The sequence below is a fragment of the Sorex fumeus genome, unplaced genomic scaffold (genome assembly GCF_029834395.1).
Source record: "Sorex fumeus unplaced genomic scaffold, SorFum_2.1 ptg000122l, whole genome shotgun sequence".
In the NCBI taxonomy this organism is placed as follows: domain Eukaryota; kingdom Metazoa; phylum Chordata; class Mammalia; order Eulipotyphla; family Soricidae; genus Sorex; species Sorex fumeus.
Window position 1 is genome coordinate 64542 of NW_026606179.1, and position 144179 is coordinate 208720.

At 43.7% G+C, this 144179-nt stretch overlaps 1 protein-coding gene and 1 pseudogene across 1 annotated transcript; both read right to left on the minus strand.

Annotated features, from left to right (window-relative positions):
• Positions 1 to 1767: 1767 nt before the first annotated feature.
• Positions 1768 to 94252, minus strand: RYBP (RING1 and YY1 binding protein). The gene is made up of 5 exons (XM_056136338.1): positions 94176 to 94252; positions 93305 to 93430; positions 6392 to 6568; positions 6198 to 6296; positions 1768 to 5780 (listed from the first exon to the last, which is right to left on the minus strand). Exons 1-5 carry the CDS (start codon positions 94205 to 94207, stop codon positions 5528 to 5530), a joined length of 687 nt encoding a protein of 228 aa, XP_055992313.1. The 5' UTR covers positions 94208 to 94252; the 3' UTR covers positions 1768 to 5527.
• A 4810-nt stretch (positions 94253 to 99062) lies between these two features.
• Positions 99063 to 99193, minus strand: LOC130044586 (uncharacterized; annotated as a pseudogene).
• Positions 99194 to 144179: the final 44986 nt, after the last annotated feature.

Below are 144179 nucleotides of genomic sequence, written 5' to 3' on the forward strand. Positions count from 1 at the left end.
AGTGCCCCAACATGGATCAAAGGATGGAGAACAGTCTTGGTTTCCCAATGGCTTTGGTGGCTTTTTTCTAGAGCAAATTATGGCACGTGGTTTTCATTCGCAGAAAGTCCTGCTGCCTGTTGAGTGGTGCAGAAATCGAAATCCAGATTCAGCTTTTTTTTTGTTTTTTTCTGTTTGCTGAGGGCAGATCCACTGTGCTAAGGAAGGTGAAAAGCACTTATAGGAGTGGTGTCAGTTTGTCTCTGCCCTCTAAGCCCAATCACTTGATAGCTGTTTGATTTTAAGCACAGGACTGGATGCTCAAAGCAGGACCACTGGAACACCCTGTCACAGGAAACTGCAGAGCAAGTCCCTAGCCCAGTCTTGTGCTTCAAATTGGCTAGAAGACAGGTGGGCTCAGGCAGAATGGGACACCTGGACATAGCTCCTTGCACTCCAGGGCCCGCCCAGACCCATCTTTCCAATTTTCCAGACATGCCCCATACTTTTTTCTAAGAGAAAAAAAAAAAGCCTTTCTGCAAGTATTCAGTTGTGTACTTCTTCCAGGCTTACCACATTCCAGGATGTTGGGAACATGAATGTTCTTGCTGACGCACACCATCTTGAGACCCTAGCTTCTGATGGTTAGAAGACCTTCATCAGGAGTTTTTAATCCTAAATCCGAGACTGGTCTTGAACCTTTCGGAGTAGCTCTTCAGAGCTGGGGGGCCACTGCTTCGACCAAGCAAGATGGCTGGCCACCGTAAGACATGACATACTGACCTACAAAGCCCAGCCAGGGAGTTTTCTGACTCCACACCTCCCTACCCAGCAAATGCTTTTTAACTATTATAATGCTAAATTAAAAGTCTGGGTAGAAAAAGTAACCAACTCTTTTTCCCTAGGGCTAAAATACCCTTACACCAGGGCTCAATAGGGAATGAGAACATGCAGGGGGAATGCTGGGGTTTCCTTGAGAATGACAAGCCTGCATGCATGGGTAAGAAACCATTCTTCCTACAAGCCACCCTCGCATTTTCATTGTAGGGCCAGCCTCTTGTGGGAGACCTTCGTTTGGTGTGGCAGGCAACTTCCATCATTCCTGTGGTGGGGCCGCTCTCCAAAAGGACCCCTCAAGGTACCAAGGAAAGCTCAGGGGCACTAGAGCAGGCAGAGTACCACAGCATCCTGGGAGATGTCCGAGACTCTATCTGACCTCAGCTCTGCAACTCTATACCAGGTCAGTTCTACCTCATGTGCATGCAGACCCAGGACAAGACCAGGGATGGCAGGTCAAGACAAGGTTTTCTGAGTGTGCTGGCTTCAGCCACGATCTCCTCAGCACGAGTGCAGTAAGCGAGCTTTACCTGTGTAGCTTTCACACCGGACACACCTCCTTTGCTTCTGTCTGCATCACAATTTACCCACTGCAACTAGCCGGACTGTTTCTAATGGAATTAACCAGTGGGTCATGCTACTTCTTTCTCTTTGCAGCATTGCGGGCTGTTGAGGTGTGAACTCAGGCACAACCTGGTCCCCCCGCCCCCAATCTTACCACTTCCCCACTGCACACCATCTTCTGCTACAGCTTTGTCATCAGTACAGAGACCTGCAACTCAACTTTAGTTTCCGACAACTCAAGTTCTAAAAAATACTAAATCTCCCATTCACAGAAAAATTCACTTCAACTTCCTAATGGAAATGAACAAATTAAAAGTCTGGGTACAAAAAGTAACCAACTCTTTTCCCTAGGGCTAAAATCTACACACACACATAAAGATTTCAATGTAAATTTTACTATTTTATTTGTGAAAAAACTACAAGCAAAATTCATAAATAGACATTTCTATTTAAAGCAGGAAAATGATAAAGTGGCTTCTAATCACATAGTCGTGCACATGCCAGTAACAGGAATATATTAACATCTTTTATTTGCTAGACAAAGAGCAGTGTCCAATATAAATTTCCCCAAAACATTTAAGACCTGTGAATTTCTGACCAGTTCACAAAACCACCAACTGACACTTTAGCATGAAGAAAAAAACAAACCTAACAGACTGTCAGCTCTAAGGACGTTACAGAGCAGAAACTTCCAAAAGCGTTATACAAGCTGTCTTTTTTGGGCAAATGAAAAATATAGCTCGTATAATACATTAACAAAAATTCACAAGATTATGTTTTGACATACTTAACAAGCATTCTCTATTTGTCTCCAACAAACAAAGCTAAGGAAATAATGTAACCATCTTTACACAGTAAATTAAGGTTACAAGTCATACACAAGAACAGAACTGCTTGCGCATTAAAAACTGTTCAGCTCCATTGTCATACTCTAAATGTTGGCTCTTAAACCATTTTCGGTTACATACAAGCAAAGGTTATTATATATTCAGCAATTAATAAATTTTCAATAATTTAAGATACGGTAGCTTAAAAAAGTAGACTGAGAATGGTCTTGATAAGGCAGGTGATACATCTTAGTGGAACTAAACTCACAGAAGCTTCTGCCAATGTTTCTAAATATCCAGGTTGAAACTGAAAGGTTCTGATTAAAACATTTTGTGGGTGTCACAGGATGTCTTTACGTTTTTTAATCCCCAACTGCATGACTCAAATAGAGCAAGTCAGGTAAACTGTGTGTGTGCACACACAAAGTGTGAGCGACCATGTGGTACTAAAACAAATGGAAAACTGCAAGCGTTAACACTGTGCTTTTGTTTTGATTTCACAACCTGCTATCTGTGCCACTGAATACCAAGTATTTCTGGTCCTCTTTTAATATATATCTTTATAATCTCCACTAGTGTCTTTAACACGCGTTGCCTACTAATTGCAGGGCAAACTGCATATCCAGAAGTTGAAGAAATTCCATTTCCAGAATACATGCCTGAGGGATGTCATCTATTTCAGAAATTAAAAGTCTAAAGTTCCTACCACCTCACTACCTCATCCGAATACACTGGCAGCCTCAGGTCTGGCCCGGTAACATCTGACTGCCAAGAGAAGTCCCATGTTAGCTGCAGTTTCTACCAAAATGGCAAGTTCATCCCACCTATTCTAAGGCAATCCTCCCTTCCTTCACCCCTCCCTATTCTCTGATTCGTTAAATTTTTATGGAGGCAAAACTGAAAAACCAAGACATTGGCAATGGATTAATTAGCAGCCTGAGTAGCTGGTTAATCAGCTTTTTCCACTAATCTGGGGGTCCAATCACTTTACATGAAACTAATTTTGAAAAAGTACACAGTGTTTCTGAACAAAGTGCATACTAACACTTACTGGTTCAAAAAGCAGTGCAACCCACATTGAGTTTGGTGGCGTTTAAAATTTTTTAAAAAGTTAATTAAAAAACTTAGCAATTCCTTACATCTCTGGAAAATAAATATGGCTGACTAATTTACCCTCCCTGAGTCCCTTAATAAAAGGAATATTAAAACTTTAGAATGTCTTTGCAATATCCCACTAATATTAAAATGTGGATTTAAAATTCATAGTCAAATCACTATGTATTATATATCCCGATGCTTACGGAAAGCATCAAATTTCCTTTGGTTCATTAATAAATACTTTAAAAATGTATTTAAAAAGACAAGCATAGCTTGCATCCCAGATACAAGCATTATTTTAAAAAGAGGGGAACATTGTCCATGCATTTGAGAATAGGACCACAAATGGCACTGCTTTATAATCTATACCTTTGAGAACAGAATTTAAATTATGGTTCATTAGTGATTACAGGGTAGTTTTAATGTAAATGTGAAAGGAACCTTTCCTGTTGGCTACTCAAATCAAGCTGTTAATTTTAAATTTTTACTCGTTGCCTCCACAGACAGAAGTTACTTCTTAAGCGAACCATGTTTTTCACACCAAATGTGATGCACTGCAATACAGATCGGCTGCCCTCCTGCAAGGCCCTACAGTATGATCAAGTAAAGGAAGGTGAAGTCACATTCCCGTGCTGGAAAGGACTCTATGAGCTCTGTGAATCTGAGGTTAAGAGTCCCCAAATCCAAAGAAGAGACCCCAAATCCAAAGGGAAATGAAACAAAAAAAAATTTTAAATGAGGAGGGATGAGATTATATTAGCGGTCTTTGTTTTTGCAAAATGGGGGTGGGGGCAAGGGGGAAGAAGAGCCCAGATGGAATGAAACTTTGGAAGAGACTTTTTTTTCAAACTATTTAGGAAGAAAAAGATCACTCCCTCGAAGGCTGGAGGGAAGCACGGGTTTTCCCAAGGACACTGCGCTCAAGCCACTCTCCACTGTGTTCCTCCTCACAGCAGGGACCCGAGAATGTCTCCAAACACTCCAAAGCTCCACGGCAGGGTTGGATGTGTGGTTGATAACCTTTGTTCAGTAAAACAAGTAGATTTTAAACAAACGAGTATTTTTTTTAAAAAAAGAAAATTAGTTCTCACGAGGAAATCAGTAGGGAAAGGATTTGGGAAACAGTAAGACAAGAGGCAAACAAATTTCAATTACGAAAACCACCACTGCAATGTCACGTGCAAATGGAAACAGGGATTTGCTTCTTGAAAGGACCCAAGTACAGTTTAGACAGTTTAATCCTAAAACTAAGAGGCAATTTATAGATTTACCTCAGACATGAGTAAAGGTCTGGAAAATGGATGGAATTTGAGTTACAGAATACCATATTTTCATGAGTGCTTATGTAAGAAAAAGCAATGTTAACATGTAACCGTAATTTACACTGAATACTTGGCATTCTGGAGCTAGTTTAGTTACTCTGAATAAAGCTGTCCCAACTAGACATTTGTGATTTGTCAGTTATTCCATTGCAAATGCAGGCTATCTGGAGCAGTCTTTAAATTTGAGATCACATTGTTTAAAAAATATATATATTTTTTATATCGTCCAGTACTCTTTAAACAGATGAGAATCAAGTTCCCGCGTGGGTTGGAACACACTTCATGTAAGACTGATTTTAATTTAGTTTCAGCACTTTCACAGAAGGGACTGTTCCAGATGTGTAACTGGTCAATGTTGTATTCACTTCACAGTGTATCAAGCACCAGCGTTGCCATGGATTGGTTTCAATAACCCTTTATATATAATTTTATATTTATATATAGTTATATCAAAACTGATAGTACATAGTATAACTGGAAGAAAGAACTAAACTTAAAGGATATGCTGAAAAGATGGAGTTTGTGAACACAATAAATAAAAGTCCCTCCCCCTCCCCACCCGCCCCCCCAACAAAACAAAAACCAGTTGTAATGTACATGGAAAATTGTGCACAGCAGATTTTTTTTCTTATAAAAAGTAGATTCAGGAGCACATCCAATTATAAATGATTGTTAGGAAAATCATATAAAACAATGGAATACATAAAAGTGTCAAGAGTAATCGTCAGGGTGTGAAATTCCTTGGTGGCCAGACGCCCATGGCAAGCAGAAATTTTCCTGGCAGCATCACTAAGAGGTCGATGTCCACAGAAGATTCTCCAGGGGTGGAAGCAGCATGGGCAGGTGGAGGATTTGAATTTCATACCCTGATTCATAGTTTTCACAATTCCATGTGCAATTTCAGAAAGATTCATCGTTGACGGCGGACATATCGCCCTTGGGCGTGGAGGACCGAGAGGAGCCCTTGTCTGTGCTCTCGGAGCCCGAGCTGCTCTGGTTCTGCTGTTCTGACCCTGCACTGGAGGTCACTGTGGAGGAGGAGGTTGATGAGGAGCGAGTCTTTTCCTTAAAGTCTGTGATAATGACGGTGACGTTGCCCACAGTTACTGCTAACTGCTGTGCAGTGCTTCTGTCCACGTTTTTCAGCCGGGGCCTGAAAGCAACACCACAGGGAAACAGCCCATTAAATCAGCTATGGACTAGAGCATCTTCTGGCAGAAAGTCAGTAACACACACACAGACTTCAAGACACGGCGGCAATGAATCTAAGCTGCCACCACACACACTAAAGCTTGCTAACAATTCAGCTCAGCGGTAATAGTTTCCAGCACAGGGAGCAAAGCTTTGGAGCACTGCAGGATTATCATCAGTGTATCTTTCCCTCCTGTTTTGGTCACAGGGATCTAACCAGAATTTATAGACTTTTTTAAAGTGCAGCTAGAGCAAAAATTAACAACTCACAATCCACACCTACATTCTTCATTCTACCTCTAAACCTACTATGAACTCCCTCAGTTCCTGATTGCGACCAGGTAAGTCAGGGCTGTAACTTTACTCAGAGCTCAAATACCTTGAGGTGTGATTCGTTTCACTGGCCTTTGTCGTTGCATTTGCAGACTGTATACTGTTCGCTTCACTGGGAGGATCTTTCAGAATATCAGACTTTGGTCTAGAAGGGGGGAAGCGATACAAAAAGAGGCATTTAAAAGAAGGGCTGATTCAGTCTCAAAGTAATTCTGTACTACATCAGACAGAAAAACTTACTTTGTTTTCTTGTTGGTATTTTTCTTGGTTACACTAGGACTAATTTCTTTATCTTTCTCAGGTTTCTCTTTGTCTTGCTTTTCCACTCTCTCCTTCTTTTCCTTTTTTGGGGGTGGTGGAGTGGCATACTGCTGTGCCACTTGCTGTGCCACCAGTTGAGAATTGATCCGAGGTTTCCTAAACAATCAAGAAAAGATGCATCATTACTTGCCTCATAGAGACTTTCTATCTTCAACTTCCTAATTTCTTAGGTAATTTATTACCGATTAACTGGCAACTCTAAATGAAATCAGATGGGTGCTTTTTTTCTCACTTATTACCTTAGTATGGATATATTATAAAAACATTTTTCTTTCCAATTCCCTTGAAATACAGACACCTAAATTACACACACACACAAAATCACAAACACCGCCCCCCCCCCCCACACACACACACACTCATGCAGTACCTTTTCAGTCAATCAACACACAAGACTATTCCTAGGAGTGCTGGGAACAACATTTTGAGTTGTCCAGAATCTACTGACAGCTTTCAAATATTCCTGCTGCAGAGGGTTAATCTTATTTTATTAAATGGACACTGGTAATCCCTTGAAAAGAGAATGAAATTCAAGTGTGACATTCACTCGTCAATCTAATTATTCCGAGCTGGTGTGCCCCCTGCAGCTCTGTGATTGGCACGGACAACACACAGAGAGCAATAAAAAGGCAACTGTGGTTCAGAGTAGCTCCCAAGAGGGTAAAGACTGAAAGTCATTATAAAAAACCTTAGACAAGCGATATAGTCATTGTGCCATTAACCATTATGTCTGAGCCAATCTCCAACTGACACTGGATCCTCACGCTACTGTTCACACATTCTAAGTGGTGCCAAACACTACTCACAATGCACGGCCATTCAGATCCAGAGAGACGTGAGAAGGAAAGCTCGTGCACTCTAGACATGAAAAACTGAAAAATTATTCCAACAGTCTTCCCATTTAGACTGCATCTACAATATAATAAACTCCAAGTAGAAGGCAGATACAAATACCCAAGTGAGCTGAATCACTGTGGAATCTTACTCCCCTCACATTTCCCCAGGACGGATTTGAGAGAAATCCAGAGAAAATTAACTGGACAGTCTCTTTTGGCTGATCAACCAGAATCAGTGAAGGAGCACTGGAGAATGTCTAAAACCACACCTAAGAAAGTCACGTAAAGATCTCCTTCTTAAATATGTCTATCCTCTCAAGAAAAGAGTTGTCAGATTGGGTCACTAGAGTACCAGCTCTTGGGAGCAGGTGTGATGGGGCTGCAAGGCAGGGGACACCAACATCCTACTTTATCATAGGGAGCCTCCCCCCCCCCCCCCCCCAAACAAGGAAACATGCAAAGGCATGCTGACTCTCTCACTCTCTCCGCTCCGGCTGGCCTCTCCCCAGGGACTCAGGCTCTGCTCACTTAGGATCACATCCCATGAAACACAACTGCCTCAGAGTCCACCTCAGTGTGAGCTAGCTGGCCTTACTCATCAGTGGGTGAGGGATCCAAACTTCTGCTTCTCAGGAAGCAGCCCTAGAAAGTGAGCAATGCGGGGCCAGAGCAACTGCCTTACGAGGCCAACCCAGGTTCGATCCCCAGCACCCCACATGGTCCCCCAAGCACAGCAGGAGTAATTCCTGAGGGCAGAGTCAGGAGTAATCCCTGAGAGCCGCTGGGTGTGACCCCAAAGGCAAAAAAAAGGGGAGGGGAGCCATGGTCCCCAAACAACAGCTCTTTGCACAGGTTTTAACCAAGGCTGTCACCCTTCAAAGGTGACACAGACCACGCTAAAGCTCACGAAAACCAACTCCTGAAATCAGCACTGCAAAAGCAGATTAGCTGTCCAAGGGGATTCCCAGGCTACTGAAATCAGAGTTAACATAAATCACCATACACTGACCCATACTACCAAAAAGAACTAAAAAACCCAGAGTCAAAACATGAACGAAAGAAAGTATGAAAAATTACACCTTGAGGAAGAACTGCGATTTCTATTGTGGGGCAATCTGACCCAAGAATGCTGCAAACCAGAGGCTGCTGGCTGCCCATCCAAGCTGAGTTCACTTTGGATATCACACAAAGGTTGTTCATCACACTAAACTTTGATGCCAATCAACCTACCATCTTAATCATCTTTGCCACCATGGCATTCAGCACAGGGCAAAGTAAATGCCGTGACAATTCAATAAAAGGATTTAGTGGAGGGATAAAGAATAAACACTGCAGCAGAGAAATACAGAACAGGGTAAGAGAAGAGCGATTCCCAGGATACGGAAATCAGAGTGAACATAAATCTTTGGCGAGCATAAGATATCACTGTCACTTTTAGGACAGTAGAACTAGATGGAATCAGAGTTTTGAGTCAGAGGGATGTCCTTAAGGCGACGTGTTTCCATTTTACAGATTACAGAGACCAAGCTCACAGGTCAGTGAACTAGGATTCTCCCATCTCACACAGATTGGTGTGCTCAGATTCTGCCTCCCCCAGGCACCCCCCACACACACACACCAGCTCAAGGGCAGTGGCCTGTCCATTCCCAGTCCTTGATATTCCTTATGAAGACGATAAATGACACCCCACTTTTGAAAAGCTATGTGCACATAAGTTTACAATTCGATCTGAGTATAGGGAAAGAGGAATGCCCCAAGTCCAGGCGAACCCAGGCTACAGTATAGCAGAAAACATTTAAGAGAGAGCACAGCGGGTAGGGCGTTCGCCTTACAAGCGGCCAACATGGCCGACCCGAGTTCGATTCCTCCGCCCCTCTCGGAGAGCCCAGCAAGCTACCGAGAGTATTCGATATGCCAGACACAGTAACAACAAAGTCTCCAATGGAGACGTTACTGGGCCCGCTCGAGCAAATCGACGATCAACGGGAGGGCCTTTACCTTTTACCTTATTTAAGAGAAACCTCTTTTGGGTTGAACAATAGTCCAGTAAGCAAGGCACTAGCCTTGCACAGAATTAATTCAGGCTTGACCCTCCCGCCACCTCTATACCAAATACGTTCCCCCAAGTCGTGTCAGGAACAATCCCTGAATGTAGAGTCAAGACTAACTCCTAAGCACTGCTGAGTGGCCCCAATCACCAACCCCCTCCAAAGAGAATCCTTTGCCCACCATCCTCACTCTGACAAGAACAGAATGCTTTCCAATACCTTTGTGATGTTCCCGACAAGAAGGAAATATTTATCAAGGTGTTTAACACTGATGATCAATAAAAAGTTACCCAGATTTTACTTAATGAAATTGCCTCAGTGTCACACAATAATTTATAGTTCATTTATTGGGCAGAACTATCATGTTGTAGAGTCTATTAGGGGGTGTGGTGGGGTTTTGGGGGTGGGGGATCAGTCTTACCATACCCAGTGGTGCTTTCTCCTAGCTTTATGCTCTGAGCATCACACCTGGGCTGGCCATAAGCAAGGCAAATGCCTTTTTTTTTCTCTTCCATATACCTAGTTTTTATTGATGTTTCTTAGCTCATGCATTTCCTTTCATTTCTCAAGTCAAGGTCAATGATACTTTATCTTATCCGGTTAGAAATTTTACCTTAGAGTCATTCCACTGTTCAACCCATTCTGTCTTTCTGGAATCTCAGAACTCACTGGAGTATGGTCAAAAGTCCCTTTCCTCAACATAAGGACAAGCATCGGTGTGTGTAATTCTCCCTTAGTGAAGGTTTGATCTAATGAACCGATCTAAGAAAACTATCTTCTGCTTAGAGAAAGAAATCAGTCTATTTCAACCCTCCTTGGCTCCAAGAAGGCAAATGCCTTAACCCCTATAGTATCTCTGTCCTGAAAGTCATCCTCAGTTAATACTGAGTTAAGAGTCTCAGTTTTCCACAATAACCTAAATTTGCTAAGCAACAAACCTCCAAAGAGTTAACAGTTTTCACAGTATAGTGGAAAACATCAAAGTGTATGACTTACAGGGTGTCAAATCTCAAATTTAAGTCAATCAAGGAAAAACTATTTGACCACAGATGCTTTACAGATACTATATAAAGGGAACATGGATTCCTTCTTAAGGCACTGCAGCTGTGGCGTCTTACAGACAGTAGGCTTTTAGAGCTAGCTTAGTGGTCGGATGCCTGACTTCGATTCCAGGCACTGCCACACAAGTGCCATGCAATCCTAGAGACATGGCAATCTGGGATTTCCCCAAGGCCACAACAAAGCATATGGCCCCTGACAAGCAAACCAACTGAGCAACCTCTCCTCTGAAAATAAAAAGAGAAGGGAAAAGCAATTTTTTTAACTTAAAAAAAAAAAGTCTCATGATCCCCAAGCATCCCGCATGTGTGCCCTAAAATTACTTTATAATTTTTTGTTGTTGTTTTAATCCTTCACAAATAAAAATGTGGCATAAATCACTACCAGGCTTCTCCCCAAGCCTGTGTTCTATCTCTCTCCCTTCCTCCCCTCACATCTAAATTTCTTCCAATAAAATCTATTTTGCGTCACTAAAAATAAACACAGAAAATTTCAGTATCAGACATTATCAAAATGTTAAACACTTGCATTTGAACAGCTGATATTTCAGAAAAGTCCATTCTACAAGTGAAGCATAAATACCCTTAGCGATGTCTGTATGTTTTAAAAAGAGAAAATTCCATCTTCCAGAATATATGAAAGAATGAATACAGATCAAAACATATGATATCTTTCTGGACTGTTTTGATGTGCACTCGTGCCACTTTTAGAGAACACATAAAGAGACAATTCCCCTTACACCTTTTTCCTTCCCAGGCAAGTGTTCTTACCACTCATTTTTGTTGTACTTCTCAGCTACCACAAATAACAAGACAAAGCCATCTTTTTATGGAATTCAACGAACAAAATAATATCTAACAAACTTTTCCTTGGGCTAGCCCAGAACCACCATTTGTTTCCCCCATTGACGGAAATCCACCTGTTTTTACTTTGTTTGGGGCTACATCTGGCTGTGCTTGAGGAATCAGACTGGCTGCATACGTGCAAAGAAAATGCCTTGCCAACTCTCTCTGGCCCAAGTTTAACCTTCTTTAATTCATTCAGCCTATACCCAACAATGATACAATTTCATTTTTTTCATCCAATCAGTTTACATATATTGTGAGCTCTCTCTAGATATTGTCACATCCCCTCCCCCACCCAAATCCCTTCCTTGCCTTGGCAATCTAAGAATTTCACAAGGGGCTGGAGCAATAGCACAGTGGGTAGGGTGTTTGCCTTGCACGCGGCCCAGCGGACCCGGGTTCTATCCCCAGCATCCCATATCTGAGCACCGCCAGGAGTAATTCCTGAGTGCAGAACCAGGACTAACCCCTGTGCACCACTGGGTGTGACCCAAAAAGCAAAAAAAAAAATAAAATAAAGCCTTCTCCACAGGACTATTTTCCTGTCCTTACACCTGTACACCGAGTACTGGGCCAGAGAGAATGGATTTTATTCTATTAAACAATAGATGAAAGTTTTATTAGTGATGGAACACAGTGAGGTACTCATCACACAAACATTCATAACACCTGCCAACTAAAGTATTTTGAAAAAGGAAGCAGGAGTAACAGGGGCCAGAGAGACAGAGTGGCCAGGGTGCCTGCCTTGCACACAGCAGACTCTGGTCTCTGAAGCCCACGAGGACTGATCCCTAGTACAGTCAGTGGGACCCAAAAACAAAGTGTAAAAATACTTTAGAGACTCCCCCAAATTTCTTTGTTGCAAAAATGCCTTGTTAAATCCATGCTACAGGGCCAGGATGTGGCTCAGGGGTAAAGTGCTTTGCAGAATACATCTAGATTCCAAGTTCATGCATCCCAACAACCATGTTCAGGAAACACTACTGATCCTTGGCAGTGATGACTAAAACAGAAGCCCTCAAGAAATACTTATTTTCTGTTTATTCCACCTGCTACATATGATTCTAGCACCAACATCAATGGCCTTCAACAACAGACAACCATTTTAAAATTCTGAAATGTAGGGAACAGTTTTTAAAGAGGCTAACTTTTAAGGCTCTTCCCCTTATACCGGACTTTAAATTAAAAAATATTCCCAGTTAAAAAAAATGAGAGTGGGCGTGAAGAGATAAGGCTGAGGAGGTCCCCCTGCATGTGGCTAACTCCATTAGATATGCCCTTTTTCTGGGGGTGGGGAGGGAGAGACTGAGAGAGGGGGAAGGGGGGAAGAGAGAGCGAGAGAGCGAGCGAGAGCGTGTGGGCCCTGCACACGTGAAGCAGTGCTGAGCCTGAGCAGAACGCAATACTCAGAGCTGTTGGTCTGGTATTCTTTCAGTTACACAATGTTTGGCTGAGAGACTTTTTAAAAATAACTTTTCTTTCTTAAAACCGAGTGCCCGAGAACAGATGACTGGTTAAAGAAACTTTGGTACCTCTACACAATGCAATACTATGCAGCTGTTAGGAAAGATGAAGTCACGAAATTTACATACAAGTGGTTCTACATGGAAAGTGTCATGCTAAGTGAAATGAGCCAGAAAGAAAGGGACAAAGAAAGACTGCACTCATCTGGGGAATATAAAGTAACAGAAGGGGAGACGAACACCCAAGAATAGTTAAGTACCAGGAGGTCTGCTCCATGGCTTGGAAGCCGGCATGCCGCACATGCTGGGGGAAAAGGCAGCTCAGATAGAGAAGGAACAAGTAAAGGATGTTTGGAGGACTCGCTTGGGATGCAAGATGCATGTTGAAGGTAGATTATAGAACAAACACAATGGACACTCAATACCTCTAAAGCAAACCACAACACCCTAAAGGAAAGAGTGAGCAAAAGGGAATGCCCTGCCACAGAGGCGGGGTGGGGGGTGGGAGGGCTACTGGGATCATTGGTGAAGAATGGGCACCGGTAGAGGGATGGGTACTCGATCATTGTATAACTGAAATCCAAGCACGGAAGTTTGTAAGTTTACAACTATACCTCATGGTGTTTCACTAATATGATAATCTAGGTTAGAAGTACATTCCCAAAGCCTTAAAGGGATAAACAAATATTCATCTGTTCAGATATAGGGAGACAAAGTTACATAATAGTTTCAATCTACTTCCAGGATGCAGGAGACTCAAGATGTCCCTGCAATAGATGGTTCATGCTGATGACATGGAGTGTTCTCTAAATTTGCTGGTTAATATTTGAAGGCCTTTCCCAGTGCTGTTCTTGCAGCAATTTCATGACAGGCTATGATTAGGGCAACAAAACCACTCTATAACCTTATACAACCATCTTTTGACGTCTTTTGTTGTTGAGGACAACCGTCTTTTGGGAGTCTACTATCATTTCACTTTGCTAAGGTCATTTGTTGCACAGCATTTTTAATGTCCTTTTGCTCCACTAATGATCTTTTCTTGCTTTTTTACTTAGGGTTCGGGTCACACCCAATGGTGCTGGCTCAGGAATCAGTCTGATAGAGCTGGTAAGAATTGACCCTGGATCCACCAATGTAAGGCCAGCCACCGTACCAGAGCTCTATACTACTTCTCTGGTCCTGACTCCGACTACTAAAGATTAAAAGTCCATTCCTCCTCCCCACTCATCTTTCTTCTGCTGCTGTTAAACTCAATTAAGGGGGCTGGAGGGATAGCACAACGGGTAGGGTGTTTGCCTTATATGCGGCCAACCCGGGTTAAATTCCCAACATCCCATACAGTCCCCTGAGCACCTCCAGGAGTAATTTCTGAGTGCAGAGCCAGGAGTAACCCTTGTGCATCGCCGGGTGTGACTCAAAAAACTAACTAACTAAATAAATAAATAACTCAATTAAGTTACTTTATTGTTTTCAGGGATAGAACATGGTCTCCCACATCCAAGGTGTCTGCTTTGCAGCAGAACTATGTAACTGGGCTTAATGTTAATTTCCTAAAATGGAAAAAAAATACCTATTTTAATAGAGATATAGTCAACAAATGAGGCAGTGTGTCACTGTACATATATTAACACAAAACATGCAGATCTTTTAGAAAGAATTTCCCTCACACGTAATTTTAGTTATAAATGTCTCACATGTCAATGTCCTAAAGTTTAATTCTGCTATGTAGCAGCAACAAGAACACTAAGTAGCCTCATCAATCCCGCTTGGGGATGTCACTAGATTCCCACTATAAGAGGTGAAAACTTGTACCAGCAAAAGTTGGATCAGGAGTAACCTTCTCCAAACAGTGACATAAATGATCCCAACAGGAGTATCCTTAATGAACAGCAAAATCTAAAATGTTCCACTCCAGACTCAAAATTGGCATGTTGGGGCCAGTGAAAGAACATGGGCACACCTGGAATTCCCCAGTCTCTTAGGGCCCTCACAGCACCACATACCCAAAACCTCCCACTGACCTGAAGGGAACTGCCAAGCAGGGACTTCCCCGGGACTCCTGAACACCAAGTGCTGGGCAAACAATTGAGATAAAAAAAATTTTTCAAATATTTTTTTATTTCCTAAAAACTCAGGAATATATATTCAATAGTACAAGGAGATTTAAAGGATTTAAGTTCTTGAAAGTAAAATAAACTTTTATAAGCCATCTTGACAATAGCAATGGAAAAACATCTTGGTATGTGATCCTCCAGTGTGTTGCAGAAACTCCTGAGGGCCATCGGGTCCTTTTTAGAGAGTCCACAAGGTCAAGATCAATTCTACTCATAATGATTTTTCGCAGTCATTTTAAAGACACTATTAGACAACATGACGTGTGCTATTATTGCCCTGGCAGCTAATGAAAGGCATGCTTGTATGTTCTTATTCTTGTGTTTTAAATTAATTTTCGGTAAAAAAAATATCTGCAGATGCAACCAATATGAATAAAAGCTCGAGGGTCTCTGCATTCCTTTTTCTTTTTTTAAGGTGATGGATGGTGGCTTGGGCCATGCTCAGAGGTGAGCAGGAGCTATGGGTGGTTCTGTCCTCAGGGGTCACTATATGCAGTGCTGGTGATAGAACAGTGACTGGTCACTGGCAACAAGTGCCTTACCCGTACTCCTCCCTCGCTGGCCCCATCTCTGTAATAACCTTAAGGAGCATAAGGGGGTCAAGGATCAGGGATACAATGTGTGCATGTATCCGGGTGTGACCAAAGGACCAGAAAACCTCCATTGCACTGGGTGTGTCCCTGGACGTTTCCAGCACTACGACCTGAGATGCAATGCATCACCAGACCTGAGCACTGGATCATACCATAAAGTTATATAGTTTCTATCGTAGCTCCTGCCCACTGAGCACCCCAACCCTCACAAAACAAACAGTGGCAAGGGGAGAGGAAAAGGTAAGAGGTTCTCTGACAGAAAGTAAGAACTGTGCCATATTTATTGTGCAAGCAAGTATTCTGTACCATATAAGCAAAGAAACCGACCTTTCAATAGAAACTTCTGAAACAACTCAAACTTTAAAAAAGAAACATGAAAAGCCACATCACTTCCAAATGCAGGTTAAGAAAGTGTTTTAGAAATAAAAAAATAAACTAACTAGACATGTGCCAAGGAGGTCACTCAAAAAACTGTGTAGGCCTGGCATACACAGGGCATGGGGGGCTTGAACCCTGGTACCACATGGCCACTCAAGCATCACTAGGGGTAGCCCTACTGGCATCCAGCATCCTGACCCCTCCTCAGCAAAAAAACAGCATTTGAACAACTTTCAAGAAGTTGGCCTAAAGTTTTCCAGCACCCCCGAGCCAAGTATGTGAGATTCCCAGTCATTAAGAAACAACAAAGGGAAGGGAAGGAAGGAATAAAAGTATTTCAAACAGACTATAAATCTGGCCCTCTTCCTCTTCCTTGTGGTGCCTTACTGTGGCCATTTAAATGTTCTGAGTAACTGTCTCATAATAAATATGTCCTCTAGGTCTTCCAAAAATTCTCCCAAGTAGCATCAACAAAGGTACAACTAGCTGACATATCACAGAAGAACAATGTCCCTAATCTTTTCCAAAATAGGCCATTTTTGCTCAGTTCAATTTCTTTTTGGCATCTCCATTTCATATTTTAATATAAAATTTTATCCTACAGTTCAAGATTCTGGAATTAAAAGAGGAACTTTCTACTAGCTGAAGACTAGTTTGGTCCATGTTTTAGGGTCACTGCTCCTTCACTAGAGGCAGAGTCTCAAATGTTGATATTGCAACCACAGGTTTAGACCTCACCTGCTTATCTAGAAGATAACTAGAAGATAATCCAATCTGGCCTCTGGATCAGCAGCCCCCTGCTTCTCAAATCCCATCAGGAGGAACGGGGAAAATATTCAGTGTAGCATCTCCTCTGTTTTGCCCTTGGTACAGTCTTCATTCTCTTAGTCATTGAACAAGTCTTTTTAAGGACCAATGCATACAAAAGCAGAGTGCTGTGCTAAAAGGATCTGACATCACGTGGTATGAAAGACCCAGGCGTCCAATAAAGGTCTGGAACAGTGTGCTTTCTACTCCCTGGTCACACTGCTGGAAAATAGATCTAGGTCTTTAATAGCAAAGACGCCCTACTATAATTTTTTGAATGTTTCAAGTGTTTGGGCTACATTCAGGGTTTACTCCTGGCAAGTGCTCAGGATCATTCTTGGTGGTGCCCAGGAGACCATATGTAGTGCCAGAGATCAAATATGGGTAATTACAAAGTCTCTATAAATTTCAGTTTCCTCATTGGTCAAACATAATTGACTAAGTAATCTCTAAGGCTCTTCTTGAGGCCTGTAATTCATTCTTTAATGAAGAAAACGATACAAAGTATTGTATAAGATACAAGCAAGTTTGCAGTTTACCATGCCAGTAACTCATTTAGCTTAAAAGGAAAACAAAACAAACAAAACAAAAAACCCAGAAATAAACATTAAGGACAAAAACCACAAATATACTGTTAATTCAGGGGCTTTGTCATAACCCACCCACCCAACACATAATATTACCATACACATCAGGTCACTGATTATAAGAGGAATCAGATACTAGAAATCTGTAAACACATTTTCAGATGCAAATAAACTTGATGATAAATGAATCCAAATCTTGTTCTCTCCAAGAAATACTAAAGCAATCTAGCCTGCTGTGTTAATTACTTCATACATGTCAAAGACCTTGTTTTAAACACATTTAACCATTCTGAAGCTATAGTCATGTCACAAAACTGCATTGCAAAGCACACTAAATATAAATACTTTTGGCTGTAGTTTGCCTACAGCTTTATGCCTGTGTATCTCAGTGGTTCAACCAAAATAAAAAACGAAAGTTGGAGGAAAAGACCAAACAGATACTTAAAGGGAACATTTTATTACTGTCTGTACTTCAGATTAACCATGAGCTATATTTCTAATAAAGAATACATTTTTAGGATATCTTTATTACCTCAAATGATTTTTAAAAAATGAGATGTGAATAAATGATTAAACTACTCTGAAATGACTAGGAGCGAACAGCCAGGGACAGCAGCGTGAGTTTGAGAATTTTTCAGTCCAGTAAGCACAGCTGGGAAGTTGGGCCACACTTGGCTTTACAGTTTGGAGAGTAAGGTGGGGATGAAACATACACATGACCATACATAGGGCTGGGGGTGGAGCTTGGTTCAGCTGAGCACAAAGCAAGTGGTAAGCGTGCACTAGCCCTTCTCCAAGTACTATTTTCTTTTACTGAGGTAGTGAGGGATGTTAAAAACATGGGAATTTCAATTTAAATATAATATCTGAAATAAAATGTTAGCTGTATTTGCTTCACATGAATTACAGTCTCAAAATAAACAGAAAATAATTTGAATTGTCCAATTAAGAATAGAAACTGGAGTCAGGACACAATGCAGCAGTTAGGAGTGATTTGATCATCGCAAGGAGAGATTCCAGTCATCCTCAGCACCTCAGGGACCACGCACCACTGCATCCTCTAGCTCCTGTATTGAACGAGGGCCAGTTAGTTGGTCAAGAATCATGAGGGGTGGTGGTGGTGGTGGGGGGGTGTCCCAGGGCCTTCTGAGCACTGAGTACCACCAAAAAAAAAAAAATTGAAACTTCAAAAAGCAAGAGTATTTCGAAAAACACTGTCAGTGGTATTCTTAATCTTAACAGGTCCAAGCATGTACCTTATTTTAGTGCCTAAGAAATTAATCTTTCAAGAATCAAAATCCAATTTAGCTAAAGAAAACTTTGAATCATTTTAACAATGCCTTTTGTGCACTGAAGACTGCATTTTAAATCAGAAGAGCAAAGGAAGTGTTGTTTTAGGACCTTCTCCCCCGCCCCCCCCTCCAAAAAATAAACTATCAAAAGTTAATTCTGTGCAGGCTCCATTCATGAGTACTTTTCTTGCCTAAGCACAATTCTCAAAAGGGCCTTCCCAGGAAATAAGTGAGGTGCCTATTTATATAGACTACCAGTCTCAAAACAACTTGACGAGAAATGCTCTCCTCTATATACTCTCTTCTTCCTCATACTCCACATGCCATAAGGACTCACAACACTAACTACCCCTTCAGAAAAGGCTCGACTCCAAGCCGTCTCCACTGGAACATCTTCATTATTCTTCACCCAGTCTAGTTAAGGAGTCAGACACCTGTTCCACAATGTCCCATTGGGTGTGTTGTGGTCTTTCCTCTTTTTTTCTTTGGGGCGGGAGGGGAAGGGGGGAAGGAGTAGTAGTGGTGAACCTCACACCTAGTGTTGCTCAGGGCCTACTCCTGGCTGGGAGCAGGGGACCACATGGGATGTTGGGGACTGAATCGGGTTTGGCCCGTGCAAGTCAAGCAGCCTGCCAACTGTGCTATGCTCTAGGGTTCCTTCCCTCTAATTATCTTACACGACACCACGAAACCGAAGGTTCAAACTTTTTGTGGCTTCAGCTAAAAACCTACGCCCTACCCCCATGGGCTTACAGAAGTAAATCTTATCTCCCTAATCTCAACATTCCAAAGGAGTCCTCCATTCCTCATCTCCTTCCACCCAATGAGATCCAAGCCAAAGTTCAAGCTGTACAGGACCTCCTCTTTCTCAGAAGAGACCTTTTACCATACCCATGTATTTGTAGATCAGATCTCTAAGCTTCTGGAAATCCTTCCCCTACTTTATTTGCAAAAGTCACACCTGCTTTAAGACCCAGTTCAAATGCCAGTTTTCCCAATTGGTTTTTCAAGTTTCTCCACACAAGGAACAGTTTGTGACAAGATTTTCACCAAACTACCCAGGCATACTGCTACCACCCATTCCAGATTAGGGTGTCACTAGTGTGAGAGCAGAGATCCTCTGTGCAATGTGAGCAGGCAGCAAGCGCTGCATCAGCATGCAACACATCCTCCTACAAAGATGTACTTCGGGGGCACTGGAACTGAGGTCCTCTGTATAGCCTTCTATGTTAAACAGAACAACTCCCTGTGACTCCTGATCTGGGTATGAAACTCAGGGACTCAAGCACACAGTACAGGATAATACTCTTGCCTTGCATGCATCTGCCCCCACCTCCAACAGTGCCATAAGTAATACCTGAACTCAGATCCAGCAGTAGCTGGAAAGCAAAGAAGAGTGTCACACCCACCTGCCCTTCCATTGCAAAAAAGAAAAGAAACTCAGGGTCTCACACAAGGCTGTGCTGCGCATAAGTTCTACCACTTTGGAGGTATCTGTCTCTCTGGTCCCTGTGTAATTCAATTTTTAAATTTTGGAGTATCTAGATTGCCATCGTGGAATATGAAGATATGAATATCAATACCTAGCCCATGTGGTAGCTTTATGCCTTAGGCTGCATTTCAGGTACTGGATGCCCACCCCCAACCCCCCAGCACCACTGAGGACACTTTCAAAGCAGGACTTTAAACCCACTAACCTGCTCTGCCCACCAAATGAGCTTTGAGAAGGAAAACTACATGAAGTCTGCGAAAGAATGGGATCAAAGAGAACCCACAGTAAACAATCAATGAAGATCATGGCAAAATAGGAAGCCAAACATACCAATCAAGGTCGTGTCCTTCCAGAGACTAAGTTCCTTTCCTCCAATCTACTGGATTAAACACACATGCCCCCGAATCAATCCTATTCCTTTACTCCAACCACAAATATTGCAATGGCTGAAAGTCTGCTTAACCTAAGACAAACCCCGTTATAAGAGCAGGCACTGTGGTATCAAACAGGATTCTCATATTCCTGGTGAGCCCTTCCAGTTACAATGACTTACCTAATCCTTGGTTTGTAAAAAGGGGAACTAGATACCCTAACTGGATGATGCAATAGCACTTGCAAGTATTTGCATCATCACTTTGGTTTAAAAACTTTCCAAGTAAGTTGGTATTCCACCCCCAATTCCTCCTTAAGATAAGGATCTCATCCATTCCAGGGTGACTTTGAAATGTGTTCCCTCTCCACCCGCCCCCCCCCCCTTGGGTCACACCTGGCCATGCTCAGGGGTTACTCCTGGCTCATGCACTCAGTAATTACTCCTGACAGCGCTCGGGGGACCACATGGGATGCTGGGAATCAAACCCGGGTTGGCCGTGTGCAGGGCAAACAAATGCCCTACCCGCTGTGCTATCACTCCAGCCCCAATGTGTTCCCTCTTAAACTTAGTTTCTTCAGCGATTAGCTGAAAATTTAATTCCATAAAAATTACAGATGCTTTGTAAAAAATATTTTACTTTTAACAAATGGTATTTTGATCTCCTCCGCCCCTCCTCTTCTTTTCCCTTTGTTGCTGTTGCTGCAATGACGAGATTACACACATGCCTGGCTATGGAGTTCACATGTTTTAGATGTGGTGCTAACCAGTGAGTGGAACACAAGGCTGTGGTGCTTACAGAGTTTACACTCCTGAAACTGGAGAGACACTAAAACACATGTCTTGCATGTGGCTACTTGGGTTTAACTCCTGAACGCAGAGTCAGGAGTAAGCTCTGAGCATTGTTGGTGTGGTCCAAATGCCAAAATAAATAAATAAATGCAATTTATACTCTTTTAGTTGAGGTGTTTCACACGCATGCTTGCCAGGGTTGGTCCACAAAATTAGTCTTGTGCTGGGGATGCTAGTGCTGTCTGCTGGAGGTGCTCACACATTTGGCTCAAGGATCATGCTCCTTGCCTTGACACTTACAAATCATTTTAAATTAACTTTTATTTATTTTAAGGATTTGGATCACACATGGAGATGCACAGGATAACAATACTTTTTCTGCACTCAGGAATCACTCCTAGTGGTGCTAGGGGAACCATGTGGGATGTCATGGACTGAACCCTGGTTGGCTGCTGTGTCCAAGGCAAGTGTCTTACACTGTACTACACTGTACTACAACTCAGGCCTTGTATACACATCATTTTAGGGGTTGCACACCTTCTGTGGCAGACCTGCCAATCTCAGAGAGCACAGCTTACAGAATCATGCGTGGTGCACTGGGACAGTGGGGAAAGAACTCATGACTCAGGGTTGCAAGGCAGATACTCAGCTTTGCTGTGTGACATCCTCTAGTCCTCCTGGGGTAGGGATGAAGACACCTCCCAAGGGGCGCTCAAGATAGCATGGGAGGGATGTGGGTGCGCGTTGGGGAACACCTTCCAGCACTTCGGCCCTTTCAGTGTTGCAGATTACGGAGACTCACCCAGAGTGCTCAGGGGCTCCAGGGCTGCACGATGATGCTACAGAGACTTTGTGATACTGGGTATAGAGCCTGGTTCAGCTGCATATAGGCTTGAATCTCAACCCCCAAGGCCCTTTTAAGTCACTGTTAAGAGTTGCAAAAGAAGTACAGAATTCCCACATACCTTCAATTACCATCTCTTAGAGTGAACATCATACATAAGACTAATTAATTAGCAAATCAGAATGAACACCAGTAAGTAATGTCAACAGAGCGCGCGTGCTGTCTCAGCATCCTATGTGGGCTCCATCACATACAGTTCTAATTTTTAGTCCGCTCCCAGCTATGACACCTTCTCACGTTGTCTCTCATGGCTTAAATATTTTTAAAGAGTACCAGGGGAAAAGGTAGTAAATAAAGAGCACTGGTCAGTTATTTTGGGACATTATTCTTCTATTTGAGTCTGGTCCTTTCCTACAATGTAAACAAGGGACAAGGTTATCCTTTTGCTTTGCCCTCTAATGACCTTCTTGTTTCCTCTTTTCCTTCTTCATTTATCAGCGGGATTTCTATGTACAACATCATTGTCTCTTCTCTCCCATGTATTTCATACTCACCTAATTAGCTGTGTCTGTATGAATTCAAAGCTGTTTACTCACAAAGTTAAAATCCAAAATTAACGCCATTTTGTTGTTCAAAAGTTGGCTGTTCCAACTTTGGCTCAAGGAAGCTTTTCCATTTGGATGTTATTTCTCTGAGCCCTTCAAAAGTCTACATGTTAGGATCAAATGTTCTTTGGACTCTTTTATTCTCTAAACATTGTATTTAAAGAAAACTATTAGACAGACCAAGTGCACAAGTTTGAAGATTTAAGTGATAAATACAAATCTTTACAAATCCTACCAAATTATATTCTAGATAGCATATGGCCATTAACATAAGTCATCTAAGGGGCTCCAGGTATCACAGTGAATAATTTTTTTTTCTTTTTCTGTTTCTGGGCAACACCAGGCAGTGCTTCAAGGTTCATTTCTGGCTTTGTGCTCAGCGATCACTCATAGCAGTGCTCAGAAACCAAACCAGAGCCAGCCACATGTAGGGCAATTGCTTTAATCCCTATACTACCTATCTGGCCCATAATGAGTATATTTTCTCAGAATATAAAACTACTGTGGTCTCATCAAACATTTTGTGCCAAGAACTAAAAATGTCTAGAGGAATGGATAAAGATTCCCATTATACCAAGTGTTCTCTAAAACAAGTATTTTCCCTCCCGACTTCCCAGGAAAGAAAAGGGAAGATACTTCAGACTCTGAAAGAAATCGGAGACACTGGACCCAGGAATAAGAATCTAAGAACCAAGGCTGACAGCATGCTCCAAAAAGGAGAAAATAGGCTATGATAAAAGGTAAGACATGCCTCCAGGCATCAGACCTCCCCCACAGCTCTGAAAAGGGTTAAAAGCTGGTGGCATCTCCAAAATGATATTTCAGCTTACAGAAGTTTGATTACCATAAAAAGCAAATGAAGAGAAAGTGGTGTTGAGCTTTGCTGACTCGACAATTTTTTGCCTAGAATTTAAAGAGGTACCATTTATGTCGTTAAACGAACATCATATTTTAAGAGTTCAACTTAAGGGCTCAAAGGATTTGCCCATCCCCCAAAGCACTGCTGGGTGTGGTCCAAAAGCAAAAGTCCAAAAGTATCCAGTGTAGCCACCACCTCCATCAGGGGTTCCTCTGTACCCTTCCCAGTGATACCCCCACTCCCAGCTCCAGTGCGTTGCTTGCTCATTTTCTATCAGGATGGATTCAACCTGTCTTTCCTTGAGTTTCACATCAATGGGATTACATGGCCTATGTTCTCTTTGAGTATGGCTGCCTTCTCTGAGCATATTTCTGAGATTCATTCATGCTGGTGTGCAGTTTGTTTGCCAAATCCCCTTTTGATGGACATCTGGTATACTTCCAACTATCATGAATAAGTCGCTATAAAAATTCACAAATAATTGTGTTTTAATTGGGGGAGGGGGAAAGATGCACATCTGGCAGAGCTGGGGGTTATGTCTGGCTCAATGCTTAGAAGGTAAGATGCTCTAAGCAGTGCGTGGTGGACCCTGTGGGGTCAGCAATCATGTCTGGGCTAGTGGCATCTCCCAAAATGATATCCCACTTACTCCCACCCACAGAGCATAAACTATAAACCACTGAGTCACCTCTCTGACCCCCAGGTTTAAAGTCTTCAAACCTTAAAAAAAAAAAAAATAACCAAATGACTGATGAATAGAAGTATAGTATGATGTTTAAAGGTTTAAAAATTCAGCTCATTAGAGACTGCACAGGTAACCAAGATGGGAAAAGACGTTGTAGGGACATCAGCACTTTGGATGATGAACTAGAACAGATCTGAGATCAAACATGGTGCAGAACTGGAAAGATAACAGAGCAAGTAAGACACCTGCCTCACACACAGTCAACTGGGTTTGATCCTGGGCACCCTACATGGTTCCTTGAGCAAGCTCCACCAGGAGTGATCCCTGAGCAAGCACTGCTGTGTGCAGCCCCAAAATCAAACCAGAAGGTGTCACAGGATAACAATATTTATGAAGTTACTAGGGTATATTTCTTATCTGAATACAACTCATTTAATAAAAAGAGCCACAAACGTAAAGTGAAATTTTGGCTCTGGTTCTATAGATTTGCAGAACAATTTATAATAACCAGAATTCAATTTCAGCCTACTTCTACTTTTCCAGTTTACTTTAAAAAAAATTTTGGTATCACAATATGTGGTGCTGGGGATAGAACCTGGTTTGACTGCATGTAAGGTATGCTCATGGTACCATCTCTACTGGATGTTCTGTTTGGGGGCGGGGGCACACCAGGCATTACTCCTGGCAAGCAAGGGAGGACCAAATATAACGCCAGGAATCAAATCTGGGCAGGCTGCATGCAAGGCAAGAAATCTGCCTCATGTATGATCACTCTGGACAACTGCTTTTAAAAAAAAAAATCTTATTATCTGGTTTTAAATCCATTATTCCAGTTTGGTGAATCCCTTAGATAGTTAATCCAAATCATCCAAATTACTGGATACTCCTATAACATCTTTTCCTATCTTGTAACCTATCTAGTGTTTTGATCTCTTATCTAGTGCACTGATTTTACAAACCTTTACATATTCTAGATATGCTTTTATTATTCTGAATCAGATGGTTAATTTTTTTGTTTTTCATACATACTTATTTGTAAAGAAAATTCGAAGTTTAAAAATCAGCTTTTCCAAAAATAGTAATCACCTCACCTCATTTTAAATACATGCCTAAGAGAGTTAATAATCCCAACAAGAAAACTTAAAAAAAAAAAAGCTTTATAAGACTAGTTACTAAAGATTATGTGCAATTCACAAATTTCCAGATCAAATTTGCTCAATGTGAAATGGCAGTTTCTTTAAAAGATTTTCTGCTGTTTAAAGAAAATATCCCACATTCCTCAGATTATTAAACATTAGGTGAATAATTTAACCATTTTCTGGTTACATTAACAATGAGATTCTCAAAAGAAAAAAAAAATGCAAAGCTACTTTGGTCAATGCAGCACATCCTGATTTTTCATGGTACACACCAATGACACTGTCGATTACTGCTTTCAGTGTAAGAAGCATCCACGGACTGTAGCGATAGCACAGCGGGTAGGGCGTTTGCCTTGCATGCAGCCAACCCAAGTTTTAGCATCTCTTCTAAGTTCCTTTTAAACTGTTTAAAATTTTATTAAGATACTTTGGTTTACAAAGTTGTTCGTAATGGAGTTGTTCCAGGTCCACAATGATCCAGAACCATAAATATATTTTTAAATAAAGATTTGCTCTATAAACTGCATTAAATGGATCATAAAAATTGTTAGGTAAAATTACCTTCCACAGTTACCTGTTCTTCTGTTTGGGGACCACACCCAGTAGTGCTTAGGGACAACTTCCTGCACTGAAGTTGGGGGTTGGGGGAGTTGCCCACCAGTAGTGCTTGGGATCCATACAGTGTAGGGGACCAAACCTGCACCTCCCATACGTAAAGCGTGTACTCAGCCCTTTAAGCTATCTCTCTGGCTCTTCCTATTTTTATTAAATCATAGCTATGTTATCTCAATATAAATGCATATTCCAGCCTTAAATCTAATCCAAAAACACGAAGAATACACAAACTCCCTGCCTGCTGCTCCACCATAACCATTAAAATCTTTTTTAAATTTTTATTAGTGAAACACTGTGAGGTACAGTTGTAAACTTACAAATTTTTGTGCTTGGGTTTCAGTTATACAGTGATGGAGTACCCATCCCTGCACCAGTGCCCATTCTCTACCACCACTGATCCCAGTATCACCCCCACCCCCCATCCTGCCTCCGTGGCAGGGCACTCCCTTTTGTTCTTTCCTTTTATAACCATTAAAATCTGAAGGTGAGGATGCTTGCCTCCCGCTATCACTGGACCTATTCCAAGACAGAGCCACTCCCTCCCTGGTGGGTCCAAGCAGCCTTCACACCCTACCTGTGTCATATTAAGAGGTCACACCACAGTACCTAAAGCACTGACAGAACTGCTCAAATTACATGCTGCTCACAGTTGTTCTTCTTGTCATTCTGAGAGGACAGGTGAAGAAAATAGAGCAACTTCCTCCCTAACTCCTCAGCCTCTTCCAGGGGAGTTAACTACAAAGAATCACCCTCTGGTCCAAGTGAGAACTCTAGAAAGCCAATGGGGAAAACAAATCCACAACTTCAATGACAGAAAACAGTGTCAATGAAAACAAACAACACCCAGTGAATCCTCAACACTATGTGAATCCTCTTTAGTGACACTTTGGTGAGGATGTTCAAGTTCAAAGAACCGACAGCACAGGTAGTTAGCAAAGCACAATAAAGTATGAGAGTAGGAATGGGGAAAAAAACCCTACAGTCAGAAATGAAGAACATGGTAGATGAGACATATAAAGTCAACAGAAGTTCTGAACAGCACAGTAATAGAAGTGGAGAGTTCCAAGTTGAGGAGGAAACTGCTATGAAACTGCAGAAGGTGGAAAATAGTCTGAAAGAAAATGAAAAGCAAGCCAGAGAACTATCGAATAAGTTCAAGAAGAACTATAATAAGAGCCGGAGTCCCTGAAGAACAGGAGGGCAAATGTGATGAAAAAACAACAGTTAAAGAAATCATAATAAGAATTTCTCAGAGTTGAGGATTACGGGCACCAAGACCCAAGAAGCCCAAAGGGTTCCGGTGAAAGTAGATCCAATGAGAAAAAGTCCAAAACACTTTATACTCAAAATGAAAACAGAGACAACACTGAAAACAGCAAGATCAAAAAAGAAAGAAACCTACAAATCCCATAAAATGTACAACAGACCTATCATGAGATGTGGTAAGCCAGAAGAATGTGGAAGATACAGCACAAAAACTCAACAAAATGAACATCTCATCAAGAATACTCTTATCCAGCTAGATTATCATTCAGACCTGAAAGATCTACACAGAGCTTCAAGGACAGGCAACAGCTTGGGGAATTCAGAGCCCTGAAACCAGTTTTGCAAGAAGCTTTAAAAGAGCTCCTTTAAAGGACAGGAGAAACTTCCCCTCTGCTGACACTGAGTATGGCATCACTAATGGTGCATTAAGTTGTCCTCTAATAGATAAAAAAGTATAGCAATTAATCATCACAAAATGACTCATTGATTATATTCTGATCATTCTACTTGCCATTCTTTTCATTTTTTTTGGACTAAGTAGTATAAAACAAACTTATTCTACATATGTATGTCTGCCAAGAAAAAAAATCATCAAGTCACCTCTACTTACAAAGTATGAAGTATCACATGGGAAATTCTGTCAATTGAAGGCCAAAACTATTTGTTAAAACAACAGTTAAGTGTATTTTTAAGAGAGAAGAGAACAAAAGGGAATGCCCTGCCACAGAGGTGGGGTGGGTTGGGGGGAATGGGGGGTGGGAGGGATACTGGGATCCGTGGTGGTGGGAAATAGGCACTGGTGGTGGAGGGATGGGTATTTGATCACTGTATAATCACCCAAGCACAAAAACTTGTAAACTTGTACGTCTATAACTGTACCTCATGATGTCTCACTAATAAAAATTAAAAAAAGAAGTATATATTTGACTGGTAGAGGATCAGTAGAAACACATCAAGGTTAGCCATTAAAATCTTAATTTGTTAGGGGCTGGAGCAATAGCACAGCGGGTAGGGCATTTGCCTTGCACGCGGCCGACCCGGGTTCAATTCCCAGCATCCCATAGCTGAGCACCACCAGGGTAATTCCTGAGCTCAGAGCCAGGAGTGACCCCATGCATTGCTGGGTGTGACCCAAAAAGCAAAAATAAATAAATAAATTTAAAAATCTTAATTTGTTGGATGGGTGTTGCCCATCCAACAAAGCACTCAACTCCTGAAAGAATTAGCAAATTTGACTTCTAATTTTTACAAAAGTGCAAAATTCAAAATATTATCAATTCAATTTTTTGTTGTAAAAGAGAATTCCCTTCAATAAACCCACTCAACCGAGGCATGAAGACCCCATGCTGGCAAGTTTTAGAAAAATCTAACACTCTCAGAATTTACAACTACAACATATTTATTAAAGAGAGGAGGTGATGACAAACAAGCAGTTCCGTTGTGAGGGAGGATGGAGGTGTGGTACAGTATTTAGCTTTCTCCCACTCTAATTTTTTGAGTTATGACCAGTTACATGCCAAGATTCACAAGCTTCATTGACTTGGAGGGTCAAAGGAGGTGACAGCCAACTCTTACAAGCGGACAACTACTTCCTTCTCTTAATCAACAGAATCTTGCTACGCCATGTTACAGCCGCGCTGCTAAAGAGAGCTCTGCTTTACGAACAGTTTACCGAACTCCTGCTCCTTACCAAGGAGGATAGATGGGGCACATATCTTTATATACTGACGTCAACAAATGCAAAATACATATTAGACAATGCAAGAAAATAGAGGGACCATAATGAGGAAGAGAATAAACACCAAAAACACGTATAAAGTGTATCAGAGTTTGCTGCAAAAGGAAATGAAAATGGATGAAAATCAACAGCTGGATGAAAATCAGTTTTTAAAAAGAGATTATAAGGCCAAGGAGATTGCTCAAAAGGCTAGTGCACATGATTTGCATGAGGGAGGCCCAGGTTCGATAATGGGCACCTCATGGTCCACCCAGCACCAAGCAAGGTAAAGCAGGCAACCTTTGAGCACTGCCTACTTACAGACATAACCCTCTCAACAACTATCCCCCCCACGCCCTCACCCAGCTTATGGACTATAAGGAAAAAACAGGATTTTCAAACTTCCAAGATTTTCAGTCATGTTTTAGAGTAATATAGCTTGCAGTGTTTTGGCAAGGTGTAAACAGAGGCTTCTTTTTCTTTCTTTCTTTTTAATGGGGGGAGTGGAAGGGTGGGAGGGGGGCTCCACACTTGGCTCTGCTCTCAGGGATCATGCCAGGTGGTAGTTGGGAGACCACATGGGGTACTGAGGATTACACCTGCTGTCTGCTGTATGCAAAGGAAGCAACCTTCCTAAGCCCTTAAATAGGCGATTCTTAAAAACACAAATTTAATAAGCACAGCACAGCATTCCCTTAATAGTAAATTTCTCTAAGTTTTTAATTTGTTAACAAAACCTTCTTTTGGGCGGCTGGAACCATAGAACAGCAGGTACACGGCCGATCAGGGTTCGATTCCCAGCATCCCATATGGTCCCCTGAGCACCGCCAGGAGTAATTCCTGAGTGCAGAGACAGGAGTAAGCCCTGTGCATCGCCGGGTGTGACCCAAAAAGAAAAACAAACAAAACCCTTCTTTTGCTTAGCTTATTTTTACAGCTTGTCATAGAGGCTCCGCAACTATTTCGGCTCACTTTTCATAAGGGAAAAATAAGGAAAAAAAGAGAAAAAAACTAAAAACAACCTCTGTATCCTCCTATTCAACCCCAGAAATCTATCTTCTTTGAGTGAATTAACAGAAAGTGCACCACAAAGCTACAACAGCCACCTCTGGGATCATTTCAGCCCTTCCCGACATCCCTCTCTCACCCCAGGATTGGTTTCCCACATAGTCAGAAACACTGGTCTAAGTAATGATTATAAAAAATCCAGTTTCCAGTCACTGTATTTTTATTCTGTGCTAATGTATGAGGGTTGGCTGTTTTTATTTTTTGAGAGACAAGGTGACATTATGAATGAACATAGAAATTAAATCCAGATTCTTTTACTCTCTTCTGATTTGGGACCACACTAAGCAGTGTTCAGGGCTTGCTTCCTGAGTGCAGAGCCAGAAGCAAGCCCTGAACACTGCTTAGTGTGGTCCCAAATCAAAAGAGAGTAAAAGAATCTGGGTTTAATTTCTATGTTCATTCATAATAATCAGGTAAAAGGTCAAGATTACTGAAGCATTTCCCCAGATTTTAACAAAATGATGAAAAGCATTAACAAAAATTTCAAGTTGACTGTACTTCAAGTTCAAGCGAAACTTCAATGTCTACTTTAAGTTTTAACTGATGCTGTTTTCCTTCTCTTATTACAAATAACAAAGAAAAAAAAGGCCATACTTCCATTTTCTAATACCAACCGAGATTATCAACATCTTAATATATCACTTTTTCAGGAAAAGCTAAAACATGATAAACTGATCTATGAGTACAAGCAAAACAGGGAATGATTTGATGTTTGCTGTTTGGAAAGCAAACTACTGAAATAGTGCTTACAATTAAAACATTCCTTAAAATATTCTAGTCTGGGCTCGAGAGATAGTACAGTGGGAAAGACGCTTGCCTTGCAGACTGTGGACCAAAGTTTGATCTCAAGCTCTTCATATGCCCCCTTCCAAGCCCACCAAGAGCAATCCTTGAGTGCAGAGTCAGAAGCAGGCCCTGTGATTGCTGAGTTTGCCTCCAAATACCTCTATGTTTACATGTATACATAAACACTTATCTGTACATGTAAGCATGTATAGTTTCTAGTCTAAAGTCCGAATAGACTGCATCTTCCGCCTACCAATTAAACCAGAAGAGCTAACTTTTATTAATACTTAAGGTTTCAGGGAGCTATTAAAGATACCCAATGTAACAACCGTCTTTTAAAAATGTCTACGAAATAAAAATCTTGAAAATCATTCAGGAAAAGTACAAATGCTCTGCATTTGATTCTCCTCTTTAGGACTCAAGAGGAAAAAGGAAGCAAAACCATGGATTAGTGGATAGAATTATGGAATATTCTACAAGTAACAGAAAACTACCAGACTTGTGCTCCTGGAACATATTTAACTACGGGTGCTAAGAAATATGAATACTTCTGAAACAAATAAATTTTTCAGCAGTTTTTAGTGTGGGCAGGGCCGTTCTTTAAAGCTTCTTTGAGTATGAGAATTACTAATCTATATAAACAAGTCAAACACAAATAACTGTCAGCATGCAATTTCAGGAAATTTGTAGATCCCATTGTTATGACTGGTCAAGCAAATATCATAAACACAAATACAGACTGGGATGACTGGAGAAGATTCATCTGGGACTGGCAGAATCTTAGGATGCTACTGTTCAAGCTTCTGGCTTAGGGATCCTATGAGGTTTGCTGGGGTTGCAATTCCTGAAGATCTCAGTGGAGCTGGAGAGCTGCTTTTGCAGGTAACTTATATGCTGCTAAAACTGGCTCTCAGCAAAGTTGGCCAGTCAAGGCCAGGAGTCGGTTTGTCACATCAACTTAAGGCTTAGTTAAGTGTCCTCAAGACATGACATCTAGAAGAGGGAGAGAGCTCCACAGAGATCCTTTTATGTTCTGATCTCAATACCCGTAAGTCAGTTTATATTGGCCAGGTTACCTCATTACACACTCAAGAGTTAAATAAGGCTCCTGAGTTTTGTTTGGTCCTGAAGGACTTGTGGATAAGACTGGCACCGTCTATTTAAGTGATGGTGGTGGTCATGGCGGCTGTGGCAGAGGATGTTCAGGATGTGCATGCTTTCAGAATTTTTATGTGCATGATTTTCATTTTATTTTTTAATTCCTTACTCTCCCTGCAATTCCTACCACTGGTAGGCACAGACATGATTGTTTCTATTGGTTGTAAAGGTGGTATTTTGTATTGGTTACTTTGAGGTACATGACTGAAAGAAGGGATGTATGTATATCTTATTTGTTTTGTTTGGAGGAGAGGAGTGGGCACACCCAGCAGTGCTCAGGGGTCACTCCAGATGAAGCAGGAACCAGGAATGGAAGGCAGGTGAGTCACGTGCAAGGCAAGCACCTTATCCACTGTACTATTTTACAGTCCCATTGAGTGTGCCCTTTGTGTGAAAATAGGAGCTTTTTTATTTGGATGTTGTATTTATGTGTGTTTTGGTGTCTTGATATGTCTTTGAAAAACACATGCACTTAAGGACTGTGCTTGGGAGGTGTATTTGGGGAATTGCTGGAAGGGCATCTGAGGGGAATATTCTGGTGTGTCTGAGATAAAATCAGAACAGGGCAACACTGGAGTGTGATGTCATCTGAATGAAGGCCCTAGGTACCTTAAGTTGTAGGCTAGCCTACAGTATAAGCAGTATATGGATTCTTACTGTTTCTGTTCTTTAAAGGATTTCCCCACAGATTTACCTATTAAAGCTCAATAAAGCAGCCCCCCCCCCCAAAAAAAAACCTTTCAAATAAGTTACTTTTTCAAATTTGAGCAAGGCCTGCATTCTAAATTATCACTAACTCAACAGCAGGGTACTAAGAACAAAGGCATACAATACTGGCAAACTGGAAGAAAATGCAAATTCCTTTCAGCCAGTTTATTGAGGGCAAGGGGTTGTGATGTTCCTAGAAAGCAAAAATTACCGACACACAAATAAGGGATATGAGTAACAAAATTGCATGCAGGGAATATAACAAGAAATAGAATTCAAAGCATTCAAGCCGTTTGAACCTGCTCTCTGGAGCTCAATTTAATCCCAATTAACCAGTATTAGGGAAAGTGAGGAAGGAGAGGAGAAACCAAGTTCTTCCCAAAATTATCCACTTGTGGTGCTGGAGAAATAGCACAAGGGGTAGGGCATGCCTTGCATGCAGCCAGCTGGGGTTCGATCCCTGGCACCTCTATATGGTCCTCCAAGCACCACCAGGAGTGATCCTTGAGTGTATACCAGGAGTAACCGCTGAGCATCACTGGGTGTGGCTCAAAAATGTAGAAGAAAAAAAATACTCCATTCGCTTAAGTTCTCATATTTGAATTCAAAATGTCAGTGATGACTTTTCTAAAAGAAAAGCCAATCATTGTTTAATTCGGCTTTAGACAGTGTTTTGTCTGTCTCTAGAACTATGGGCCAATTAATCTTCTCTGTAGAATTCTTTTCCTAACAAGTTTCTGCTCAATGACCTCTCTCAAGTGAAAACACGACTGAAATCACTTGAATCAGTTTGACAGGCAATCGATGACCCTGAACCCCACCTCTCCCCAATAGGAAAAATCATGTGTTCAAACTACACTGGCACTAAGAGACGGCACTTGCCCTTCATTTAGCTACAATTTCCTACTTGGTGACTAAACGCAGCCAGGGAAGAACTCACTGTCCCACCTCTGGCGTCCAGTGGCAGATAAAGATCCAGTGTGAACCAAGTCAGCCTGCGCCGAGATATTAGTGGCTAATTTTTCATATATATTTAGTATAAGGTTGTGAATACCGAAGTCAACACAGAGCTATCTGAAAATCAGGAAATGTTTTGGGGACACTGGTGAAGTGAAGTCAAAACTGGTTATAGGGGGGTATGGTGCCATCAGCAGGTCAATCTGTACCTGTGAGGCAAGTGCATCAGCAGCCTCATAGCGCGTTCAGACTTCCAGATACCCCCAAATTGCTCCTGTGCCTTTGGCCAGACCCCAAAAACTTGGGGCAAAATTTACCAAGATAGTAAACGGCCAAAAGTTACGTATATGGGAAACACACCCACAAACCACCTCCGGCTCAGCTATATAATTGGAGGCAAGGCCTCTCTGGTTCCTAATCGAACTGCTTAATGGCCATGATCCCAGAGACTCAGAAAACGAATCTCAAAACCCAGCAGCTTTTGGCAGAAATGTGTCTGGTCCCTGCAGTAGGTTACCGGTGCTGGGCCAACCCAGGTGGGAATAGGTTTTGTGCCTTGGCCTGTTCCCCCAGGCGGCCCAGTGGCCGCCATCCTTCAGAGGCCACTGGACAGTCAGGTTTGGGCCCCCAGTGACGAGACACGCAGGGCCTCACGGGATGGGGGTGGACCGGTCTTGGTCTCCGCGTCCCATCGAGACCCCAAGTCATCACCCACAAACGGCCTCTCTGGCTCCTGATCAAGCTGCTCAACGGCCATGATCCCAGAGACTCAGGAGCAAATCTCGAATCCCAGTGGCTTTTGGCAGAAATCCCTCCAGATTTAAATGTTAAATTTTCGAAATTTCACAATCACATGGCCCTACTGCAGCCAGCCATGTGACATCATATGTTATTCATAACCAGCAACAGAACACAAATTGTCTACTGTTGCCTTTTCAGCAGATCTGAGTGTTGGGGTAAAATCTCAAATAATAATGGTGGGTCTGGTGTCGAAATATTGAATATGATCAAAGTAGAGAGAGAATAATGTGGAAATCATTTGCCCCAGAGGTAGGGGGAGGGTGTGGGATGGGGGTATACTGGGGTTTTTGGTGGGAGAATGGGCACTGCTGAAGGTATGGGTGTTTCACTGTATGACCGAGACTTAGACCGGAAAGCTTTGTAACTGCTCTCACGGTGATTCAATAAATAAAATTATAAAAAATGGGAAAAAAAACTAAGGTGGAGTTCATGCCCAATTCAATCACCTAATCAGTGGCTGAATAAATAGCAGTACTGCTACATAAAATTTTTTTTTAATTTTAAAAAACTGGTGATAGGACTGAGGCTGTAACATAGAATGCCTAAAATTCAATTACAAATGACTTTTAACTCAGTACCTTTAATAAATTTGCTACTACATATTTCACATTAATGGAATGGAAGAGAGGAACAAAGAGTGCTAAATCAATAACATATGCAAAAGAGCTTATCTGGGACTTAAATTCAACAATTCATTATTCTCCCTCCATTGTGTCCCTTGAAGAACTATAGTTTTCAAATTTTTCCCTTTAAATCACACATTAAATAAAATTACACATACAAATTAAAAAAAGAACAAAATTCATCTTAATTCTAAAAAAGAAATTTTGGAGAAAAGGACAACAACATAGCTGCAATAGTTTGGGGAACTTCAAGTTTGGCTGGAAGTTTCCCAAGCCTCTGAATTTAGCTTGAAAACCAATGCACAAGCCTCCGGTGAGAGGCAAATGTAAGTAAAGTAAGTAAAGTAAAGGCCCTTCCGTTGATCGTCGATTTGCTCGAGCGGGCCCAGTAACGTCTCCATTGGAGACTTTGTTGTTACTGTGTCTGGCATATCGAATACTCTCGGTAGCTTGCCGGGCTCTCCGAGAGGGGAGAGGCAAATGTACAGAATATTTTTAACCTCCCTTAAATACCAATTATTTTTGCAGATTTTTAAGAGAAGCTAAACTAAATCAGAAGGAATTTTCCAATGAGGGCCTAGATACTAGAAACCAGATACAGAAATAAATGATAAGTCATGAAAACAATTAAGTCAATTAAACTGGATCATCCACCCACAATGAATAATGTGAATAGCAGAACCGGCAATTAGCCAAAGCCATTTTCCTCCACAAACCTGAAGTGTCCACCTCAACACAGGTACAAGTACCAAACCACCTCCACCTCTCTCTGGAGTTCTATATGACATTCTATGTAAGGTGATCTTCCTATGAAAAGACTGTTACCAGAGAGGTGCACTTAACCACTAAACGCAGGAAGAAAGGGGAGAAGGATGGAGAACCCATTCATCATTTTTCCTCTTGGTTTATGTATTAGAATGTGGCCTCTTTTAAGCTGTGGGAGACATGTATGAGTGGTAAGCAACCTTACATTCTGTTGCTTCCTGCCACATAGAAAATACTCAGAATAACTTCTATTTTACAGATGACAAAAATAAAAGGCTGAAGGAGTTTTGTTGATTAGTCTTAGAACTCCTAAGTACAGTGAGTCTAATTTCATCAGAATTTTATAAAATTCTCACAAATACTCTGAAAATATTCATGAACATGTGAACACAATCCGAAGTACTACAAATGTCTAAATATTATAAATTTTCCCTAAGACTAACAAGCTATTAATAAGCAATAAAACGCTGGTCTGCCAGTCAATTATAAACTTACAAGGGTACGGATTATCTGTGTCTCTTTTTTACTGATTGAAGTGCCAATGATTAAACCCAGAGCCTCACACATACAAAGTATGTAGTTAATACATATTCCCACGTGTATTCCTATGGCTAATACACATTCCTGGTCCCATCCTCCTTCCTTCTAAAACTTTAACCAAGAAAAAAAAATCACAGTTAATTCATTAATGCAAACAAATTCTACCACCTATTGATAGTAACTGGAAAAAAAAAATGGCTTTTGGAAGGAGCCATTTCTCCACAAAGTTCTCATACTGACTCTTTATTGTACATCCACAATAAAAAGGCATGACAAATATTCAGCACAATTCTCTTCCTTTCAAACCCCCACAGTCCAGGAAAGCTCACTGCCTTTTCTGTTCTCAGACCTAGTTTTCCCCGTTTCTTTTACTCTACCTTTAGTCCTAGTGCCAAATTCTCTTAAAACAGTGCTTTGATATTCCTCTAAGACCTTCTATCTTTCTGTCTACCACTGTAGCACTGTCCTCTCAGACCCTGATTTGTTCAAGTGGGCCCAGTAACGTCTCCATTGTGAGACTTGCTACTCTTTTTGGCATATCAAATATGCCACAGGGAGCTTGCCAGGCACTGCCGTGCGGGCAGGATACTCTCAGTAGCTTGTTGGGCTCTCTGAGAGGTACTAGGGAATCAAACCAAGGTCAGAGGCGTGCAAGGCAAACGCCCTACCCACTGTGCTCTAGCCCATCTTTCTACCCACTAAAATAAAACCCAAGTCTACCACATATCATAGAGTTAGTACCTGCCCCTCCCCCCCCATCTGACCACTTCAACCAATGAACCAGCATTCCCACACTTGAGAACCCTCTCCTGTTTCTCCCTTGATTGCTCCTGCCTGCAACGCCGCCTCCAGTCTCTGGAGTTCCTATTAGCTCTACTGTTTGATTCTGTAGACAGAAGTAATGGAATTTGTCCAAATACCTCGAGCTTTTGTTCTCTCTTTCATTCAAATGAAAGTTAGGTAATAAAATGATATTAAAAACAGGCCAATCCCTACTCTGAAAAAGGCTGGCCCAAAGGAGTATTAAAGTAAGTGTGTTGCTGGAATCTAATTCAGGCATCTGGCAAACAAAGCTCATCCCACTGAGTTAGCTCTCCAGCCCCCCTCCCCCAAATTATATTAAGAAGTGGTTCTAAGTTAAGGGAGGTAACCCTGAATAGGAGAGGAGAGGGAACCTGGGGACTATCCCAGGAAGGATCTTAGGGGAGGGGAAATATGAAAAATAGCCCTGCGAAGGAAAGAAAATCTATGGTAGTAGCTTCTCAACCCTTATCACACCTGCAGACAGGTAACTGAAAACCACCGGTATACAGTAATACTAGAAGACTAAGGTAGCTGGTTTGCAAGAGGAAGGAGCTATTAAAATAGACTGGCAATATTACTTAGGAATCACGTATAAAGTATTATGAATCCCTTACACTGTCAATTCTATACAGTTGAAAACTTAAAACCCCCATGGTTAAATGTTACACAACAAAAGTGCTGAGATATTTAAAATATGCATGAGAAATATTAAAATATTAAAAGCATGTGCTGAATACTAAGCAAAACAGACAAATTTGCTAAAGAAATTTGATGTCTGGGGTCTGAACAGAGTACAGGCAATAGGGCACCTGCCTTACACATGGCCAATCTGGGTTAGATCCCGAATCACATATGGTGCTAGGAGCCTGGGGAGGTGGGGGGAATTTTTATGTCTGATGGACAAAACCACCAGATTTAGATCATCACTGATCCTACAATCTGACTCCACATTGCAATGAACAGGGAAATCTTTAAAGTATTGTCTTCGGGGTGACGAGATCTAAGTACTTTACAGAAGATAAGGTTGCATGCGGTTAACCCATTCGATCCCCCCAACACCACATATAGTTCTCCGAAGCCCCAACACGAGTGATCCCTGAACACGAGCCAGAAGTAAGCCCTAAGCAGTATGAGGTGTGACCAATCCTTCCCTCCCCACCCCCAAACAGACAAATACGGTAGGTGTCTTCAATGATCTAGTCACAGAAAATGCTTTCTGCAGGTGTTTTTTTAAACGTCGAAAAGCTACAGCTTTACCAACAAGAGGCTGCGGTGCATGCAGAGTCCCAAGGTTCAAACCCTGGTACTACGTCCCTCCCCAGCCACTAGCACAGGAGCGTAGCCCCTGCGTCCCAGGCTAAGCTAAAAGTTCTGGAATAGTGAGGGAGGGAAGGAAGAAAATCTACTAAGGAGACTGAATTCAACCAAAGGATCTTCCCACCCCAGGCAAAATATTTTATACGGGAAAGAAATTATCAAGCTTAGGTGGAAACCTGTAACTGTCCCCCCCATGCCCTCAGTGCCCTTGCCTAAAGCATTCCTCCTAGATTTAACCCAAAAGCTGGGATCCCTAAACACACCGAAGGAGCTATATCCTAAAGTTCACACTCATTATTTTCAAAACTTCCCAAACTATCAAGTTGCTAAGGGAAAGCCATTACAGGATTGCTTGTTTGCCAGATAAAAAGCTTAGATAAAGTGAAAGAGAATGAATGTTAGAAGTGTACTTGAAAAATTAAAGAGGAGTGTATTCAGCATTACTCTAAGTTAGAGGCATGTAGTAGTTATAAAAACTCAAGTGTGAGGAACACCGCAGCGGAGTCAACCCAGGTGTGTTCAGTCTCCAGGACCAGATCTCTCAAGCCTTCTTGGGATAAGGGTGGGCCAAGTCCCGACCCTGTTGGAAGAGCCAGCCCTCCACCCACACACACAACCACTAACACATAAAAAGTCCGGCTGAGGTGCCATGCTGCTGAATCATCCCAATTTCAGAGCTTCTGGAGTGCTCGGCCACACACATGCAACATCTCCAAGTTTCACAGTACCGACAGTCCAGAAGGAACATGGAAACTAGCTGGGACAGATGCACAGAAACCCATGAAACTAAATGAGTGAAAATAACAGTACAGAAGGCTCAACTAGCACCTAACCGCTCCGTAAATCCTCAATGACTTTATAATACCAATTAGTTAACATGTTGTTTAACAAGCTACATAGAGTAAATTATTTTGTGTCTGCTACTGGGGCAAACTGGGGTGGGGGGGTAGAAGAGGAGGGGAGAATGGGGAGAGAAGGAATGGAGGAGGGCAGGTCACTGGTAGGTGGACTGGCATTGGAATACCTGAAACTATATTGTCAACAACTTTTTAAATCAGTGTTTAAAGTTTCAAACATTTAAAAAAACATAAATCTTGGGGTGTGAACAACATTCAATCCCTGGCACCCCATATGGTCCTGGGACCAAGCCTGTCAGTGATCCCTGAACAGCCAGAAGCCCTGAACACCGCTGGGTATACCTACCTACCACTCCCCTTTCCCCCCTCCAAAAAAAAAAAAAAAATACCCTCAAATACAAAACAAATATAGGGCCAATCTTAAACTGCTAGAACTGCTTGAATTTAAATAGAGACACATTGATAATTTGTTTTCTTTTGTGATGCAGGGGTGGGGAGATCTGGAGAATGAATATCCAGTGGTACTCAGAGCTTATGTCTGGCTCTATTCTCAGAGATCACTCCTGATCACTCCTGGTAACGCTTGGGGTAACCATATATGGTGCCAAGATAGAACACAGGTCAGCTACATGCAGCACAAGCACCCTAACATCTGTATTATCTGTCTGGCTCCAGTTTGTGGTTTCTTATGTATAAAATTGCTAGTCAATTTTTGTAACAAGAGGATTCTCTGTCCCATCACTGTATACAAAAGTAGTATTAATGGTAGTGTTAATAAGAATTCAAAATTAAAAATTGTCCGTTCAGGGGTCAAAAAAGACGGTACATAACACCCAAAAGGAGAAAGTGTAAACGGGAATGTGCCTGCCACAGAGCTGGGTTGGGGAGGGGGGACATGGGGTACGGGTGGTGTGAGGGATACTGGGAACATTGGTGGTGAGAATGGGCACTGGTGGAGGGATGGGAAGACTTGATCATTGTATGACTGAAACGTAAGTATGAACATTTTTAAGTCTGTAACTGTACTTCACGGTGATTCATTACAAAATAAATGAAACAAAAAAGTAAATAAAATAAAATAAAATATAAAGATGGTACAGTGGGTAAGGTGCTTGCCTTGCATGCAGCTGACCTGGGTTCAATCTCCAGAATCCCATATGGTCTCCAGTGCCCACCAGCAGTGACTCCTGAGTGCAGAGACAGGAGTAACCCCTGAGCACCACCAGATGTGGCCCAAAAATCAAAACCCAAACAATAAGGTTGTTCATCCCTATTCCTACAGTAGCAGGGTAATAATGCTAAGAATAAATGTTTCACCACAGGAAATTTCACATCTCTGGAGCTGTGGGGGGTGGTCAGACACCACTCAATTTATTTTAAAAAGATGCAATGTAAGTCCATTTTCTCTGTATTAAAAGTAGGTCAGAGAATACAGGAGATAAGGCACATGCGTTCAACGTGTAAGAATGTGTTCAACCCTGGATCAAATCCCCAGCACCACATAGAGTCCTGGAGCACCTCCAGGGATCACATCTGATAACAAAGTCAGGAATAGCCCCTGAGTACCACTAGATGTGGTCCAACTCCCACAAAATTAAATAAAATTTTAGAGTCCATTTTCATGACAATTACAAGAGACATAATAACATTTTTTTTCTCTTCAACTATTTTCCATTCTAAGATGTACCTAGTTCAGCTGTAAATCACAATATCCTGACACTAATATCTGGAGTTAGTTTCCATTTGGAGTTTCACATTATGCCTAAAGTGCCCATCCCACTTAATGTCCAGAATTTGACCAGAGTACAAAGAGTCAATGTAAGAAAGGCATCACTGGGCATTATAATGTCTTTATTTCCCGTTGAAGGTCGAACACTTGGCTTTGTGCCTGAACTATGTAACACAGAGAACTGTGGAACTCAAGGTATCGTAAAGAGAGGTTTGAATGAACGAAGGGAAAACAATGTCTGCTTGGCAAGTGTCTCTGCTTTAGAACTTCTAATCTTCAATGTAAAATATTTGATTATCTGACTATTTCTTTGAACCCAGGAACAAGAACATTCTATTGAACCTTTTGATGACATATTTAAAACACATTTCATTTGCATTTTATTTCCTTCCTGAAACAGTCAAACCTTTTTTTTAATGAGACTTTAAAATGTCATCCAATAGAAATCATCCTTTTCACAGTGGCTGCATTCTTGGAAATGTTTTTAAGATCCATCACTACCATCAAGGCAACACTAAACCTTTGTATTTAAAATATCATGTTAGGACTGGCAGATCTTTTTAAATATTTTGAAATATGTTTCTCTTTGTGAGGTACTTATTCTGGGGCCAGAGAGTACTGTGGGTTGGTTAGGCACCTGGTCAACCAGGTTCAATCCCTGGGACCCCATTTGGTCTCCAAGACCCGCTAAAGAATGATCCTAAGCCCCAAACCCAACGGTTATTTCTATAGGGACCAAGGAGGCGGCTCAAAGGGCTAGAGCACATGCTTTGTATGCAGGAGCCCTTGATTTGATCCCTAGAAGCACAGTCCCGAGTATTACCAGGAGCAGAAAACCATGTTACTATTTGAAACGGCATTTTCATACTCCTTAAACCATCCTCAGCACCTTTAATATTTTATCCAGTCAAAGTAAAACACAGATCTAAAGTACTTCTTTTGTTTTTTGTTCTGGGACCACACCAGGTGGTGCTCGGAACTAAGTCTTGCCACTAAGGATCACTCCTGGCAGGCTAAGGGGATTCTATGGGATGCCAGGGAGTGGAACCTGGGTCAGCTGCATGAAAGGTAGGCACCTTTCTCAATGTCCTCTCTCCTGACTTTAAATCACTATTTCTTATTAAAAATCTTCTGGGCTTGTTAATCCTGAAAGCATGGTGCCAAACAAATGAAAGTTAGTCCAATTCCCCTCTCACGGTTCACGATCTAAACCAAAGGTCCTCAAACTTATTTTGGCCCAGTGTCTCCTTTCCAGAAACAAGATTATTCAACATCCCTCTGAAAAACTACCTTGTCCAAGTGAACAAATACAACATTAAATCAGGAACGCAATTCCCCGGCTCACTGGGGGTGGGGAGGTGGAGTGGGATGGCAGCAGTGCAAGCAGCTATCAGGCCTCTCCACCCACCCACCCACCCACTCGAGAAACAACGATCTGAAACTGCAAACACAATAGAAAATTCTTCAGGACACACAATGCAGTGAAATGCAATACCTGATGCAAGTTAAGTAGCAGATTAGTATACTGTCCTGTCAGAGAACATAAGAGGCAAAGAAAGGGGCTTCAGAACTCCAAACAATAAACAATAAAAAATATATGTCCAGCCAAATACTTCAATAATGAAAGTTTTTACTTATTCTTTGGGTTGTTTGCATGGTTAAGTTACTCAAGAGGAATGTTCACTACTGGGCAGAGTTCTTAGTTTTGCTTCCAGAGTATGAAATTGTTCCTTTCTTCCTACCACAATTCAGAATGTTTAGTGCTGAGAATGGAGTTAAGAATAGAGTGCTTTTTTGCACTTATATATGCAGGAGTATATATATCCTGTATCTATCACTATATATAGCACTTATATGATTTTCTATTTTAGACTTATTTTTTGCACTTATAACACTTAGGTTTGATTCCAACACTACAAAGAAAAAAATCTGTTGCACAAGTTTTACATTACCACCATTCCTGTATCAGATCTTTTTTTTTTAATAATAAAGGTACCATACTTAACCTCCACTTTTATCCTTCAGTGCAACTCCGTAACTCACATTATTCTGACTATACATATATTGTGGAAAAGTTATGTCTATTGTTATCTTTAAAATGGGAGTAATACTAGGCTGTCTTCTGCTATAAAGATAAAAGCCAATTTATAAAATGCCTATTACAAGGTCTAAAATGGTCACTCAATGAATGGTTATTATCTCACCTCCTGCTGTAGATCAAAGTACAGTTACCTAAAACTACTTAACTACAAACCTACTTGTCTCTAGCACTGTTCTTTATCATAAGAAATGTCAAAGCTCTTCTTTCTACTGTCACTGAACCACTCCCTTCCTCAAAACTGACAGGAACCCCCCCCATACACTATCAGCAAGACTTGATTTCCCCCCCCCCACCTTTTCTTCTTGAAGTCAAAATTTTGTTTACAGATTGGGGGGGGGGGGGGGGGGATAAATTGTTCACAAGTTCAAGAGAAAGAACACAGGCTTCCCCAGAGTGGACAGAGTCTAAAGTACATACCTCAAAAAAGGCATGTGGGTCACTTTTCCCGAATGGGGGGAATATGCCTTAAAAATAAAATGACACATCTCAGGCAGATGTGGGTCAAAGATACTCCTGAGGGCTGGAGCAATAGCACAGCGTGTAGGGCATTTGCCTTGCACGCAACCAACCCGGGTTCGATTCCCAGCATTCCATATGGTTCTCTGAGCACAGAGCCAGGAGTAACCCTTCTGCACCGCCAGGTGTGACCCCCAAAAAGAAAAAAAAAAAGATACTCCTGACCTGCTTAACTTCACAAGAAGTGCATTGGCACTTTTAGACTTTCAAGAGGTACCTTCGTCTAGACCATTAGTTTTCAAAGTTGACTGCACACTGAAATCATTTGAACAGACTTAAAAATACTAAAGCCTGGGCCCCTCTCTCACAGATTATTCTGACAGGATTTTTATTATTGTGATCTGGCCTCCAACCATGTTTTTAAGAACATTAGAAGACTGACAATTCGGAATTTTGAAAGTTATCTGAATGATTCAGGTAAGAAGGAAAGTTTAAGAGCCTCTACTCTGGATTAAAGATAGTATTTTCATTCATTATAACCAATGAAAAGTTTCTCATTTTCATTGACTCCACGAATACTTACTGAACATCCTCTAATATGCACGGTCTTGTTTATTAATTTTGTATTGGCAAAAGCAGTGATAGTTAGAAACATCAGCGATTCAAACTTTCTCTCAATAGGAAAACACACTGAGAGGCCGCAGAGTGTAATGACCAAAGACATCCCAGAGGATGATAATGTGGGCCATCTCATTTTGGTCTTCTGGGTACCGAGCTCTCTTTGAAATTGTTTTTTAAAATTCCCTGCTAGCTTGTTCTCAGCCACTAATTACATCCTTGTATCTGATATATTATAGTCTTACATCACTCAGAACATGTTTTAAAATGTCTGTATGCTCCTGTCAGGAGTTCAGTTGAAGTACAGTGTTACTGAAAGTCAAGGCTGTATTTCTATCACCACTAATAAGTAAGATGTCACTTATAACCAAGGTGTCCTGCTAAGTGGTGCCCAGACAGTCTGCTGCTATTTCTACTACAAAATCTTACTAGAAAGGCCTACCCTTTACACAGGACAGAGTAAATGACTCATTCACTCTCCAACCACACATATTAGTGGTTGACAGCCCCTGCGCTCTCTGAAAATAAATAGGGATAAGATTTGCAAGTGTACTTTGTACAGCATTGTTTTTAAATACTAAAGATGGTTATAAAGCTAGGTATTATAGCAAAAAAGAAGAAATACCAACTTTGTCCTGGGACATGAGTAACGAAGAAATTACTAAGAAGTCTTGAGTGAGCAAGGTAGCATCCATAAGAGGAGAAATTATAACATATCCTCCAATAATTTTCTATTCAGTAATTTCTCTACATGTTGATAAAAAAAATTAAACAACTTTGAGATCCTATGTTCATTCATCCTTTCACTTTAAGTCCGTTTCCAAGAACCTACAGACGGCACTAAGTGCGCCCACTTTCTCTTTACACATACATACACACAAAACCACACAAGTGGGGAAAGACAAACAAGGACTTCCAAGTAAACAGAATAGTCAAAGCACATTACCATCAGCGATTAAATAACTTTAAGTGTTCAATACCTGTATTATTGGAAAACTAAAACGATATGCTAAGTGGTAATGTCTCAAATACAAAAACCATCTTTGCTGCCAACTTTATTTTGCATTAGTAAATTTAAACAAGAATTGATTATATGATCAGGTATTATAGGACCATAGCCCTTAAATGAACCACTGAACACAATGATTTCAGCAGTTATTTTGTAACTAGTATGATTCTAAATAGAAGGTCTTAGAGCTGTTGAGTTTAATTCCCTGAAAACTGGGTAAGAAATGTTTCTTGGGTTTTGGAACTCTAGCTTTGCAATTATTTCAAACAAAATATAGAATGTGAGGGGCTGGAGCGATAGCACAGCGAGTAGGGTGTTTGCCTTACACAGTGTTGACCTGGGTTCGATTCCCAGCATCCCATATGATCCCCTAGACACCGCCAGGAGTAATTCCTGAGTGCAAAGCCAGGAGTAACCCCTGAGCATTGCTGGGTGTGACCCAAAAAGCTAAAGAGAAAAAAAAAAAAGATAAAAATAGAATGTGACCATATAGTCACTGATGGAACATATACATAGCAGCTCATTTTCTTTAACATAATTATATATAAACTCAAACTGAGGCTTGTATCATCTGAAACTAGTAAGGACTTTTCATTGCTGTGATACTTTTTCTCAGAGGTGAAAGGAGGTGAGGAGAAGTATTAATATGTTTCCACAGCCAATAAAAAATCCACGTATAACCCCACTGCTGTGTCCAATTACATATTTATTTAAATCAACACTTTAAGTACACCACATTCTATACCTGTTTCAGGGCTGGAAAGCACTACTTAGATCCATTTAGTATGAACTTTCAGTTGACAGAATAGAAAACAAAAGTCAGGCAGCTTGCCCAGACCTTCCCCAGGTGCTTAAACAGACTGTACCAGATGAAGCTTTTCCAGGCACCTTCCATTTTGGTTCACAACTCATCCTATTTTGAACCAACAATACCCCACTTTAAAAAAGAAAGATAAGACTATAAAAAGCAGTAATTAACACCAGCAAAGGCAGAAATGAAAAGGCATTACTTTACAATATTTCCCAAGTTCAGCATTTATATTCACTTTAACACACATACAAAAAAATCTGATGTCAATTTTTGGAGAGGCTGGGTGGCAGGGGTGTGGGATATTCGGCCACACGAAGCAATGCCTTACCCACTGTACTATTTCTCTGGGTCCAGATGTAAACTGCTTAAAATTTTAAAGTTTGCTTTTTTGGGTCACACCTGGCAGTACCAAGGCACTGTTCTCAGCTATGCTTCTAGGACCACTGGACAGACGAACACACACACACACACACACACACACACACTCACACACGGGCAGACCACTGGATGGATACACGGACGGGGGGACATACACACACACACAGGTAGACCAGTGGTTCAAAAACCTAAACATATTTTAATTCCAGATTTCCTAGAGCATTTGGCTGCATTTGTGGCTGTAGGGCATCTCCAAACTCTACAATACTTACATCCCAGTCGAAGAATCCAGATTGGATGGATGGGAATGTTACTTAGAAGCCAACTTATCTTGACTAAGGAAAACAGTAACCCAGAAGGCTTAACTAGCAAAAACAACAGCTAGTAAATCCTCAGACAAGGAATTATTGTCTCCATGGAGAAATACAATAATTTTCACAAGTTTTCTTTCACTGAAGTTATTTTTTTGATCACTCCATTAGCCATTTAGTGGCAACAAACAATATGAAATAAATTGTGGGCCTGCTGTGGGGGCAGGCTTGGGGAGTGACTGGGGAAATGGAGACAATGGAGAGGTAACAACAGTGTTGGTGGGACTGGTGTTGGAATATTCAATGCCTGTAATAAATCATCATGAACAGCTTTGTAAACCAGTGTTTATTAAAGTGTGTGGGGGGGAGGGGAGGAAAGAGAGAACAAACATATTTGGTATGAAAGGAGAGAATGAGCAATCAATTCTAGCCCAGATAACAAATTCAAAGTCAGGATGGAGAGACAGTTCAGGAGTAAGGCATTTGCCTTGCATGCAGCCAACCCAGGTTCAGTCTCTGGCTCCCAGGAGTGATTGGTTGCACTGCAGACGCAGGAGTAACCCCTAAGCATGGGGGGGATGGGGGCACGTGGCCACAAGGGGGGTGGGGGGTGCGGTGGCACGGATTCTAAGTCACAAACATGAAAAACTATGAATTTAATTTGCGGGCTGGTGAGATGCTATAGTGGTAAGGCATGTGCTAAGGTAGCTGCATGTGGCCAACCTCAATTTGATCCCTGGTACTAAGTAAATAATTCAATTTTCATATAAGTATCCACCGCAATATCTGTCTCTAAATATGTTTATCTCTCTAAAATTATTTCTAATTTACCTCAAGTAACAATTTCTACTTTATACATTTGAAACTAAGACAAAAATAGGATTCCCTCATCACAGAAACTATTTCCAAGATCTGTAGGAACTTAAAAGTGAAACCTGGGGCTGGAGCAACACCACAGCCGGTAGGGTGTTTGCCTTGCACGCGGCGGACCCAAGTTCAGTTCCCAGCATCCCATATGGTCCCTCGAGCACCGCAAGGATTAATTTCTGAGTGCATGAGCCAGGAGTAACTCCTGTGCATTGCCGGGTGTGACCCAAAAAGTTAAAAAAAAAAAAGTGAGACCTAATATAAATAATGTATATAAGAAAATCGAACTTTTTCTATACTGCACCAAATGGGAGCTCATTGTTATTAAAATTACTTCATTATGCATACTCATGCTTAAATAGAGTAAATCTCTGTTCTTCAATCTGTGGTTCATATGGAAATTTTCTGGAAGTAAATACTCCCCAATCATGTAACTGATACAAGATTCTGGAACTACACTGTTCCATGGTGAGCTGGATTCCTCACTGGTTTTCAATTATGTCTTAGCCATCAGCCTGACTGCAAAATATTTCTCCTGGGTCTGCAGGTGCTAAGAACTCAAACACCTAGGGCCTAAGAGATAGTACAGTCGGTAAGCTGTTTGCCTTACATGCAGCTGACCCTGGCTGAATCCCCATCAACCCTTAGAATCCCCTGAGGAATGATTCCTGAATACATGGCTAGGAGTAAGCCCTGAGCAACGCTGGTGTGGAACAACAATAAAACACACCCCCCACCACCACCCAAAAAAAGAGAGAGAGAATCTAACTCTAGGGTACAGCACTCTAGAGATCAGGGCAAATTTCTGGTAAAATTGGAATTCCTAGACCAGGGATAAGGTTTAGCAGTAGAGTACTTGCATGTATGAGATTCCCAGTACCACTTCCTGCCACACCCTCATTCATTTACCTCATGAGAGCCTGGTAGTGCCTGGCACCAACAAACCAGATACCCCTCCCCCATTACAATGAATGTCTGCAAAAGGAGGAGGTCCAAGTCTGCAAGATATTCCTCCACATAATTGTGTACAAAGCAAAAGAAAGGAGAAACTCCAAAATGTCAGTTAATTCTCTGATGGGAATGACCCTGTACAGAACCTACTAACCCCACCAATTCTCTACGTGCCACCTTCTCAAAGAATTATCTCATTTAAAAAATTGTTTTCATTGAGGAGCAGGGAAAGACAGTAAGCAGGTAAGGTGCTTGCTTTACACATGGCCCACCCGAATTCAATCCCCAGTATCCCGAATGATTCCCAAGCACTGTCAGGGGTAATCCCAGGGCACAGAGCCAAGAATAAAACCGAGCATCGCTGGATGTGGCACAGAAACAAAACTCTCACTGAGGTAATAACTAAATTACTGTTGCTTTTCTCTTATTTATCACCAGTTTCAATAAGTCGTTGTACTTCTTAGCAAGGAAAGTGTTTTATTTTTCAAAAGTATGCATTCCTTACTCTTAAAGTCTATCCAAAAAGCTATTTCAGGCCCCAATGATTCCTAATATTCATAATCAGTCGCTTGTAAGACACAATGGGCAAAATCAGGGGTACTCTGCATTGCAGGCTATAAGGTAGCAGGTGCAAACCTGCATTAAACAAATGGACCAATACTCAAATATTCTAACTTGTCCCCATCCTGAATTTCACAGACAAGTTTACTGGTCAATAAGCACTATCATTGTGCCGCCTTTCCAAATGAAAATGAGTGTGGATACTCAACCCAAATGTGATCATTAGATGTATACTTGCATTCTGTTCAATATATCAGAGAAGTAGTTCAGTGGTAGAGTATTTACATCTCATTGTTGAGCCCAGGACTACCAAAAAAATTAAAATAAGATCAATTTGCTAAAGACTTATCTTGTACTTTGGTAATTTATTACCAGTGAGCTGATGGAAAACTAAGACAAAATTGAAATAGAAGTATGAAACAAACAAACAAAATCTAACATCTTTCAAGTCAGAATAATGTTACATGTCTAATGACCTTTAACTATCAATTTAACATACACACTGGGCAACTTAATTAAGATTAATTATTCAAGAAAACTTCTTGAGCAAACCTAGAGTGAAGGTGTTCACTGCTTTTTACAGTCAAGCAGCATGATGAAAACCAATCTTTTCACATAAGATTTATAATACATCCATAAGGCTAAGGGGGAGAAATATAGATCGCGTAAGCTATTTTTCATTGTTTGGTAAGAAAAGCCAAAAAATAATCGAGAGTTAACTCAGTATTGTAGAAATATCATGGTTGTAAAATTACCTTCTAAAGAAACTGTCTCCACAAAGAGGGGGAAGTGGTTAAATTGGACTAGATCAAAGCTCAGCAAAGTAAGATCTTAATTAAGAGATAGATGGAAATTTACAGAGCAGTGAACCTGAGAACAGCTCAGGGGCAGCACACCTGCCCTAATATCATCCTAAATGTGCTGAGTGTGATCCCAGTGGCAGTGTCACTCAGGTTTGGGATCACTAGTACCAAAACTAAGTGTGCACAATTATCACTGCAATAAAAGAAAGGGAAGGGGAATATATGTATATTAAAGGGCAGGGGGGGGAATTCGAGGCTTAGGACTGGGGGTCTTCCTGGCACTTCATGGTCCTCTGAGCACAGACAAGAGAGACTCCAGGGCAGGAGTGAGGGAGGGAGATTTATAGGACCAGGGAAATGAGATGATTTAAAAGGGCTGGTAGCTGAGGATATAGTGCCAATATGGTGCCATCCGCAAGTCAACCTGTACCTGCGCAGGTGAGTGCATCAATAGCCTGTGGTGCCTTCAGGCTTCCTGAAATCCCCAAAATGGCAGCTGTGCCTTTGGCCAAACCCCAACAACTTGGGATCAAGATTACCAAGAAATTAAACGGCCAAAAGTTAGGAATGTGAGGGACACACCCATAAATCACCTCAGGCTCAGCTATGTAAGTTCATTCACTGGCCTTATTTTAGAGACTCATAAATCTCGAAACAGATCAAAAGTCACAATAAATCTCGGACCCGCGCACGGCCAAACAGACCGGGGTAAACTGTAGTGGGTGGGTCAGGCTGGAGCCCTCCCAAGCAGAGCCCTGGCAGCTGCTTACTTCCACAATCCAAAATCACTGCCATACCCCCAGCCTGACTTGCCATCTCAGGACGGACTTCACCATGATATAATCTGCTGAAAACTCGGGTATGCGGGTTTTGTGACCAGGCAGTCTCGGAGGTGGGATGAGCTACCTCCCACACTTCCAATACTCCTGGAAGCACTGGCAGTCAGCCCCACGAACCAACTGCAGCACCGCCATGTAAATTCTACTCAAAAGAGCAAAAGCCACAGTTAATCTCGGACCCACACAAGGCTGAACAGAGTGGGGTAAATCAGAGGGGGGCAGGTCAGCCTGGTGCCCGCCCAAGCAGAACCCCGGCAGCAGCTTGCTCCCACAATCCAAAATTGCCGCCACACCTCCAGCCTGATCCACAGTCTCGAGATGGAAAAATTCAGGCATGCGGGTTTTGTGCCTGAAATCTCCAAGCTTGCTCAGGGTCAGGATGGGCTACATACCCCCTACCTCCCTATACTTCCAGAAGCCTCAGCAGTCACGTCCACCCGCCAAAATGGCAACCCTATTAAAAAGGTACTCCAGCCTTACTGTCCCAATAATATGGAATGCCCTGAACAAACACCATGACCTCTTAGCACCTGTATTGCAAACCCTAATACTACAAAAGGAAAAGGAGAGAGAGCAAGAAGGAAAGTGCCTTCCATAGAGGGAGGCTGGGGGTGTGGGGGGGTGTTGGTAAGGAAATGGGACATTGGTGGTGGAAAACGTACATTGGTGGAGGGATGGGTGCTGGATCACTGTATGACTGAAACCCAATTATGAAAAGATTTGTAAGGGTCTATCTCATGGATATTCAATTTTAAAAGATTTTTAATTATATGGAATCCATGCCCAATTCAATCAGCTTAATCAATGGCGGAATAGCAGTACTCCTACATTAAAAAAAAGGGGGGGGGGGCCTGGAAGCACATGCTTTGTATGCAAGAGGTCCCGTTTCCCATCCCTGACACTGTGTGACCCTGAGTACCAAGAAATGATACCTGAGCACTTTTGGATGTGGCCAAAAAACTGATTAATGATATAAATCATAAAGATAAAAAGGGGCCAGGGTTATATCACAGTAGCAGAACACCGGAGTTAGACATGAGGTTCTGGGTTTGATCCCCGCAACAACAAAAACAACAAATGGTGTGTGTGTATGTGTGTGTGTGTGTGGGGGGGGGGGGGGGAAGAGATACAAGTATATCTGATAAAGGATGTATACCTTTATATAGAGAAATATAGAGAAGACTCTAAATGATACACACACAATTTATTTTTCTTTTGGGATTACTTGGGGGATCATGAATACAGTGTCAGTGATGGGACTGAAGTCCACTGCATCCAAGACAAGTGCCTTAAACCTCAACCCAATTTTTAAAATAGTAAACTATCTGGATAGACTTCTGATGAAAGGAGATACCAAAATAGCTACTAAGAAAAGATGTTTATCAGTTGTTTGAGAACTACAATACATACTAAGAAACCTATAATCAAAGACAACTTCAACTGTTGATGGTAAAGGTAAAGGCCCTCCCGTTGATCATCGATTTGCTCAAGCAGGCCCAGTAACGTGTCCATTGGAGACTTTGTTGTTACTGTGTCTGGCATATCAGATACTCTCGGTAGCTTGCCGGGCTCTCCGAGAGGGGCGGAGGAATCGAACTCGGGTCGGCCATGTTGGCTGCGTGCAAGGCAGACGCCCTACCCGCTGTGCTATCGCTCCAACTGCTGATGAGGACATTGAAAAACTAGAAATCTCATTATGTTGTTGGTACTATAAAGCACTACAATCACTTTGGAAAGTAATTTTACACCTTTCTTTGTTTGGCTGGTTTTGGACTACACTGGAGGTGTAAGCTCTGAGCAGGTGTGAACCAAAACCAAAAAAATCCCTAAGGGCTAGATAGATAGTACAGCATGTAGGGAGACTGATGTGCATGCAGCCAACCAAGGTTCGATTCCCAGAACCCCATGCATTCCTGAGCCCCACCAACAGTGATCCCTGAGCACAGAGCCATGAGTAAGCCTTGAACACTGCAGGTGTCACCTACATACAAAAATCCTAAGGAAAAAAATATTCAGGCAATCTGTACACAGATGCTTACAGCAAAATCAAAATAAGCCAAATCTCCCAACAGGAGAATGTTGTCCGTGGGGACTAGCTCAGTGGCTCTCAATACCTGCCATGCGAATATGTGTGGTCGCTGAGTTCAAACCCCCGGTATCACTTTGTGTGCCAAGGGTAATCCTGTGATCCCTGGCAGCACTAGAGCAAGTGCACAAGTACAACAAAAAGGGATGCAACTCTCAACAAGCATCCCAACGAAAGTAAGGACGCCACCAGCAAAGAAATGTGATCCTGTGGCACTGGGTGTGAGCACCCTACAGCCCCATGTGAGAACTACAAGTGAAACACTGTGTCTCAACTAAGAGTGCAGCCCGCAGCAAGCATGTGCACAGCACTGAAGAACCAACCTTAGCTTCACTGGTCAATGTCTAACCCCACACAGCAAACCTCACAAGTAACTATTTGAGCCCCAGGCAATCACTGCAACAGAGGAAGAGGTAAGGAAAATGTTTTTTAAAAACCCACAGGTGAAGGTAAGCTTTGGTACAACTATATCATGGCATACTACTTAGCAGTTAAAAGGATAATTATACACAACCTGTATATAAAGTCGGGGCTAAGAATTAAAGGAGGCATAAGAATTAAAAAGCAAACTAGAGGCCGGAGCAACAGTACAGCAGATAGGACATTTGCCCTGCACACAATCAACCAGGGTTCAATCCCCAGCATCCCATATGGTCCTCCGAGCACCACCAGGAGTGATTCCGGAACGCAGAGCCTGAGAATCACCAGGTGTGATGCATATACCACCCCCCCACCAAAAATAAGTGCAAAATTGTACCATTTCTGACCCCAACCAATATCATGTGTCTCAAATTTAAATCTAATGAACCAAGTATTTATATTATGTAGGAAAACACAAATTTTGCCTTTGGTTAAACCTTGAAAAACTATTTGATAATCCTTAATATTGAAAAGGCTCATATCCTGTGATCCAGCAAGTCCACTGAAAAGCAGCTAAAGAAACTACCTGTCCAGGAGTAGTGTATAAAGACACTTATAACCATGTCATTTGTAATTTTTTTTAATAAAAGGAGAAACCACCTAAGGATACACAAGCTATATTTTACCCAACAAAATGTAAGACAAGTTAAAATGTGCTATTATATTAAACAGCATGGTTGTCTCAAACATGCCAAGTGAAAAATCAAAGATACAAAATGATGTGTACAATACACAATATAGACTTACTGGACAAAGAAAAAGGTTTACGTTACGATGAAGTCAAGGAAATAGTAAAAGTAGGAAAATATGCATAGAACTGACATAAACGTACTTTAGTAACAGCCATGGGAAAGAAGTGTAAGAGAAGAGGCCCTTATCATTTAACCTCACTGCTAGATATTTATTGCATGAATATTTTAAATTTTAAGAGTTAAGCAAATGTGCTTTTCTATTAGTATGAAGAATTGTATTTTTCTAATTGTAAAAACAGGTGGCATATTAAGTCAAAGGGGAAAAGTAGATACAAATTCACAGAAAGAATCCACAGAACACTGAGTCTTTGGATATAACTTATCAAAAGGTTAACAAGGAAAATCATGAACAATTTCATACTTAAGACAGCTTTGATGAAATTACAGTGTATAAATAAACTGATTTACACTTCAACAATTAAAACAGCAAAACCAGGGCTCAGTATGTCTGGCACTCAATGTTAAATAAAGTGTATGCTAGAATGCATGGGTCCAAACACTAACACAATCTGAAAAACAAAAAAAGCCCATCAAAAAATTTTTTAAAAGTTTAAAAACTCACATAACAAATGTCCCAAACCAAGGTGCCTCCTCTGGTGAAACCTACCAACAATTTAAGAAGAGGGGCTGGATAGATTACACAGGGGTTATGGCACTTGTCATTGCATGCAGTCAGCCCAGTTAAAAATCTCAGCACCACATAAGCCGGGTCTCTGAGCACCACCAGGGGTATTCACTAAGCACTGCAGGTAGTGGCCCGAAAACCAAAGACAGAATTTTACACAATCTTACTTGCGGGGTTGCAGGAAGAGCCCACTCAACTCACTGTTAAAGAGCCAGCATTAACTAAGAATGCCAAAACCAGACACACAAAACACAAGTAAACTACAGACCAATCTCAAGACTACAGACCCAAAACTTGCAATAAATTACCAGATAAATTTCAATAAATTGAACCCAGCAAAACATTAAGAAAATACATGATGGGATTTATACCATAAATGCAAATTGTTTCGTCATTTGAAAAAAAGTCATAATAATTCAACATGTAAACAAGTTTAGAAAAAACTGAAGACATTGGGAAAGGGATTGGGGTTTAAGGATGGAAACATCTGAAATATGGTGGTGGGAAGGTGATGTTGGTGGGGTTGGTGTTTGAACAGCAAATGTAATGAAATATTGTGAACTACCTTATAAAGTAAAAAAAAAATTTTAGAAAGAATAAAGGAAAAACTGAACACCTCAACAGATGCAGTAAAAGCTATAAGTCAACATCCACCCATAGTAATTTTTATTATGAATACAAAACTAATGTGTTTAAAAACCAAACTGTTTCCAGTTAACATTCTACTGTAAAGAATAAAATGTCTATGCAGTAAATCCCAAAGGCTATATAAAATATCACTTAAGTAATACAAATCCATTTTATTTCTGCATACTAGCAATGAACAATCAAAGATATAGTTTCAATGTAATCTCATCACCTCCTTGCTCTGCCCTAGGCAGTGAATTTCATAGGGGAGCTTAGTGAGATCGTACAAGGATGAAGGCCACCAGCATTGCTGGGATTGCCAAAATAAGTCATCTCCAGCACTTCAGAACCCAAGCAGCACCACAGAGCATCCAGAGCACCATTTAGGAAGTCCCTTCTCGCCCCCAGAAATGGCAAGACGGGCTCAGAAAAAGAGCATTAGATAGTACAACTTGCCGTGCACAAAGCCAAACTAGGTTCAAATCCCAGCATGTCCCCCAAGCACACCAGGAGCACCTCTGGAGGGGAGAGCCAGGATCAAGTCCTGAGCATCACCAACTGTGGTCCAAAAACCAACCACATAGAAAAATTTAAATAATAAAATGCTGGCAAGAGGACTCGAAAATTTATATAGAAAAACTAATAAACTAGTATACTCGAAACTACTTTGAAAAAGCAGCAGCAAACTTTAGTACTAATGCTACATCATTCATAGGGAGTCTTTACAGACTTAAAGACTGTGCGGTACTGACAAAAAGGCACAATGAATCAGTGCAGGAAGCATCCAAAAATCTACACACACAAACAAGGATATTTTGACTTTGAATAAAAATACCAATATAACTTGATACAGAAAAATGTCAACAATTAACATCTAAAAAATATGGATTTTGCATATAAAACTTAAGAACTTCAAAACACAAGAATGAATACAAATCACATACTTAAGCGCAAAATCTCAAATATACTACTAAACTTCTTAATGACCTTTAAGCAAGTTTCCTTGGATAATACTGAGTGACATAAAAAATTTCTTCAAAATTTTTCTTTCTTAAGAAACACTCTCGGGGGCCGGAGCGATAGGACAGCAGGGAGGGTGTTTGCCTTGTACATGGCTGACCCAGGTTCAACCCCCAGGATCCCATACGGTCTCCCAAGCACTACCAAGAGTAATTCCATAGTACAGAGCCAGGAGTAACCCCTGAGCATCGCAGGAAATGATGGATGGATGGATGGATGGATGGATGGATGGATGGAAGGAAGGAAGGAGAAAGAAAGAACTCTTCTCTCTGAAGGATATTATTAAGAAAATTTAAAACAGATTAGGATTGGGGCTGGAGCAATAGCACAGAGGGTAGGGCACTTGCCTTGCAGGCAACCAACCCGGGTTCGATTCCCAGCATCCCATATGGTCCCCTAAGCACCGCCAGGAGTAATTCCTGAGTGCATGAACCAGGAGTAACTCCTGTGCATCGCCGGGTGTGACCCAAAAAGGGGAAAAAAAAAAAGATTAGGATAAAATATTTTCAAAGTACATATGTGTGATGGCTGTTACAAAGAAAACATTGTAGGGGGCAAATTTATCTGTCATTCAAAAACATGTCTTAGCAAAAAAAAAAAAAAAGAGAGAGAGAATTCAAGGAAGGAACCCTAAAATCTAGAAGGAGACTGCCTTTTAAAAAAGCACTTCCCCCCCTTTAAGTTCATTTACTTGTACAAAGGAGGAGCTCTCTGTAAAAGTAGTTCCCTCTCTCAGTATACCTGAAGACCTAATGCCTTCAATGGAAAGGGCAGAAAAAACTTCAATCCTGTTTTACAGCACCTTCTTTGGACATCTGTGGAAACCTCACTAACAGCAGAGTCCTTTGCATGAGCTAGGCTATTGAAAAATGGAAGCGAAGAGTTACTCAGTTGTGCCCCCCAACCCAACACACAAAACGTTTCCCAAATACAGAGAAAGTATGCAAACATGGCAAATTCCCAAATGGGGATTCAGCGATCTAGCTCAGCAGTAGAGTCCTAGGTTAGATGCTTGGAGTTGCATGCTTGGAGTCCTAGGTTCAATTCCCCAGCACTGGATAAAGAAAATGCCAGGTTTTTTTTTTTAACTTTCCCTAAAATTTTGTTTTTCGGGTCACAACCTGTGGTTGGTGCGTGGGTGCTATTCGTAGGCGCAATGCACAAGGGAGCATAAGGTGTCAAATCTGAATCCAGGTTTCCTGGCAAAGAATGCACATCAATCCTTTGAGTTATGACCCTGGCTCTCTCTTGAAATATTTTAGCTCAGTTTTCCATTTTAAAAAGTTCCTCTGAACGGGTACTACTAAATGGCCTTCTGAGAGCCATTTACAACCAGCTTTATTGAACCTCACTATGCACAGTAAGGTGATGTCCCATTATTATGACACAATCTGTTTCTAATGCATGTGCATATACTACCAATCAAGTAAAGCTTCAAAAGAAATAAAGATATGTAAAGCTTCCCACCTTTGCCAATGTAAGCCAAATGCTCCAAAATTATACACAAAGAAAAGTATCAAAAATAATGAATAATCAATATAAAATGATTCTAAAAAAAAAAGAAAGAAAACTGGGCTAGGCGTGTCATACAAATGGGAATGTTAAAAAAACTGTTGCAGTCAGATATGCTTTCCATTGGGAGAAAATAGATGGGCAGAAGACCAAATATGTCAAGAGAAACCATGTTTCTATTCTGAAATTTCTCATATAAAATAAAAAGTCTGCCTGGTCAAGCAAACCGAATCAGACTTCCAAGACAATGCACAAACATTGGAAATCTAAGACAGTTAATTTTTACAGGCTACAAAAAGGATATCTCATGTTTGTAATAAGGAAAATTAAGGGCAAACAAAAATTTCTCACTTTATTATCAGATACATGTATGCTTGACATAGTTCTGACTCATTAGAAAAAGAATCCCTGAAACAACAGGTAGCACAGTAGCAGCTGTCATACTGCAGAGTTCAGATAAAAACTCAAAATGCCTATCAACTGAAGAATGGAAGACAAATATGATCAACTGATAGTATGAATTATCTGGCTATAACAGGAATGAAATACTACTACATGTCATAGCACACACATTTCCAAGTGAGCCTTGGAAAACACCGTGGAAGTCAAGAAGCCAGTGATGAAAACAATGCATCTTACAACTTCATTTCTAAGAAATAATCTGAAGGCTGGAGAGATAATTTAAAGCTCTTTGTGCTTAAGGCCAAGTATTGATGTATAATGGTTTCTCAGCACCACTAGTAGTTTTCCTGAGAACCATGGCAGGAGTAACCCATTCTTGCTGGGTATACGCGGCCCTCCTGTCCCGAAAAAGGGAAGAAAACAAACCTGAAAACACCATGTAATTGCACTTAAAATAGAAGCACATACATGAAATGTATATCTTAACAAATTTGTTACCAGAATAAAAAACTATGGAGGAAGGGAATCACTGGCAGAACTGCCCTTTATAAAATTTTAAGTAAAGTCCATCAGAAGGAAAATATTACCAGATGGAAACCTAGATGTATATATATGATCTACAAAAAGAAATGAAGACAGAAAGTGGTAAGAGGGAAAATATAAAGAGCTTCTTTTGTTGTATTTCTAAATCCCTTTAAAAAGTAATTGACTCAAACGTTATATTATTGAGAGATAACATATGTATGTATTCAATATGAAGACAAACAGCAAAAATGCTAGATGAAGGAAAGGGGCAATGTGTTACTATGTGTAGATGAAGAAAATGGGCGATATACTCTTATAAGGTATAAATTATGCAGTTTTTATACTTAAAAAGAATCATAACACGAATTTTTTCAAGTAGCCGAAGAAAATAATATCTCCTACCATCTTGAAGCCCATGTTGGTCCAAATATAAAACTACAAATACATTACAAGATAAGGAAGAAACAGACCAAAGTTCTTTATGTATAAATAACAAATTAATCCTTCACTAAACAATCCAGCAAGGATTACTGCAATGATAATGCTTAATGGCTATGTGGGTTTTTCACAGGAATGTAAGGCTGGCTTTAATTTTTTTTAAAAATCATGGGGCACGTGGGCTGGAGCGATGGCACAGCGGTAGGGCATTTGCCTTACAAGCGGCCAACATGGCCAACCCGAGTTCAATTCCTCTGCCCCTCTCGGAGAGCCCGGCAAGCTACCGAGAGTATTTCGCCCGCACAGCAGAGCCTGGCAAGCTCCCCGTGACGTATTCGATATGCCAAACACAGTAACAACTAGTCTCATGATGGAGACGTTACTGGGCCCGCTCACGCAAATCGATGAATCGAGGACCGTGACTGTGATCAATGGAGCCAGAGAGAGAATATAGTGGGTAAGTAGGGCAGCCTTGCACGCAGCTGACTGGGGTTCAATCTCAGTACTTCATACATATATGGGTCCCCCGAAGCCGGCCAGAAGGGATCCCTGAGCACAGAGCCAGAAGTCCTGAGCATTGCTGGGTGTAGACCAACCCTCTCCCTCCGCCCCGCCCCCTCAATCAACTAACATAATAATAGACATGAAAAACATGTAATTGTTTTAATAAATCAAGTGGGGCAGACATTTTGAGCTAAAACAAACAAAAAATCCCTATGGGGGCTGGAGCAATAGCACTGCGGGTAGGGCGTTTGCCTTGCACCCAGCCAACCCGGGTTTGATTCCCAGCATCCCTTGTGGTCCCCTGAGCACCGCAGGGGGTAATTCCTGAGTGCAGAGCCAGGAGTAACCCTTGTGCATCGCCAGGTGTGACCACAAAAAAAAAAAAATCCCTATAGCCTAACACCAAATTTAATGTTTGTCAAAGACTGAATACTTACAAAACAGAGTGAGGGGCTAGAGAGAGCTCAAAGGGCTGGAGTGCGTGCTCTGCAGGCTGGAACGCCCAGGTTCAACCCCCAGCACTGCATGATGGGAAGCCAGAGCCCACTGGGTACAGCCCAAAACACACAAAACAATAGATAAGATGCCTATGGAAATGCAGAATATAAAAAAGTTACAAGAACTTTGGCAATCAATAAATTCCAGGATATATAAAGCTCTAATAATTGAGAAAAGTGTTTACATAAGCAAAACAGATTAATGGAAGAGTTCATAAATGAAGCAACAAATACACAATCTACTTATTTTCATCAACAATGCCACAGCAATTCAATGAGGAAAGAATAACCTTGTCATTAAGTAGTGCTGTAACAACTGTCATAAAAAAAACACTACCTCACTCTTACTATTTTATGTATAAACATTAAAAACTTAAAGAGCTAAAGAACTAAGTTCAAACAATGAAATCTACAATAGTATGTTTGGGAAAGTGATAGTTTGGCAAAAAAAAATTTTTATGACAAAAAAGGGTTTTTAAAAAAAATTATTTTAAAATTTTATTTATTGAATCACCGTGAGAACAGTTACAAAACTTTCAGGTTTAAGTCCCGGTCATATAGTGATCAAACACCCATCTCTTCACCAGTGCAAATTTTCCACCACCAAGAACCCCAATATACTGCCCATCCCAGCCCTCCCAATGCCTGTGAAGATGATTTCCACTTAACTCTCTCTCTACTTTGATAACGCTCATTATTTCGACAAAAGATACATCATCATTATTTGGAATTTTGCCCCAGCAATCAAACCTGCTGAAAAGGCATCGTGAAATGATCTGTTTTCTATTGCTGGTTATGAAGACCATACAATGTCGTGTGGCCGCGACTGTGGCCATGTGATTTTGGATTTCTGATATTTTACTAATTAAGCCTGGAGAGATTTCTGGCAAAAGCCACATAGTTCCAAGATTGGTTTGTGTGCCTCTGGGTCCATGGCTGTGCTGGAGTGCAGCTCATGGGGGGCAACTCAGCATGGTCTCAGCGGGGCAAGAAGGACGTGCCGGTTCCGCCCCCCCCCCAAGAATAATTTCACCGAGAATCAGAAATGTGCTCTTCAAAAATCACTTTAAAAACATTTCTGCATCTACAATAATGAACACAATTCAGCAAGTCATATAAGATACTATTAGAAATAAATAAAAAGAGGGCCAGGCAGGTGGTTCAGTGGTGGGGTGCATGGTTCGCATTTAGTGAGGCCCTAAAATGCAACTCCTCCCTCCAGCAAACAAACAAAAAAAAACCTAAAAAGAAATATAAAAATGTCAAATAAGAATGGAAACTTGCTCAATACCAATAATTAGGGCAACCCATTAAAACCACATGACACCATTAGGCACCTTCTATTACCTCCTGAACCTGACAATGAACTGAAGGTTAGCAAGGATATGGAGCAGCAGGAACTCTCATTACTCTGGGAATTTAAATTATACAACCACTTTGAAAAAAGTTATGTCAGCAGGTTATAAAGTCAAACATACCCATCAATTTCACTAGTGCAAGAAAAGTTTTTTAAGTCCACAATGAGACTGGCTTCAGAATATAAAATGGCTCTTTGCAACAGTTGTTATCTTATGTGTAGAACAACTGGTAAATGGATAGAACAGTGGAATATACCTATAACTTTTTTTTTAAGCAATAAAAAAGAGAACAAGCTTATATGAAGTTGTAGCAGAGGACAAAATTTCCTATTTGCCCAGAATATCTTTACTTTTTTGTTTTGGGGCCACACCTGTGGTGGTGGGAACTACTCACTGCGATGCTGTATATTTGGAAGGCCATGAGGTGCCAGGCACTGAACCCAGTGCCTCACACATGCAGGGCAAGTACTCTGCTCTGGGGCATTCTGTCAGCGTTTCCTGCCCCCCCCCCCACCCCCAGGGTACTTATTAAGCTGCTTTTTTATATCACCACGTGATTCTTTAAACATCATGCCAATTTGCTTGGATAAATCTGGAGGGATGAGGGAAAGGACAAAACTGGTCTTTTCACTTCTCAACAGTATACAGGTAGAGCTCAAAAGGCTGAGCTATGTGTGCTGGAGCAAACCTACGCTCAATCCCCAGTCATAGTACCCCTAAGCCCTGACAGGATGGTACAGGGCCTAATCTGGAGGAGAGGGGAGGAGAGGGGAAGTACTTTGTTTTAAACAGGTTTGACTATAATCTTTTAAAATCAGGAAACCAAATCGGTTTTGTGTTAGTTGAGAAAGTCTGCAAATACATATTATTTTATAGAGAAGCACAGTATTTCCTCACTAGCTGGTATTTTCAAGATGGTCTATCTTCATTCCTGAGTGATTTTAATTAGCAATCACTTATCACTTAACTTCCCGTTAGTCGTCAATTTGCTCGAGCGGGTGCCAGTAACATCTCCATTTGTCCCTGTCACGTGCTAGTGTAGCCCAATGGCATCTGTTCGCTCTGGGAACATGAAGAGCCTCAAACCGATCGTTCATAATCTTGATGAAGAAGTCTGACCATCTGGTAGGTGGGCGGCCACGCGGTCTTTTGACATCCCGTGGGATCCAGTCCAGCTGTGGTCTCTAAATCTCATTACGTGACCAGCCCATCTGATTTTTGACACCTTGGCAAACGAGACAGCATCCCTGATTCTTGATCGTCGACGGATGTCGGAACTCCGGATTCTTTCTCTCATTTGAGTGAAACGTGATATTCCAAGCATAGCTCTTTCTATTCCTCTTTGGGAGACCCGAATAGCATTCTCATCCTGTTTACGTAGGGCCCAGGTCTCTGAGGCATATAGGAAGAAGAGTGGAATCAAAGAGATGTGCCCGGAGCCGGAGGTTCTTCGTCCTCTTAGCTATTTCTTCGACGTTCTTGAAGGCGTTCCAAGCCGCTCTCTTCCTCCTGCGCAGCTCGGGTGCCAGGTCATTTGTCATGTTGACCTCTCGACCTAGGTACACATAGCTGTTGCATTCGGAGATGGTCGTTCCGTTGAGAGCGAATGGGGCGTCAGGAACGAGGCTGTTTCTCATAAACATTGTCTTCGTAAGATTCAGCTGTAGTCCTACCTTTCCACACTCACGGTCAAAGTCGGCCAGCATTTGTGCCGCTTGGCTGATGTTTGGTGTTATTAAAACAATGTCATCAGCAAAGCGGATGTGGTGTAGTTGCCAACCATCTATCTTCACTCCCATTCCTTCCCATTCCAGTCATCGCATGATGTTCTCGAGGGTGGCACTGAAGGATTATTACCGTTATACCCATTAACACCCTATAAAATGTAGCATGTATCTTATGTGTCTTTTCAGAAACATTCTGACCATCATTTCCGAAAGGAGGTTTTCTTGGTGATTGGAAGAGATCATAAATCAAGCATGCTTACATCTTCGTGCAATTTAGTGTGGGGGGGGGGGGGGGTTTGGGGGTTGGTTAGTGTGCTTATATTCTTATATTCCCTAAGTAGGGTGATTCCACTTTTTTCCCCTTATCTCTATACCTGCATCTGTTCCAAATTTTTTAATATCCAGCACTGGATATGAGAGTAAAGTGAAATAGCCAAACGGAGTTTATTCAAGTTAATTATGTCGTTAGCCTTCCTATTACAACAACAAAATGTTTTTGTAGATACCCAGAGAGGTAGGATTTTTCCCCCCCACTACTTTTGAGTCCCTGAATCTTAAAAAACAACCTTTTAGTTGACAGAAGCTACATGTATAACAGTTTATTCCAATGTGTGATTTCTTTTAAGGATGGGAGGATAAAAGATTGAGGTTAATGACTGAAAATAAATTTTGGGTTGGACAAAATTTTAAATCACTTAAGATAACTGGATATTGGCTGCTAGTCACATGCTATGCTTTCCATCCATTCATTCCCATGGCTTTCAGTTATGAACCAGAGGCAGAAAGATCCAACAAGATTACTTTCTTGGTTCTCACTACAGCCAATGCCAAGAACTAGAAATGAGTTCATTCACATACAATAAAACGTATTCCACAGCTTTATGCAAGTATTTGCTAAATGGCAGGTTAAACTGTATCTGTGAGATGAGAGCAATGATTAGCTGGAGAGAAGGGTGCTTGCCTTGACCAGGGTTCAATCCCCAGTCTCCTAATACTGGTCCCTAGAACCTGCCAGGAGTGATTGAGTGCAGAGCCAGAATTAACCCCTGAGCAATGCCACTGTAGCCCAAAAATCAAAATGAATGCTTTGATTTGTATGCATACTAAAAATATTTTATCAATGAATAGCTAAGAAAATATAAACACAATAAAGTATCTTATTTTCTACAAGACAGATAGGTTAACTAAATCACAGAAGCAAATGAATTCTAATATGAAAATTTGATCACCACAAAGACAAAATTTTAAGTTTAGCTCTTACTACATTCCTTTAAAATCTGATTCATTACCACTAGGGTTAGAAACAATTTTAAAGACCCAAAAACTTTGGTCTGTCACTGTTAAAATCTTGAAAGGTTTTCCAACATTACTACAAAATAACAGTACGAACTACCTTTCTTTGCAAAATCCAAGTTAAAAGTTGGGACTGTGCAGGGCAGGGTGCCTACCTGTATGCAGTCAACCAGCAAGACCTACCAGGAGTAATTCCTGAGTGCAGAGCCAGGAATAAGCCCTGACAATTGACAGGTGTGGCCCAAAAGCAAAAAATTTAAAAATAATAATGGTTATTACATATACATAGGTCACTGAGATAAACAACTAATAATCCTACACTATATCTCCATAAACAAGCTATAAATATTCTGAAACTATACTTTTCAAAACCACAAGAGGATCATGATGTTCGTGTTACCATTATTTAGTTTTACTTATTAAGATTGACTCAAGTAGTGAATTTAGCAAAAAATTTCCAGATCCAGGGATTAGCCTATTTGCTGTGAACTAAATTTCATCACTTCTGTATAGGCTATTTTGTGTTTGGGAGTTTTTTTAAAACTAAGATAAATTTACAAAAATTTCATGGTATCTATTTAAAAAACCAACTTTGCATTTCAACATTAATTTCCATTTTAATTGAGAATGTATTTATTCTCAAAAGATTATCTCCCAAAATTGAGTTAATAGGATGATTTAAAATATAGCAAATTACCTTTTTACCAAAACATCCCTAATTTATCAGGAGAAATATCTTCATTTTTATGTTAAAATTTTTGAAAATACCATTAAAAATGTAAAAACAGTGGCTAAAAAAATCTAGAATTTCATTCCCCTGGAAAATAGAAAAAATTATAGTAGCTACAGTATTAATAATTTTTCAAAAATTCAAAAATGAGCTTCAAAAACCTCTTGAACACCTATTTTCTGGTCTGAATCCTATTCAGCTGCAAATTTCTAAAATTCTAGGTCATCATCTGCTCAACTTTAGCACTCCTACTTTTATCCACAATGTTACCCCCTTCTGAATTTGTTTCCTTCCTGTGACACTGACACCCCTTTTCTTCATATTGGGTCCCCTGGTATCATACTGTAGCCCTTCCTGGATCTTACACAACTGTCACTATTGGCCCCTTGGATAACGGGGGTGGGGGGTGGGAAAGTAAGGAGTGTCACTCCACAAAAGGCCACATAGCCTCCAGCTGAAAAATGCTGGAGGCTCTTCAAACTTTGCAATATAGACATTTCTACAACCCAAGTGAGGAAACACCAAACAGAATGAAATTTAAGAAAAAGGCATTCTTTAAGAGTTCTCCTGAGAGAAGAACACCTTTTTAAAAGAATTCCATTTTGCAGTCTTTGCTCTGAACAGAAAAGGCAAGTGTGAAAGAGCTAATCGAGGGACCTCTCAAGATAACAAACTATGTATGCAAAGAGATCACAGACTAAAGAGCAAGAAAAGACACAAGTGACAGTACTTCAAAGTTTTTTTTATTGAAGGGCATTTTTTCAAAGGGCATACCCATTTGGAGAATTTTGGCATACCCATTTGGAGAATACAACATAACCATCTTTGAAAGAAATGGAAGTTATTTCCAGATTTTGGCAACAGTGAACACTACTTCCAGGAAAACAGAAATGTCAATGTCTTTTTGGAATAGGGTTTTTGAGCCCTTGAAACAGATGCCAAAAAAGTGAAATTGGTTGCTTATATGGGAGCTCAATTCATACGTCTTTTGAGATGTATCCACTGTTTTTCCAAAGAGGTTGAACCAGTAAGTCCACATTCCCACCAGCAGCTGAAGTTTCATTTTTCCCCGTATCCTCACCAACACTGGTTGTTTTGTCCTTTTTGATGTGTTCCAGTAACACTTATGTGAGGCAAATCCCATTATTTTGATTTGCATTTCCTGATAAGTGATAAAGAGCGTTTTTTCATACACCTGATTATCTGTACTGCCATCAAAACAAATGTCTGTTCATGTCTTTTCCACCTTTTTTGTTGCGTTGTTTGATTAGGGAACTGCAGCTGAATCTTGCCAGGTAGACCCTTGTCGGGGTGAAACTCTAGGACGTCTCATAAGAGTAGGTCGATTCCCCATTCTGCCTGAAGGCACAGCAGGTCCAAGTCAAACCCTCAGACACAGACATGGCCCAGATCCAGAACTGAACCTCGTCAAACCACCGAATCACTACAATTTCATAGCTCTTGGAGTATGTGGTAATGTATGCGACATATGCAGCTATGCAACACTCCAAATTTCATAGCACTATCAGCAGAGTAGGACCACAGCAAATCTGAAAGTTGTGTATAAGACTGCCAACCTCAAGGAGCATAAAGTTAACAGAAAGCTCCACTGGCACCAATCAGCACAGCAAAATCCTCATTGACTTTAGTGACACCATTGTGAGATAAAACAATGGCGATGACAAACTACTTTTACTGATCTTTTTATAATCCCATTTGCCTTTGTGTTGTAAAGGAACAATATAATGTGCCTGCCTACTAAGGGGGCAAACTTGGGAGGTAGTCAGGGAACTGGGGACACTGGTAGAGGGAAGGTCACACTGGGGGCGTGACTGGTGTGGGAACATTGCCTGATATAACTACTATAGATCAAGTAATGATAAAAATCGAAAGACTAAAAAGGCAAAGATGGTATGTACAGACATCAGTCCAACTTCTAAGAGGCTTCAAGGCTCCACAGGCTCCCGAGATCACCTTCAAGAGTGGTCCTGAGAACTGCCAGAGAACCACCACCACCACCACCACCACCACCACCACCACCACCACCAAGACAAAACCAAGAAATTTTTACATGTGCCTTGTTTAAAAAATGAGGGTCAGGCCAGTACCATAAGGAGTGATCCATAGCGCAGAATTAGAAGACCTCAGCGTTGCCAGGTGTGGCCCCAAAACCAAATAAACAAATGTTTTGCTTTGTTTTAACGAGGCCAAGAGTTAGTATAGTGGGTAGGGCATATGCCTTGCACACGCAATCCCTCCCTGGCACAGCATATGGTCCCCAAACCACCACCAGGAGTGATCCACAGCAAAAAACTAGGAATAACCCCCTGAGCACATCTGGTGTGGTCCAAAAAGTGGGCCAAGGAAATAATACAGAGGTTAAAGTGCAGGTCTACCATGGGCCTGACTGGGGTATGATCCCCAGCTTCACATAGCTTTCCCAGCAGCAGGCATCCGCAGGCCCTAGACATAACAAACAGCACGGCTGGCTGAGGAATTTCAAGAGTGGGGGTCAGAGATATAGTGCAGCAGATATGCGGCCTTGACTGCAGCCGACCCAGGTTCCATTCCCCGACATCTTACAGTCCTCCAAGAACTGCCAGGAGTGATTCCTGAATGCAGTAACCCCTGAAAACTGCAAGGTGTGGCCCCAAAACAAAGAAAAAAAGTAGCCGCCCTCATGAATACTGCTTGAGAGACCCAAAAAGTAAAAGGGACACTGAAGAATACAAAAAGTAGCACAGTTACAGCTTACTTCTGAATACAACTGTCCCTCCCATAGCCCAAGTCATCGTCAGCTGTACACAGGGAATAACAAATGTAAGATATAAATGCCAAGCAAAAATGCTGCTCTGCTATTATCAGAAACACAGTGTTTTGATGAGCCCAAAAGTAAATAATCAAGGAAGGATTTCCAGGCGAACACAACCAATGTCTAGGCTCTAACACAGTACCTTCAACAATGTCCACATCCCACCATCAATGTCCCCAGTTTCCCTCACAGCAATACCCTCCTGCCCCGCTTCTATGGCAAACACTTCTCCTTGCCTCACCCTCTTCCGCTCTGTAAGGTGACTTAAAACACTGTTACTGGTGCCAGAGTGATAGTATAGCTAGTACAGCATTTGCCTTGAACATGGCTGGCCCGAGTTTGAACCTCTGCAATTCCATATAGTTCCCAGAGAACAACCAGGAGAAATCCCTGAGTGCAGAGCAAGGAATAACCCCTGAGCATCACCAAGTTTGACCCAAAAAGACCAAATAAATAAAATGCTGTTATTGATAGGGTATCATGCATGGGGAATGCAGGAGGGCTATCTGAATTGATGTGCACAAACTCTACAGTGACTATATAGGTGGTAATCCCACTATCGGGGGAGAAGAAAGACTAAAGAGGCAACCCTGTAATGCTGAAAAGGATCCCTATCAAGGGCACCTCTGCTCTGTAAAATTTAAGAGCTAAATATTATTGTTATCTGTAAAATGAGGAGATACTGAAATAAGCAACATAAGCCTCAGAAGATTAAGTGAACAATACATAAAATGGTACTAACATAATACTTGCAATATGTAAAACGCTCACTAAAATTGGTCTCCTTGTCAGTACGAAGCTGGAAGGGGCTGGAAAGTAAGGAGCTTGCCTAGCATGCAGCTGACCCAGATTCCATTCCCAACATCCCATAGGATTCCAAGCACCACCAGGAAAGACTCCTGGTGTAGAATCAAGAGTAACTCCTCAGCATTATGAGCTGTGCCCTCCCTCAAAAAAAAAAAGTATTAGGTTAAAACTTAATCACTCCTGAACCACCCAACCACTGACCACCTAACTTGGCTGTTCAGTTACTAAAGTGTAAGTCACTTATTAGTGGATTAATCACTTATTAATCCATCTAATTGTGACAATTGATGGAGAAACAGAAATATGAACAGTGAGAAGTAGCAGAGGAGAAAATTATGTAAGAGTTAGAAATAATAAACATCTAACAAAGGGGGCATCATTTGAATTTCTGAATCCCCACATTCTATCTTACATTTTGTTTTGTGTGTTGTGTGTTGTATGCTGTGTTGTATGTTTTATTTTGTGTCTTGTATTTTGTGTGCTATGTGTTTTGTGTTGTGTGGTGTTTTTTGTGTGTATTGTGTGTTGTATATGTGTGTGCTTTGTATATTGTGTGTTTTGCATGTGCTATGTTGTGTGTTTTATGTTACTTATTGTTTGTGTTGTGTTTTGTATATGTGTGGTGTTTTGGTGTGTTGTTTTGTGTGTTTTATTGTGTGCTGTTGTGTGGTTTTGTGTGTTGTATACTGTTGTGTGTGGTGTGTTTTGGTGTGCATTGTGTGCTATGCATTGTATATTTTGTGTGCTGTGTTGTATGTGTTGTGTGCTTTTTTGTATGTTATGTATTTGCTGTGTTTTTATGTGTGTGTTGCGTTGTATGTGTATATGTTGTATTTTTTCCCTTCCATATTTCTCTTCCTCTTTTGTTTTTGGGTCACGTGCAAAGCATGTATTGCACATTCTTGGACTATCTCACTAGCCTTGGCTCATTTTTTGAGAGCATATAAGGAATTATAGGTCAGTGTTTAATCTAGCTGCGGCAGCTTCCAAGTAAGCATGTTCTTCAAGGTCTCTCCATGTAATGGTCCCCTGAGCACTGTCAGTTATGACCCCTCAAAATTAAACAAAATAACAATTCCATCCCCCAAAGCTTTTCTTGATTAATATTGAGATTCAGTTTTTCTTTCATTTATATGTGGGGAATAGTTGGTTTACAGCTTATCTGATTATTCAAACTAGTTCTTGCTGTTACTGTCACTGTCACTGTCACCCCATTGTTCATCCATTTGCTCGAGCGGGCCCAATAATGTCTCCATTTTGAGACTTGTTACTGTGTCTGGTCTCCGAATGGAGGCGTGGGTTCTTGCTGACCTAATGAAAAATTTCCACTCATATTTAAACATATTAATTAGATTGTTTTCCATAATAAAATGTGGACCAACCTATATGATAATAACTTTATCTAGAAAATAAGCATAATGATAGTGTCTATCTCACTAAAATGTTGTCTGAATCAAAATGAACTGAAGGACCACAATGCCCAGGACACTGAAATCTCCACGCTCCCTTGGAGTGGGACTGGGTTCCCTCTCTCCAGCTCCCAAGTTTTCCAGTAGTTTGGCAGTCACACCTATAAACTGCCCCTGGTGCCGTATAATCTCATCAACAGCCAAGAAGAGCATGACATAGGCCTTATCCATGAGTGAATCTGCTCTATAATCATATTCTAAATTTCAGAATTCCTGGAGCAACCTCTGGCCTACTGATGTACCAAAAGTAGCACACATTTGTTTGGGTTTAACGTACTTGCTTGTAATCTGTACAAGGGCTTAAATGGCTCCAGGATGAAACACAATAATCTTCACACACTTTCCTCTTATGATAAGAAGGTGCATGGTGGTGGGATTGGTGTTTGAATATTAAATGTAATGAATTATTGTGAACAACTTTATAAAAATAAAATAAAATAAAAAAAAACTTAATCACTCATGAAATCATTCTAAAGCATGTTCCACAGTTCCTTTTATCTAAGGAAGATCTTTCTGAAGCACCTAGCATATTTAATAAGCAGCTATTAAATAAATGAGAATCTTAAGAAAATGTCCAACATACAGTAATGTGGAACTAAGCTTTGCTTTGGGCCATGACTCAAGGATTAACAATTTCTTTTTTTTTTTAATTTTTATTAGCGAAACACCATGAGGTACAGTTGTAGACTTACAAATTTTTGTGCCTAGGTTTCAACTATGCAATGATCGAGTACCCATCCCTCCACCAGTGCCCGTTTTCCACCACCACTGATCCCAGTATCCCTCCCACCCTGCCTCTCTGGCAGGGCATTCCCTTTTATTCTCTCTCTCCTTTTGGGTGCTGTGGTTTGCAATGAGTGGCTGTCATGTTTGGTCTATAGTCAACTTTCAGCATGCATCTCCCATCCTGGGAGGATCCTCCGAACACCTTTATTTGGTGCTTCCCTTCTCTATCTGAGCTGCCTTTTCCCCTAGCATGTGCAGCTGGCCTCCATGCCATGGAGTGAACCTCCTGGTACTTATCCCAGCTATTCTTGGGTGTTAGTCTCTGATTTTGTTACTTTATGTTCCCCAGATGAATGCAATCTTTCTATGTCTGTCCCTCTCTTTCTGACTCACTTCACTTAGCATGATACTTTCCATGTAGTACCACTTGTATATAAATTTCATGACTTCATCTTTTCTAACAGCTACATAGGAATCCATTGTGTAGATGTACTAAAGTTCCTTTAACCAGTCTTCTGTTCTTGGGAACTCAGGGTTTTTTTTTTTTTTTTTTTTTTTTTTTTCAGATTCTGGCTATTGTAAACAGTGCTGTAATGAACAAACAAGTGCAGATGTCACTTCAACTATACGTTTTTGCCTCTCTGGGATATGTTCCCGGGAGTGGCATTGCTGGGTCAAATGGGAGCTCAATTTCTAGTTTTTTGAGAATCATCCATACTGTTTTCCAAAAGGGCTGAACCAGTCGGCATTCCCACCAGCAATGAAGGAGGGTCCCTTTCTCGCCACATCCGCGCCAACACCGGTTGCTTTTGTTCTTTTGGATGTGGGCCAGTCTCTGTGGTGTGAGATGATATCTGATTGCTGTTTTGATCTGCATCTCCCTGATGATTAATGATGTAGAGCATTTTCTCATATGCCTTTTTGCCATTCGGATTTCTTCTTCGAGGAAGTTTTTGTTCATTTCATCGCCCCATTTTTTGATGGAGTTGGATGTTTTCTTCTTGTGGAGTTCAACCAGTACTTTGTATATCCTTGATCTCAACCCCTTGTTGGATGGGTATTGGGCGAATATCCTTTCCCATTCGGTAGACTGTCTTTGTATTTTGGTCACTGCTGGATTAACTATTTCATTACTAAAAAGTTTTCCCAAGCATCATTATCATTCTTCCAATTAAACAAAAAATATTTTAAACTACGTAAAAATACTCCCTGGGACTGCAGTAGTCCACCATGTTTACTATGTACTTTACCCCTGGGAGGCTAGAGAGATAGTATGGCAGGTAGAGCATTTCCCATGCATGCAGCCCACGCGGGTTCCCCCGGTCTCCCACTCGGAGTCAATTCCTGAGTACTAGGTCCAGTGTGAAACCCCTGAGCACCATTGGGTGTGGCCCAAATACAAACAAAAAATCTTCTATGGCAGGAAGATCTTTTCTTTTACACAACTTTATAGTAGTGTGAATGCTTTCCACCCTTTGCCTGGTACCCCATTCCCACCCCTTTTCAGACCTGTAGTCACAGTCCAAGGGTTTATTTTCATACACCACTGTTCATTCCATTGGTTTCTTTCTATAGTTTTCCCCCTTTGCTTCCCGAGTGCAGAACCAAGAGGACCAGATGGTGACCCAAAACCAAAAGAAAACCAAAATACTGCAAGGGTGGGGTTATTTATAGAGCAGGTAGGGCACTTGCCTTATATGCAGCTGACCAGTTTTGACTCCCAGAACCCCTTATAGTCCCCGGAGCACCGTAAGGAGTAATTCCTCAGTGCATAACCCCTGAGCATCACTCAATTTGGCTCCTCTCTCCACAAAAAAACCAACCTGGAAGGGTAGGGGCACATGCTTTTGATGAGTGAGTCCCAGGTTTAGGGTTACAGGCTCTGGATTCAATCCATGATCCCCTGGTACTGCATGACCCCCTAGCTAAGCCTAAGCATTGTTAGGACTCTCTGGACACCAGCACAGCTTGGGACACCTCCCCCAGATTTCCTTAATAGAGAATAACTAAACACAGTGTTTTGATTAGCCCATGATAAGTTTAACTTCTCAGGCTGTGAAAATAAGGGATACAGATTTCTTAACCCATGAATGAAGGATTTAAAAAACGAAACAAAACAACACCACTAACAACAAAAAGATCCTGCAGTGTTTAATATTTGATACATGTTTTGCAGGTAGGAGTAAAATATTACAATCCATTATTTTCTATACATTTCCAGACAAGTAACTTAGCATGGTACTTAAAGAGTTATTTTGTTGTATAATAATTTGCCAATAAGTTCAGAATCTTAGAACTCCAGATTTAGAAATCATCTAGTTCTATGAATTTCAATCTTCAACTACAATTAGTTTCAAATCCTAACCTAACATACACAAAGAGAGTTTACAACCTGATATACTGAAGTTTTTATTCACAATGAAATTGCAATCAAAAGTATACGATGAAACTTAGGAGGGCACATCAGTCGGTGCTCAGAGGACTGTACAGTGTCAGGAATCAAACATGGAGGCGGGAGGGGGAGGTATTTCTGCATGCAAAATACACAGCCAACTCACTGATCCTGTACAGGAAAACTTTTAAGAAAACCTTGTCTTGAGATTTTGTTCTGGGGCCCAAACGCCTTGCACATGCCCAACCCAGTTTTGATCTTGACACCCTGTATGGTGCCCCCAAACCCCTCCAGGAGTGATCCCTAAGCACAGAGCCAGGTGTGATCAAAAAAAAAAATTAGTTCTCCCTTCCAAATTAAGCATCTGTTCACGATAACATTATCCCCCCACACACACACGTACACGCACAAACCCCTAACCCAAGTTGATCAGTACAGCACATTCAACCTTCTACTATGGAGGGTTAAGAGGTGAGAGAGGAAGGGGGTGCCTCAGGGCAGCAGCAAGGGGCGGATACCAAGGCAGGATTTCAAATTGCTAAGATTCTCCAAACTCAGAAATTAGAAGAAATAAATCTTATCATTCCCAATCTACAGTAAATGTTGGGAAGACGGGATTAAAGGTATTAACGGGCAAAGTCTGCCTAGTCAAAAAACGAACCTTAAAAGGCAGAGAGAGGAGCTGGAGAGATAGCACAGCGGGTAGGGCGTTTGCCTTCACGTGGCCGACCCGGGTTCGATTCCCAGCATCCCATATGGTCCCCTGAGCACGGCCAGGAGTAACCCCTGTGCATTGCCGGGTGTGACCCAAAAAGAAAAAAAAGGGGGGCAGAGAGAAAAACCAAAGGACAAAGGACCTTTGCGCCCCGCCTCCCATCATCACTGCCTTACTCCTGAACATCAAAATAGAACTTATTCCCTTCTTGTAATATTTCAACAATACACACAAAAGCACCTGTCAAGACACACAACAACAAACTGGAGGGTATTTTGGAACATCAACTTTTAATTGCGTTAAATATACACCTATATAATACAGTGAATGAAAAGTCTACATATTAGGACAGGAAGACTCAACACCGAATGATATATGCAAAACCTGGCTATCTAGGAAACAAGTGCCTTCAACCGTAGCCCCACCCTGAGAAGAAAGTCAATCATTCATGAACTTACTGCCTCTCACTGCTGATTTTAAAGGTTGCGTACATTATTTTTCAGAGAACAAATCCAAAGCTTCTTACCTGTATGCCACATGTGTGCTCTACTGCTGAACTACTTCCCTTCCTTTGTCCATTTTTACAGTATATTCAAACAAGATAAAAGACAACAACTTCATACAGAGAAGCATCGTACTATGCGAAATAAACTACCTCAGCTATATACACAGGTTCATGTTGATTTTCTGTATTTGTCTGGTTAGGCTAACAATCAACACAATCCAGAGACACAGAAGCTGTTCAACTGATATTAGCCACTTTCCCTAATTTAAGTGGCTCTGGGAAAGGAGGTGTGTGCTGTCCCCAAGATGACGAAGATAGAAAGGAATAGAAGAATGCAGTTAAAATACTTTGGTGCCATTTAATTTTGGTGCCTTATTCGTTTGTTCATTTAATTAAGTCACCATGAAATCTAATAAATTACTTCACTTCTCTAAGCCTCTGCTTCTTCACTTGTGAGAACCAGAAAACCCGCTACCTCTCAGGATTGCTTTGAGCACTACATTGGGAAAAGAGACATAAAACTGGAGTGCAGGCTATAAAGTACTATGCAAATAGACAGCATTTGAGAATATCCTCTTAAGACTTACAGTCTGAATGTTCCAGTGCTTGTCGCAATATTTTGCACACAAATGTTCAAATACTTCTCTAGTTATTTAGTCATAAATTTACTTAAGGCTGAATATATTAATTCTGAAAAATAAAGATCACTTCACTTATTTACTTCCCCATTAAGAAACCAGTCTTACCTTCAGAATATCAGTCACCCAACCCAACATACCACATACTGTTAAGACCAATACTCAACCACTTCACACTGTGGATTAGTGCCAGTCTTCGAGCCAGCAGATGAGAACCAGAGGTTTATAGTGTATGTTTTGTGTCAAATCCTATGCCAAGTAGACTACAAACATTCTTTCACTCATCTAATTCTGTGTCCCAATGGAGAAGTTGATCATCTCTATTTTTAATGAAAAACCAGTATCCAAGGTCACAAGATTAGAAAATAACTCAAACTCCGATCCAACTCTCTCCTACTGAGACTTTCCATATATTACTCCACCAGTGACATGTAGCTACCACTACTTGAAAAACTTCTAGTCTACACTGCGCTGAACTGTAATTTTAAGACGTGCAACATAATTTTGCAGAATTCTTAAGTAAAATAAATGTAAAATAACTCACTGAATGTTGTACTCTGGAGCCCAGGGACACCATGGGTAATTCCCAGCCAACGCGGCCAGAGGTTCAATGTGGAAGTCCAGGGATGTGATGCTGCTCACCCTCTGCAGTGCCTAGGTACCTGGGTTTCCCTGGGAGGCTTGGGGCACATGTTGGGCTGCTGAGACTAAAACCCGGGTCAAGGGCATGCTCAGCACGCACCTTAACCATTCTACTACCTCCTGGCCCTTCCCACTGCAGTTTTATAATTCCATGCTGATATATTTTGGATCTAACGGATAATTTAAAAATGATGTGTATATAGTTTTGTTTTGAGACCAACCCCAGCAGTGCCTGGCATCAAACCCAGACACCCCACCTACAAAGCACATGCTCAGTCATTTTTAGCATTCTCTCCAATCTAAAATCACTGTCCTCCCATTGTTCATCCATTTTGCTTGAGCGGGCCCAGTAACATCTCCATTGTGAGACTTCTTGTTACTGTGTTTGGCATACTGAATACTCTCGGTAGCTTGCCAGGCTCTCCGAGAGGGGTGGAGGAATCGAACCCGGCTCTGCCGGGTTAGCTGCATGCAAGGCAAACGCCCTACCGCTGTGCTATCACTCCAGCCCCTACATTCTGAAAGTTAATTTTATCTGCTTATTTTCTTAATTGTGACTACTGTCACTGTCACTGTCCTCCAGATGTTCATCGATTTGCTTGAATGGGCCCAGTAACGTCTCCATTGTAAAACTTGTTGTTACTGTGTTTGGCATATCAAATACGTCCCCGGTAGCTTGCCGGGCATTCCGAGAGGGGCGAAGGAATCGAACCCGGATCGGCCGGGTCAGCCACATGCAAGGAAAACTCCCTACCCACTGTGCATTGCTCCAGTATTAATACGAAGAATACAAAATAATTTTATAAACACTCTTTATGGTTATTTTGATATTAACTGGTATTTTAATCTGGTATAACCAATATAAACCAAAAACTTAAACCTCTTAATGTATACATGTAGTTTCACCTCATTAAATTTCAATACTCCAGGGGGCCAGAGAGATAGTGAGTGGGGCACTTGTCTTGCACATGGTCAACACAAGCTCAACCCTCTGCACCCATAACATCCCCCAACCCCCACCAGGAGTGATCCCTGAGTGCAAAGCCAGAAGCAAGCCTGAGCACCTGCCTGAACACCCCCAGGTGTGGCCCAAAACCCTCAAAGGAAATAAATTAGATTTCAATTTTTTACTATAAAAATTGCTTCCCCAGGGGCTGGAGCAATAGCACAGCGGGTAGGGCATTTGCCTTGCACACGGCCATCCCAGGTTCAATTCCCAGCATCCCATATGGTCCCCCGAGCACCACCAGGAATGGTTACTGAGCGTATGAAACAGGAGTAACTCCTGTGCATTGCTGGGTGTGACCAAAAAAAAAAAAACTTGCTTCCCAATGCCAACGTAGTATTTACTAATTCACCCAGAAACACTACAGAAATTACAAAGGGCCCACTTTCACTAATATTGCTAGTAGTGACATTTTGACTAGTAATTATTTATAAAGTACTTCAACAGTCTCACACATTATTTATCCTTTTTGTTGTAGAGGGTCACTCTTGGCAGTGCTGACCAGAGATTGTACGAGGTGTCAGTAAGGCATGTCTGACTTACGTTCAGTCAACTCAGTTTGATCCCGGGCACTGGGTATGGTCCCTTCCCAAGCACGGCAGAAGTAAGACCTAAATACCCACAGGCATGGCTCAAAAACAAAAAAATGTAAGAATCACGAGAGTGTGAACAAACAGCAGAGGGTAGAGTGCTGGACTTGTACGTGACCTACCGGGCTTTGACCTACCGGGCTTTGATCACCAGCATCCCATATTGTTCCCTAAGTGCTGCTAGATGTTAGCCCTGAGGATTGCCAGGTGTAGCGGGAAAAAAATCGTAATGGGGGATAAACACAGCCAATACACGTTGTGGAGGGAGAGGGGGATGGAACACGTTAGGAAGGAATCCAAGTCAGAAGGGGACACAGTCAGAAAAGGTCAAGAAATAAGACCATACCACTGTATATCTCAAGCTATTCTGCATCTTTTTGCTCCCCTCCCCCCACCCCCACCGATATGGACAATTTTCTTTCTTACAAATACTTTTTAAAATGCTTTTTTGATTCTTATGGTTTTGTTTAAAGGCCACATCCGGCGGTACTCAGGGCTTACTCCTGGCTCTGTGCTTAGGGATCACTTCCAGCAGGGCTCCGGACCATATGCTGCTGGGATTGAACAAGTGTGCAAAGCAAATGCCCTACCTACACTGTACTGTCTCTCCTGCCCATGCTTTTTTAAGTGTTTAACTTTATTTTGAAATATAAGTTCACAAAAAGTTGCAAAAACAGTACAGAGGACTTCTCAACCAGTTTCCCTGAAACAGATTCTTGGCATGTGTTTACAAATATTTTTGTGCCAGTGTATCACACCTGTAGCTTCATGTAACCACCAAAATAACACATTTACTTCAGGCAGAACCAGAAATACGGCTCACAGTGGTAGGGCCCATGCCTAGCACGCTGAGCAAGGCCCCAAGTTCAACCATCACCACCATACACAGAAACCTAATAATCGCCCGCATGACACTGCTGGACCCCAAGCACTGGGGCAACTAGCCTGAGCACTGAACCAGCAGGCCCCCAACTGGGATATCCCACATAAACACCTAAAAGCATGTATTACCATCACAACGCTCTCCCTCCTTCCATCCACCAACCTTAACCGTCATCTGTGCTCCCTGTAATTTTATCACTCCAGTAATAAAATGACTCCTACAGCATGTGACTTTTCAGAGGCTGACTGGATACTACCTTGAAATCCAGGCAAGTTGTTCTATTTATCAAGTTCATTCTATTTTAGTTTTTGAGTTCATTCTAAATAATGATTGCATCCACTCATCTACTGAAGGATGTTGTGATTATTTCCAGTATTAGGCTATATCACAAATGAAGCTGTCTATATTTGTGGTGAAAAATTTTGTGTCAACATAGTTTCTATTCTCTGGGAAAAATACCCAGGAATGTAACATTAGATCATATGGTGTGTGTATACAGGCACATGCAGACATCCGCCCCAGTCACACACAAATAGAATCAACTACTAAACTAGTTTCCAGAATGGTTATACCATATTACTTTACCACCAACAGTATGTTTGAGAGATTAAGAGTGGAGAATAGTTTTAAATAATTCTCTGATCTATGGCTTCACAATTTTCTACTTTCTGTTATCATCTTAAGCAGTAAGTATATCACAATAATTTTTCGCAGAAGTGACGCAAATTTCTACAAGTTAAACTGCTGGGTCTTAAGGTATTTTAAAGGCACTTAATTCTCGACTGCCATATTGGTGAGAAATTCGTATCAACTTACATGCCCACCAGTAGACTGAGAACGACCATTTGACTGACTCACACCAATTTCTACTTTTCTTCTTTGTTCAGGGAGTGATACCCTGCTTCTACTCGTGGTTTACTCCCAGCCCTGCACTCAAGGATCACTCCCAGCAGTTGCGGGGGTGCCATATGAGGCACCAAGGATGAAACCTAGCTCAGCTATATGCCTTCATTCACCACTGTACTATTCTCTCCCGACTTTCTACATGTTCTGTTTAATCTTTATACCTCTGACTTGCAAAAAATAAAAAAAAGCGCTGGTGTTTGCCTTGCACGCGGCCCACGCAGCCAACCCGAGTTCAATTCCTCCACCTCTTGGAGAGCGCGACAAGCTACCAAGTGTCTCGCTTGCAGGGCAAAGCCTGGCAAGCTCCCCATGATGTATTCGATATGCCAAACACAGAAACAAGTCTCACAATGGAGATATTACTGGGCCCGCTCAAGCAAAATGGATGAACAATGTCTGGAAGGACAGTGCTACAATTTTTGTACTGAAGTGAAAAATACATTTTTTATATTTAGAGATTTGGTTCACGATCTTTTATGAACTACCAGTTTGAGCTCTTTGCCAACCTTTTACTAGAATGCTGGTTTACTGATTAGGACCCTGTTCTAACAGTGTTTCTTAAGTAGGGACAGATTTCCAGGAAGCCTGGGGACAATCAGAAAAGGCAGGCAGGAGTAGAATAGTAGCAGTTGGGGTGTTTTCTGTTTACATAAAGAAGGTAGATTTCCAGGAGGGTACTAAGTGATCCCCCCCGCCCAAAAAGGAGGTGATAGATCAGTTAAGTTTGGAGGCCTCTAATATATATTGAAAAGAAAATGTAATACATAAAGCAAAATCTGACCCCATAGGCCAGTAAGCAAGATATAGTTGATTCTAGAATGTGACAAGTGATTTAAGGCAAGAGAGCTAGCTCAACAGGTGGAGAGTGCAGCTGTGTGCTCAGAACTCTGGGTTCAACTCCAGGCACCACATGGTACGCAAGCACTGAACAAGCTGGGAGCAAACCTTGCATGCAGGGAAAGCCCCCAAACATAATGATTCAATTATTCCTGTCCCCCAACCTATAAATATTTCTGTATGTCACACAGGCATTCTAGGAAATCAGTTCCAATATCAGCTCTAGGATTAAATTATGATTCCTGTATGTAATCTCTTATTCTCTTCATTTTACATTGAAAAGCCAAGAAACAATGATCCCATAACAACCACCAAAAACTACCTTCAACTATACCAGGAAGTCTTTGCCTTCTCTTTAGGGGAACTTAAGATCATCTAAACCAGCAGTTTTCAGAGTGTACCTCTCAGTCAACAGAATCAACATCATCTGAGAACCTGTTAGAAATGCAAGTTCTTAGGTCCTGTTCCAGAACCCCACTTAATCAAAAATTCCAGGACATAAAAACACGCTCTTAAGAGGGCATATATATGTGCACCATTATTCACTGCTGCATTCAGTACAATAGCGAAGATTTGGAATCAACCTATGTGTCCAACTGAGAATGGATTAATGAAGACATAGTACATATACACGATGGAATACTACGCAGCTGCAAGTAATGAGGAAACTGGGTAATTTGCTGCAACCTAGTTGGACAGGAAAGTATGTTGAGTGAAGTAAGCTAGAAGAATGACAAACACAGAATGATTTCACTTATCTGTGGTATGCAGAACATCAGATGAGAAAATACTCTGAACTAAAGGGGAATGCCTAGGTCACCACTGTCCCCAGTATTCAGAGAAGGGAACAGAAGCAAAGAAATCAAGGAGGGAAGAAAAGAACAGGAAGTAATGGGTGACCTGGCTTCAGTTCTACTGATGATATGGGTGAATGGTATAGCCATATATCCAAAACGGAGATTCAACAACAAACATGAGCTCTATGCTGCAACCCCTGGAACTCTGTAATATGACTGTCTAATTGTCAGGTGAGGATGGGGCAGGGTTTGGTGGGGTGGAAGGAAATATGGGAATACTGGTAGGGGGAAGCTGACACTGGTGATGGAATTGGTGTTGAAATTTTACATGCCTTAAACTTAACTATTAATAATCTTGTAAATAACATTTAAGTTAAAAAAAAAATCAAGGCAGGGATGGGACCTGGAAAAGAAGTACGTTTCACGTTAGCAAGATTCTGATGCCACCTAAAATCTGAGAACAGAAAATACAGAACAAATTTAGTATGAAAACATTAAATCTGGATTACCTGATATTGTTTGTTTTTTTAAGATTAATTCTTTCTTGCTATCCTTTAATACAGGCAAAATTAATTATGCAGAAGATATTAAGAATTCTCTGAGGCGCCCTGGGGATCGGCTCAGTGGCAGAAAGTGCCTGCCTTCCAATCACGAGTTTGAGTCTCTCTGCTGTCCTCATCATAGAGTGAAGCCCTGGAGGTGCTGTCGGGGCTCCAGAGTGTCACAGGAGCTCACCTCCAACAAGCACAACACCTAAAGGTATGTAAGCAACCAGGCCACAAGAGCAACCAACCACCCCAGCCCCACCCCCACCCCAAGCAAGTGTGTGAGCACAACAGGAACAAACCCCATTCCCAGCTCCAAGCACCCCTAAGCAATAACCAGTGCTACATGCATGAGTACAAGGAAGAGCACAAGCCATGGTCCGCAAGAACGCAAGCACTGCCACGAAGCATCAGCAAAGTGAGGATAAAAGAAGGAATTCAATACACTTTCATTCTTCCCTAATTAAAACACTCCAGAAAGGAAACCGTGGCCTGGATTTTGATTTCATATGGAAATTCTGAAAACTATTAAGCATTCACAAAATTTGATTGTAAGAGTCTGAAATGAGACTTATAAACTGAAGGTCAGAACATGAATCTTTCAAGTCAGCAACTCCACTTGTTTCCTATCACACACTGCCAAATTTTCCCACTGCACATGAAACACCACCTCTACATCATTTTGAAAATTCACTAAACTAGGGTATTAAGATAGAGCACAAATAGTACTATACGTGACCTTTATATTTTTTGTTTTACCCCTGAATTTACTGTAAATAACAGGTTAACTAATATTCACTACTAATCTGAGATACAATTTTACAAGGTACTGAGTTAATACTACTCCACTCAAGGGGTTGATTATAGTTAAAAATTAAAACTGAACTACTAGGAGTAACAAACCAACCCAGTAACATAGTCAGCATACTTAACTGTGATAGCTAGTTTCTATTCATTAAAAAAGTGACCCAATTCCCTGCAGATGTGTCAGGCCTGGCCTAACTTCCAAATATCCCAACCTCCATGCAACAAAGAATGGTCCAGGCACTGAGCAAGGCAGGGATCCTGCATTCTTCCTTTGGTTCTTTCTTTCCCAGTTCAAATGGTATCCTCATTGATTATGTGTGCAAGTTAATGTTTTGTTTTGCTTAGGTTTTCATTAAAATCATGTAAGCTGAATTCCTATTTTTTGGAGCCTTGTCTTGCAGAATCTACATTGTTTTCTAACAAATGGGTGAACAAACCTCTAGTTCACCTATGAAATCAGATCTGTTCTTAGAAAGCACTCACCAAATATGATTTCTCCCTTCAAGTTGAGACCCAACATCCTGAAGAAAATTATATCCTACATCACCTTTAATTGCTAGTCCCACGAAGAGCTGAAGAGATTAACCTCCAGAGGTTAAAATGCTTCCCTTGCACACAGCAGACCATGGTTCAACCCATGCGGGGCACAGCGTGGATTTCCCGATCAGTGTCAGGAGTGAACCCAGAGCAGAGCCAGGTGTGGGCCATGAACACCTCCTGCATGTGACCCGAAAGCTCTCATCCCCCAAATTCCTAGTCCCTTTGAAGAAGTATTAAAATCTTATCCAAAATTACTGCTAATGCTCCTAAAGTCTTGAGAAAAAAAATGTATGAACAAGGTTAAGATACATCTTTTGTTTTAGGAGTCACACGTCAGGCTATGCTCAGGGCTTATCCTAGTTCTCCATTCAGGGATCACTCCTGGCAGGGTTGCAAGAGGACCACATCCAGGTCAGCTGTTGCAAGAGAAATGCCTTACCTGCTATACCATCTCTTTAGCTACAAAATGCTTTTAAAAAATAACTTCCACTTCTTTTTTCACTCGCAGGATAATTTAAATAGATTTCCTAAACCAAAGAAGGAAAAAAAGTACTCAATCCCATTTTAAAGTAAAAATTTGCGAGCAGGGGAGACAAGAGAGTACAGTAGTTAAGGCGCTAATTTTACACGTGGCCAGCCAACCCAATTCTATCCCCAGCACCACACACGGTTCCCAGAGCATAGCCAGAAGTGATCCCTGAGCAGTGCTAGGAAAAAACTGAGCACTACCAAGGGCAGAAACAAAAAATTTTTACAAAGTAAAATTTTGTGCTGGAAGATAGCTCAAAAGACTGTAGCACATCCTTGCATGCAGAAGTCCTGAGTTCAAACGCTGACACCACATGGTCCTGAGGAACAAAGACAGAACTCCTGAGTACTTAGCTGGGAACAGCCCAAGTACTGCCAGGAGTAGCCCAAACACCAAAAAGCAACAATAATATTAAGTTTCACCTGTTTACCTTTCAATTTCAACTATTCACTATTTCTATGTAACACAGTAATTTATTTGCATCGCCTTTACTGAGAATCCACTTTTGGCACTGGTCTGTGTCAATCACTACATAGATTTGGAATTACTTACATACAGCTAAGTAAATGAAAAATGGGAAAGTGAAGATGACCTTGACCGAGTAATGAATCCAAATTACTTGAGAATAGTAACATACCCAAGTAATAAACAGTAAAGCATTTACAACATTACACAAAATGTTTTACATGGTGGGGAGAGCTTCCTGGACAACACCCAGCAGTGCTCAAGGTTTATTCCCAGCTCCGTACTCAAGAATTACTCCCGCTGGTGACTGGGGAGCCCTATGTGGTGCCAGGGATGGAACAGGCTGGCTACATTCAAGGCAAGTGACTTTACCCCAGTACTATCTGTGGCTCCCACCAGACTACTCAACATGATTTTAAGCCACTAAAATACCAATTAGCCATTAAAAATATTAAGAATTGTTTATTATTGCTACTTAAGAAGGTGTATTAAAGCAGTAAAGCTAGGAGGCTGGAGAGATAGCACAGCAGGCAGGGCATTTGCCTTGCATGTGCCAACCCGGGTTCAATTCCCAGCATCCCATACTCCCATGTGGTTTCCTGAGCACCGCCAGGAGTAACTCCTGAGTACAGAGCAGCAGTAACCCCTGTGTATCGCCGGGTGTGACTCAAAAAGAAAAAAAAAAGCTGTGAAGCTCAAAAGCACTGTGGGGGAAGGGGGGGCGCGCCTGGAGCAATAGTGCAGCAGGTACAGCGGGTAAGGCGTTTGCCTTGCAAGCAACCTCATATGGTCCCCTGAGCACCGCCAGGGATAATTCGAGTGCAGAGCCAGAGAGCCAGGAGTAACCCCTGTGCATTGCCGGGTGTGACCCAAAAGGGAAAAAAAGAAAAAGCACTATGGGAAGTATTTTAAACGCACAGCCTATAACCTGTAAGTTCTGTTTAATTTGTAGTATATTTCAGAAACAAACCAGTAAAACAGGAATAGTACTATAAAGGACAGACTTCATAAAGACAACTTTCCCCTAACCTAGTAACACTACACACACAAGCCACAAGCTCTAGTATAAAGCAATCTTTGTTGGCTCGTTTAAATAGAACAGTTTTAAAAGGAACTCCACCTGATACCCCATCTTCACTTGTTTTGTATACATTTATTTAATCCCTACAAGTGACACCTTTCTTGAGCTAAAGAAATAATGCTATGTATAGAAAGGTCCTGACCACAAAATAAGGTAAAACCATGAAAGTGATGATCAAGTGTTACGATGAGATGAAGATGAATGGAAAGGGTTCCGCAGGTACCCAGAAAGCCAACCAAGTTAGCCAGTATACAAAAAGAGAAAAGGAACTGAGAGGAAAGGAATGTGGGACAATGTGGCACAGACACTTTGGTCCATGCTTGGAAAACATCAAGCAATCTGATGAAACACACATGCCACGTGTGGAGGGTAGATGGGAAAGGGAGAAGCTGCTTCTAGCAATTCCAAAGAAACAGCAAAGGTAAAAAGCCCCTAGGATGCAATGAATTTGGAATTTATCCTAAAGGCTTTGAAAATCAGGAGGTAAGTTATACACGAAGTGAAAACCAAGAGCCAGTTGGATTTGTCATGTGTATGCATGCAAAAAGGTCGGTAGTTAAAAAAAAAGTATCCAGAAATATTCAACCTATGACAAAAAGCGGGCTGGAGCGATAACACAGCGGTAAGGCGTTTGCCTTGCACGCAGCCAACATGGCCGACCCGAGTTCGATTCCTCCGCCCCTCTCGGAGAGACCGGCAAGCTACCGAGAGTATCTCGCCCGCATGGCAGAGCCCGGCAAGCTATCCGTGATGTATTCGATATGCCAAACACAGTAACAAGTCTCACGATGGAGACGTTACTGGGCCCGCTCGAGCAAATCGATGAACAACAGGAGGACCGTGACCGTGACAAAAAGCAGTGAGACGTGGTTACGATCATGTGAAAAGAGAAATGGTCAAAACAGTAGTAAGGGTGCAAAAGCTAACTTCTAGGGGCCAGCACAATCTTACAGCTGGTAGATACTTGCCTTGCAGACAGTCAACCCGGGATCTATCTCTGGCACCGAAAATGGTCCTCCAAGCCCCTCAGAAGTGATCCCTGAGCAGGAGAAAGCCCTGAGTACTGTTGGTGGTGTGGCACTAAAACAACAAAAACCTTTCTATTAGTGAATAGAACAAATCCCACCTGCAAAAATTATAAAGGCCTAATTTAATCCTAGATTCAGGGAGGCCTTCACCAATCTACCCCTACAGACTGGCAGTTTCTCTCCTCTACATAAAGAACTTCTGGGCTGGAGAGATAATACAGGGATAGGGCACTTGCCTTGCACACAGCCAACTCGGGTTCCATCCCCAGCATCTCATATGATCCCTGTGCGTGGCCAAGAATAAATCCTGAGGAAACCCTGAGCATCACCGGGTGTGGCCCAAACCTTCCTCTCACCCAAAAATGGCTTCTAGTAGTCCAGATCACTGGGCATTTTGTATCCTCGGCTATCTTACATTTTCAACAAGTCTGTGAAAGTTCCTTAAAAGCAGAAATTTTCAATTTGTTTAAACAGTGCTGTGATATATAAATAATTACCAAGCAACGCTAAAAATGATGCGGAAGTGTGCTCACTCCACTTATGTGTATCCTAGAATGCTTTTTTTTGTTTTGTTTTGTTTTGTTTTTGCTTTCTGGGTCACACCCAGCGATGCTCAGGGGTTACCCCTGGCTCTGCACTCAGAAATTACTCCTGGCGGTGCGGGGGGACCATATGGGATGCTGGGAATCGAACTCGGGTTGGTGGCGTGCAAGGCAAAAGCCCTATCCACTTGCTATGGCTCCAGCCCCGTATCCTAGAAAGTTTCAGGAACTAAGTTTTATTCTTTACACATTATGATGTAACAAGTTATGCTGCTGTTTGAAGGAGACGGCTCTGCTGAAGTAATGAACAGTAAGAAATCGACACTCATTTCAACCATCTCGAAAACACAGAAGAGTCCCTGCATACAAAGAGCTGAACCACTGGCTAGACTCAAAGTGTATGTACTGTTGACACTTTTTATAAAGGTCAAAATGAGCAAAATGCATCTCATGTTAGGTTAGAAGGTGGTGACAAAGGATGTATCTGAGAGATGGCACAACGTGCCTGTCTTGCACAGAGTTGGTCCAAATTTGATACCAGATGGTCCCCCACACCCACCAGGAGTAATCCCTGGGCGCAGAACTCAGATGTTCTAAGTAACATGTGGCCCAAAAGAGAGAGGAAGAGTATCCAAGGAGTTCCTGAGATTCCAGTGATACCCTGTTTTGTAACTGGGATGTGCTAGTTACAAAGTGTGCTCCTTTTATTAAGCTCATCAAGCTTTAAAATTACAATTCATGCTTTTCCCCCATATAGCATAAAAGGAAGAATGAGAAACAGAAAGACCATAAAATGTTTAATGTTTAAAAGAAATACTTGGTGACCCACCAGTACCTACAGTACTAACAAAATTAATGCTGATAACTATCTTGGTAAATTACAACCACTTCAAGATTTAACAATCTTGGAATTTCCTCATCATCTACAGAAGCACTCAATAAATGTATACCACATGAATAACTCTATCACTAAAACCAATAAAACTTTCCATCCTAATAACTGATACCAACAAGTTTTCTGGCCTAGGTTTGGTCTATGATTAAAAGAGGTTTAGTTGCCTGTACACCAAGGTCTCAACCAAAGGAACTAAAGGACCCAAGCAAACATGCAGAAATAATTCTCCCCTTGCTCCAAAAGAAAGCAATGCTAAAGATTCCTATGCACCTCTCAACATTGCCTACAAAGCAGTCCTGGTTATTCATAGCTCTCTATCCAGCTCTGATTTTTCACAAGCAGGGCCTGTCACTAGTTAAAATTATTTTGTTTATTTTCTCTTATTTTAAGCTCCATGAGAATAGACACCTTGTCTATCTTCATATCAATGTAGAACCCAGAATCCAAAAGCCTGTGTGTGTGCGTGTGTGTGTGCGTGAGCACGCGATAAAACCATGTCAAATGACCACAACTATACAGGTAATTTAAGGTCACCAAATGTACACAAGATCAAGTCAGTACCAATAAATCACTAATTCCAATGTAACACCAAGTACAAAATAAATTATCACTCTTTCTGGGTAAAGACAATCTTTAAAACTACCAGCTTTTATTCCAGCTTTGAGGCTGACAGGTTTAATAAGTTTTAATGATTTAAAGACAGGTGATTTCTCAATGTGTTTTATGGAAACATTTCCTGAAAGATGAATACTACATACAATAAAAGTACTGTGACCTAAAGAAGCAAACCACCATAGTGAATGACCAGAAACCAAAGGGAAGAAGGCTGGCTCTGCTCCAGGTTAGGTGTCTCCTCTGTTTCCTGATGTTTTCCTATCAGAAAAGCACCTCAGGATGATGAACTTTTGTTGTTTCAAGGAAAGAGAAAAACTTCATGTGTAACTATGTTGTGTTTTCCAAATTACTTCTAAAAGTACTTCATGACCAATTAATCAAGGTATTTTGAGTTGTTAGGGAATATGAGTTTAAGAAGAAAAAGTCCAAAGTTAAAATTAAAGAACCAGAAGTTTCTGGGACCAGAGCCATAGTACAATGGGGAAGGGTGTCTTGCCTTGCACACTGCTGACCCGGGGATCCCCAGCACCCCATAGGGTCTCCGAGGACGAAGTGCGGCACAAGTAATCCTGAGTGCAGAGCCAGGAATAACCCTGGAGCACAACCAGGTGTGGCACCCCCCCCCCCACTAAAAAAGAGGAATCAGAAGTTCCTCAACAAGAAAATCATTTTACACAAATCTGAGTAAAGTAAAGTAAAGGCCCTCCCGTTGATCATCGATTTGCTCGAGCGGGCCCAGTAACGTCTCCATTGGAGACTTTGATGTTACTGTGTCTGGCATATCGAATACTCTCGGTAGCTTGCCGGGCTCTCCGAGAGGGGTGGAGGAATCGAACTCGGGTCAGCCATGTTGGCTGCGTGAAAGGCAAACGCCCTACCCGATGTGCTATCGCTCCAGAGTAACAACTTCAAATTCAATACCCTGCCTACCAACTTTTTTAAAGTTAGCCATTCCTACCCAATTCTCTTAATGTTTAAAGTGAATTCCTCACTTTCATAGGTCTATAAAAAGCTTTAAGAGCAGGGGCTGAAGAGGTAATACAGCAGGTAAGGTGCTGATTTGCATGCTGCCGACCAGGGTTCAATCCCTGCCATTTTAAAAATAAAATAAAAAGCTTTGAAAGCAGTACACCAAATTTCAGAGGGTTAGTATTCAAATAACAACAATTAAAATCTATGGTAACTACCCAAAACAAAGGTTTTCCAGTTTTTCGAGTTTGATTTAAGCAGCACTAATTTCAAAACATCGACAAGAGTTAAAGCTAGGTCTTATACATTTTCATTTACAATAAAGATATCCTTGCGTTCCAAGAAATAACAAGACCAGAAGTAAAATCAATTTTTCACCATGTCTAGGAAAACACTATGCCCAACACCCAACAACATCAATTTGAAGGACAGTGGCAGTTCGGTAAGTTAGTGAATTTGTGAGATGTTTTTTTCCTTTTGAAAACTGGTATCCTCTTTCATGAGAATGGCAGCAGTCTGGGAAATCCTACTTCAGCTATCACCTAGAAAGGGATAGTGTTTCTTCCCCCGCCACGCCCCCCCCCCACACACAAGGTCCTTTATTTTCCACCTTGAAAGGCTTAAAGTACACAGGCATGTGGAAGGCACCTTTCCAAGCAGCACAACTGCCTTATGAGGCAGCATCGAGCATATAGCCCAAAAGATGAAAAAAATCATTTAACTGTATACACTCTGGATGATTTTCATAGTTATGAAAATTATAAGCGCAAAAACACACAGACCTACTTTCCCAGGACCTCAGACAGCAGCCTATTTACTATTTCCACCCACCCTCCTTTTTCACAAGTTTCTATTATTTCTGTTCCCTGGACAAAGAGATAAGACTTTCTCAATCATCATTCCAAGTACAGAATTAAACATACCTGGTACACAAGGCAACAGTAAAGTTGGCAGGTGTTTTGTGGGAATCAATTCTCCTTGTATACAAAATAAAAGGGGGAAGGGGATCTTCCTAGTTGCTTCTCAAACACGAACTGCTCGGCATCCTTCAGCAAGCACATCACGCGTGTCCACTTACACTCTTCTTTATGATTTGGATTACCATTTGGATATATGTCTTACCAACAATTTAAAAGCCTCATCCCATCCCTAATGTCCTAAGCTGTATTTTTCACATACTAGGAATTTAGATGTACGGCGATTTCCTAATCCAACTGTAGAATTCAATTCTATCTTCAGAGGGCACGGTATATACCCTATTTTTCTGCCTGATAACACCAGATAAAGAGGTCATTAATTAATACAAAGGTCCTTTCCTTTGGCTGACTGGTGAATGAAAACAGTAATAACAAGAATGATAAATGACAAAACAGCTAACCAACAAGGTTACACTATAAAACATCAGCAAGGAGCAATAAAACCCAATTTCCATATTCACAGACAGGTTATAGAAGCCATTTTATTAACTAAAAACTATTTTAAATCACAGTTATGCCATGACTTTGCATCCAGAACCAAACAAACTTTCTACTGCCATCAAAACCAAATCTGCTGCAAGGTTGAAAACATCAAACTTTTGAGGTATCAAGAAACTACATGTGTCTAAGAAATAACTCAAAAGACTGGGAGGCTGGGGTGTGTGCTTTGCATGCAGGGAGCCCAGGTGCACCTCATGGTCTTCCTGAGCACAGTCAAGAGAGTAGCCCCTGAGCACAGTCAGGTGTGCCTCCCGTCAATGAGTAAAGGGAAGAAGTCCACAGAATCAAAAACAACTAAAAGCTCTGAAAACTGGTATCACAGAGAAATTAATAGTTAATGCACTGAAAAAACAGGTGAAGATGAACTTCTGTGAAATTCACCTTTCTACCTGAAGCCTAGCCAGAGAAGAAATAGCGCCAGAATCTGTCTTCAAGGCTTGGTCCGGGATTCAAAGCCCAGTGCTTCACTTATGCTGAGCTGTTACTCCAACTCTGCTGCTGTTCCAGACTGGCAGCTAGGCTGTGATCCCCAGCATCACAGATGACTTCTGGTCACACCACAGACACAGTCGTGTATGAGCACCACAAAAGATGGGGTACAATCCCCAAAGTACATCGCAATGAAAAAAAGGCAGCGTAAGCACCACCCCAGGACAGGCAAGTTCCAGCGAACACCACAATCATAACCTGTGTGCCTAAGAATACGGAGTACTGTCCCTGGCAAGCACCAGCGAAAGCCAACTATGGGCTTGCAAACCTCAGTGAGCACAGCAACCTGATGTCCGAACCCTAAAGATAACCACAGGGGGAGGGACCACACGTGCAACTAATGTATGTGAGACTGACCCTTTATCAAATAGCAACAACCAACAATGACTGGAAGGGCAGGAGACAACATTAATAATTCATTTTTAAGAGCCAAAATGATAGAAGCCTTCCAATTAATGACTCTTAGGATCTGAAATACTGACCAGTGGAAACAAATCGACACTGAAAAGGAAACAAATTCAGGCTATTTAAAAAAAAACAATTGAGTTCAAACTATCTCAGATCTCTTGTTCAAATTCTACTTAAAAGTAGACATAAAATAAAAAATACACAAAGATCCTTAAAAATATTGAGACTCTTACTCCAGAAAAAAATTCTAAGATACTCGTTATTCATAGTTTAATACGTTTTCTTAAAAACTGAACTTGATATTATCTGTGGTGCTGAAAAAACTAAACATTGTTTTCAAAATCAAAACCTTTCACGTGCTTCAAAATAAGCTGATGAATCAAGATTAATTTTCTTATACATATAGAAACTGAAATGCATTTCACTTTGAGATAATTATTCCCAGCAATACAGCAGATGCAAACTTTTGAATTCGGTTTAAGTTTCTCTTCACTAGTTAAGTTCTCAAGTTCTTAGGAGTTTCCTAGTCATTTACTTGAACATCATCTACAGTAACACTCAAAGCAAAACCACAATAAAGAGGTTTGGCCTCTGAGGGATTCTACATGTAAAAAACATTACTCATAAATAAAATACAATCACTACTGCTTTTAATAACAAATACGTTTCTAAACTTTTGTGCCATTTGACGGAATTCCCTATTTTAGATAACAAGACAAACATCTACTGAGTTCAAAATTGAAACGTTAAACTAAATTCATTCTGTAAAACAAAAAAAGACATGAGTTTAGAATTCAGAGTAGTGCTCCATCAGTAACAGTACTATTCCCAGAGTTCTATTCTTTTAAAACTTCCCAATATCCTACTAAACCCAGACATAAAGCAGTAATAAAGACACACTCATTTTCAAACACCAGTTACTATGGTGTTTGGTCCTACTGAAACACCAACAATTAAAAAATGTGGCCTGATAAAATGAGATTTTTGCCATCTTTAAGTCTTCAAGGATCCACCAGGAATCCACTTCTCCGCTCTTACACACACACCCCCAATGCCTGTCCATTAAATGACAGCAAGAACAGTTTAAACTTCAAACTCTGTTCGAACATCATTGAAACAAATTCCAGACACAAGTAAAAAGATCATTTTAAGACTGCAAAACCAGCTTTCATATTTTATTCAAGTGAAAATGGTAAACTTTTGATAACAAGTGCAGGTTATTACCTCCACTAAATGAAAAAAGAATTCCGTGGTTTTTGTTCTAATCAGGCTTTAAACACAAACTTCACTTCTCATTTTTCACCATTTTCATAAAAATCTTCCTCGATCACCACTCACAGCAGTTAATAAGGGGGAATAAAGCTGACAGTTTAGTCTCCCCCTTTAAACCAAAAAAAAAAAAAAAAAAAACCACACTTATCAAACCCCACCGTTTCTTTTCAAGTGCAAGAAAATAAGCCATTTGCAGCTCAAAGAAGCAAAAGCATAACCAGCATTACGGCACTACCACATTTCTCCGGGAAGAGAAAAATAATCCAGGGCAGGCAAATTAAAAACACTCAGCACATGGCCAAAAAGAGGTGGGGGGGGGAGTCTAACACCCTACAATCTATAGCAAAAGCATGGTTTCCTCCTTTTGAGCCAATACCAATAAGCCAATGGATACAAGTGTCAAATAAATCCAGCGTCTGTTTGAATAGAAGACGAAACCCTGGAAAAATTCCCTCCCCATAAATCATTTAGTGAGCATGAGGCTTTGCACCCAACGCTAAAGGCACACCGCAGAGAAGGCATCATCACCCACCCAAGCAAGGCAGAAAATGCCCCAATCAACAAGTTGGAAAGAGGGCACAAAGTACAGCTCACCAGCCTCTGGCTCCACTTGGGTTTTTTTTTTTGTTTTCTGTTCTTTAAAAAAAAAAAATAGGGAGGGGGGAAGAGTCCCTCAACAAAAGGGAACGCCGGTCTCCGAGTACCTGGTGGAGGTGCCTTTCCTCACGTCGCAGATGCTGCATTTGAAGGCTTCGGCGCTGTTCCTGAAGGTGCAGACGCTACAATCCCAAAACCCTTCGTCTGCCGCAGGTTTGGCTTGTCTTTTTGGCCTTGGGAGGAGCGGGCGGGCGGGCGGGGGAGCCGGGGACGAGGGGGGGGGGGGGAGACAGAAAAAAAAAAAAACAACACGGGCGCTGGTGAGCCGCGGCGGCCGCGCAGGAAACTTCGCCCGGGCGACCACCCACCCACCCACCCACCACCCCGGGCGAGGGCGGGCTCCGCGCGGGGGCAGCCAGCCCGGGGCGCCCCCGACCCGGCCAGCCCGCCCGCCCGCCCGCCGCCTCCCGGGGCCGGGCCCGGCGCCCCGTTCGCCCGCCCGCCCGCTCGCTCGTCCGCCCGCCGCTCGCCCGCGCGCAGGCGGCGGGGCCGGGAAGGGCCGCGCGGGCGCAGGAAGCGGGCGGACTTGTGGACGCGAGCGCGGGCCGGGCCGGGGCGGGGGGGGGCGCCGGGACGCCGCGGGCCGGACCCCGAGGGCAGCCGGCGGCCGGCGCGGGGAGCGGGCCGGCGGCCGCCCCTCGGCCCCGGGCTCGCGTCCTGCCGCCCGCCCCACCTGGTTAAATCTCCCTTTGTCTGGGAGGAGTGGCGGCGGCGGCGGCGGCGGGCGGCGCGGAGGAGCCGCCATGGCTGCGGCGCGCACGGCCGCCGGCCCCGAGCGGGAGCGACACCGCCTCCCCCGCCCCCGGATCTCCATCTTAGCGGCGCCTCCCCCCGCCCCGGGTGGCTCCGGGGCCTAGTCGCCGCCGGCCCCCGCCCGCCCCCGGCCGCCCTCCCCTTCCGCCGCCGCCGAGCAGGTACCTGGTCGGGCTCTTCTTGTCGCCCATGGTCATGGATGGGCTGGACCCCCGCCCCCCCCCGCAGCCGAAAAGCGGCGCCGCTCGCCCGGCCGAGAAGCGCCGCGTCCGGAGAGCCGTCGCGCCGGCCCCCTCCCTCCCCCGCGCCCGCCCGCCCGCCGCCGCCGCCGCCGCCGCTGGGCTCGAGCTCCGGCCGCCGCCGCCGCCGCCGCCGCCAGTCTCCGGCCGAGACTAGTCCCCGCCAGCGCCGCCTCCGCCGAGTGACTGACGAGGGGCGGGGCCGGGCGCCGCGCGTCACGCGCCCGCCGGCCAATGGGCGGGCGGCGGTCGGCGCCGCGAGGGCGGGGGCGGGGCGCGGGGAGGGCGGGGCGTGGCGGACGTGGGCCGGGCCGGCGGCGGTGTGCGTGCCCGGGAGTGTGTGTGTGTGTGTGAGCGTGTGTGTGTGTGTCTGTGTGTGTGTGCGTGCGTGCGCGCGGGGGACGCGCGTGCCTGCCGGGGGCCCCCGCGGCCCGGCGCGGCGCGGCGCGGCGGAGCGTGCGAGCGCGGCGGGGCGCACGTGGCCGCGGCGGCGGGGCGCGGGCGCCGGGCCGCGGCCCCCCGCCCCGCCCCGCCCCCGCCCGCGCGGCCGTCCCGCGGGGGACCCCGGCCCGCGGCCGCCCCGGGGAAGTAGTTCCGCTCAGTTGGCGCGCGCCGCCACAGCCACGCCGCACGCGGCGCCTCGAGGCTCGGCGTGGGGGCCGGCTTCCCCCGCGCCCGCCGGCCGTGCCCCGCCACGCGGAGCTTCGGAGCTGCCGCCCGGGGTCCCGACTGCCGCCCACCGCGCGTCGAGCCGGCAGCCCCGGCTCGGGCCCCCCTGGCGCCTGGGGTGGGGTGGGGGAGCTGCGCAGAAAGGGCGTGGCGCAACTCCAGGTCCCCCGCGGCCGGACGCTGACTCCCGTCCACTGGCCTCGCGCTAGGTGGCCCCCGTCGCCGAAACAGGGCGTTTCCCTCGGGAAGTTGCTGTTCAAATCCAGGCGGCTGCGTGCCCGCGCTGTCTGACGCCTCGGCCCCCTGCCCCTCCGGGAAAAGGGGCTTGCAGCCCTCCACCACCACCCCCCGGGGTTGAGATTCAGGCTCGATGCTTGACGAGCGCGCAGATCGGTGTCCTGACACTTAGGAAGGACAGGGACAAAGTAGCCGCGAGTGGAGAACTCCGGTATCTGGGCCTGGGGTCGTGCATCACTTCCCCTGCTGTGGAAGGATTGGTGAAGGCAGGGAACGGGTAGTACCCTTGGCTTTCCGTCCAGCCCCACTGGATGAGTGCTTTGCCAAGTTAACGTGAACCGACTGGGCTCCCTCTGCCCGCGGGCAGTGGGGGACGACGGACGTCTTGGCGAGGGAGGACCCCAGAGAGTTCTGGCTGGGTTGAAGCTCTGGGGGGCGGGGAAGGAACTGGGTCAAAGGATGGTGCTGAAAGTTGGGGGATGGGGGTGGGGTGTAGAAGGAAGATAAGACAGGCCCATCCACTGAGATAGGCTCCCTTTATATGCAAACACAAAACGGGTTATCAGGACTGCCGGTGGATGGCTGGAAACCAGAGCTCTCTCCAGGAATGAGTGAAGCACCAGCAGAAAGTTCTGGAGATCCGAAGGGAGAGAATGAGGCAGGAGGGGATGTGTCCACAAAAAAAAAAAAAACGTGATGGGCACATGCTGTCCTTCCGGGCAGCACACTGGAACAAACAGAGCTACTTAGCAAGGGTCAGCACCTCCTTCCAAAACAGCCCATGTGCCCAGCTGCCATCCCTGCAAAGCCCAGGGACTCACACACAGGCTGTGATCCAGTGCCCACAACCCTGACCCCCTGACGTTTGCCTGGCTCACCCCCTGGACATTGGGCCTGGGGTAAGGTGCTGAAAGAAAGGGGGCATGAAGAGAGCCCAGCTGGGGCAAGAGACTTGAGTGCTGACTCTCAGGCACCACGTGGCCCAAAAAGAGCCACTGGAAGCAACAGAGCCAGGTGTGGAGCAAAAAAAAAAAAAACGAAACAGGTATCAGCTGAAAGAGTGAACAGTTAAATGGGTAACTGGGAGCCACAGGTCCAAAGAAGGGCAGGCAACGATTTGATTAATCACGGAATTAAATGCACACGTCCTTTTACAACTCTAAATTCTTATATCCGTCTCCAAGATCAAGGATATTTTCTTCTCCTGCCAGCAGGTAACTACTATGCTGACTTCTAGCCCCACAGACTAACTCCGAGTCTGTGGGCCCATAGACAGGCCATGGCTGGCACCCTTTGCCTTACACACCCTTATTTGTTCTTGGGTGCGTGGCTCTATTTTATTTACCTAAGTGTAGACTTTCATTACAAATCCACTTTAACTTAGCCTTGCGCAGACTTTTTTCATGAGTCTTCTGTATCTCTCTTACCTTTTCAAAAAGAAAAAGTTTTGAAGTGTTTATAAGGAAGAAAGAATAGAGAGCTGAATCTATCAGACCCAGACATCACCATGTGCTTGTAACTGTATAGGCTCTAATTTCGTTCAGATGTTGGAGGCAAATGACTGCTGAAGTTCTCCTCGTAGTTAGCAGAGCCGAGCGGAGGGCTTTGGAGCAATGTGCTCTCATGCACCCGATTCCTTCCAGGGAGAGCCGATTCCTTCCAGGGAGAGCCGCTCAGTGATGGCTGAGCAGCGGTTTCATGCTGAGCTGGGTGTGGCAGATGCCTTCGTCCAGGGAGTGGCTTTGGGCCAGTTTCGGAAGAAAGGACGGGAGAGTGGCTGGGGCCAGTTTAGGAAGAAAGGATGGGAGGGGCAGCAGGCAGAGCCCCCCCCCCCCCTCTGGTTCTCTAGCTGCTGGTTAGAAGCGCTGCCCGAGAAACATATGGTGTAAATGATTCCATGGATACGCAGGACAGATTAAAAGACATTTGGTCTCCCTTACCCTTAATGCCAATTCAGTTACGCCGGCTTCTTTGCTGTGCCAGAGATGATCAAGCATGCTCCAGCCACAGGGCCTTTGCACTTGTTCTGTCTGCCTGGAAGGCTCTTTTTCTCCAGAGAACCACACTTCCTTCGACTCTATTGGAAAAAGCCATATTCTCTCCCAAAGGTTTTCCCTGGCCGCCCAATCTAAAAACATTCACCACTCACAGCTGCTCCTTCTTCTCCCTCCCTCCCCCCACCCCAGCGACGTTTTTTTTCCTTCTTGGCACTTAGCACCCGCCTAGAGTCCCCGTTGTTTATCTCCTTCAGCAGTTCTTTGCCCCAATAGGATATAAGGTCCATAATGTCAAGGATTTTTGTTTCTCTTTTTCTTTCCCCTCCCTCCGCTGATACATATCAAGTTCCTGGGCCAGTGCCTGATAAATAGGAGTTGAGGAGAATTGCTTGCGTTTAACTCTTATTTAGCAATAACTTACCGAGCAGCTATGAGGAGCCGTGCCCCGTGCCAGGGGGCCGAGAGATCAGATAAGGTAGACTTGACTCCCAATCATTGGGAGTTCGTATTCTCCCGGAGAAGTCAGATTTTATACAATGATTAATTATATTGTAACAATCGCTGCAAAGGCCAAGTACAGCCTGTACTGAGAGGGTACTTGGGGGTGGGGACAGGAGGCAGTGATGCAGCTGGCCCAGGGGGAGGGGCACTGAAGAAGTTGAGATTGACTGGAAGGGAAGGGAAGAAGTTTCAGGGTGGTGGTTGTCGGAGGAACTTAAGTCAGGCAGCTGTGGCCAGAGATCTGTGGGAAAGGAGAGGGGGGCGAGGCTGGACAGGTGGACAGGGTAGGTTAGAGTGAGCAAGATATTTCTCCTAAGTTTGGAAGCCATGATAAGTTCACCAAGCTGTCCGAGGTGAGGTCGGCCTTAAAGAGGAAGTGCTGGGAATGGCAGCCCCTTGGGGGTGGTGGGGAGGGGGTATTAGGCATTGGAACTGGAAGGGCTGTCTGTCGGTGGGGTTCCCTCCCTTCTTTTGCTTAAGGAAGGAGCAAAAGGTGATGCAACTCAGCTATTCACCAGACTAAGATAGGCAGCACCAGTGGGCCCCCCCCCCCCCCCGCTTTCTCCAAATACCTCAGGGGTTACTCCTAGCCCCACTTTTTGGCCCAAACTAGTTCAGGGTGAGGTTTTCCCAATCTGCAGTGAAATAAGAAAAAAAAGGGGGAGGGCAAATGCATGAATACTTTGCTATGCTCAAGTAATTTAGTAAGGTGAAGGGATAAATACTGGAAAGCTGTATGACTGAAACCCAATCAGGTACAACTTTATAACTGTGAATCTCATGGTGATTGAATGAAAAAAAAATTTTATAAGTAATTTAGTAAGAGTTGATAGGAAGGAGTATTTTTTTTATTCTGAGTTTCTGCCCTTCTAATTTTTTTTCCTGTGCCTTTCTAATTTTGTTTCTTTTCCTGCAGGTTTGGATAATTTAAAAAACTCCACTGTTTTTCAAAAGGTCACACAGATATTTGAGGCTGGAGCAATAGTATAATGGGTAGAGTGTTTGCCTTGCATGCAACTGACCTGGGTTTGATCCCTGCAATTCTGTATGGTTTCCAGAGTCCAACAGGAGTAGTTCCTGACCATAGAGTCAGGAGTAACCCCTGAGCATCACCAGGTGTAGCCCCCAAACATAAACAACAGCAACAACAAAAAGTTGCAAAAAAACCCGTACCTATTTTTAAATTCACAAGTTTTTTTTCTTTCATGTAGACTTTTTTCCATGTTTTTGTTTCTTTAATAGTAATTTGGAAGTCTTTATCATTGCTGTTTTTAAGATTTTTATTGAAGTCATTTTGGTTTATATAGACTTCAGATTTAAAATTATAATTCAACATCTATTTTATAACATGATTCTTCTTAAATGCTACCTCACATCCTCTTTTATGCAATTGACTCCTTTATTTTATTTTGTTTTTGTTCAGCCATTTCATATTAGAAGAGGACACAAATCCTGTCTTCAGATCATGGTGATTTTGCTTTATCCCATAAACATAGCCACTAAAATTTTTTATTAGGAGAAAATATGGTAGTCAGAGAAAATATGGTAGTCAAATGCAAAGGCAGGGGCTGGAGCAATAGCACAGTGGGTAGGGCATTTGCCTTGCACCCGGCCGACCCGGGTTCAATTGCCAAAATTCCATATGGTTCCCCGAGCACCACCAGAAGTAATTTCTGAGTGCATGAGCTAGGAGTAACCTCTGTGCATCACTGGGTGTGACCCAAAAAGAAAAAAATGCAAAGGCAGTTGACCCCTTTAATATCCTGTACCCAACCCTCTTGCCCAACCCCCCAGGTGAACACTATTATGTCTAGTCTGAGTTTATTTTTTTCCATTCATTTACTTTGTATCTTCCACATATAAATAAAATCATATTTGTCATTCTCCATATGGCATTTTTAACCTTAGCATTACCCTAAGAGTTCTGTCCTTGCGGTTGTAAATAATAAGATCTCATTCTTTTTTTTTTTAATTTTTTTCATTCTTTTTTTATAGTTCAATGGTATTCCACCATGTATAATTGCTACATCTTTATCCATTTCTCTGTCCATGGGATTTAGATTGTTTCCAAGTCTTGGCTATTATAAAAAATGATTCAATGAATGTAGAGATGTGTGAATTTCTCTTAAAGTTAGTGATTGTGTGCTCTTCAGCTGACTACCTAAATATGGCAATTCATTAATTTCTTTCGAAGAATCTCTCCCCTTTTTTCATAATGGCTTCACCAATTTACATTCCCACCAACAGCACAAGCATTCCCTTCTTCCACAAACTTACCAACACTGGTTTCTTTCAGGGATCAGGGGGCAACAGGAGCCACATCCCATGATGCTCAGGGTTTACTCCTGGCTCTGTGGGATCACTCTTGGTGATGCTAGGGATTGAATTGGGGTCGAACCTGGGCCACTCCTATGCAAGGCAAGTGCCTTAATTCGTGCACCTTCTTTTTGATCCCTAGAATAGTTGTTTTTCATAGAGTAATGGTGATATAGAGGGCACTTGTCTTTCTAAAAAATATGAGATGTCACACAGTGGTAAAGAGCACATGCCTCACATGTGTGAGCTCCTAAGTTCAATCCATGATCATGATGATGATGATGATGATGCGTGTGTGTGTGTGTGTGTAAGAGAAAAAGAAAGAGAGAGAGAGAGAGAGAGAGAGAGAGAGAGAGAGAGAGAGAGAGAGAATATTCAGGAAGAAAATCTACAATTAACCAAATTGCAAGCTGTCAATTTACAATTGTCCCCCAATCATCTCTCCTCACTGATTTTTATTGATCTGTTAGAGGCACCAAGATGTAATCATTTTCAAAAAATGTTCAAAGCTAGTGATAGAAGGGAAAGCATTGTAGCACTGTAGCACTGTCCTCCCATTATTCATGGATTTGCTAGAGCGGGTACCAGTAACGTCTCGTTGTTACTGTTTTTTGGCATATTAAATAAATACGTCATGGGGAGCTTGCCAGGCTTTGTCGTGCGGGCGAGATACTCTTGGTAGCTTGCCGGGCTCTCTGAGAGGGCGGAGGAATAGAACTCAGGTCAGCCCTGCGATAGCTCAGCTGGTAGAAGAGAAAGAGGAAGCAGAAAACAGCAACACTTGATGACTGGGGAGGTGGGGGTGGGGGGAGCCAAAGAGAAAGGACTCGGAAAGCAAAGATCCTATCCTAATTGCTAAGACTGAGTGCCCTATTTTGCACTGAACATTCCTCTGTTGCTTTAAGAGAAAACACTGCTTCTTGAAGCAACTAAGGACCTGGAATTTCTTAGAAACTGGAAAGCTCTCAGATCATTTCATTTAAAGACTCCGGCTTGTGCAGGTATCACTGGGGACATCTGCAGAACCACACTAAAGACAGGATTAACTTCTAAAGCAGCAGCCATGGAGTGTCCCTGGCCATCTGCGTTTGAACCTTAACCAGATTGTGCAACCAGTTACAATGTCACTTGTGCGTGTGCTTATCAGAGATATGAAGTTTTATTGATCTGCTTTCTTGCACAGTAGGAAACACTGCAAGTCAAAATTGTCCTGGGTAATAACCTCAATATGATTCACAAAACTGATTCAAAGAGACCTAGATCTAATGTAGCATCTAAAACTGTAAAGCTGCCAAGCAAGGCATCTCTTCAAGCTTGTCTCTCCCTTGAATATGTATCTCCCTTACTTGTCTCTTTGCTTGTTTCTTCCACTCTGGAGAAGTCCGTGTTCTCTCTTGAGTACGTACTCTCTTTCCCTCTCATGTCCTTCTTGTGGGGGGGTGTGGGGGGCACACCCGGCGGTACTAGGGACTTATCCCTGGCTCTATGCTCAGGGATCACTTCCTGGCAGTGCTCAGAGGACTGAGCCCAGATCAGCCAGTCCTGCGCTGCAAAGAGCGATTCCTCATTCCTGAGTCCCTGACTCCTGGAGAAGTCGGAGGCCAGAATCACCCATCATTCTATGCAGAACAAGTGAACATCAGGTGGGACATGAGTGCCCCTGTCATGTAGGGGCTCACAATAGACTTTACCCATCCTGACCCAAGTCAAGCATTTTTCTGAGTGCCAGTCCCCACATGCAAGGCAAGAGCCCTACCTTCTGTACTCTCTCCCTGGCCCCTCTCATGTCTAAGCAAGTTTTGTTCAGTAAAATCTATCTTGCTTTGCTATTTTGCCTCCTCCTGAAATTCTTTTCTCTGAGGGAGAGATGGACCCAGAGTGCCTATGCCAAGGTAAGGACTGACTCTCCATTCCTGCAAAGAGCAATTTCTCATTCCTGAGTCCTTGACTCCTGGAGAAGTCGGAGGCCAGAATCACCCATCATTCTATGCAGAACAAGTGAACATCAGGTGGGACATGAGTGCCCCTGTCATGTAGGGGCTCACATCAGACTTTACCCATCCTGACCCAAGTCAGGCATTTTTCTGAGTGCCAGTCCCCACTGGGCTGGAGTGATAGCACAGCGGGTAGGGCATTTGCGGCCAACCCGGGTTCGATTCTTCCATCCCTCTTGGAGAGCCAGGCAAGCTACCAAGAGTATCCTGCCCGCATAGCAGAGCCTGGCAAGCTCCCCATGGCGTATTCGATATGCCAAAAATAGTGACAAGTCTCACAATGGAGACATTACTGGTGCCCACCGAGCAAATCGATGAACAAGGGGAGGACAGTGCTACAGTGCTATAGTGCCAATAGCCAGGGTGGGTTTGCAGAGAAGTGGAAGCACTCTTTTCTGGAATCCACCCCACTCCCTTACTGCTTTATCAAGCCACAGGCAACAATTACAATTGTTGTAGGCAGATAGGTGGGGATTGGGAGGGGGGTGCAGTGGGGCTGGAAATGTACTTTTGTAAAACAACAAGACTTAAGAAATTCTCCAGCCCTGAGGCAGCCCATGGGCATGAAGACCACATCCTCTTGAAGTACAAATCCTGAGCTCTTCGAAGAAGAGAAACTGAGGCCCCACCCAGAGAAGGAAGGACCCTTCAGACACGAAGAATTTATGAGATTATGAGAAACAGAAGAATTTATGGGATTATGAAGAGACCAACATGTGAGGGAAGACATTATGAATAGATCATCATCGGCACAAGACTTTCTTGTGGCAACAACCAGATTAACTTTTTTGGGGGGAAGAAGGGGAATGCCACACCCAACAATGTTCACAAGTATTTCTGACTCTGCATGCAGGAATTACCCTTTTTTTTTTTATTTAATCACTGTGAGATACAGGTACAAAGCTTTCCTCTTTGAGTTTCAGTCATACAATGATAGAACACCCATCCCTCCACCAGTGCACATTCTCCACCATCAATATCCCCAGTATCCCCCCATCCCTGCCCTCCCCCTGGCCCTCCCCCTGCCTCTATGGCAGACAATTTCCCCCATACTCTTTCTCTACTTTTGGTCATTATGGTTTGCAAAACAGATAGATACTGAGAGGCTATCACGGTTGGTCCTTTATCTACTTCCAGCACACATCCCTCCAGCCATCATTGACTTAGTGATTCCCTTCTCTATTCCAGCTACCTTCTCCCCAGACTCATGAGGCAGGTTTCCAACTATGGAGCAATATGCAGCAATTACTCTTGGTGATCTTGGGCGACCTTGTGGGATGCCAGAGATCAAACCCAGATTCTCTGTGTGGAAGGCAAATGCCCTACCCGCCGTACTATCTCTCCAGTCCCCCTAGATTATCTTTTATGTATGCAAAACTCTAGAAAAAAAAACCCATTTGGAAAAGTTGTGTAAAAACTCCCCCCTGAGAGCCATTCGGGGCTTGCCCTTCCAGCCGGTGCTCTCCCTTGAGCACGTATCTCTCTTGCTTGGCTCCAAGTCTCTTTGCCTGCCTGTTTCCACGCAGGAGGAGCCTGTGCTTTCTCAAATGGAGACTTCTCTCTTTCTCTCCCCTCATACCTTTCTAAATAGGTTTCGATAAAAAGTCCTTGCTTCACCAAATAATAAAAAATCTGCCAGGAGAACATATAGGAGAAAATTTTTGCGGTCTTGAAGACACACTGATTTCTTAGATAATTATCCCAAAAAATGATCATAAAAGAAAAGATGGTGGGGCTGGAGAAATGGTACGAAGGTCAAAGATGCTTACCTAACACATGCCCTGCTCTCGGGGGCGAGAGCACCGCCAGCAGGTGATGCATATCCCCTGACCACAGAGTCAAGAGTGGCCCTTGGGCACAGACTCGGGTGTGGCCCCTGAGTACCACCCTTACCCCGATAACAACAAAAAACGTGGATAGTTTGGACTTTCAGAAACCTCTTCTCTAAGAGAGATTATAAAGGAAGGCACGTGTTTGCCTTTCATACAGTCAATCCCAGTTGGATCCCAGGCATTACATACTGTCCTCCTCTCCCCAACCCCACCTCCACTCCCCCACCCCCATCTCCAGCACCACCAGGGGTCATTTTGGGCATAAAGCCAGGAAAAGCCCCTGAGCACTACTGGTTGGATCCCCCACCATCCCCGCCAAAAAAATTAAAAAAGAAAGAAAAACTTTTTGAAAAAATGCAAATCTATGGGCTGGAGAGATTGCATAGCAGGTAAGGCGCTTGCCTTGCAAGTGGCTGATCCACATGATCCCTTGAGCCTGTCAGGAGTGATCTCTGAGTGCAGAGCCAGGAGTCAGCCCTCAGCACAGCTGGGTTCACTGCCCCCCACGACCCCAAGAGGATGTCTAATAAAGGGGTTCTATTAAGAACATATTGAAAAGAAAACTTTACTCCACATAAAAAATTAAGAGCAATCTAATGAAAACAAAAGATTCGAGTGAACATTTCACATACAAAAAGATATGGACTGCGGGGCTGGAGCGATAGTACAGCAGGTTGGGCATTTGCCTTGCATGAGGCCGACCTGGGTTCAATTCCCAGCATCCTATGTGGTCGCCTGAGCACTGCCAGGAGTAATTCCTGAGTGCAGAGCCAGGAGTAATCCCCTGAGCATTGCCAGGTGTGACCCAAAAATTAAAAAAAAAAAAAAAAGATACGGATTGGGAACTGGAGAGACAGTACTGCAGGTAAGGCACTTACCCTGCATGTTCCAGACCTGGGTTCAATCCCCAATACCCCATAAGATTCCCAAGCCATGTCAGGTGTAATTCTTCAGTGCAGACCCAGAAATAAGTCCTGAGCACAGCCAGGTGTGGCACCCAAACATATACATATATATGTATATATGTATCATATATGTGAAGAGACACATGATTAATAAGCACAAAAGAGAAACTCAATAGTATTTTATTATTGCATGATAACCTGACTTCGTATCCATGCTCCAAAGGGCACAAGTGTATAAAATCTTTGAGGGGCAGCCAGGGGGGCCCCGACGGCTCTTCCCTTAGCCCCCTGCATTCGGGGTGAGCCCAAGCAGCTCCCGCAGCCAGGGCGGCCCGGGCCCTGGGGCAGATGGCCGAGGAGACCAGGGACAAGTCGTTTGATTGATCGATCAGTTGCCGTTTATTCCATTCTCCCCACGTGCCTACCCCAGTCTTTCTTAGCCTCCCATTCTAGTCTCACAGAATCCATCAAGCTGCCCTGCTCTCTCTCTCTCTCCAGCTCTCTTCTCTCCAACTCCTCTTATCTCTCGGAGCTGACACTGCACGCCGTCAGATAGCCAAATCAACATAAGAAAGCCCTTCCTGAGGGCTCAACAAGTTCAAAGGGAACACCACCTAGGATATTCCAAAGCCCTTCCTGGCTGCCCAAAGGCAAAAATACCTCCTAAGGTGTTTTTCTCCTTTCCTCAGTCCAATAACTATCAACATATCAATACTAGTTATTTTTGTATGGACACACTAAGAGATAACATTGAGGCTTGTAGGGCAGTTCTCCTGGTAACATCTTGCCACAGACTCAGAGTACAGCACTCAGGCCAGGTTAATCTTTCCTAACCCTAACAGGATCCAAATCTAGTTATTACTTTTTGGATCATGACAGCATTTGTCCATGACCAAGCTCTTAACTTATAGTTAAACACTATGGCTCTTTGGCCAGGCCCATCTCGATGCCACGGTAGCACATAGCCTACCACTTACCCTGGTTCCACGCAGTCCCTCATCAGGACTCTGCTTTGGGCGGTGCTGGGAAGTAAAGGCAGCTGAGGCTTAGGTGAGAGAACAGATGCCCAGAAGGAAAATATCACTGAGAGTCACATTACAAAAGCATGTCTTCTTGTGTCCATACAAAAAGGACATTGCTCTGAATAAACAATGCAAAGGACTAGGGAGAAGAGAAACACAATATTTACAAGTCAACAGAGCACAAAGAAAGAAGATACAAATAAACACAGAGGAACCGGGAGCACTGTGATGGGAGCAACCCAATATACCTAACCTACCTGAGGCTATGCAGGAAGGACAATGCAGTGTTATGCAGAGGCTATGCAGTGTTATCCTACACACAAAACTGTGATTCCAGCATTCTAATATTCTAGAAAGCAATCAGTGGGATGAAAAAGAGGTTAGTTAGGGCGTTAGGAGTGGAGGGAGGAGTTCATTACAAAGGGCGGGCCAGCAAAAGGGAATTTGAAGGACTGGTGATAGAACTTTATGTCTTGTCTGTGGAGGTGGTTATGCGAAAAATGTCGTTGTCCAAGCTTGGCCCTCTGCTATGAGAAAAAGGACATTATACTGCAAGTCAGATGTTCCACTATCAGCCTGGCTTTCATTTTTTGGCTACACCTGCCAGTGCCCAGGACTAACTCCTAGCTCTGCTCTCAGGGATCACTCTTGGTGGGGTTCGGGGAACCCTTTGGGGTGCCAGGATCAAACCGAGTTGGTCATATACAAGGCAAACGTCCTACCCACTGTGCTATCTCTCCAATCCCTCCACCTAACTTTTGGTTGTTTGGGTTTGAAAAATGCTCTAAGTCTCTATATTCCATATTGTTGGGTCAGGAGATGCAATAGCTAAAAGCAAACGCCTGGCAAGCACAAGGCCATGTGTCTAAGCCTGGGCACTGTTTATAAGCACATTGGGTGGTCCTAGCAGCTCTCCGCTGTTGGGGACCTCTAAAGCCCCCAGCAAAGTGAGCGCTTCCTGGTGAGCGCTGCAATGCTCCCACCCCCATTACCACGAGCAGCATGTGAGCACATCTCAAATGCATAACCCTCAGTAAGCACCACAGCTGAGCACGTGAGCACCACAACCAGGTCCTCACCTGGCATGCATGATCCCCATCATGGCAAACACCAGTAACAAAAGAAGGGAAGGGGAAAATTACATACATAGTTACATACATTTGTTCCCAATTGCTCACCCCCTAAATACTGCACAAGAACTGGCATCTTATCGTTTTGCTGGATGCCCAGCACTGTGTAATCCAATTTTGTCTGGAGCGTTCAACTCATCCAGTTACCGAAGACCCTAGTCTTTAGAGTCTCTCTGTCTCCTCTCCCTTTTATACTCCACAGCAGTCCATCAGCAACTCTTTCCACATTCCCTTCAGCAGATATTCGGAATCTGAATGTTTCTCCTTCTTTTTTCATGCCAAGTTAGCATCTCCATTCTGCTTCTTCCCTCCGGTCAGGGGACAGGCAAGATGAGGCTGTGGCTATGGTTTCCAGGTTCCAGCCAGTCATTGCAACCACCAGCAGGCTTTCCCTGAGGCCGCCTGCTCACCACAGCTCTGTCCCCTGTCTCCTCTCAGGAACCCCAGGCTGCTTAGCAACCTCTGTCTGGGACGTGGGTCTCTGAACGCGGGTAAAGGTGCTCTGCAGGTAACTACTGTCCTCAGGGCATGCCTTCTGCAGACTACAAAAAAGACATCTGCCCTAAGCAGGAGGCTGAGAGTAGAAAATACCGGGTTTGTGATCAACTTTGTCATGACCTCCATTCTGCTTTGTTTTACTTGGAGGCCACACCAAGAGGTGCTCTGGGCTTACTTACTCCTGGCTCTGTTCCGGACAGGGCTCAGTTTTGGTCATAAGCCCCTGAGAGTTCTTGCCCAAGCATGCCAGGGCATGGGAATGAGTGATGTGCTCAGTCAGCTCAGGAACCATATATGTTACCAGGGATGTTTGGTTCCTCTGTGCCATTTAAGGCTCAATTGTCATTAAACAAGAGACAGTAATTTATGAGGGTGCCTAAGGAAAGAGGAAAGAGACAGGAGTTTAGTGTCTTTCCAAAAGAATCAGCGCCATCTTCAAGATGGGAAGGTTTCTGGCCCTGGCCAACTCGTCTTTGGGGCGCAGGTCCCTGAGAGTTCTTGTCCAAAAGGACCATATCAGCATGGCAGGACTTGGGAATGAGTGCTGTGCTCCGTCTGCTCCAGAACATGTAGAGCAGAGGTCACATGCCACAGTGCCACTTCCTTCATCCATTGAACATCTGTGGATGCCTTAGACCTGGAATTCATGACACAGAAGCTTGTTCTTCTGGGTAGGCGATTAATATTTGACCTTGACCTTGATATTTGATCTTTTCCGCCCTGAGAAGCAGAGACATAGAATATTGAGGGTGAGAATTGGGAGACAGAGGCCAGAAGACACAGTGGGCATCCCTGAGCCAGGAGTTTCCTCCCTCCTCCTTGCTTGTCTTCCTTATCCTCCCCCACCCTATCCTTCCCCTTCTCCCTTTTCCTCCTCTGCCTTTCTTCCCTCTTCCTCTTCCTCCACGCCTTCCTCTCCCTTCTCCCCTTTTCTTCTTTCTCTTCCTCCTCCTTTTCTTTTCCTCCTCCCTCTTCTCCTTCTCTTCCTTCTCTTTCCCTTCCTCTTCTCCCTCCTCCTGCTCTCCCTCCATCTCCTCCCCTCTTGCTGCTTTCTCGCATCCCCCCCTTCCTGCTCTCCCTCCTTCTCCCCTTTCCTCCTCTTGTCTCTTCCTCCTCCTCCTTTTTCCCTCTCCCTTTCCCTTCTCATCCTCTTCCTCCTCTTCCTTTTTTTCTTCCTTCTCTCCTTTGCACACAGCCAATAAGCAGACTGTAAAGTCAACTTCCATATAATCTTTTTTTTTCCTTTTGCTTTTTTGGGTCACGCCCAGCATTGCAGAGGGGTTACTCCTGGCTTATGCACTCAGGAATTACTCCAGCCCCTAATCTTTTCTGATTGGTATTGCCCTCTACTCTCCCACAAATAAGATCCTGAGATCCAACAGGAAGGAGTGAGATAATGAAAGAGCACAGCGCCAGAAGTAAGCCTTGAGCACAGCCAGGTGTGGAAACCAAACAAACAAACAAATCTCATCTTAGAGGCAGGAGAATTGTACACAGTTGAGGTATTTGGTTTGCATGCTGCCGTCCTGGTCTACACATGGTCCCCTCAAAAAAAAAAAAAAAGACTCAGTGCTAGAGAGATAGTCCAGGGGTTAAGGCACTTACTTTGCCATGCCCCATTTTGAAACCCTAATACATGGTTATCCCAGACACCACCACGAAGCATCATGCCAGAGCATAAAGCCCCCCATGAGCTCTATGGGTACAGCCTCAACTCAACCTCCCCCTGAAAAGGAAGGAAGGAAGGAAGCAGGAAGGAAGGAAGGAAGGAAGGAAGAAGGGAGGGAGGGAGGGAGGGAGGGAGGGAGGGAGGGAAGGAAGGAAGGAAGGAAGGAAGGAAGGAAGGAAGGAAGGAAGGAAGGAAGAAGTTGGTTTACCTATAGGAACATACAATATTGGGGTCTATTTACATGTTACTTGTTAATTCAAGTAATGTTACGAGGGCTGAAGCTATAGCACAGTGGGTAGCGCATTTACCTTGCACGGGGCCTACTGGGTTTGCTGCCTCGGCCCCTCTTGGAGAGCCTGTCAAGCTACCGAGAGTATCCTGTCCACACGGCAAAGCCTGGCAAGCTACCCATGATGTATTCAATATACCAAAAACAGTAACAACAAGTCTCACAATGGACTCTTACTGGTTACTGGTGCCCACTCGAGCAAATCTATGAACAACAGGAGGACAGTGCTACACTGTTTACATGTTACTACACAGTAAATTGTTGCTACCGCTATTTATATGGTAAACCCTAACTTCCAGTTCTTCCAAATGTGACTCTCTCTGGAGATAGGACCTTTAACTTGGTGATTAAGTCAAAGCAAGACCAGTTAATGGGGCCGAAGGGACATCAGGTAAAGCACTTGCCTGGTACTCTACGGACCTGAGTTCAATCTCTGTCACCCCATATGGTCCCCTAAGCCCAGCCAAGAGTGATTCCTTAGCTCAGAGCTAGGAAGGAGTAAGCCCTGAGTACTGCCAGTATGGCTTCAAAACAAAAACCAAGACCACTGTGTCCTAATCCTATCTCATTGGTGGTGTTCTAAGAAAAGGAAGAGACATACAGTTGCATGTGACAAAAGAGGTTCGGGGTGAGGTGGCAGTGCAGAGACTGGCTTGTGTTTGATAAGGAGCGAGACCTCAAGAAGATCCAAGCCTGCGAGGACAGCCTCCTTCCTGCTAGAGAGGAAGTCATCCTGGCCCTTCCGCCACCGCCTGCAGCCTGAGCAGGCAAAGCCCTCCATGAGTCTGTGGATCACTAAGAGACCACCCCAGACTCACCCCAGCAGGCCTGAAGGGTTTACTCTAAAAAGGTGCTAATTCAGGGGCTGGAGAGATAGCACAGCGGCTAGGGTGTTTGCCTTGCACCTGGCTGACCTGGGGTTCGGCTGACCGGGGGTTCGATTCCCAGCATCCCATATGGTCCCCTAAGCACTGCCAGGAGTAACTCCTGAGTGCAGAGCCAGGAGTAACCCCTGTGCATCGCGGGGTGTGACCCAAAAAGCAAAATAAAATAAAAAGGTGCTAATTAGCTTTTTGAATGTTTTAATTCCAGGAAGGTGATTAGCTTGCTGAGGAAGCCTCAGCGATGAGGCCCTTTTTTTCTGAACAGGCCACTGAGACTCTCATTTGAAAAGTGACAGAACTGAGTCTTGAACTCAGGCCAACTTTGTTCCCAGCTGCAGATTCTGGAGGATGTGGTGACGTATTACCATTCCTATCTTCCAAATAAAGAGACAGACGCAGACAGTCACCCGATGGCCCAAAACCGGGGGTTGAGCTGTAAAGCCAAGCTCTCCATGTTATCATCAACAGTGTCCCTTGGAACTTGAAACTTCTGAAGGTAGCTGATGGGGCATGGGAATGGGCTCTCCTGGGCAAGACCAGCAGACATCCATGGGCAACAACGCCCTGTGCCTGGGACGAGAGGCATCAGATAAAGAAATTGGGGTCATGGAAGGGGTGTCGGGTGAAGGGAGAGATGGTCCCATTGGGTGTGATTCGGTGAAGGCTGAAGAGACGGACCATCCTCCACTTTTGAACAGCAGCCTCTGCTGCCCCGTTAGTCCACCTAAGTAGACAGGTGCAGGGCACACAACTAGGAAGGTAGCTGTCAAGATTTACTCAAGTCTGTGATTCCAAAGCCCATTCTCTTCTGAATTTTATTTTTATTCGTGGTAGCTATGGAGAAGGGGTGTGTAGCTTGGACCACCCAGCGGTGCCCGGACTCTATCATGGTCATTCTGGCCATGCTCTGGGATCATGTGCAGTACCAGGATCGAGCTGGAGTCAATTACATGCAGGTAAGTGCTTTACTCCTGTACTATCTCTCTGGCCCCTGAGAACTCTTTCTTTGGGGTTTGTTTTTGGACCACACCCGGTTGTGCTCAAGGCTTAGAACAGGCTCTGTGCTCAGTAATTAATCCAGGCAGTCTCTGGGAATCATATGAAATGCCAGGGATTGAACCCAGGTCCACAGCGTGCAAGACAAGTGCCTTACCCACTGTACTATTGCTCCAGCCCCATGATAGCTATTTTTTTGTTTTTTAGGCCACACTTTGCAATTTCAGGGCTTAATCTTAGCTCCATGCTCAAGGATCACTCCAGGCGGGCTTGGGCGATCATATGGGGTACTGGGGATGAGCCTGGGTCGGCCCCAAGCAAGGCAAAGACTACTTACTCTACTATCTCTCCAGCCCTATGAGAGCTATTTCTAAGGCCACCACTGGGTGCTAGAGACCAGCCTTTGCCACTTTGGTCACTGGGCACAGTGAGAAAGAGGCCCAGAGAAGGCAGGGGATTCTAGAAGGGATGGGGTGGAGTTGAGGAGATGGGGTGGTTTCTGAAGGATTGTAATCTCCTTCTTTACTCTTTTGTCACCTGTGTTTAATCCTAATTCCCATAATATACAATAAGCTTTCAGAGACTGTGACTTGAAGCAAAATGACAGAATGAAAGCAGCTTCCAGAGTAATGTCTTGTTCCAATGTAGGCTGGGATGATTTCCCCCCCTCATCAATATTATAACAAAATGACATGGAACAAAATGACTTTATTTGAGGATCTGCTCAATTTTCCCCTTCCTTAGACAGATGATTGGGTTTGTGTTCTCTGTGGAATGTGACAGTCAAGACAAGAAAGACCCCTGGCATCTCTGCTTCTCCTGTCCTAGTATTCTAAGCTCATAGAGAAGAGCACCTAGGGGAAGGCAAAAAAACAAAAATATGTTTCATTTGCCTTTTATTTTCATTTTTATTTTTAGTTCTTGAGCCACACCTGGAAGTACTCTGGGGCTACTCCTGGCTCTGTGCTCACAGGCTGCTCCTGGTGGTGGTGAGGGCACCATATGATACCAAGGGTGGAGCCTGGGCCTCCCACGGGCAAAGCCTGTGCTCAAAACCTGACCACTGAGCTCTCGCTCTCCCTGGACCCTCACATATCTTTGTAATGGGGAGAAAAATCTCTCCCAGATATCTCCAGCAGTTTCCCTCATTGACTATGAATTGAAATCACATGTTCACCCTTTCAACGACTATGAGCTTTGGCTAGTGTCATCTATGAATCAGGGGCATGTGTGGCGTGTACAGCTGGAGAAAGCTTGGAACCAGCTGGATCAGAAGATAGATGTGTATTGAAGATATACCAGAAAAGTACTAACTCTAAGTAAAGCTGTAAGAGAGTCTTAAGGATAAGGGGCAGTGTAGTGGGGAGGGTGTGCATGTGACTGACCCAGATTTGATCCCGGCACCCCATAAAGTCCCTCAAGTGCCACAAGGAGTGATCTCTGAATGATCAGGGAGATCCCTGAATGCAGAGCCAGGAGTAGGCCCTGAGCACTGCTGGGTGTGGTCCAAAGAGCAAACAAACAAACAAACAAACAAAATAAGAGAGCCTACGGGGGCAGGAAGAGAGAGAGGAAAGGGAAAAGGTGAGGAGAATATCTCTGCATAAGGGCTTACCCAGGGACAGGAAACTGCTGTGGAATAGTTGAAAACTTGGCTCTAAGTTCCCACCCCCTGAAATGAAAATTCTAGTCCTGTTGCTTATTAGCCATTGACGTTGGGTGAGGACCCTTCATTATTTAGGGCCACAATAGTCTTGTCTAAGAAATGGAACCGTGACCCCGTCCCACCATCTCTCCCAAAGCTACAATCAGGAGTGGATAAGCAAATGAGCCCAGAGTCCTAGACAGAGCCTCAGCCCACAGCAACTGCTCTGGGACTGTGGGGCAAGAGAGATGGGGAAGGCCAGCCAATAGGCAGCCAAGGATAGTGTCATTGAAGGCGCGGGGGTGAGAGCATTTCAAGGAGGAGAGAGTGGGCAATTATGTCATCTGCAGAAGGGAGGTCAGGTCAGAAAAAGTGGCCTGAGAAGTGCCCTTTGGAGTTAGCAATTAGAAGGTCGCTGCTGCCCTTGACAGGAGCACTTTGAGTGTAGTGCGGGGTTGGGAGCCTGGAAGTGGGGGTCAGCTCTCCAGCCTGGAACGCACACTGCTGGCTGCCAACATCCGCCAGCTCTCGTGGCCCGCCCACAGCGGCTGCCTGTTGACAATTCCTGACTTAAGCCAGGCTTGGCATCAAAACTCCTCATTTGAAGAGCAGTCAACAATAAGATTCCACAATCTGCGAGTGAAACGGTCCTTCTGCAGTGGCTTTTGTTTTTATTTGACTTTTTGTTTTGTAGAGAAAGTGAAGGAGGTGGTTGTTTCCATTCATTAGAGATGTCACCTCCTTGTTTGTGTTTGCATTCCCATCTCAGTGCTATATGGATCTTTTTTGTATAACATATTTTGCAATCATAAAAACAAACAAACAAACAAAACCCAGACAACATATGTGCTTTGCATTAAATTCAGAAAATTTGAACCCCTCACTCTGTGCATGTTTTTGAGATCAAGTGTGGGACAAGGCAGACCCTCAAAGAACTACACAGTTGGGTAAATCTTCCCTTTAAGAAGTGAGTTGGGGCCAGAGTGATAGTGCAGAAGATAGGGGACTTTCCTTGCAAGCGACCGACCCAGCTTTGATCCCCAGCATCCCAAGTATGGCCCCTTGAGCCCCAGCAGGAGTAATTCCTGAGTGCAGAAGCAGGAGTAGACCTGAGCACCACTGGGTGTGGCCCTCAAGCCTCCATCCCCACCAAAATAGTGAGAGCAATTGCGTTTGACCCATTCAGTTGTAAGAACCGTGTTCATCATAGATGCCATTAGAAGCCTAACAGGTTTCTCATTGCAGAACCTCTCCAAGTAATGTGAACATGGGCAGCGGCTAAGCAGGGCCAATTCGATGACCTCTGCGGTACCCCTCCTCCCACTCCAGGCCATCAACTCCCCTGAGCATGATCCCTCATCCCTAGCAACAACCACAGCTGCTACTGTTTCTTGACTCTAGCAATGAAAATAGGCTTGGGGCCAAGTCGACAGTCCAGGGTTTCCTGTGGAAGATGCTAGAAAATCATTGTACTCTCTCACCATCAGTGACCCAAGTTCATCACCTGAACATCTGGATTGCAACACAGATTTCAAAGCCTCACCATGTGTGTCTGCAGCTGGCACGGCTGTTTATAGTCTTGGTTTGGGGGTGTGTTTTTCTTTTTTGAATTTGTTTTTGCTTTTGTGGGGAGGGGCCATACTTGGCGGTTCTCCAGGCTTGCTCTTGGCTTTGTGTTCAGGGATCACTCCTGTGGTGCTTGGGGATCAAACTGAGGTTGGACGTGTGCGCGGCAAGTGTCTTGCACCCTCTCTCTCCAGCCCACTGGCATCAATGGGTAAACAAAGCTGACCTCCAAACAAGCACTTTGCTTCTGTACAGCCATGTATGCACAGGTTACATCCCAATAGAAATATGAACTTCAGCATCTCCCTCCCACAGGTCTTCGTGAGTCAGGGATGCAGAACACTCTACCATGCATTCAAAGTTACGCCAACACTTCCTTAACTATTTTAGCCTCCCAAGCAGACAGAGCAGCGTTGCCAGTGAGGATTCTTTCATTTGTCCATTCTGTTTTTATGTTTGGGAGCTACTCTTGAGCTCAGGGGTCATTTGCAACTATGCTCGGGGAAACCAGCAGTGCCGGGAATCGAACCCACATACAAAAGCCTGTGCCGCAGCCCCAGCTGTGAAGGATTTTGAATGTTGGTCTACTTTAATACTCCCAGCTTCCTACGAGGGAACCCACGGGAGCTTGGTGCATGTCAGTTATTAGGAATGGGATGCTGCCACGGAGGCCTGTTGCTCCCGGAGAGGCTTGTGAGAACTCACCATCTGGTCTTTAGACCTGTGAGAATTCAGTTCTAGCCCTGAGAGCAGCCAGGGGAGAGCGTGGGGATATGGGTCTCATTCCCAATTCTCCGCAGCACTCAGCTGTTTCTCCTCTTTGAAGGCGGCTAAAGAAGACGAATGGACCTATGGGGAAGCACGGCTGGGAGCAGCCAGAGCCAGAACAGGCACGGTGGGAAAGGAAAGGTTGATCGTGAGACTCCCAGAGATGGGGAAAGAACCTTCTGTTTCTAGAAAAAGAGCTAAAAGACAGTGTGCTTTACTTTCCACAAACATTTATTATTAGACTTTGTCTTTAGCAGCCCGGGTACTCAATGCCGGGGGACTGAGGCTTGTGGAAGACAGTGTGGCATGAAGAGGAGGAGAGGTTGTCACCGTGGCAAGGGCCTCCATCAAGCCTTCATGGGGCTGGAGAGATAGTGGGCCATGCACGCTGCCAACCTGGGTTCGATTCCTGGCACCCTATATGGTTCCCTGAGCATTTCCAGGAATAATTCCTGAATCTATATGGTTCCCCGAGCATTTCCAGGAATAATTCCTGAATGGAGAGGCAAGAGTAAGCCCTAAGCATCTCTGGGTGTGGCCCCCCAAACAAACAAAAAACAGCCTTGAAAGCAGAGACAGAGAGATGACTCCGAGGCTGAAAGTGCTGCCCGGCAAGTACAAAGACACGTGTCCAAATCCTGATGCCACCAACCAGCATGGAGGCCACCCAGACCACCTGCTGGAAGTGAACCCTCAGGAGAAAGGGTCCCAAAGATGGCTAAGTGGGAGACCCCAGAGCAAGCAAGAGGCCCTGAGATGATCCTGGTGCTACACACACACACACACACACACACACACACACTTGGAGGTGATCCTGATGTGTGACCCAGTGAGGGAAAAGGTGAGCGTATGAAAATTGCAGAGCAGAGAGGCAGCTCAATGGACTGGGAGTGTGGTTCCCATGCAGGAGGCGGGGTGCCATCCTTGGTACCACATGGTCCCCGGTGCTCCACTGGGAGCAACCCCCAGACACAAAGCCCAGAGTAGCACCTCAGCACTGCCAAGTGTGGCACTCCCCCAAAACATCCAAAACATCTATTTGAAAAAGAGAATTCTTAGGAGTTCAATCATTTCTTCACTCAACCATGAGTTGACTATTGCAGTCTGTGCCATTCTGGGCCCCAGCGGATGAAGGTTGCCGGCCCCACAGAGATCTTGCTCTGCCCAAACCCTCCACATTCCTCCAAAGTGCCAGGCTCTGGGAGATACCCTGCTGGAGAGAACAGATGATGCAGACAAGTCACCTCAAAGATGTGTTGGTGGAGCCAGAGAGGTAATGCACTGAGCCAGTAGCTGGCCTTGCATGCAGCTGACTTGGGTTCAATCCCTGGCACGTAGGATCCTCTGTACCATGCCAGGAGTGATCCTTGAGTGCAGAGCCAGGAATAAACCCTGAGCACTGCCAGGTGGGACCCCAAAACAAAACAAACAAAATGTTGTGTTTTGGTGTGTATGTGGGGGAGTCTGTGCAGAGAGCTAGCTTAATAATTTGGCTGAGCATATGCTTTGCATATGGAAGGCCCACCTTCTATCCCCAGAAGGCCTGGTCCTCCAAGGCTGGCAGTGACTCCTGAGCACCAAGCCGGCACTGATGGGTGTGACCAACAAACAAACCAACCCTCAAAAGGCAAAGATGTGCTAAAGAGACCGTGATCAGAAAAGAGCATTAGCTGTGGACTAATTGGAACCAGACTAGGAGTAGTTCAATGGTCATTGTCATTCCACAAACACCCCCACCAGTGAATGTCTGGCACAAGGTGGTTGGGGGACAAAGAAGCTGCCATCAGGATCTGGCAGGAAGAAGCCCCAGGTGCAGCAGAGTATCCCCCAAGGCACAGGGCTGCCCTGGGGGGAAACAAAGATCCAACAGTGAATGTTGACAGTGTTGACAGTTGAGAAAGTCTGCCTAATTCTACGCACAGGTATGCTTTTGGAGAGAAGAGCTGTTTGATTTAAGAACAGAAGATGCAGAGTAAGAGCAGAATGTAGAAAAGAAGGAAAACAGTGGGAACAGAGGAGGGGGACAAGCTGTTTCAGGAACCTGAGCTGAGGATGTGGGGCAGGTGATGGAGGAGATGGTAGGAGACTGAACACAAAATTTGGTCCAGCCACAGAGAGTTCCTTCTGTCACATCTATGTCACAGCACCCACCTGTGATGAAATATGGATTTTATTTGGAGAGCAGGAGGGATAATACAAATCTACCCCATGGTCCCCTTCACACACACCTGTAGCACTATAGCACTGTCCTCCCCTTGTTCATCGATTTGCTCGAGTGGACACCAGTAACATCTCACAACAAATTGTGAGACTTTGTTGTTACTGTGTTTGGCATATCGAATATGTCACGGGGAGCTTGCCAGGCTCTGCCGTGCGGGCGAGATACTCTCAGTAGCTTGCCGGGCTCTCTGAGAGGGACGGAGGAATCGAACTCAGGTCGGCCATGTTGGCTGCGAGCAAGGCAAACGCCCTACCGCTGTGCTATCACTCCAGCCCACACCTACACCTTTGAAATTTAGGGGGGAGTGTTTGGGTCATACCCAGAAGTTCTCTGGGGCGAGTCCTGGTTTTGTGCTCAGCGGTCACTCCTGGTGGTGTGTGAGGAAGAGCATATGAGTAATAGGTTCGAACCAGGGCCAGCAGCATGCAAGGCAAATACCCTACCCTTTTTGGCCTGAATTTTTTTTTTTTTTTTTTTTTTTGCTTTTTTGGGTCACGTCTGGAGATGCACAGGGATTACTCCTGGCTCTGCACTCAGGATTTACTCCTGGTGGTGCTTGGGGGACCATATGGGATGCCGGATATTGAACCCGAGCTGCCCGCACACAACTCGAATGCCCTCCCTGCTGTTTTATCGCTCTGGCTCCAAGGCCCAGAAAATTTTTTAATTTAGTGATACGATTCAATTTATGTTTGAAAGATAAACTCCAACAGCAATCAGATGATTGGAGGAGAACATAGAGGCATGTGAGAAGCACTTGCAATACAGACATGATAGTGGAGGGCATGACTGTGAGCTCGGGGAAGCTGTACCACACGTTGAGAAATTGGCTGCTGGAGAAAAGGAATTGCTCAGGAGGATTCTGAGGTTTCCTGTGAAAGGCTGGTGTAAGAGGTGAGGTGGGTTACAGAGGATGCTTGGTTCTGTTCAGAACTAGGGTACTGATGGGTTTGGAGACTATCCAAGTAGCACCTCCTGTTCTCACAGAAAGGTGGATCTGAGGCTGAGAAAAGGTGTGCACTGAAGAGGTGAATGGGGGATCCCCTAGTACCCCACCAGGTATTAAAATCTTGGGAGTGGAAAAGATATTCAGAAAAGTGCTTCATGAGAGATGAGAGGGCCCCAGGAAGAATGTTAGAGTTGATGAATAATGAGGAACCACTGATCATCTAAAACCAGAGGAAGGATCAGAGGAAGAAAGAGAGAAATAAACAGATACTAGAGGATTAACTTGCTCTAGAAATAAGAAAGTGGTCAGCCTGTCGAATGGAGTAGAGATGAGCCGAATGTTTCACTTAGGTGAAACCACCGAGCAGCTAATCAAGAGGTCACTGGTGACCTTTCCAGGAAGGAACAGTGACTGCTGTTTACTTAAAGATACTTGGTTATGGGGCCATGGATGTAGCTCAGTGGTTGCTCACTTGCTACCTGATGTGAGACCCTGGGTTCAATTCCTGGAACTGCTTAAAAAAAATAAGAAAGTGAGGATTTGAAGGAGCACAGGAGAGGACGCAAAGGGCTGGAGCATGTGCTTGTATGCTGGAGGCCTGGGCTCACTTCCCTAGCATCCTCCGACCCTGAAACACCCCAAGGAGTGACCCCGGGTTACCACGCTCGGGGAGTATACTCAAGCACCACTCTAATCCCAAATCAAATTGAACAAGTGAGTAAATACACTGATTACCCAAATGCAAAGGAAGAAATCTCTATATTTGCTGAATTTAAATAGCAATAATTTTCCAGGTGTGGCAATCAGAAAAGAGGTTTCTCAACCAAGTAGCAGAAAGAGATTTATACTAGGCCAGATCATAGAATAGTGATTGTGTATTATAAGAGACTCTTGGAGGAAAGCAGTCCAGTTGTTTATTTGACAGCTCAGCGATGTCACAAAATGGCAATCCGAGAATCGCTTCTGCCCCCGACAGCACATAAAGCAGGAAGGAAGATCAAAAAGAGGGTCACCTCTTAATCTTTTCCCTGATAGCTCATTGGCCAGAGCTTGCTCCATGGCTGCTGCTAGACTGGATGTTCACTTCCCCAAGCTCACTCCCATGCCCCCATAACCACATCTGTATTGCAAATGTTTCATTTCATTTAGAAGGGTAAATCAGGTGCCTCTGACGACTTGCACCAATCATGATTTCACCCAGCACCGAGGCACACGATTGACTGAACAGACCAGTATTCTCTCCACAAGGAGAGGGCCTGCTGGCAGGTGGGGTGTCAGCCAGTAGTGTCAGCCATCAGAAGCCATTTTCCAGAGCATAAAAACATGGCACAGGTCATCGGATGAGACGGAGTGAGAGGGACTTTGCTGAATGGGACAAGTTCTGGAAGAGTTCCGAAGAAAATGATTAGCTTTGAAAGTAGATGTTCACAACAGATACATTATAATAGCTGCCATTTATTGGGTCCCAGCTTGCACAGAAAACCGGTCTTTTATCAGCTTTGCAGATCTTATACCCCTATGCTCAAAACCACCAAGCTGGGGGTAATAATTCTGTTGATGCACTGTTGAGAAAAGTGGACCGTCTGATTACTTACTGTATCTGTGTACCTCACATTCATCATCTACATGAAGTCTCAGAACAAGTGATACGATGCTACTTCTATTTCAATTTTATAGAGAAGAAAGAAAACCATGGAATAGAGATGATTTGTCATTTTCCCAGAGTCCCTCAGGTAATAGCATCCTATTCAGGGCTGCGTCATTCCCAAAGCAGGGCTCATACTTTCTGTACTTACCACCTCTTTAGATAAAAAGAAGCCCCTAGAAGTTTTGTTCTCTTCTGAAGGTCAGAGCAATTGTATACAAGAACAACAAAGTTGTTGCCATGAACATTTTCTCTTGACTAGTTTCTGAGTTTTCCTTTTTCCTTTCCACCTCTTCCTCTCTCCCTCCTTCCCTTCTTCCCTCTCCCCTCCCTCCCTCCCTTCCTTCCTTCCTTTTTCTCTCTCTTTTCTTTTTTTTTAATCACACCTGGCAGTGCTCAAGTACTCCTGACTCTGTGCTCAGGGTCTTGGTAGGGCTTTGGGGATCATATGTAGTGGGTAGGTGCTCTTGGTAGGGCTCTGGGGATCATATGTGCTGCTGAGGACTAAATCCAGGTTGACCTTGTGCAAGGCAAACCCCCTACTCTCTGTACTATCACTCCAGTCCTATTAAAAAAATTTTTTCCCCCACACAATTTGCTACTGAAGCACCCACTCCTACTTTTGCTCCCTTGTCAACAAAAACCTCAGGCACCCAGCACGCTGCTGGAACCCAGAGAACAAGTTGGCTCAGCATGATCTCAGGCTTCATGCATATTGTTATAACCTGGATCCTCCTTGCTGGCAGCAGTAATATGGACCAGTGCTTTTTATTTTTATTTATTTTTTTAATTTTTTTGTTTTCTGGATCACACCCGGCGATGCACAGGGGTTACTCCTGGCTCTGCACTCAGGAATCACTCCTGGCGGTGCGGGGGGACCATATGGGATGCTGGGAATCGAACCTGGGTCGGCTGCGTGCAAGGCAAACGCCCTACCCGCTGTGCTATCTCTCCAGCCCCCTGGACCAGTGCTTTTTAAAAATTTTTCTTTTGCCTTTTTTTCTCCTCTTTTATTTTATTTTTTTGCTGGTAATTCCAGCAAAATTACTGTAAAAACTTTAGAAGGCATCACACACAGGAAAGAGAAAGCCTCCAACAAACGATGACAAAATCTGTTTTGAGGGGTGTCCAGGCAGAACATAGGTTCACATCTTGCAACGTGAAGGGAAGAGTTGGCATTAATGGGCACTATGCACTCAGCTCAGTGTCAGCATTTTTATGTGCATCATTTCAGCATCCCTCACAGGAGAAGGAGAAGAAACCCTTATTATCTTTGCTTTACAGATGAGGCAAATGAGGCAATTTGCCTTGGGTCACAAGGATGAGCTGTGAACCCACTTGAGTCTGTGCCTCCTGACAAATCTTTTTGGCGGTTCGGGGAGATGAGATTGAGGTTTGGACCATATCTGGTGGTGCTCAGGGATTACTCCTGGTTCTGTGATCAATGAACACTCTTGATGGGGCTCAAGGGACCAGATGCAGTGCAGAGGATTGAGGTTGACCATGTGCAAGGCAACTGCCTTACCCCTGCACCTTCCAGCCCCTCCACTGACCACTTTTAACCATCATGCCCTTCATTACTGCCTCGTCATCCCTAGGCATAAGTATCTCCAGGAATGAAATGGAACGGGAGCAGGAGATAAGTGATTCTGAAACTCCCAATATTTCTGTTGATTTATTTCTGTTCCAAGTGTATATATTTTTGGATGAGCACACATACATAATTTAAATCATGGCAATGTACTGGAAAGGCATCTTAAGAGTACCAAAAAAACAAAACTAAGGGAGCTATAAATAGGAACACTGAATGGTTTAGTGGCAAAAGCTCTGCCTTGCAAGCCTGAGGCCATGAGTTGGATCCTCATTGGTGCCCGTGTTGTATGGAGTTCCGGCCTGGCAACTCATCCTGGCAACCAGATGTTTGGAACCCCTGGTACGTGAACAGAGTGTATGATCTTTAGCTCACTGCAGCAAGGTGCATGTGGGCACTGTGACTAAAGTGTATGCAAATATTCAAGCATCACAAACTATATGACACTTGGTGAGTACCCGGCCCTCCCTACCCTCCCACCCTCCACCCCCTCCTCCTGTCCCATGGATGTAACCCCACATCTATACCCAGAGGTTGGGTAGAAGAACTTCCTGGCTTCTTCAGAAAGAGTACCAAGGCAAGACTGCTTTGCTCAGGGATAATTAATTGTTGGTCCTAGATTGTTGGTCTAGTTCTAGTCCTTTCCCCTTCACTCCCAAGACTGCTAAGACTGCCGACTTTGACAGGGATCGTGCCTCCTTTGGCAGATGAGGAGAAATTCTTCTCACCGACAGGAGAAAACCAGGTCTAGGCACCAATGACAATCCCCTCCCCCTTTGGAATGACTCAACTTCTCTTGCCAAAAAGATTGAAAGTATTATTTAGAAATGGCGTTACTGCAAGTCATAAGCAAAAGCTAAAGCAGGCAGAAGCCAGAGGGATAGTACAGGGATTAGGGTGGTGGCTTGCATGCAGGTAGTCTCCCATGTGAGCCCCTGAGCACCAGCAGAAGTGACCCCTGAACACAGAGGCAGGAGGAGGCCGTGAGCATCACCAGAAATGGCCCCAAAGCAAGAAACAAAAACAACAAAAAAAGCTAAGCAAGGGGCAGAGAAATAATGTCATTTCAGCCAAGGTGACCTTGGCCCACATCACTTCACATCCTGCAGGATTTCTTCCTCTGGGCAAGACAGTCGGGTGCCAAAGGGTGAATTAGGGAGGAGAGGCCAGTGGAGGTATTGTATTTCAGTGCTCATTATGCAAAGCACAACAATAAAAAAAAATGGTGGCCTGAAACCAGGCCCTGGGTCAGATTCCCAGAAAGTTTTCCAGTTGTTAAAAGGAAATGGCGGGCACCCATTTTAAAGAGAAAGAAGGGACGTCTGAGAACCTTTTTTTTGTTGTTGGTAAGGTAGAATTACTTAAATCCTGGAGCTTGGACTGGAAAGACTCAATTAGGAGGAGGTGGAGGAAAACCTCAGAACCGTAAAAGGCCCAAGGCCACACTCAAAAAGCTTTCAAAGACTGTTAGCAAGGAAGAATTTTGTTTAGTTCACAAAACTGGCATTGACCCAGCCAACACCTCTCTTCTTGGCCTCATTCATGGCTCCTCAGAGCGCAGGAAGAAGGAAAAATACAGTGCTTAAGAGGGCTAGGCTATGACTTTAGGTTCAGAACTGGCCACAGCACATAAAAGCTGTGTGACCTTGGGCAAATCACTTAACTTCTCTGAGCTCCACTTCCCTTCTGGGGTTATTATAGTAGATAAATTGAAAATTGATGGATAAGACATTTTACGTAATGTTTTCCCCATGGAAAATAACTATTAAACCTGGCCAAGGAGGGAAGTTGTGGGGGAGGAGGACAGGAAAGAACACAGGTGTGGTCAATCAGTCTTCCTCCTCCCCCACCACACTTTTTTTTTCTTTTGGTGTTTGGGCCACACCCAGCAGTGCTCAGGGCTGACTCCTGGATCTGTGCTCAGACATCACTCCTGACCATATGGGATGCTGGGGACTAAACCCAGTTTGGCTGCATATGAGGTAAGCACACTACCTGCTGTGCTATTATTCTGGCTCCAACCATCCTTTTCTTGCCTCAGTACCTAGATGGGCATTGGCCATCGTGGTAGGAACTATTAGAAGCAGGTATGACTGGAAGTAGGCACACCCAATTTATTCTTTTTTTTTCCCCACTTATTGAGAATCTTGCATAGATGGGGTACTAAGTATGGTGGTAATTTTAAAAAAGAATGTTTCCTACCCTTAAAGAGTTGTCAGATCCATGAGGAGTAGCAAAGAGGCTGCTATGAGAAAATGTTCTGGAGACATCTATATTTTCCTCCTCCCCAAGGCATCTGGAGGGGCTGACCTGCCAGGTCTCATAAGACTTGTCTCATCCCGGGTACAGCTGACTGGCCCAAAGCTAAACACCCAACCGAACAAATTCTCTCCTGGGAATTTACAGTGGAATGAATTAAAATCCAGACTCAGAATGAAGTTCATCATACAGAACTAAAAAGGATGTAGATTCAAGGCTTCTCAACTTTGGGTCTGAGGATTAAGAAGAGAAGACAAGAGGAGCTGAAGTGATAGCACAGCAGGTAGGGCGTTTGCCTTGCACACGGCAGACCCAGGTTCGAATCCCAGCATCCCATATGGTCCCCTGAGCACAGCCAGGAGTGATTCCTGAGTGCAGAGCCAGGAGTAACCCCTGAGCATCGTCAGGTGTGACCCAAAAAGGAAGAAAAAAAAAGAAAGAAACAACAATAAAAAGAAGAAGAAGAAGAAGAAGAAGAAGAAGAAGAAGAAGAAGAAGAAGAAGAAGAAGAAGAAACGATAAGAGCCCTACCCACTAACCCTCTATTTGACTCTAGCTAGCAACTGGTTCCACAAAAAATTTAAGTGTATGACTCTGAGACCGGATAGTTCACCAACAGATTAATTTATACAGATCATGTATGTCATTTAAATAACTGCCTCTTGATAACTGATAACTGCCCGAATTTGATTTTTAAATTTTTGTTGACTTGATTTTTGTTTTGGGCCACAGTTAGTGGAACTCAGAGCTTACTCCTTGCTCTGTGATCAGGGATCACTCCTGGTGGTGCTCAGGGAACCATATGCAGTGCCAGGGATCAAACAGGGTTGGCTGTGTGCATCCCCTGTATTTTCTTTTCTCTTTTTTGGGGGGGTCACACCCGGTGATACACAGGAGTTACTCTTGTCTGAACTCATGAGTTACTCCTGGTGGTGTTCGGGAGTCCATATAGGATGCTGGGAATCAAACCCCGGTCGGCCACATGCAAGGCAAATGCCCTACCCACCGTGCTATTGCTCCAGCCTCCCCTCCCCCTATTTTCTCTCCAAGCCTCATCCCTGATTTTAATCCCAAACAGCTGTTTGACAATTGATCCCACTTGAATTTCTCTAGAAAAACAGGAGTACCATCACCTTTTATGCAGAGAGCATCATGATATTTGAAGGAGTTCTTTGACCCAGACTTAGACTGGGAAATAACATTCCTCAAATTGTAAATAAAAGACAAGTGCAAATAAAGTTTTTAAAAGTTCCATTGAGCCCTTAAGCCTGAATATGATTTCCAATGGAGGGTGGTACCTGCTTGCCTTTATATCTTCTCTTATCACTGGCTTTTGTGACCAGCTCAAGGGATCCTTCATGCCAGCACCAGCCAGTTGTGTAGAAGATGGGAATTTAAAAGCATACATTTTGAAAAAATACATCAGCTTTACGCCAGCATCCTTTTTGAATATCCAGAAATAAGCAAACTTATTTTGCCAAAGTCTCTAAAATTGAATTCAGGGAAGTCTATGAAAGAGGTTTTGCATTTGAGGAATATGTATATTGCCTTTACATCAATTGGTACCTTGGGACTGCTCTGGGGTACAGAGGTCAAAGTTTAGTGATGCATGAAGTTGTCATCCTAATGGTGAGTATTGATTAGCAGCCTCAGAAACGAGGAGCAGACATTCAGTCTTGCTCCCAGCCAGATGCCAGGCTCCTGGAGAAGGAGGGTCTTTCCCGAGAGCCTTGAAAAATAATGCATGGAGCACTCCAGCTTGCAATTGAGAGAGGCTCCAGGATAGTGAATGATCACCTCGACAGGATAAGTGGAAAATGACAGAGAGCATCGTGCAACCTCCACGGAGCTGAGACACTAGGCAGGAAAAGTACTAAAAAAGCAGAAAGAATATATATATATATATACATATATATACACATATATGTATACATATGTATATATATATATATATATAGAGAGAGAGAGAGAGAGAGAAATGTATTCATTTTCTGTTGCTGCCTTAACAGATTACCGCAAACTTACTGACTGCAAACAATCCCACTCTCTGAGCCCACACCTTTGCAGAGATTCCAAGTCCTGATTCTTTGCTCTGAGTTTCACAGAATGGAATTGAGAAGTCAGCAGGGCTGAGCTCCTTTCTAGAGACTTCGGGCATGAGTGGCTTCAGGGTTTGGGCTGAACTGAGTCCTGAGTGATACAGGACCTGAGTTCTTTATCACTGGAGACTGGTCTTTGCTTCTAGAAGCTACCCACAATTGTTCTCTTGCTTCACCCTTTGCCCCTGCCAAGCATCAGCGAAAACCTCCTTACACTTGGCTCCTCTCCAACGTTCACTCCTGCTGAATCTCTCCCTCCTGCTGATAGGGAACACTCTCCATTCTGAAGGATTGTGGGACTAGAGGGAGTTTGATGGGTGAACCGGGGTCATTTCTCTTAAATGTGTGAACTGGGGCCAGAGCAATAGTACAAGGGGTAGGGCATTTGTTTTGCATGCAGCTGACCTGGGTTTAATCCCTGGCATCCTATATGGTCCCCCGAATACCTCCAGGAGTAATCCCCAAGTGCAGAGCCTGGAGTAATCCCTAAGCATCGCCTGGTTTGGTCCCAAACAAAGTGGAACCTTTATTCCAAGTTTCTTTCACCATGTGACTTGACTTCATTCACAAGGTCCAGGAATTAAAGATATTTGAGGGGAGGGGAATGCCATTATTTGGACTAACACGAAACACATACTTTTTGGTATAAGAGCCACATTCAGGCAGTGCTCGGAGACCAGACAGTGCTTAGGGGCATAGCTAACAGGACTTGGTGACCATATGGTGCTGGCGACCAAACTAAGGTCCTGCACACACATATGTCTACCACTGTGTTCTCTCCAGCCCCCCACCTCCACCCCAACACATATGTTCATGTATTCCAACAGGCAGGTTGCTGCTGGAGCCCTGGTGGGGTGCGCGTGTGATGGTATATTTCTTTCCTATTCACTGCCCAAGAAATTACCCTAGAACTTAGCTTCTTCCACAACAAATCTTCGGGCACCACACAACTTCCAGAGTCTGCTGCAGTTCAACTGAGCTCCCCACATGGTCTCCCATAAGGCCGTCCGCATCCGCACTGCAGCTTCATCTGAAGGGGTAGAGGGGTATCTGCCTCCAAGCTCATTTACATGTTGGCAGCCCTTAGCTGGTTCACCTCCAGGCTCATGGCTGCGGTGGCAGGCCGTTGGCAGACGGCAATGCTCCACCATGTGGGACTGTCCAGAATCTGCCCAGTTGCAGCTGGTGACCTGAGAGAGAGCCAGAGAGTGAGTGACCACAGAAAAAGGAAGAGAGCCTGGAAACAAGCACCTACTTCTTGTTTGGTTTTGCGAGGCCGGAGGAACAAATCCGGGCCTCCCCACTGCGAGGTCAGTGCCCTATCACCCAGCTACATTCTGGCCCCGTGGTGGTTTTTAGCCTGTGTTACGTGTACTCACAGTGTGACACAACACAACCTTGTCATCTCAACCAATGCCTTTATCATCCTATGTCCCTGACTGACTTCTCAATTTCTAAGCTCTGGCAACTGCAACCACCATGCATCTCCCACTCTTTGTGCGGTTTCTCTAGGAGCCTCCTGGAAATGAAACCATAGGATATTTATCTTTTTGTGACTGGGTTCTTTTACTCTGTAGAATGGTGTCACATTTGTCTAGGTTGCACCATGGGACAGGATTTCCTTCTTTAAGACTTAAAGATAGGGACTGGAGTGGTAGTACAGTGGGTAGGGTGTTTACCCTGAACGCGGCTGACCCGGATTTGATTCCCAGCATACCTTATGGTCCTCTGAGCACCACCAGGAGTAATACCTGAGTGTAGAGTCGAAGTAACCCCGGTGCATTGCCAGGGAAGACCACCCCCCAAAAAAAAGCAAAAAAAAAAAAAAAGACTGAAAGATAGTACTTCTGTGAATGAATGACAGCCCCTCAATGTCCATGCACATTTTTCTTTGATAGACTGCCATTTGGGTTGCTTCCACCTATTGGCTATCATAAATACTGCTGCTGGGAACAGGTCACACACCTATTTCTTTAAGATCCTGACTCCACTTCTTTCAGAGATGTACCCAGAAGTGGAGTTGATGGATCACATGAGATTCTATTTTTACTCTTTCCAGAACCCTCCATATGGTTTTCGAATATAGCAGCTGCCCCATATTATATTTCTATCAACAGTGCCCGGGGGGTCTTACTTCTCTACATCTCCACCTCATTCAGCTTCTAGTCGGTTGGGATTTTATTGTTGTTTCTGGCTTTGGGGTCACATCTGGTGGTTACTCCACTTCTGTGGTGCTCAGGGTACCATGGGGTGCTGGAGATGGAACCTGGGGCTCTTACATGAAAAGTCTGTGCTCCAACCTTTGAGTCATTTCTGCATCCATGTCTGTCCAAGGAATTTATTATCTTTATGACTAAGTTATAATTCACACACCAAAAAAAAAACCCACCCATTTAAAGTATATAATTTAGTGGGTTTCAATATTTTCCCAAAGTTGTGCAATGCTTACCACTATCTGAAAACTTTTCATCAGCCCCAAACAAGCCCCTGTTCAATAGCAGTCACTTCCCATTTTCTCTCCCCTAAACCCCTGACAACCACTGATCTACTTTCTGTCTCTCCGCATCACATCTTCTGGACATCCCATTTATAAATGGAATCATACAGTGTGTGACCTTTCCTGTCTGGCTTCTTTCATGCCACACAATATTTTCAAGGTTCAACTGAGGTTTAGCATGTGCTTCACTTGATGTCAGGGCTAACTAGTCCTCCATGATGAGAACACCCTATATTTTACTTAGCCCTTCATTCATTAGTGGGCCCCGCAGCGTCTTGGCACTTAGCCATTTGAGAAAGCCTGCACATTAAGTCTAACAGGGAGAGTAAAAGCCATTTGCATGACTCAGACACTTGTCAAAGAAGCCAGGGTTGTCAACCTAACCCAAATCTCCTGAGTTAGAATCAGAAGAAGGTGCAGAAATCCATTTTCAACAAGTTTGCCAGGGAGATTTTTGGGGTGCATTGAAGTTAGACTTGGCTTTGAAGTCAGGTGAGGTGGGTAGCGGGAAATATTCTTCCTGCTAAGAACTTAATTTCCAACGGGTATCTTTTCAGCAGCTCTGGAAAGTGATTTGAAGAGACGGCGGCTGCACATTTAGCAACTGCCCTAGAAAGACCTGAGCAGAAGTTCACAGACATACACCTAGAGCTGTGGAGAGGCGGTTGTTAAAGACAGAGCCTTACAAGTATTTTCTATTTTGTGTGTGATCCCCTTGACTCGGCCCCACAGAAGTTAGGAGTGTGTCTAATAATTACAGATGCTCGCAGGGGGAAAGGACAACGCCTCCCAAACACAGCGGGTCGACCAGGATGTTTTTTCTTCTGAGTTGTGAGAGCCAGGCCTGTTGATGCTGAGGTCCAGAGGGGCAGCTGGCTGCGGCTCTGGGAGCTAACTGAGGACCTGACCAGGCAGGCTGTGCTTTCCCCAGAGTCACATCTTCAGCTCCTTGGCTTCTTTTTTGCATATTCTTTGTATTTTCACTTATTTATTTATTTTTGGGTTGGGGACCACACCAGGGCTTTTTTTTTTTTTTTTGGCTCTGCACTCAGGGATCACTCCCGGTAGGGCTTGGGATATGGGGTGCCCGGGATGGAACCATAAATGCCAGGGCGCCAGGGTTGGCTATGTGCAAGGCTGCACTATTGCTTGCACAAAAACTTCTTGCTGCACTATTGCTCTGGCCATAGGGATTCTTTTTTACATCCAATTATTCCAATGTGATTTTTTTTTTTTTGCTTTGTGGGTCACACCCAGCGATGCTCAGGGGTTATTCCTGGCTCTGAACTCAGGAATTACTCCTGGTGGTGCTTGGGGGACCATATGGGATGCCGGGGATTGAACCCAGGTCGGCCACATGCAAGGCAAACGCCCTACCCACTGTGCTATTGCTCCGGCCCCTCCAATGTGATTTCTTCTTCTTCAAGGCTTAGCTCTAACAGGTCTAGGACCTCAAAATCTGTGGTTTTGCAAAGCTCTCTAGGGAAATCTGAGGGTGAGCCAGTTTTTTAAATTTTGTTTTTGTGTACTGGGGTTCAGACAGCAGAGCTGCCTGAATCACACCTGTCATACATGGCACATCAGAGATTTAAACTCATCACCACTTGCTCATAAAGGTTGCAAGGCATTCTAAATCACTATTTCTCTGCTCCCAGTTAGCCAGTTTGATTTTGTTTTTGGGGTCACACCCAGGCTTACTCCTGGCTCTGTACTCAGGGATCACTTTTGGCAAGGATCACGGGAACATATGGGATGCTGGGGGTCAAACTCAGGTCAGCTGAGCGCAAGACAAGTACCTTACCTGCTCTCCTATATCCCTGGTCCCTTGGTCAGCCAATTTTGATCCCACTAGCTCAATCGATAGTCTAAGTTTCAAAGCAGAAAATTGACCCAAGATCAGACAATTCCAAAGAACATCGTCTTGAATTTATATCTCTAAAATCCTCACCTTAGTCTTTCAAAGATGGTTTTTCAAAGTCTATACACTGGAGTACAAACATATAGAATCTGAGAATTTTGTTGTTGATCTGTATACAAATAGACTGTCAGGACTCAGATCAGTTCTCAATACACTACATTTTAGTTGGTTGCTAAATTTGGAAAAGAATTCATGATTAATGAAGTTATCATTACCATTTAATACCACTTAGAATCAACAGCCTTAGTATTTCAATTTGGGCAAGATTTCCAGGTGGTTTCTAAATATTATGATTTAGAAATTTTAACTTTAGCCATATAAATATGAATCAAATATTAAATCACACATTCTTACCATAAACTTAGAAAATAACTTTTCTTGAGACTGGAGAAAAGGTACAGTGGATAAGAAGCTGGCTTACATGGTGTTGCCTTACATGGTGGGACCAAACTGGTGCCAAACTTGGCACCCCATTTGGTTCCCCAAGCTCTGTAAGCTCTGTAAGGAGTGATCCCTGAGCACAGAGCCAGGAGTAAGTTCTGAGTACAGCCAGGTTTGGTGAAGGAAGAAAGAAAGGAAGGAAGAAAGAAAGAAAAATAGAAAGAAGGAAAGAAGAGAGAGAGAGAGTTTCTAGCAGCTATCCTACCTCACAGTGTAAGAATCACCAAGATGTATTTTAAAATGCAGTCTTGGGACTAGAGAGATGGTACAATGAGTAGGGCACTTGCCTTGCATGCTGCTGCCCTGGGTTTGATCCCAGGTACCCCACAACCCCATCAAGTCCCCCAAGCCTCTCCAGGAGTCATCCCTGTGGTCAGACCCGGGACTGAACCTTGAGCACTGCGGGATGTTCCTCTCTCTCTCTCTCTGTCTCTCTCTCTGTCTCTCTCTGTCTGTCTGTCTCTCTCTCTCTATACATACACACACACACACACACACATATATATATATATATATATATAGAGAGAGAGAGAGAGAGTCTTGAGTCAAGGAGCACATGCCTACCATGCACAAGATCCTTATATTTTAATATAGGGTGCCACATGCAATAGCACAGTGGTAGGGCATTTGCCTTGCTCGTGGCCAGCGTTTGCCTTGCATGTGGCTGGCCTGGCCGAGCCAGGTTCCATTCCTCTGCCCCTCTCCAAGAGCCCGGCAAGCTACTGAGAGTATCTCAATGTGCCAAACACAATAACAAGTCTCACAATGGAGATGTTAACTGGGCCCGCTCGAGCAAATCAATGAACAATGAGACAACAGTATAGTGCTACAGTACCACATGCCAATCACCTACCTTCCCTAGCACTATCAGCCTGAATAGCCCAAGCACCAAATCCTCAGATCCATGTTGCAGGGAGTGCCCCATCTATCTATCTATCTATCTATCTATCTATCTATCTATCTATCTATCTACTCTTGCCTGACCCAACCCTCAAGATCCCCAGAAACAAAACCTAGAGCTGAAGAGAGAATTCAATGGGCTGGAGTGCATGCTTTGCATGCCAGAGGCCTGGGATATAATTTCTCTGCCACATGGTTTCTCAAGAACCACCAGAAGCTGCCCCAAATACCAAGCCATGAGTAGCCCCATAGCACCATCAGGCATGAACCAGAAAAAAAAAAATTAAAATTGAAAAAAAAAAGGAAAGAAAGAGGGGTTGGAGCAGTAGCAGAGTGGGGAAGGCACTAGCCTTGCATGCAGCTGAGTGGATTTGATCTCCAGCATCCCATATGGTGCCGAGAACTCAGGAGTGATTCCTGAGTGCAGAGTCAGGAGTAACCCCTGAGCATTGCCAGGTGTGGCCCTAAAACAAAAACAAAAATGGAAAGAAAGAAAAGAAAGAAAGGAGGGAAGGAAGGAAGGAAGGAAGGAAGGAAGGAAGGAAGGAAGGAAGGAAGGAAGGAAGGATGAAATAAAAGTCTAGGACTAGCGCCAAGGCTCATTTTGAAATAAATACACTCCCCAAGTTATTCTAATGCATAGCCAGGGTTGAAAATCACTCTCGAGCTCCTTAGCTGTTTAATAAGAAGAGAATTAATTAGAAAACTTTGTTTCACTGCCTATTGCCGAGAAACATTTTCCCCCTGAGTGGGCACATGAAGGACCTTGTTTCCTGATTCTACAGTCTTGGCATGAGAATAAGGAAGGTTTGCACACCCGCCCTTATCTCCAAAGTGCTCTCACCTACATTTCACGGCCAGGGATGATTATTAAGTATTAAATGTCTGTCATATCTTTTTTATTAGAAGTTCAAAGCAGTGGATTCTCCTGCCCATTCTGAAAAGGACTCCACTCATGAGGCTTTTCTCATGAAGATTTTTGTTGTTTGGTTTATGCTTTTATTGAGGGCAGGGCAGGGTGGGGGGATGGTGGTCCACACCTGGCAGTATTGGGGGTTACTCCCAGCTTCATGCTCAGTGGAGAGGAGGAGTCACTTCTAGTGGAGCTTGTAGGGGAAGGGTAAGCATCAAAACAAAGCAAAGCATGCACCCTAGCCCATAAAGCTATCACCTCCCTGGCCCCTTCTCAGAATTTTTTGTTGTTTGGGCCATACCCAGTGGTGCTCAGGGCTTACTCCTGGCTCTACGCTCAGAGATCGCTTCCGGTGGAACTTGGGGGATGCTATGGGGTGCTGGGGACCAAACTTGGGTCAGGCACATGCAGGCACCTTACTTGCTGTAATATCTTTCCAGCTCCTTCTCAGGATTTTAAATAAGGCAAAGGAAAAATGTCAGAATACAGGACAGATGTCTTTTCTGCGAGGAAACTACATAATGTAGAATAACACCAGGATTGCTAGTATATTAGATGTTGAGAGTGGGCTGAATTTAGCCTCAGCAGGCATCACAATTAGAAAGGAGAAAGGAAGAGGGTGAGGGTGCATAATGAGTTCTAGGCCAGTGCTCTGCAAATTCTCTAGTGTTTATGAATTAACCGGGAAGCTTGCTAAAATGCAGGATCTGTTTCCCAAAGACTGGAATTAGATTTGCAATTCTGCATTTCTAACAGTCTCAGGTGACACCAGTGTTGCTGACCTACAGATGACACTTTGAGTGAATAATTCTAGAATTCAGGACAGGCTGTTGGGGAAAAAAGCTGCCAGAAAGATTTGCCCTCGAATCCCTTAGGGTCCCTCACAGAGTCACTGTGGATTCATGGAAGACACTTCTACCCTCCAAGCCTTAGGTTTCTCATCTGTACAATGGGGCTGGGCTGGGTCCAAATCAGAAGTCAAATAACTAAAGACATCTACCTTAGATTATCTGGAAAGAGGGCAGAGTGATAGATAGCACAGTGGGTTGGGTGCTTTCCTTACATGCGGCTTGCCTTGCACGCGGCTGATCAGGATTCAACCTCCAATTTCCCATATGGTCCCTCAAGCACCGCCAGGAGTGATTCCTGAGTGGAGAGCCAGGAGTAACCTCTGAGGATTGCTGGGTGTGTATGACCCCCCAAAAAACAAACAAAAGCAAAATTAAACAAAACAAAAAAGATTCACTGGAAAGATAGAAGATCCTGAAGATAAGCTGGATGTTATTTCTCCTCTCATCACCCAGAAAGACACAGCAGGAATCTTCACAAAACATGCTAGTGGATCTGAAATTGTCTCAAATGTGGCCCAGGAACTCTTCCACACATGGACTTTATACACGGAGCTGCTGGACAGAGAACCAAGGGGCCACTGGGGACAGGGGAGTCTGGATGAGGAAAGTTGTACTGTAGTGGGCACCTGAAGCCCCAAGAGAAACTTTAGCCAATGAATATAATATAGGCAGGTAGATAGGGAAAGGCCTTGGACAATGAAACAGGTCAGCAAAACTTCGGGGAGGAAATTCCAAGGCTGATCCACTTTGTGGATGCGGGTAAGACCTTGAGCAGCAGACCCCAAGGAGATTGAACCGTCCCCATGAAGAAAATTCCTCAAATACTCCAACTTTAGTGATTCAACCCAGAGAAGAATCCAGAATGTTCCAAACCAAGACTATCCGAGAAGAGCCCATAAAAGCCAGCCCAAAAGCCCATTCAAAGCTCTCTCGGCCCTTGGAGAAGCCCGTGTTCACTCTTGAGGGCGTTACTCTCTCTTTCACCCTCTCTCCCTCCACACGTTAAAATCCTCCAAATAAACTCTGTTTGACTTCACTACTTGTCTACTCCTGAAGTTCTGCGAGCGAGGCAAGAACCCCGAAAGCCCTGGGTAAGGCCTGGGACTGGCCTCTCCTTTCGTGCAAAGAACAAATCCTCACCCCAGCCTGAGTCCATGGCTCCCCAAGAAATCAGGTGGTAGGGATCAACTCCCTTGCCTGGCAGACCAAGTGGACTTCAGGGTTGCCCTGACAGCCACCTGGTGGGGCTGGCAGGGCTCAGGCCAGTGCCGAGTAGGGCTCATCACAGACTTTACCGGTCCTAGTCTTCCCAGTGGGACCTGAGGGGCAGAGGTGGAGTGGGTGAAGATGACCGTCTTCCTCTCCTCACATCTCACGTGAGCCACCCGTGGGGTCCACCGACATAGGATTCACTTCAGAATCCTTGGTTTTCCCTCTGTTTCCTCCACTTTAGCCAAACCTGGTATCCTACCATAGATGGCACTTGTCGGCTCCAAGTTCAGCAAGGGAAAGGAGGCTCTGTAGGCAGAATCTGTTCCCTTCCTCCCTCAGCCTCAGGGACCTTGCCCTGATAAGCCCTCACTGCCAGGATTTTAGGTCCAATATAGGTCTGGGTGAGGCAAGGAGTCAGTTCTGTGTCCATGACCAAGATGCTGCTCAGAGGGATACCCACCCAGGGAGAAACTGGACACAGGTCAGTCCTCACACAAAAGCCTTAGGATCACATGGTGTGTGTGCTATTTTCAAATTTTCTATCTTCCCCACCCCATTTTTTTTGGGGGGGGGGACCCAATGGTGCTAGAGACCATTCTTGCAGTGTTCGCAGGTTCATGTAGTACAAGGGTTCGGACCTGGGCTTCTCACAGGCAAAGTACATCCTTGAGCTTGCTGAGCTACTTCTCCAGCCCTTGTTTTCAGATTTTCAAGTTTGCAGATACTCCTAAAGGGACAAGCTATTTACATAAATGTACCTTTGTCTATCACTACGTTTAGACATAGACACTGTGCCTCGCCACTCTCACTTTTCTTTGGGGAGGGGATGTGTGGATTTTGAGCCACATTTAGCTGTGCGCAGGGCTTACTCTTTGCTCAGCACTCAGGGATGACTCCTGGCAGGCTCAGGAACCAAATGGGGTGCTGGGATAGAGCCTGGGTTGGCTGTGTGCAAGGCACAAGTGCCCTCCTCACGGTATTTTTGCTCCTGCCCTGCCACACTTTCACTTTTTTTTTTCTTTTTGGGTCACACCTGGCAATGCACAGGGGTTACTCCTGGCTCTGCACTCAGGAATTACCCCTGGAAGTGCTCGGGGGACCTTATGGGATGCTGGGAATCGAATCCAGGTACCCGGGTTGGCCATGTGCAAGGCAAATGCCCTACCCGCTGTGCTATTGCTCCAGTCCCACACACTTTCACTTTTATCTCATCGAAGCAATAAGCACATCATAGCAAATGTGGGATTAATTTTCCCTTCTCATAGAGGAGAAAACAGAGGTCAACAAAACTGCCCTAACTCACCCAGCAGATGACCTGGCATTTGATCCCTGGCTCACTTGTCCCCAAGTCTGGGCTTTGTTAAGCTAAACAGCACAGGCCCACCTCGCAGCCACTGACCACTTAATCTTCCTTAAACTGAGCTTGTGTGACACTGAGAAAGTGGAGTTAATTCTGTTTCCTGTCTCTAGTGCAAGAGAAGATATGAGCGTGACATGTTAGAACACCCCTGGCAGGTCCTGAAGCCAAGATGTCAGTTGAGGCACCTGATTGGTGGAAGAGAGCAAGGAGGGGTGGGGGTGGGGGTCAGGGTGCTGCTTGACAAAAGGGTGGCACAGGTGCCTGAGTCTCTTGACGACCACCTTGGATTGGGCCTAGTTCTTTCTAGGTACAGACTGAGGTGCCATTGCCTTACAGACCACCCTGTGAACATATCCAGCCTGTGGGATCAGTTCTAGGCGAACATTCTAGTTTCCTCTCCCCAGTCCCATAAGACAGAGGCAGATGCTGAGAGAGGCTGCACATAGGCAGGGGACACCACCTCGGTGAGCTGCCCTGAAGAGTGGGGGAGGACAGGGCAGGGAGCCCCAAACAAGACATTTATGGAAGAGAAACAGGATGAAAGGGGACCTTTGGGAACCCTGGGCGCCCACAGACCTTCGCTCTCAGCAGTTGGCTTCGAAGGCCAAGTGGATTGAATTAACTTAATCAACCTAAAGGAACATGAACCAAACCAGCCCGTGACCCATATGTGCCACCGGGAGCCAGGCTGCCCTGCCTTTCATTTACAGACACACTGTCTAGTCAGGTCGTAGCGAAGTTCCTTCCATCTTGACTGACAGCTGCACTGCCAACCACTCTCCATCTGGGTCTAGAAGCGTTTCTGTGTGCAAAGGAGTGTGCTCGCCTCCCTCCCCCCCCACACACACACAAACACACACACTACCTACTCACTCACCAGGTCCTATTTCACATCCTCCTGCCCTCAGGTGAAGCTGAGTGGATGGGATTTCCTTCAGGGTTTGCCCCGGAGCTGCTGATAATGTAATACATTGAAAAGAATGGCTTCCTTTGTTCTTAGAGAAATACACTAAGATATTAACAGTCTGGGTGTTACAAATATGAGGGGTATCTATTTATCATTTTATTTTGCTTTTATATTGGAGCTTTTCCACAATGAATATGGATCACCTAAAATTGATATTAAAAATAATAATAATAAACACTTAAAATTAGGGATGAGATTTCCTTTGCTACACTCCTTTCTAATGCACACTCTCCCTGGAAGACACTGATGCATGTGTCTTTGAGACTTGGGCAGCTGTGTGGTATGATGGAAGGGCCACTGGACTAGAAATGACAACACCCAAGTTCAATCCACAGTCTTTCAGAAGTTTTGGATTTGGCAGCATGGGACAAATCACTTGCCTTCCCAGTGCCTCCTCTTTCTCATCTTTACCCAGATGATGAAACTTGACAACATCAAGTGGCGTATCATTCTAATTATTCATATAAATTAAAACCGTTCAGTTTTACGCATGTTTGTATAGCCAAAGAACCGAAGGTTCTGAGAATTGTAGCATAGTTTCCATTGGTGCCTAGGATGGTGCCCAGTGGGTCTCCCCTCTATGCCTTTGGAGAATGCCCCTCTCCCCTTATCAGAGAAGTGCAGTGCTACATGACTACAGGACACTGCAGAAACAGCAGTGTGGCTTTGAGGCTGGATCAGAAAAGATATGCAACTCTGCCTTGCTCTCTCTCCTTCCGTGGAAGCTAGTGGTCACATCTTGTTTCCTTATGGAGAAGTCCTTAGAGCTTGGGAGATCACCGACCTACTGCCAACCACGTGAGTATGAGTGGACCATCTTGAAAACTGACCCTCCAGCTCCAAACCTGCAGATCAGGCAGCCCTGGGGGATACCTGCCTGCAACAACCTCTTGAGTCGCCCCAGGGCATAAAAAGAACCAATCCCAATCTACACTACGCCATATTTCATGCCCCATAAAAGCTGCATAAGACATGCCAAGTTTATTGTCACTCTCTGCTCTTAAATTATGGGGATAACTGACCTGCAACAATGGAGAATCAACCCTTAAGCAGGCAGCCATCTAGGAAGGTTAGAGGCCCGCATGACTTAGGGAAGAGCAATTCATTTCAAGCCAATTTAATTTCCTTTCATGATAAAGTGCCCTGGCAGGTGGATAGGGGAGGGAGATGCAATAAGTGTATTTCTCTGACCTCATGAGGGCTTTTAATTTGATACCACATGCCACTCTCACCCACAAGCAGGGAGGAAGGGTCTTTGCGGTGGTTCATTGATTTAGTCCCAGGAGAATGGATATGAGAGTCAATCTAGAACATATGAAAGGGGAAGGGCTATGGATATCAATATTAATACCAAAACTAAAAGTAAGGGTCTTTACTAATATTCATATTTGCACTATTAAAGCTCATCATGTAGCCACCGCCCCCTTAGACAACCCCAAGTTCTTTGGAATTCAGTAATCATCATTTATTGAATAAATAAGGACCGTGGTTTTAGTCTCAATTGCTGTCTTTGTCTTTTTCAAAAACCCCACAGATTTTCAGAAACATCTGTCTTCTTTGGTTAGTGGGAGTTGCTGTCTGAGTGATTAAGCCATCATTTTTGGTTCTCTTCGTTGTTTGTTTGGGGAATCACACTCGGAGATGCTTGGGACTTTCTCCTGTTTCTGTACTCAGGGATCATTCTTGGCGTTGCTCAAAGAACCATACACGGTGCTGGGGATTGAACCTGGATCAGCCATGGGTAAGACAAGTGTCTTAACTATCTCTCTGGCCCCATCTTTGATTCTTGAGACTACTGTTATCTCTGCCCCTATCTCTATCCTTGGACTACTTCACTCATTTTATGTCCCCAAAAGCCTGAGGAGAAGGGCCAGAGCGATAGTACAGCCGGCAGGGCATTTGCCTTGAACACAGCAGACCTGGGTTTGATCCCTGGCATTTCAAGCTTGCCAGGAGTAATTCCTGAGCACAGTGCCAGGAGTGATCCCTGAGCATAGCTGAGTATGATCCAAAAAATGAAACAAAACAAAACAGAAGCCTGTGGAAAGTGGACAAGATGTTGCAATCCTGTAGGGTAACTTTGTTAAAAATGATCTGCAGTACAGTCAGCAGTCCCATGTCCCCAGGCTATTGCTACTACCAACGGCTTTTCTCAACTTCTTTCTTCGTTCTCTGGTGGTCCCCATTGTTTGCTTCTTGCAAGCTTACCACCACCAACTCCATATTCCTTTGAGGAAGGCAAGTTACCTCTGTTGTCAGTTTCCCACCCAGGGCTCTGATGCTAGACCAGATTCCTATTTTAAGATCAGCTCCAGGCCCTAGCTTCCCACCCTTCCTATCTCTGTTTTACCATTGACAAAAACTTCTAGGGGGGAGTAATTTTTGAGCAAGGAGCCAGGGTGAGTTAGAAAAAGATCTGCCACAGCTCTCAGGCTTCCTCCAGGCAGAAGAACTAGACTGCAGGTCACTGGTTGCTGGCCCCAAGCAGAAGCTAAATCAAGCCAGCTTGACGCTAAAGAGGAAGGAAATGTTCATAGTATTGGTTCCTAGAGGGCTTAGAACTGGATGGCTCATCAGTCCTGAAACTGTCCCAAAAGGAGGCGAAGGTCATGGTCTTGAGGTTATGGCCAACTCGGTGATTCATCTCAGCGTGGGCTCATCCCCCAGAATGTACTTTCATTTTGCATTATGATTTGTCATGTAAAATGATGTGATTTCCCTCCCAATAAGCTCTTTATTAACCAGAAAATAAACCAGAAAATATCTGTTTCTCCATCTAACTGGGATTTTTTTATTTTTTAAAGTCACAATTTCTAGAAATCGGGCTTGCCTGTTTGTCTTCTCTTTGAAAGATAAGCATTTATCAAGGCTTCTTTTCTGGTCATCAAAGTAATATATATGCAAGAATGTTGTTTGTTTGGGAGCTACACCCAGCTGTGCTTGGCTCTGGCTTTGTGCTCAGGGGTAACTTCTGGTGGGGGTTGGAGGACCATATGTATTGCCAAGGATGCAACCAGAGTTAGCTGTGTGCTAGGCAAGGACCCAAAACCCCAAGCTATATCACTGGCCCCACAACAATTTTAAAAGTAATACATGTGCTCACTGCAAAAGAATCTGGAAAGCACATGAAGTGGAAAGAAGATATTCATACATGTATGAACAATATATGACATATATTATAATTAAACACAAATTATATATAAATATAACCAAATAGGCAAATACTTAAAAATGGTGGCATGTTGTTATTCTGTTTTTCCCATGTGTATATGTGATTTCGTTTGCTTGTTTGGTTGGTTTGTTTTTTGGTCACACTTGGCAGTGAACCGGACTTACTCCTGGATCTGTGCTCAGGGATCACTTCTGGCAGTATTTGTGGGACCAGATGTGGTGGTGAGTATCAAACCTGGGTCAACTTGTGTAAAGCAAGTGCATTACCCACTAAACTATCATTCTAGCCAATCACTTAATCACTTAACTTCCTGTTAGTCGTCGATTTGCTCGAGCGGGCGCCAGTAACGTCTCCATTTGTCCCTGTCGCGTGCTAGTGTAGCCCAATGGCATCTGTTCGCTCCAGGAACATGAAGGGCCTCAAACCGATCGTTCATGATCTTGAGGAAGAAGTCTGACCATCTGGTAGGTGGGTGGCCACGCGGTCTTTTGACATCCCGTGGAATCCAGTCGGTAACAGCTCTAGTCCAACGGTCGTCTTTAAATCTCATTACGTGACCAGCCCATCTGATTTTCGACACCTTGGCAAATGAGACAGCGTCCCTGATCCTTGATCGTCGAAGGATGTCAGAACTCCGGATTCTTTCTCTCATTTGAGTGAAACGTGATATTCCAAGCATAGCTCTTTCTATTCTTCTTTGGGAGACCTGAATAGCGTTCTCATCTTGTTTGCGTAGGGCCCAGGTCTCTGAGGCATATGTTAATGCAGGAAGAACAGTGGAATCAAAGAGATGTGCCCGGTGCCCGGAGCCGGAGGTTCTTCGTCCTCTTAGCTATTTCTTCGACGTTCTTGAAGGCGTTCCAAGCCGCTCTCTTCCTCCTGCGCAGCTCGGGTGCCAGGTCATTTGTCATGTTGACCTCTCGACCTAGGTACACATAACTGTTGCATTCGGAGATGGTCATTCCGTTGAGAGCGAATGGGGCGTCAGGAACGAGGCTGTTTCTCATAAACATTGTCTTCGTAAGATTCAGCTGTAGTCCTACCTTTCCACACTCACGGTCAAAGTCGGCCAGCATTTGTGCCGCTTGGCTGATGTTTGGTGTTATTAAAACGATGTCATCAGCAAAGCGGAGGTGGTGTAGTTGCCGACCATCTATCTTCACTTTCATTCCTTCCCATTCCAGTCGTCGCATGATGTTCTCGAGGGTGGCAGTGAAGAGTTTCGGTGAAATGGTATCACCCTGCCGCACCCCTCTCTTGACATCAACGATCACTTCTTTGTAGAATGGTGAGATCCTGGTAGTGAATCCGCAATAGAGCTCACGGAGGATCCTGATATATTGGGCTTGAATGCCCTGATTGGCTAGGGCTTCAATGACCGCTTCCGTCTCAACAGAATCAAAGGCCTTCTTTAAATCAATGAACGTTAAACAGAGCGGCATCTTGAACTCCTGAGAAACCTCAATGAGCTTGGTTATCGTGTGGATATGGTCGATGGTGCTGAATCCTTTGCGGAACCCGGCTTGCTCGCATGGTTGTCCTTCATCTAGTGTTCTGCCAATCCTATTTAGGATGACTCGAGTGAACAACTTGTAGATGACAGACAATAGGCAGATCGGGCGATAGTTGCCAATGTCATGTATGTCTCCCTTCTTGAACAGTAGTACGGTCCTGCTGGTTTTCCATTGGGACGGAACCTTGCATTCAGACAGGTAGCGAGTGAAGAGCCGAGCCAGTGTATTGATGAGTACTGATGGCAGGTTCTCCAGGTGTTCAGGTCTGACCTTGTCTGGGCCGGGTGCTGTTCGTTTCTTTACCGACGAAATGGTGTGTCGGATTTCGGAAGGGAGAACGTTGGGAACGACATATCCATCCTGTGGAATTTGGTATGTCGGCAAGTGGACATGGCTATCGAAGAGATTTGAGTAGAAGTCATGGATAATCTTCTCCATTGCCGTTCTGGAGGATGTGATGGATCCATCAGGACATTGGAGGGCAGTCATCTTGGTCTTGTAGTTGGCGAAGGACAGGCGGGCGTTACGAATACTTTTCCCGGCTTCTGCTGCATCTACCAGTACTTCTGCTCTTCTCTCTTTGAGGTCTTCCTTGATGGCATCTCTGCACTGCTTTGCGAGCTCGGACGTTAGCTTGCGGTTGCCTGAGGCATGCGCCAAACCACGCTGGCGAATTAGCTCAAGAGTTTTCAAAGATAGGCGATTTTTTGTGGCTATCTCTCTCTTGGCGTTCCTCGCACATTCATGGAGGTGCTGAACCAGTCGATCGTATTCCTCATCAATGTTGTCAACAATGGCATCTTCCCATGTTGCCGCAATAGTACCAAAGAGTTCCCAGTTGGTGGTCATTCTGGGAGTTCTCTTTTTGAACTTTGCAGCCCTTTCTCCCCACTCTGTGAAGTAGAATTTTGCACGAAGGAGACGGTGGTTCGATCCCGTTCGAAATTTTGGGACAACAGCGACATCAGTCAGGCAAAACCGTCGATTGAATATGATGTGGTCTATTTCGTTGTGGAATCGTCCACCGGGAGACTCCCATGTCCATCGTTTAGATTCTGCCTTCTGGAACTGTGAGTTACCATGAATGGTCTTGGTCGACATGATGAACTCAGACAGTCTCTCACCCTGTTCGTTCCATTCTAGGCCATGGGTCCCGATGTGAAGTTCTTCAGCTGATCTTCTCGGTCCTATCTTGGCATTAAAATCACCCACAATGATCTTGTAGAAGGTGTGGTCTTCTTTATAGAACTTCTCTAGCTCCATGTAGAACTTCTCGATTTCTCTTTCATCATAATGAGATGTTGGTGCATAGACAACGAAGATAGAAACTGCAGGCAGTGAGCCAGATCTATTCAAATGTAAACGTCCGATTCGGTTGTTAGGCATTTGAATGAATCAATGCTCTTGGCCAAGTTTGTGTTGACAAGGACACCGACGCCTCCAACACCTCTTTTATCGCATGTTCCGAGGAATAATTCTTCTCCAGTGTCGAAAACAGCATGGTGAGATTCGTGCCTTCTTGTCTCGGTCAGACCAATGATGTCATACTTGATCATTCGCGCTTGTACCATCAGGTCCTCGATGGATGCATCTGATGCTAGCGTACGTGCATTGAAAGTACAGACGATCATTTTTGTCTTCCTTCGTTGTGGCAGCCTAGGTCGGCCTTGAGGTTTTGTCGGCCTCTCCTTTCTCATCCTTCTCAGTGCTGCCATGTCGGTGAAGCCTTCAGGGTCAGGTGAATGAGACCAGTTGTAGTTACTGGTTTTGGCATATCGAATACGCAGCGGATAGCTTGCCAGGCTCTTCCGTGCGGGCGGAATACTCTCGGTAGCTTGCCAGTCTTTCCGAGAGGGATAGAGGCTTTTGGGGTGACCTCTAATCACCCTTGTAGGTGTTACCATATTTGAACCCTATCAAATATGGTACGACAATTCCAGAAGATGGGTATTTAGTGTCTTATGATGTGTCGCCAATTCTAGCCAATACATATCATTAAAAAATTCAGAATAGTTTCAAATGCCTTTTAGTAAACTTCTGTTTAGGAGTACAGTGTGTATAAGGAAGGATGATATATTCTGGTGTTAATAATAAATGAGTTTTAACCTAAGAATAGTTGAGATAAGTACCAGGAGGTCTGTTCCACGGCTTGGAAACTGGCAGCACATGCTGAGGAAAAAGGCAGCTCAGATAGAGAAGGGAACACCAAGTAAAGGGTGTTCGGAAGATTCGCTAGGGATGCGAGATGTGTGCTGATAGTTGACTATAGACCGAACACGATGGCCACTCAATACCTCTATTGCAAACCACAACACCCTAAAGGAGAGAGAGAGAGAGAGAGAGAGAGAGAGAGAGAGAGAGAGAGAGAGAGAGAGAGAGAGAGAGAGAAGGGAATGCATCTTGAGGTGCCTGGGTTAAAAAAAAAATCTTTTTTCTCCCCCCTCCCCTTCCAAATCTTAACCAGAGGCTTTGCCATGCTGGAAATACTGGCATGTTTCTTTTT

Excerpts from the sequence above, each read along its gene's own strand:
- RYBP (XM_056136338.1), bottom strand. The coding sequence starts at position 94,207 with ATGACCATGGGCGACAAGAAGAGCCCGACCAG. Across the intron at positions 6,569-93,304 it reads AGGAAAGGCACCTCCACCAG|GAAACCTCGGATCAATTCTC; the intron begins GTACTCGGAGAC and ends TTGATTGTTTAG. Across the intron at positions 6,297-6,391 it reads AATACCAACAAGAAAACAAA|ACCAAAGTCTGATATTCTGA; the intron begins GTAAGTTTTTCT and ends CCCCCCTTCTAG.